This window comes from Sminthopsis crassicaudata, chromosome 5 (assembly GCF_048593235.1).
Source record: "Sminthopsis crassicaudata isolate SCR6 chromosome 5, ASM4859323v1, whole genome shotgun sequence".
In the NCBI taxonomy this organism is placed as follows: domain Eukaryota; kingdom Metazoa; phylum Chordata; class Mammalia; order Dasyuromorphia; family Dasyuridae; genus Sminthopsis; species Sminthopsis crassicaudata.
In genome coordinates, this window is record NC_133621.1 from 90306327 (window position 1) to 90448010 (window position 141684).

General features: G+C 45.0%; 4 protein-coding genes across 10 annotated transcripts in view; 3 read left to right on the top strand and 1 right to left on the bottom strand.

Moving 5' to 3' along the window:
- The first annotated feature begins 10211 nt into the window (after window positions 1-10211).
- On the top strand, window positions 10212-86678 carry SMARCD3 (SWI/SNF related BAF chromatin remodeling complex subunit D3). Of its 5 annotated transcripts, XM_074267468.1 has the most exons (16): window positions 10212-10310; window positions 36715-36875; window positions 49271-49411; window positions 50857-50941; window positions 79608-79819; window positions 81591-81633; window positions 82556-82678; window positions 83183-83305; window positions 83578-83673; window positions 83888-83989; window positions 84197-84358; window positions 85121-85218; window positions 85386-85521; window positions 85793-85915; window positions 86041-86142; window positions 86462-86678. In XM_074267468.1, the coding sequence occupies exons 5-16, from the start codon at window positions 79617-79619 to the stop codon at window positions 86513-86515; spliced, it is 1365 nt and encodes a 454-aa protein (XP_074123569.1). In that variant the 5' UTR covers window positions 10212-10310; window positions 36715-36875; window positions 49271-49411; window positions 50857-50941; window positions 79608-79616; the 3' UTR covers window positions 86516-86678. The 5 variants fall into 5 exon arrangements, with proteins under 5 accessions (XP_074123569.1, XP_074123568.1, XP_074123567.1 ...); XM_074267467.1 differs by lacking the exons at window positions 49271-49411; window positions 50857-50941 and having other exon boundaries at window positions 10223-10310; XM_074267466.1 differs by lacking the exons at window positions 10212-10310; window positions 36715-36875; window positions 50857-50941 and adding an exon at window positions 45335-45449.
- A 72-nt stretch (window positions 86679-86750) lies between these two features.
- CHPF2 (chondroitin polymerizing factor 2) lies at window positions 86751-92927 on the bottom strand. Of its 2 annotated transcripts, XM_074267459.1 has the most exons (5): window positions 91745-92927; window positions 90983-91140; window positions 89909-90473; window positions 88988-89170; window positions 86751-88211 (listed from the first exon to the last, which is right to left on the bottom strand). In XM_074267459.1, exons 1-5 carry the CDS (start codon window positions 91799-91801, stop codon window positions 86904-86906), a joined length of 2271 nt encoding a protein of 756 aa, XP_074123560.1. In that variant the 5' UTR covers window positions 91802-92927; the 3' UTR covers window positions 86751-86903. The 2 variants fall into 2 exon arrangements, with proteins under 2 accessions (XP_074123560.1, XP_074123559.1); XM_074267458.1 differs by lacking the exon at window positions 91745-92927 and having other exon boundaries at window positions 90983-91545.
- Window positions 92928-100117: 7190 nt separating this feature from the next.
- Window positions 100118-116453, top strand: ABCF2 (ATP binding cassette subfamily F member 2). Of its 2 annotated transcripts, none has more exons than XM_074267456.1 (15): window positions 100118-100986; window positions 102006-102202; window positions 107965-108177; window positions 108860-109042; window positions 109142-109313; window positions 110200-110295; window positions 110955-111057; window positions 111915-112010; window positions 112101-112220; window positions 112316-112405; window positions 112632-112742; window positions 113606-113668; window positions 114300-114428; window positions 115093-115296; window positions 115926-116453. In XM_074267456.1, exons 2-15 carry the CDS (start codon window positions 102043-102045, stop codon window positions 116061-116063), a joined length of 1878 nt encoding a protein of 625 aa, XP_074123557.1. In that variant the 5' UTR covers window positions 100118-100986; window positions 102006-102042; the 3' UTR covers window positions 116064-116453. The 2 variants fall into 2 exon arrangements, with proteins under 2 accessions (XP_074123557.1, XP_074123558.1); XM_074267457.1 differs by having other exon boundaries at window positions 100975-101114.
- Window positions 116454-128410: 11957 nt separating this feature from the next.
- DRC11L (dynein regulatory complex subunit 11 like) overlaps window positions 128411-141684 on the top strand; it is a 17570-nt gene continuing 4296 nt past the window's right edge. Inside the window, exons 1-15 of the mRNA XM_074267473.1 lie at window positions 128411-128434; window positions 129814-130141; window positions 131444-131563; window positions 132129-132311; window positions 133016-133087; window positions 135507-135712; window positions 136589-136673; window positions 137212-137316; window positions 137661-137730; window positions 138410-138516; window positions 139717-139809; window positions 139916-139968; window positions 140917-140999; window positions 141141-141248; window positions 141653-141684. The exon at window positions 141653-141684 is cut by the window's right edge and continues 168 nt beyond it. Of these exons, the coding sequence (XP_074123574.1) occupies window positions 128424-128434; window positions 129814-130141; window positions 131444-131563; window positions 132129-132311; window positions 133016-133087; window positions 135507-135712; window positions 136589-136673; window positions 137212-137316; window positions 137661-137730; window positions 138410-138516; window positions 139717-139809; window positions 139916-139968; window positions 140917-140999; window positions 141141-141248; window positions 141653-141684 (1656 nt within the window). The 5' untranslated portion in view covers window positions 128411-128423. The remainder of the gene's footprint in view (window positions 128435-129813; window positions 130142-131443; window positions 131564-132128; window positions 132312-133015; window positions 133088-135506; window positions 135713-136588; window positions 136674-137211; window positions 137317-137660; window positions 137731-138409; window positions 138517-139716; window positions 139810-139915; window positions 139969-140916; window positions 141000-141140; window positions 141249-141652) is intronic.

Genomic DNA, 141684 nt, shown 5'->3' on the forward strand with positions numbered 1-141684 from the left:
AATAAATAAATTAGAGTCATTCCCCGGGGCTATAAAATCATGTTTTTGACCTAACAATATCACTACTAGGCATATATCCCAAAATAGATTTTTTTTTTTAAAGGAAAAGGATCTATATGTTCAAAAATATTTATAGCAGCTTTTTTTTTTCAGGGCAAAGAAATTGAGGTAATGCCCATCAATTGGGAAATGGCTAAATAAATTGTAGTATATGTTTATGATGGAATATTATTGTTCTATAAGAAATAATGAGCAGAATGCTTTCAGAAATACCTGGAAAGTCCTCCATGAACACATGCAAAGAGATATGTACTGTGTACAGACAGCAAGGTTATGATGATCAGCTGTGAATGACTTTACTGTTCTCAGTACTACAACTTAAGACTCTTCTGAAGGACTTCTGATAAAAAATACTATCCATACCCAAAGAACTGATTATGTCTGAATACAAATTGAAACATATCCATTTTTTTAAAGTTTATTTTTCTTCAGCAGATTTTTTGGGAGAGGGAATCTATGTTTTCTTTCACAACATGACTTTTAGTCAGATTTAAATAATTGGAAAGACATTCAATGTTCTTGGATAGGCCGAGCGAATATAATAAAGATGACAATACTCCCCAAACTAATCTATTTATTTAGTGCTATACCAATCAGACTCCCAAGAAACTATTTTAATGACCTAGAAAAAATAACAACAAAATTCATATGGAAGAATAAAAGGTCGAGAATTGCAAGGGAACTAATGAAAAAAAAGTCAGAGGAAGGTGGTCTAAGTGTACCTGATTTAAAGCTATATTATAAAGCAACAGTCACCAAAACCATTTGGTATTGGCTAAGAAATAGACTAGTTGATCAGTGGCATAGGTTAGGTTCACAGGACAAGATAGTGAATAAAAATAGCAATCTAATCTTTGACAAACCCAAAGATCCCAAATTTTGGGATAAGAATTCATTATTTGACAAAAACTGCTGGGAAAACTGGAAATTAGTATGGCAGAAACTAGGCATGGACCCACATTTAACACCACATACTAAGATTAGATCAAAATGGGTCCAAGATTTAGGCATAAAGAACGAAATCATAAATAAATTGGAGGAACAGGGGATGGTTTACCTCTCAGACTTGTGGAGGAGGAAGGAGTTTGTGTCCAAGGGAGAACTAGAGACCATTATTGATCACAAAATAGAACATTTTGATTACACCAAATTAAAAAGTTTCTGCACAAACAAAACTAATGCAAACAAGATTAGAAGGGAAGTAACAAATTGGGAAAAAATTTTTACAGTTAAAGGTTCTGATAAAGGCCTCATCTCCAAAATATACAGAGAATTGACTTTAATTTATAAGAAATCAAGCCATTCTCCAATTGATAAATGGTCAAAGGATATGAACAGACAATTTTCAGATGATGAAATTAAAACTATTTCCACTCATATGAAAGAGTGTTCCAAATCACTATTGATCAGAGAAATGCAAATTAAGACAACTCTGAGGTATCATTACACACCTGTCAGATTGGCTAAGATGACAGGAACAAATAACGATGAATGTTGGAGGGGCTGTGGGAAAACTGGGACACTGATGCATTGTTGGTGGAGTTGTGAAAGAATCCAACCATTCTGGAGAGCAATCTGGAATTATGCCCAAAAAGTTATCAAAATGTGCATACCCTTTGACCCAGCCATACTACTACTGGGCTTATACCCCAAGGAACTACTAGAGAAGGGAAAGGGTCCTGTATGTGCCAAAATGTTTGTGGCAGCCCTTTTCATAGTGGCTAGAAGCTGGAAGATGAATGGATGTCCATCAATTGGAGAATGGTTGGGTAAACTATGGTATATGAATGTTATGGAATATTATTGTTCTATAAGAAATGACCAACAGGAGAAATACAGAGAGGCTTGGAGAGACTTACATCAACTGATGCTGAGTGAAACGAGCAGAACCAGAAGATCATTATACACTTCAACAATGATACTGTACGAGGATGTATGCTGATGGAAGTGGATTTCTTCAACATAGAGAAGAGCTAATCCAATTCCAATTGATTAATGATGGACAGAACCAGCTACATCCAGAAAAGGAACACTGGGAAATGAATGTAAACTGTTATTTTTACCTTCTGAATCCAATTCTTCCTGTGCAACAAAAACTTCGGTTCTACACACATATATTGTATCTAAATTATACTGTAATATATTTAACATATATAAGACTGCTTGCCATCTGGGGGAGGGGGTTGGGGGAGGAAGGGAAAAAATCTGAATAGAAGTAAGTGTAAGGGATAATGTTGTAAAAAATTACCCATGCATATGTACTATCAAAAAATGTTATAATTATAAAATAAAATAAAAAAATTAAAAAAAAATAGCAAAAAAAAAAAAAAAAAAAAAAAAAAAAACATGACTTTTATAGAAATGTTTTTTGTAATTTACATGTGCTTTCTCAATGTGGAGAATCAATGTAAGAGAGAACCTGGATCTCACAGTTTTAAAAAGATATTTAAAAAGCTGTTTTACATGTAACTGAGATAAATAAAATATTAAAAGAAAAAAGAAGTTAATGGCTTCTTAGCTCTAGTAATTTGGAGAAGATAGTTATGTACCTAGAGTTCAACTCATCTTAGGCATGATTTGATTTAATAATTCTTCAATTTGTGGTAGCCTGGAAAGTTATAAGGATAGTTGGTAAATTGGGTTATGAGGGTGCAAAGACAATATTTGTAAGTAGTAGTTCTGAGGAAGGCACTAACTTCCCTCCCATTCTGGCTGAATGACTTTTTTGGTATCATAGTATGGTTTATTATACTGTTAAGTTACAGTTGGTTGTCCTTGAAAGAGGTGTGAGCCCACCAGGTAACCAGCCAAGTAAGGCAAATTTGGCAAGGCAGTGAGACTACGGAAGTCTGGTGCCCCGTTTGGCTTTCCAAACTGTGTGTGTTCCCTTATGTGTATGTTATGTGTGTTTTGTTGTGCTACAAGATCCACGACTGGAGGTGGGTTGGGCCACAGTGCCAACTTCTTAAGGTACTAGGTACAAATATCACTGAAAAGCGAGGGCCAGCGTGCCACAAAGCCACCCCAGGGCGGCCTCCACGTTTTCTGCATCTTTAATCTCTCAGGTATGTCTGGGTCATGATGTAAAAGTTCTCGTGTATGCGCCTCCCTAATGAAACCTGCAGGGTGTCCCACTAGAAGAATCTGTCTTGGAAGACAGCCCTCCCCTGGAGAAATCTGCCCCTCAGAGCCAGCTGTGGAAACACTCAAGACAGAGCAAAGTCACTGATCTGGAAAGAGTAGCCAGCCCGTAGTGACACAGCTGCAACAGGTGATGAAAGCCTGGAGAGTGGGCAGAAGCGACACAGCTCCACAAGGCCCAGCAGGCTGCTGTTATATCAACTAGAATACACTCCGCAGTCTTGGATGAATCACTGTGGCTTCTTTAGAACTTCTCAGTTGGTTTTGGATTCAGGGAAATGAGATGTGTTGTTGCAAAGAAAACAGAAATCCCACAGAAAGATATCTGAAATTCCAAGTCTGTTTGGAGTCACACTGATTCCTCAAATTCTGGGGCAAATATTTTAACCTCATGACAGATTTCAGCAAGTCTGGGAACTTAAATGGGGGGGAGGGATTACATTCTTATTACAATATATTTTTCTTTGTTATCCTTCATATTTTATGCATTTTAAAACATTATTCTCAGAACAGATTCATAGACTTTACCAGACTGCCAAAAATCTCCACTATATAATAATAGTTCATAATCTCTGCTCTCAGGCCATTTAAATCTATCTTTCCCAGCTTTTCTCTTCTTACAATCTCTTTTCCTTCATGGGACCTAGAACAGAATCCAAACTCTTCCCTGCTCAACATATACATTTCATTTGCCTCTAACTGTGGGGGTTGAAATTCCAGCCTTAGTTCATTCACCTAAATCTTCTCACCCAACTCATGACCTGTCAATCTCATGAACATCAGTTATAAGAACACTTCTCAAACTTGCCTGAGAGGTGTCAGATGCAAGAATCTCTGTGGCTGGGCTACCTCCCACACACAGCTGTTTGTTTCCCTTTTTTCCATTGTGCTTAAATTCTTCTTGTTAACACCTTTGAAACATGCTTTCACTCTGGGCCACTCTAAAGTGCCCCTTATGTAGGAAGTGCTACTTAGGTCCACAACCCTGGAAGAAGTCTTATTCTAGTCATTGCTTTGTCACTAAACTACTTCTGTTTCCTTTGCCTCAGTCAAAGTGAGATTTGTTAAAGAGCTTAGCTTAAAAAGTTCTTCCCACTGCATCTGGGGCCATCTCCAGTTTTCTTGATTTGTATCTTGCCACAGGAGCCAGAGGGCTCTGGAGGAGAAAGTGAGTCTGGGGACTTTGCCCCAACCACCTTCATTTAACTCTGGTTCACTGGCACAGCATGGTGTTACCTTCCTGATGTCATGATGTCCTCTTCAAGAACCAAGGACAAACAACAACTATGTCCTTGAGCAAATAAATCATTCTGTTTTAGATCTGTTATCTCATATTCAAATGAGAAAGTTTAATAATATATTTTTAATTAAATTTATTTTTTCTAAATAAAACTCTCTTTTTCCCCCCTCTTTTCTCCATTGAGAAAAGAAGAAAAACAAAATCTCTATTACAGCATCCATAGTTAAGTAAAACTAATTCTTGCATTAGCCATTTCCAAGAGGGAAAAATAAAATTAGTCTTTATTCAAAGCTCTATCATCAGGTAAGAAGCACATTTCATCCAGAATCTTCTGTAATTATAATTGGTGCTAAAAATATTTTGGGAAAATCTTGTTGTCCAGAGCTAAAGTCTAGCAAATAGGCTGTGTGCTGAGCTTGTCCTAACAATAACCTTTTGCATTCTGGATGATATTGCCCTTGGCAAAGTGTATGGCCTGGGCCAGCACCAGGTATTTATTGAGGAGCCTATTTCCCAGGGTCATCCGGCACATGTCCACAATCCCTGTTACTTGTTACTGACAGGTATTATGTTCCTGTCTTTGACACAGAGCTCTGGCTGTATGTGTGACAGGGTGGCCATGACCTCCAAGACTTGAAACAGGGACTGTTCCCACAAAACTCAAGTAACATCAACCACGAGAGGGTTCTCCAGGCTTAAGAATGCTTGTGTTGTGTATACAAATGGTCTCAGCATCCACAGTATTAAGCCCTCCTTAGGGAAGGATTGTTTCTGCCTGCAGGTATCATTTTTGCCTCATTCTGAAATTAAGCTATTTGTGTCCTGACTCTCCTGTTTCTAGCCAATCATAGATTAGAAGCCAGTTCCGGTCCAGTTGACATTAGTCATGCATTGATCAGAATTCTCAAGCCTTTTAAAGTTATTGCTCTCCAATTTGGAACTATGCTCAGAGAGTTATCAGACTGTGCATACCCTTTGACCCAGCAGTGTTACTACTGGGCTTAAATCCCAAAGAGATCTTAAAGAAGGGAAAGGGACCTGTATGTGCAAGAATGTTTGTGGCAGCCCTCTTTGTAGTGGCCAGAAAATGGAAACTGAAGGGATGCCCATCAATTGGAAAATAGCTGAATAAATTGTGGTATATGAATGTTATGGAATTTTATTGTTCTGTAAGAAATGACCAGCAGAATGGATACAGAGAGGCTTGGAGAGACTTACATGAACTGATGCTGAGTGAAATGAGCAGAACCAGGAGATCATTATATACTTCAACAACAATACTATATGATGATCAATTCTGATGGACGGGGCCCTCTTCAACAATGAGATGAGACAAATCAGTTCCAATAGAGCAGTAATGAACTGAACCAGCTACACCCAGTGAAAGAACTCTAGAGGATGGCTATGAACCACCACATAGAATTCCCAATCCCTCTATTTTTGTCCATCTGCATTTTTGGCTTCCTTCACAGGCTAATGGTACACTGTTTCAGTCTGATTTCTTTTGTACAGCAAAATAACTGTTTGGACATGTATACATGTATTGTATTTAATTTATACTTTAACATATTTAACATGTATTGGTTAATCTGCCATCTGGAGTGGGGAAGGAAGGAGGGGAAGAGTTGGAATAAAAGGTTTTGCAATTGTCAATGCTGGAAAATTACCTATGCATAAAATTTTTATAAAAATAAAAAAATTAAAATAAAAGTTATTGCTCTCTATAATATTATTATTGTTTAAATTGTTCTTCTGCTTCTTCATTTCGCCCTGAATCATACTATATTATCAATCTTCAACTTGTGTGAAAACAATGTTCCTAGAAAACAGCCCATCCATCTCCCCCCCCCCCCAGATCTCAAATGTTCATACACTGAACTTATGGGAAATAGGAAGTTGTTCCCTAAACCACCCAAAACTGAAATCTTTTGCTAGAAATTGCTGAAAACATTTTTTATAACACAACATTAATTCTGATGATATGCATTTCTTTTAACATAATAACCAAGAAGTCACCCATAAAATGCAAAGGAGAGGAGAGGCTATACAGGACTGGATGGGGAAGGGTAGGGGCTGCAATGTCAGAAGAACCCTGGCAGGACCAGTTCTGAAGTCAGGAGGACCTGAATTCAAATATGGTCTCAGACACTTAACACTTCTTAGCTGTGTGACCCTGGGCAAGTCACTTAACCCCAATTGCCTCAGCAAAAAAAAAAAAAAAAAAAAAAATCTCCAGAAGAACCCTGGGTAAAAAGGGAAAAGGGCAATCTGCCTTCTCTAATCTCCCTTTTGACTTTGTTGTTGGACTATTCCCAGATGAAAAGCATATGCCTTAGGATGAGTTACACTCAGTCTCAGCTCCCAATTTCCCTGCTGGGTGGGCAGCTAGGCCAGAAGCAGCAAAAGCAACAGGAGGCCAGACCATCCTGGGCTAGTCAGAGAGTAAAGGTGACCACAATCTCATTTATCCACAACCTTGCTGCTTTTCCATTTTTTCAATTTTGTCATCATCTTTTAGAATAGATTCATCAAAACTTTTTTTAATAGTATTTTTTTTCCAATTACATATCAAGATAATTTTTAGCATTCATTTTTATAAGATTTTGAGTTCAAAAATTTTCTCCTCCCTCCTTTTCCCTCTTTCTAAAATGGTAGGCAATTAGATTAAAGTTATACATGTGCTATAATGTAGAACATATTTCCACATTACTCATAGTTATGAAAGAAAGAAATCAAAAGGAAAAGAAAACATGAAAAAGAATAAAGTGAAAAAAAATATGCTTCTTATCTGCATTCAGAGGCCATCAGTTCTTTATCTAGAAGTGGGCATTTTCTTTTGTGAGTTCTTTCTACTTGTTTTGGATCACTATGCTGCTGAAAAGAATTGAGTCATTCATAAAAATTCACCAACACTTTTATGAATACTTTCCTCCTTTTTTCAGATATCAATTTGCTTGCACCCTGCCTCTAATTTTTGTCTCTACTATGCATAGCTGGGAATATGGGTTACACATAAAATCATTTTAATTCTTGAAGTTGTGAAAATTAAAAGTGGGAAGGTTGAGGATTCACTCTCTCTCTTAACCTTGTCTCTCAGACATCTGGGTGGTGCAGTGGGTAGAACTACAAGGAAGATTATGATTAGGATAGAAAGGAATTCACAACAAAACTTTGGGGGCAGAGGAGAGGGTGACATAAAGGAAAAAATTCTGACTAAGGCAGTCAGGAAAAATTTCATGGAGGAACTATCATTTGATCTTGGAAGGTCTTGAAAGACCATGGGGTTTCAAAGGCATGGTAAGTAAAGGAGGGGACTGTTTGAGCATAGGGAGTGTTGACAAGATGCAGACTGGTCAGTTTGACTGGAATACAAAATGGGTGAAAGAACATAGACCAGAAAGCTTAGTTGAAGCCAGAACATAGATAGCACAAACAAATTTGTTACTTGTTAACAAATTTGAATTTTATTCTGTAGGCAGCTAGGTAGTGCAGCATATAAAATGCTGGGCCTACAGTAAGGAAGATCTGAATTCAAATCTAGTCCCAGAAACTTACTGGACAAATCATGTAACGTCTGACTGCCTCAGTTTCCTCAACTATGAAATGGGGATAACCTCCCAAGGTTGTTGTGAGGATTAAGTGAAATTATAATGGTAAAGCATATAGCACGGTACCTGGAATGTAGTAGTTACTACAAAAATGTTAGCTAATGTGAGTTATTATTAAGGCCTTTTCAAAGTCTTAACATTTCAGGCTCCATAAACTAAGTCTCTTCAGTTGCCCAAGATTTTTTTCTGATCATAACATCAGGGACTATTCTAATCACATATCTTGTAATGTAACTGAAAATTCATTTTTTATACTTTCCAAGCACAATTGGTTTTTCTAATGTGCACATCTTTTCAAGTTAGCTTAAAAAATTACATAAAACTAAAGTTTCTCAAACTACATTGCATAGTTGAATCTGAGATAGAACCTGTGTTCTCCTTTTTTTCTTCTCAGAATTATAGACTTTAATGTTTCTGAGAGAGAGGCCCAAGAAAATCTTGGGTAAATTTGGGGTTTGTGGCCATAGGATGATATATATTGTATGTAAAAATGAAAAAGTGAATTCACATCAGTATCTGCATCTATAAATCACACCCGCTCAGCACTGAGCTAGATGTTCCCTTCCAGATACAAAAAACTTAATATGTGGCTCTAGAATGGGCCCCAGCAAAGGCCTGTTTGTAATTAAGAGCTGTTGCCTATCTAGGCAAGTGCAGGGCCTTAGGTTGTAAAGACACAGGATATAGTTAAAAATCACACACCCAGGTGCAAGGAGTATAGGTCCTAGTACACAGGATGCCAGAAAGCTTCAGACCTACTACATGTTTTTGTTCTTTATTGTTTTCAGAATTTGGCCAGTGATTAAAAAGTAAACATCTTACTTGAGAGGGTCTGTAAATCAATGGACTGAGATAGGAGTCAGGATGAATTATTGCCTAGTGAGAGAAATGTTGGTAGCTGTAAAGAAGAATATTAGAACAAGGAAGGATCTGGGGAAGAATAAATACTAAGCCAAAGATAACCCAAAGGCTAGGCTACAAAAGGCATAAGGATCAACAGCTTGTAACAGGATGCTGCAAGACTAGTGAAGACACTACACATTGTGTTGACCTTCTACAGTATTCTGTGGGCTGATATCCTTTCAAGGTAGTTTTTGTGAATCTGTAGACATTCCTTCAGTATATCCTAGTTCAGACTAAAACCTCTCACTTCTTGATGACTTACCCTTTTTTTCTAGGTTGTTTCTTCACAAAGTAACAAGAAACACAGGTAGGAAACAGGCAGTTTGACTTTTGCCAGTTCTATATAATTATCTAATTAATGAATTGTCTGATTAATGAATGTGCAAGACACCATACTAGTCATTGGGAATACAAAAATAAAATGACAGTTCTTGTCTGGAAAGAGTTTATGTGAGGATAGGACAGGCAAAGGAAAAAAGTCTATTTCAAAGTGACCTAGGAAATTTTGAGGAAAGAAAAGGCTTTTTAACTGGTTGAAGAATAGGGTAGGGCATAAATCCGGAAAGGTTTCACATGGGAGATGACATATAAGCTGTGCCTTGAATAAAAAAGAAAAGATTTTAAGAAAAAGATAAAAGATGAAATGTAGAATCTGCAAAACAGATAGTAGTAGCCCAGTTTGGCAAGAACACAGTGCATTAAAGGAAACTCATATTAAATGCCTGAGAAGGCAAGTTAGAGCTAGATTGTGGAGGGCTTTAAATGGCAGACTAAGGAATTTGTGCTTTATTCTAGAGTTCATACAAAGTCTGAAGATTTTTCAAGCAGGGGAATGATATGGTCAGATGGTTATTTTGACAATTTTTAGATGGGTTAAGGAGGAGGAAAGAAGGAGAAGTCAATTAGTTTCTATTTCAGTAGAAGAGAAGGCATGTGATGAGGACTCAAACTAGGGTGATAATGATGTAAATAGAGGAAAAGGCTGATATGGGAACTGTTGAGGAGGTAGAAGTGATAGCACTATATGATTTTGGATTTTACTGAACCACTTACTGGTAAATAGAAAAAAAAAAAAATAGCCCTATTGCTAGCAAGAGCACCATCACATTTCCAGTTACTCTTGTAACCTTCCATTCATTCTTGACTTCTCCTTTAACCAGTTTCCAATTCTTCTAGATTCCAACCATGACATTAAGTGGACCTCTGAGAAATAACTGACCCCTATTGACAGTTGAAGTTAAACCTCAATCTCAACTGTCAATAGGGGTCAGTCTCTTCTCCTAATAGAAGATGGAAAGCAAAGAGCACCCAGGAACATCAAACCCAAGCCTTTGCCTTTTTGCTAGAGCCATACTCAGGTCAGTATTCTATGTTACAGAGACTTTACAAGACTGTGAGGAAGGTTATTTGGTTCTCTAAGACCTGGAATATAAATCTTTTGGTGCTCATCAATTTATAAATTAAACTGTTTTATGTTTTGAGCTTTGCAAGCCATTTTATAAAGGGAATTGATGTCTAGCCTTGGGAAAATATCAGATAGTAAGTCACAGGGCCTATATTGGTGGGGACAATGAGCCAGAAAAATAAAATGTCCCTGAAGGAGAGAATAATTGAATAATACTTATCTTTTCCATTGTTTTGCTTAATATTGAGTAGTTGTGCTTGTGGTTGTGAAAGTTAAACTGAGAAGAGAAATAGTGAAAGGGACAAAAATTGTTTTATTTTTTTTTTAATTGAAGAAAAAACTAACATCAAACCACCTTCAAATATTTAAGCAATTTCACTTTAAGGTCACTGAAAGGATTTTGAAAACTTTTTCTATATGGAAAACTACTTGGAGATGTATTGGGAAATTTTTCAAGGACCATTTGTAAAAACATTTATTAAGCACCTATTGCATAGAAAGTACTGAGTTAGTAGGAGGACAAAGGGAGAAAAAGGTTTTCCCAGTGGTCAGAATATACCACCCAATGAAGGGACTCTGCTACTGAAAGAGTATACCTAATAAAGGCACTGATGAAGAGTAAATAGGAAAAGAACAAAGAGCTGGCTTTTTGCTTGCCTTTTGTACTGGCTCCAATTAATATATCCTAAGCCAGAGAGGAGCTTGGGAATGTCTAACCCTAAGTGATATGGATATCTGGAAGAGAGAGATCCAGGCCCTCTGCTAAAACATAAAAGGAAAAAAGGCTTCAGATGGCTCTCTGCCTGACTTTTTAGCTGGACTTAGCAGCTATGCCTTATAAGGTTCTTTTAAAAAGTGCTAGCCTGTGATCAGGCTGACCCTCCTCCAAATACCTTTGCCACTTAAAGTTATACTTTCCCAATATCCTTTCTAGTTTAACATACAAATGAATTTGAATTAAAGAAAAAAATAAAATAAGAAGATAAGACCATTTTTGTGTTCCCACATTTCTGCCCTTATTAAGGATACCTACCAGGAGCAAAACCTCTAGCTTTGCAACTATATTTTAGCCTCAGAAAAGCATTGCTATCTCTCCATAAGAATATGAGGCATAGGAAAATAATTGTTCTGGGGAAGTAGATCTTGTTGCTTGTCTTGTCAGCAGACAAACCTTAGCTCTGTCACCTTTGATGGAGTGGGTCTCTGGGAAACTCCCTTTTCCCTGGTGCCTCCTAGCTCTATCTATTAGGACATGTTCTGTACTACCAATAGGTCCCCAGTGTCTGCAAGAGGAAACCTTATCCTCTAGCTACTTATGAATTCCCCTTCTGTTTGTTTCCCTTTTACTTTAGTTTTCTGGTTTAATCTGGAAGCCACAGGTTCCAACGTTTTATTGTCAGTCATTCTAATGAAGTGTAAGAATGACTGTGAGCCATCGGGAGTGACCAGACCGTGTCTAAGGTGGGATCACTCCTTTTTGGGTCTTCTCCCTTTTAGTACAGGGCCTTGTAAGAGCATTAAGGGTCTGGAATACTAGAATTAGATGCTAGTGAACAGCATCTCTCCCACCAGCAAGCAGCAACAGCATCTAAGAGCAGGCAGGAAAGCAGACTGGTGGCAAGCAAGGAAAGAAGATATCAAGTGGCCTTTACTAAGACTGTACATAGTAGGGATATAAAGCAAAAATGACTAGTTATCTTACAAAAGACTTTATATCTTAGCAAGGTTTGAATAGTAGTCTCACTATGGAGAGTAGCCCTAAGTTAATCATTTTGTAATACATACTAGGATTCTTCTATATTTAATTTGCTAAAGGTGAAATCACATAAGTGTCCCTTTTTTTTAAGTGAAAATAGAACTATTCCATACAGGGTTCCTAATTTTACATTGAATAATTTTTTACTCCCCCCCCTTTTGGGGACACTCTAGACCAGGGCCCAAGGTAACAGGTAGGAGTGATGAGCTGAGGAAATTGGGTATTATGGAGCCTGATTACCCCGACTAAAGATCAAGTTCTCTCAAACTGGGCAAATTACAATGGCAAATAAAGGACAGAGACTGACATAGGTTACCAGTTCTGTGTTCTCAAACTAATGGTACCCAGTTAGCTATTGTGCTCAGCTTAGATAAAGTGGGAGAAACCAAAACCAAAAGCACACTCACAGAACAATATAGATATAAACTTCAAACAGATAAATGTACGGAAGATTATATAAGATAATAATGTTGAATACAAAAAAGACAAATTAGTCTTGTTTTTGTTTGGATTCTTTTTATTTGGTCAATTATTAAACATCAGAAGGATGTGGCCATATCTATAGCCATTCACAACCATTTTTTTTTAAGTTGTTTTGCTTACTTGTTATGTATAGATTGTTTTTTTTTTCTTTTCTTTGATGTATCATGTTTATTCTCTAATTAATCTTGTTTGAGGAAAATAACTTTTAAAAATACTTATAAAGATCTGAGTCATACTAATTATTCTAAACTCAGACAATTAAAATTATTACTTTTTAAAACCTGTCCATTAATATTGATTTCTATACTAATCTCTAGTAAAAAGAGATAGCTCTTTGGCAGTCACTTCCAATGCTCCCCTGGCTCCCACAGATTTATCCTGACCCTGGTACATAGTAGGCACTAAATAAATGCTTTTTGACTTTTGAGTATTGTAATGCAAACAAGCTCCAGGAAATAATCAAACAATAGCCAGGGAATTCATAATATATAGAAACATACCAAATATAGTCAAATCAACTGCAGGGATGCTGAATTGGTCTGTCTCAAGAAGTTACTGAGGTTGACCTGTCCTGATGGCAGGGTAGGATATGGGGAGATCTGAGGCCTACTTCCAGCCATTTTAAGGGCTAAAGACCTTGTACTTTGAAATGGTGAAGCGTGTCCTTAGTGTGAGTGGAACTGGAAGAGCTGATAACTCAGTGGGTGTAAAAAAGTAGTGACTACCTGCTCAGTGTCCGTTTCCTTCCCATTATAAATCCTGTCAGGATTATTTCAGGTAGCTTCCCAAGACAGTTGTGAAAAGGGGCAGTGCCTTCATTTCTACCCCATCCGTGAAGCAGCCTAAGTATGAAGCATTTAAAGCCTTAATCCTGCCCAGGGAAGAATGAGTTTAGGTTTTAGGCTCCATACTTTCCTTATCTTAGATGAATGAGATGACCTTGTGAGCTTGAGAGGAAGAAGACTTGAGTCCCATAAAGGTGGAGCTAAATAGCAATTCCTCTAGAGCTCTTGGGAGAGTGGCTCTCAAGAATAGGACTGCCTACCTCAGTCCTGGCCATTTTATCAGTAGAATTCTTTGGACAGTGAAGAATTGAGGTAAAATGTAAAATGTCTATTTAGTAATTATTTAAGTATTTAGTAAGTATTAGTAAGTAGTAAGTAAGTGTTTAGTAATACGGAAAGCTGAAATATGTTCTGGAGAAATTTAAATAGCTGCTTCCCAGTAGATTGTAACAATTGTTATAAATCAGATTATTCAATCCACTTTTTAAGTCATTTTGTTAAAGTACATTATGAGTTTAGCCAATCCCCAAATTAGTTGTCATTTACAACAATTTACAATAACAATTACTACAATGATAGGCAGAAAGTCTCAGCCATTTAAATCAAGAGCAGTTAAATTCAAGGTGACTCATGCTAAGCTTTTTATAGACCCAATCTCTTGTAAGGTGTGCCGAAGTCCCAATGTTAAGGAAGGAAGGGATCCCCAAACCTATATGCCAATGAACTGGTCCCATATCCCTCTAACTTATTATTTCTTATGCACATATATCCTCAAGTTTCCTGATTGACAAATAGGGATCATCTGAAATTATTTTTCTCTCTTTGAATCATTATTTTTTTGGGGAGGGGATTCATACACATATACAAACACACATAATATATACACATATGCTTGTATATATGTACATATTTTCTCCAAATTACATGTTTAGACAATTTCTTAACTTTTTTAAGTTTTGAGTTCCAAATTTTATCCTTCTGTACTTCTCCTCTCTCTTAAAATGATAAGCAATCAAATTATAGGTCATACATGTGCAAATCATATATATAATATTAATCATTTTGTAAAATATTCAAAAGAAAAAGAATGAAAGAAAGTGAAAAGCAGCATGTTTCAGCATTCAAACAGTTCTTTCTCTAGAGGCAGATAGTAAGCTTCATCAGTTTGGAATTGTTTTGAATCATTGTACTGCTGAGAATAGCTGAGTCATTCACAGTTTTCCATTGAACACTGATGTTACTGTGTATAACTTTCTTATGGTTCTGTTCACTTTACATCAGCAGTTCATGTAACTCCAGGTTTTTCTGAGATGATTCTGCTTATCATTTCTTATAGCACAATAAGTGAGTTATCACTATTGATGCCAGGCTCTGGAGAAAGCAATAATAATTCACATAGATAAGAGCACAAGTTACTTGTAAGGTAGGTGAGTTGGATTAAGGTTCCTCCCAGCACTAAATCATATAACTTTGTGTAACAGAAGTGATAGAACTAATTCTGCTGTGTGGCCATTCTGGTGAGCAACAGGCTCAGTTACATATAAATAATAGATCACAGTTTAAAGGAGTTATCCTTCTCAGGGTTTGCATTTAAATAGAAGTTAAAAGCTTTAAGCTTCTAAAAAATAATAATAATACAGTTCTAAGCTTATTAACCACTGGGAGGCTCAAGAGAAGTAGGTGTAGAACCTCCCCTGAAATTACATGAATTCCAATGGCCAGTCCGGGTTCTAGAAACTGAGGGAGGCAGTTGTGAGGAGATACATAGACCAGGTAAAGCTGGCAGTAAGTGAAGAGGCCATATGTTCACATACTCTGCTAACTACCGAAGCCTACACCCTGGAGATACTGATGAATGTGAAAACCAAGGCAGACTAGACAAAATCAACCATTTGTCCTTTTCTAAAATTATCCTCAAAGTCCAGCTCATAACTGCTCCTCTGGAAGTCCTAAATATTTCACCCACGCCCAAGAAAATCAAAAGAATTGATTTTGGGGGGAGGGAAGGTTACTGAAATCTCAAATGTAAGAATAGAGCTTATCACTTACACCAATCATGTAGCTTATTGCCATGCTTTCACAGTTGCTGTTGGCTACAAAATTCGTCAAGAGAACTAAAAATATCGTTTGACCACAAAAACCACCTGTTAATTTTCACTTCTCTAGGAAGAAAAAATAAACTGCTGTCTCACACCCTACATGTAGAAGGATACTGGGGGAGTGGAGGTTTTGAGATTTGTTTTTTGTTCTTTGATTATTTTTATCTGGGGAAAAAAGGAGGGAGAAAAAGAAGGAAAAAGGGAAGAAGGGAAGGGGTAAAGAAAGGAAGGCTCATCATCATACTGTACAGCCCTGGAGAGTCCCTACCCCACAGGCTTCCAGAAAGCTGCTCCTTGTTTCAGGCATTTTGTGATCATCTTCCCCTCTTAACCACAGTTTCAGAGGATCTCCATTGTTATATGTCTTTTACTAATTAGACCGGCTAGAGATCTGTTAGCAAAGCCATTTCCTCAAACAGCAAAGCAAAATTTAACATGTATTGGACTACCTGCCAGCTGGGGGGGGGGAGGGGAAGGAGGGGAAAAATTTGGAACAAAAGGTTTTGCAAGGGTTAGTGTTGGAAAAATTATCCATGCATATTCTTTGTAAATAAAGTTTTAATTAAAAAAAAAAACAGCAAAGCAAAAAAGTGAGATTCATGCTTCTGCCCTAACATACATTCAGAGAACCAGCCACAGGTGTACCACCTGTGAAGGAGAGCACACTATAATAACTCGTTGGAAGGGACACCATATAAAGAATTTAGAGGACCAGGGAAAAGTCATAGCTCTTGATGTTAGGCCAGTGGTTGGCACAATAGGTGCTTAATAAATGTTTAGTGGATTGGATTGAATTGGATTGCTCAACTACCAATTAACATTGATACTGATGCTCTCTGCTACCATCTGCTGGTCATTAACCATAAAGCAGCTTCTTTGTTGAACAGCTGTTTCCCCTTCCTAGGATCTTACGTAGTTCATAGTCCCAGACTGTTTTATCTCTTTTGAAATAAAAACTCAAAAAAAAAAAACAAAAACAAAAACAAAAAAATTAATAATAATAATAAAACAAAAAAATTTTTAAAAAAGATAAAAACTTAAAAGGTCATTTATATTTGCCTTTCTAAATTGTCTTTTCTTCTGTCTGTTCTTTAGACTTTTTCAATCCAACTCTTCTCTGAGTCATTTTAAAAATTTGGTCTAAAAATGATTTTATCACTATTTAAAAATTTTAGGAAGAAAATTCCTTCCACAAATACAGATTAGAAACTACTCTACAATTTAAAATCTTAAACATTTACCAGTGGTATTCAGAAGTAAAATGAGTTGTCCAGGGTCTCATTGTATATGTGAGAGATGAAACTTAAACCTGGAGCTTTCTAACTCAGAAACTGGTTTTCTTTTACACCATGCTGCCTTGCTTATTGGAAGCATGATCAGAAATTTTCCTTTAATGTATATAAGATGGAAGCAAGACCGAGTAAGAGAAAATTAATGTGAGAACATAGCAAAACACATGTCAAATAGTGTCAGGGATGTAAAAAAGTTCAGAATAAGCTGAGGATAAGTGACGGAAGCTAAGGACAAAAAAAAGGGAGGGATTTTTCTCCTTTCTTTTGGGAGAAAAAAAAGGATTCAGGAAGGGATAGGAACTATGATTAAGATGAATAAGAAAATTTTACTCTTATTTTCTGCAAAGAAGAAACTACTTTTATACCAAAAGTGACAGAACAAAAATGCCTAATGGAAATCTGATACCCAGAATAAGTAAAGAGATAGATAGTTAAGAGAACACTTAGGTGGCGCAGTGGATAGAGCACCAGCCCTGAATTCAGGAGGACCCGAGTTCAAATCTGGTCTCAGACACTTAAGCACTTCCTAGCTGTGTGACCCTGGGCAAGTCACTTAACCCCAATTGCCTCAGGAAAAAAAAAAAAAGAGAGAGAGAGAGAACACTTACCTGATCTTGATCAATCCAAGCCACTTGACTCAGATGAATTACATCCTCTGATCTTGAAAGAACTGATAGATTGTGAACTGACCAATTGCCAACTTGCAGTCAGAGATATTTTTAAAATATCATGGAAAATGGAAGATGTACTGAGATGTTGGTGAATGGCAAATATCTTAAAACCTCAAAAAAAGGGAAGAGGTAAACTATGGTCCAAGGAGCTTGACTTCAGATTCCTGGGAAAATTCTAAAACTGGTCATTTAAAAAGATGGTTGGTGAATATCTGGAAAGGGAAGCAATAATTATAAAGAACCATCAAAGCTTCAAGAGCAGGTCATTCCAGAGTAACCTCATTTCTTTTTTGGGTATGATTATTAAGTAAAAGGATGGGGTTGTTTTGAATATAATTTATCTAGGTTTTAACAAAGTTTTTGATAAAGTTCCTCAAATTGTTCTTGGTAAAAAAGATGGACAGATAAGGATTGGAAAAGAGAAAGGAATATGCATTTATATAGCATTTACTAGGTGCTAAGTGATTTTTGTACACATGTCTTATTTAAATCCCCACAATAGTCCTTTGAAGTAGGTGCTATTATTATTATCCCCATTTCACCATTGAGAAAAATGAGTCAAACAAAAGCTAATCAAGTGACTTGTCCAGAGTCACAAAGTGTCTGAGGCTATATTTGAACTCAGATCTTCCTGACTCCAGACCCAACACTCTATTCATTGAAATCATTTACCTCTGACCAGACAACAATTTAATCAGATTGATTCAGAACTAGTTGGACAGCTTCATTTATAATAGATTAATATCAATGTAATCCAGAAGTCTATAAGGGAGTGCCTTAAGGTTTTGTGCTGTTTTATCAATTATTTATATAATCCCACCTCTAGAAATAGTCCTGACTGACATCTCTGTAAAACTAACTATTAAGGGAGGTATAACCCTTGATTGATTGAGAACAACACACTTGTGTATTTGTGTGGAGGCAGACAACTTCAGAGAAAGAGCTCTAGAGAAGCAGTAATGAGAGACAAACATATGCGTTTGAATAGCAGACTGGAGATCTTCCTAGAATCATAGACATGTGGGAAAGTTAATCCCAATCATGTCCTAGTTATTCTAACTAGTTACGAGGATTAACAATTAGAAGAACATGCCTGGATTGAGGGCTTGGGATCTCAAGGTCGGAACAGAGGTAAAAAACATGGCATGGATTTAGTTCCTAAACTTCTTGAAGTCCACAATGATGTAGTCAAATCCGATCTCCTCTATTCAAAACAAAAGAAAAAAGCTGAAGACAAGACCCAAAGATAATCACAGGTATATGTTGACCTCTTTGGACACTGAAATAATAGAAACAGTATAAATCAATTCATATGCTGCTTTTTAAAATTATTTAATATTTTCCACATTTAACATTTAAAACAATTTTTACATTTGTTTTTAAAACTTTTGAGTTTCAAATTCTCTCCCTTATCCCCACCCCAATCCCTATTAAGAAACCACACGTGAAATGATGCAAAACATTTCCATAAAAGTCATGTTGTGAAATAAAATATAGATCTCCTGCCCTAACAACAAAACCCACCCTGAGAAAAATAATTTTTAATAAAAGAATATGCTTCAATTTTTATTCAGACATAATCAATTCCTTCTCTGGATATGGATAGGATTTTTCACAAGTCCTTCAGAGTAGTCATGAATCATTGTATTGCTGAGAATAGCAAAGTCATTTATAGCTGATCAGTCCCAGAACATTGCTATTATTTTGTATACAATATATTTCACTTTACTTGAGTTTATGGAGGATATTACAGGTTTTTTTCTGAGAGCATCCTGCTCATCATTTCCCATATAACAATAATATTCTGTCATAATCACAAACTGCAATCTATTCAGCCCTTCCCCAATTGATGGGCATCTTCTTAATTTCTAACTTTTTGGAAGCTGCTATAAATATTTTTTTGTACATATAGGTCCTATTCCTTTTTTTAAAAAAATCTCTTTGTCAAATGATATGCTGAATTTATAAACTTTTGGGAATAGATCATAATATTTTATCAGTTTATCAATTGAAGCATTGCTTTTAATTTTTACAAATTGGCTTAGTTTGAGAAATTAGGCCTTTTCAGAGAAACTTGCTTCAAAATTCTTTTTATAATTACTATTGCTAATTATCTTTTCCTGAATTATCTCTCCCTTTTCACCCTGCCCATCCTCAAAAATATTTTGTTACCACTCCCTGCCCTAATATGCTCTCTTTTATTACCCTCCTCCCTTCTCATATCTTATTCCCCTCCTATTTTCCTTCAGGGTAACATAGATTTCTAGACCCATATTGAATGTGTATGTTATTTTCTCTGAGCCAGTTCTATTGAGAGTAAGGTTCACTTACTCATCCTCTCCTTCTTTCTTCCCCTCCACTGTTAAAACTTTTTCTTGCCTCTTTTATGGCAGATAATTTATTCCATTCTACTTCTCCCTTTCCCTTTTTCCTGGTGTATTCCCCAATCACCCTTTAATCTCTCTCTTTTTTTTTTTATCCTTTCACACTCAACTCACACCTGTGCCCTCTATATATGGTCCTTCTAACTGCCTTTAATAATGAGAAAGTTCTAATGAGTTACTAGAATCATCCTTCCATGTAGGAATGTAAACAGATAAACTAAAGTCATTTAATATCACTTTCCTGATTACCTTCTTATGCTCTTAGAGTTTTAAAATCTTTTGCAAAGGAAGCATGGCACTGCATTAATTAATTATCCAGCAAGGGAGTGAAATATCTTAGTTGTCCCATCAGGTAGCACTTTCCTTGAGTTCTTGCATTCATCTCTAGTACATTCAGGAAACAGCTGACAAAAGACTTCTTATCCCAATTCACTAATATTAAAGTATGCTCAGTTTTATTAACTACCTCTCTTTCCCAATATCAAACCCAGAAGTATCAAGATACTGGCCTGTTACAGTTCAGAATTTGAATTTGCAGAAAAAATGAAATATGGCACAAAAATGAAACTAGTGGATTACATAGAATATTGCACAAAATATTTTTAGATGGATGACCTATGATTAATTCCTACCCCAACATCTAAAATCTTCTCAACCAGTCTCATGGCACAAGTACTCAACATATATACTATATAGCCACATAGTTTATTGTTTATTGAAAATAAGGAAATTGAAAAGAAGTACTTCTATATGAAACCCTCTGCCTCCGATCTCCTGAAATTCCTCTTATTTTAGCCTCCCATATATTTACAATATTAGGAAAATAGTCCCAAACTACCTACCCCTTTAGGTTATGGATTAAGGAAAGCTTTGTGTCTAGAGTCTATACAAAAGAGAACCACAGGGATTCCTGAATTTCAAGAGCTCAGTTCATTTGTGTTGACTACTGTTTCTCTCTATCCTGCATAGCATCCATGAAGTCTCACCCAAGGGCAACTACAGCAAAAATGGAATTCCAGATCTCTATATCTACGTACAATTCTCATCATTTCCCTACCCTCTTTCTGACCTACAAAGGATAGGGGTAGTCTTATTTTCCAGTGTCTCGAAATTTTAGTTCTACCCTACTAGTCCCTTGGCTTCTCAGAGAGATGAAATGACCCTGAAGAAAATCTACTTTATTAACTTAGCGATAATCACAGGGAAAAAAAGTGACTCTGAAGTAGGAATGAGTATAAAAATATTGTTATAGGGCTATGGAATTGGAAAAAATATATAGAACATTAGAATAATGTGTATCCCCTCTGCACTTTGTTATATGATTAATTACACAACAATTTTGGAGAAAGATAAATTCAAATGTCTCTACCATTTCTGTTATTAATAAAGAAACTCACTGATATTATCTTCATTTTGAATAATTTTCAATTAATGTTAAATTTTTGCTTTAATCCTTTGATGGGCCTTATACATTTGTATAATCTTCTCACATACCCTATTTATGAGAAATTTCAAGTTCCATTACCATCTCTCCTTTCTACATCATTATATCCCTCCTTTTACTCTCTTTTCTTTCTATGTTTGAAACATGAAAAACATACTAATTTATTCTCAGAACCTCTTTTTATTCTATTTAGTTCCCTCAGTAACCATTGAAAACATTTAAGGTTCAAAAGGGATGTTTTTATAATATCAGTGCAATTATATAGCTCCTTCTGCTTGTTTAAATAAATTCAATCATTTATTCAACAAATATTTCCCATCAATGTTTCTTCCTTTATAAATTTCTCTGGATTATTGGATTGTATTTCAAAATTCCTGCTCAGCTCTTATCTTTTTCATGAAAAATGTTTTGAAAGTCCTCTTTTCCATTAAAGGTTGTTTTTTTCTTCCTGTAGAAATAAATGTAAATATATGACTTTGCAAGGTAAGTTATTCTTAGTTGTGTGCCTTGAGAAAATGTATTTCCAAGATTTCCTTTGGTTTATGTAGAAGCTACCAGGTCTCGTTTAATCCCTGATTTGATTCTTCATTTTTTGGTATTTGAATTGCTTCTTGTTGGATACTAGCTGTATTTTGTTTTTTGGCCTAGAAGTTATGTATTTTGGCTCTGATATTCCTGGGACCGTTTCTTTAGGAGGTGATCAAGTAGATTTTTTTTTCTATCTTTCCTTTGACCTCTGGTACTAAGAGCTCAGAGGAATTTTCATTTAGGATGTCTTGAAATACTTTATAGTGGATAGGCATTTTAAAAACTACATGATTCAGGAAGTCTATTAAATTTTCTATTTTTTCAATATTTTGGTTTTATTCTAATATGTTTTCTAATGGAATATTGCATAATGGAGTCAATTATTTCTGTTTGGTCTATGTTAGTTTTCAGAGATCTATTTCTTAGGTAAGATTCACTCTTCCAAATTACTTTTCCTTTTAATTCTTTCTTCCAGAGCTTTTCTTTTTAATCTCTCATTTCATTTCATCTAGGTATTTAAAAATCCCTTTTTTTCTTTTAGTTTCTGCTTTCAGTTATTACAATGAAGGTCGTTATTGGCTCTTTCTTTGGGGAAATCTCTAGATTTGCAATCACTTACTGTACTGGTCAGTGTTTTCCATTTAAAAATGTACTCCTCTCTCAGCTTCAGGTCCAGCTTCCTCCCCTCTTCACTTTAGAGAGGGCTGTCTCTGGTCCTACCCTTGGGTTTTTGCACTTACTTTCACCTCCTCAAGTTAGGCCCTCCCTCTGCTTTTGAGGAGGGATGTTGGATGCTTCAGTGGGGGTCAGTGTTTGACCCCGGCCTACTAGTCTGGGCACTGTGGCCCCCTCTGTCTGCTGCCCTGTGGGGCTTTGAGTTTGCCCGGTTTTCTGACCACCCTGAGGCTTTCTTAGGGAAGCTCTTCCCTACCTCTGAACTCAGAGCCTCACAACCTACTTCATCTTTGGCCAATCTTGGGTTGTTTAGGGACCATCCAGATGGTTTTTCTGGCAGCTCTCTTTCATACTGCCTGCAGTTGGTTTTTTGTGCAATTCTGGGGTAAAAGAAGTAAGTGACTGTTGTTTCTCACTGGATTTCTTGATCATTATATGGTCTGGTGCAAACCAGGGTTTTGCTAGAGTAAACATGTTGGAATCTGGGAGGTCTGCCTCCCATTGCAGCAGCCATCCCAGCCAGAACAGACCGTGCTGTATCAGAGAAAAGTGAGTTATTTCTACCTCTGGGGGAGTCGGCTCTGAATCATGTGTGTGTATGGTCCAGCAGTCAACGAGCTGAATCGAATGTCAAAATCAACATCAAATCAGAAGAAAGGACAAGGGCGAGATGCTGCTGCATGTAGGTACAGCAGCCCTCACCCTGACCAACTCAAACAAACTTGGCTCTGAAAATGGACAAAAGTAAACATGCTGACAGTGTTAGTCCAGTTCTTAATCTCCAGGAACAGAAACATAGTCATAGCCCCATCCCTAACATAATTTTAGCGTTTATTAATAGCCTAGGAACCAAAAGAGGAACACTAACTCACTCAAAAGGGGCACAAGGAGGCATTCGCTTCCATTTACCCCACTCCCCTTGGGGATGAGCCACGCACCTACCCACAACCCAGAAAAGTGACCCCATTCAAACTACAGACGACTTCAAAATGACCCGGGCAAAGCAGTGTCTGTGAGATGTTATAGTGAGAGAGATAGAGAGCTTGAGCTGTTTGCACCCCTCAGATCTAAGACAGGCAGATCCCCAGTCCCTTTAATGTACCAGGCATTCATAGGCCATGAGAGGCAGCAAAGAAAGGCCCACAAAGAGAAAGTTGGCTTTAGAGTCAGGAAGGTCCACGTTGGAGGCCCACCTCCAACCCATCCTGGCTGTGTGAGCCCAGGCAGCCAGGCCCCGCTGAGCAGGGAGTGGTCCTGCGAGCTTGCTGACACTTCCAACTGCCAGGGGGGCTTTTGTGGCTCTGTGACCCTCCAGAGTTCAAAATCCCCAAATCCTGGCTGGTCTCATGTCTGGTATTCATGCACCTAAGGCCAGGAGAGAACAAGCAAAGAGAAAGAGAAAGTGCAGAGGCACCAAGGGGTCACGGACAGCTGGCAGCTGAGGGGTAGAGAGCCCGGAGTCCTCCCCCGCCAAGCCCACAGCTGTTCTCCCTTGGCTTCTTATCAGGGAGAGGAGACAGAGGTCAGGCTCTGAGCCTTTTTGAGGCACGCACTGTTCCAGTTTAGCATCCAGTGAAATGGCTTCTAACCCCCAAACAGCATTCTGGCAGGAAACAGTCAGGGGATGCCTCTTTGCCCTCTGTTATTTGTCCTTCCCTCTCGAAGAGGACCGTGATGCCATGACTTACAAAGTTTACCAAAGGCCCCTCTGGAGCCTTGTGGGTCCCGTGGCAAGATAGAGCTCCCGAAGACTAGAGATGGCCCTGGATGCAGAGGGAGACCTTGGTCTCTCACATAGAAGCAAAGCTGCACCTCCCCCACCCCATCACTCATTCCCAACCTCCTTGTGGATTTGCAGCAAGAAAAAGATTATTGCTCCGAGGACTTGGTTTCCTCCCCATTACAACATTTCACTGACACTCTTTTCTGTCTGCATCATTCTGTCCCACAAGTCTGTCTTTTACTAGACTCGCCCAGAGAGCCTATAGATGTTTTTTACTGTCTCTTTAAGAGACAGCTGGAGTGTGGGGGAAAGGGCAGTTTGGTTTCGGGTTTGAAGTTACAATCACAACTATTATTTGAGGAAGGGCTTTCTCCTATGGAGTCAGAGACAGTGTGTGAGGGTTAAGTTTGGATTTCTGGGGAATATATGGAAAAGACAGAGAGAAAAAAGGTGAGAAGAAACTTCCTTCTTTTTAAAACTGTCTTATTTTAAGAAAAAATATTATAAAGAGAATTCTATTTTAGTGAATGCCCTTGCCTCTCATCCCTACCCTTCAGCAGAGCATGCACACTTTCCATTGACCACTAGGGAACTTGGGGGTCAATCACTTAGTTTTTAGTTAATTGCCTGTTACTTACCAGGCGCTATGCTAAGTGCTAAGAAACAAAGAAATCGAAAGGCAGTCCAAGGAGCTCACTGTCTAAGGGGGGATGGAGACAACGAGCCACCAAGGATGTACAAGATATTGGACATAATGCATGAAGTCCTCCAACTGCCTGCCAAAGTGTAAGAGCTGATGGAGCTGGGGCCACATGTTTCTGTGTTATCTGGCTTGCTTTTATGCGGCTCTCTATAAAACGAAGCACTTCCACTGAAGATGGAGAAAAGTCCCGGACACCTTAGCATACAGCCTGCTCTGTACTGTGGAGAGGCTGTGAAGTTCTGGCATTTACAATGCTTTGGGGGAGACTGAAGAGAGGATAAAAAAAGAAAAAAACAGACTAAAATAGCATTTCTTAATAAACCAAATTTCACTCTTGAGGAGAAATATGAAGAGAATTCTTGAAAAAATTAAATTGGCATCTTGAGTGAACCGAATGATAGAATTGTGTTTCTACACATATACATGACTGACTATTCTCAGAGTTCTAGGGATAACTCTGTGGGACTATACTTTTAACACATGGCTGCTGAACGAACACTCACTGGAATGCTTCCACTTTTAACTAACTAGTCGTAGACTTAAGTCTTTAGCAAAAGGGTTTACAAGAGTAGTTTATTCAAAACATTCCCTCTCTCCCTTCTTGCCCCCAACAAAGCCTTAGAGTGTGCCCTCTTCCACAAAAACACACAGATCCAGGGGAAAAGTAGACTCAAACTTAAGCACGCAATGGTAATGATACACAAATGAAGGGAGCATGTGTAGAAAAAAAGTAACCAACAACTTCTGTTCTTACCTTCACAACATGTCATGTATATGTCATTCTACAACCAATAGCCAAAAACACATCCTCATCACTTCTCATCTGGACTAATGAAATGGGTCTTCTCATCTCGAGTCTTTCCTCAGGCCGATCCATCCTCCATTGAGATCTTTCTACAGAATGGTCTGGTTATCACACCTCCCACAATAAACCTCAGCCCTTTACAACCTGACCCTTTATTACTTCTCCAGTCTTTTTATTTTTATTTTCTTTTCATTTAAATTTTTTTTAGTTGTTTTTTTTTGCATCTTATTCCCCTTGGCTCATCATGCTCATTATTTTATTAAATTTTATTATTTTTATTTTCTTTTCATTTAAATTTTTTTTTAGTTTTTTTTGCATCTTATTCCCCTCGGCTCATCATGCTCATTATTTTATTAAATTTTATTATTTTTATTTTCTTTTCATTTAAAATTTTTTTTAGTTTTTTTTTGCATCTTATTCCCCTCGGCTCATCATGCTCATTATTTTATTAAATTTTATTATTTTTATTATATATGTACATATGCATAATAGTTAAACTAGTCTTGTTACTATTCATTACACAAGATGATCAAATCTTCCAACTCCATGTATTTTGTACCATCTGCTTCATGCATCAAATGTTGTTCTTCCTATCCAACTTTCTTCAACATTCAAATCAAATCCCACTTTCTGCAGGAGATCTTTCCTTCACCCCCATTCCTACTAGATCTCGGGAAAATTTACATGGTATCTTTTCTACAGCACCCTCTGTATTCTGGACGGTCTCCCACCCAAGTACTAATTAGGCTGTACTCTACTCAGCTTCAGACACATTCAGGCCAAATCTGCTCCATTCAATGTGAGATTCTTGAGAACAAACCGGGGTGGGGTTCGTGGTGGTGGTTGTTTTTTGCTTTTTTCTTGTTTTTGTATTTCCAGTGCTTACCACAGTCTCTGAAACAATACATATTTAATAAAATACTTGTTGAATGCCTGACTAGTCCTAGAAATCTTTTCTTCTGTCATAGAGTCTTCATGTAGCCTGCATAGTGGCATGGAGGCTGAGTAGGAGACAGAGCAATCCACTCTCGGTACTCTCTAGAGATACCAGTTTAAAAGTTCCAGCTCAAAATAGTCCACATCCTTGAAATAAGAGAACTCCAAGAGCCGGGTCTCTTATTTTTGCACATCTCCTGAGTCATCAGTTCTTCCAGGTCAGCAATCAATGAGGGGATTCTTCATTACTATATAGAGCAAGCCCCTTCTAATGGTTGGAAGTAGACTCTCCTAAGCTTCCATGCAGTGGACTGGAACCAGGCAGGGAATATCTGTACATGTTCCAAGAAATAACTGCTTTTAAATCCATTTATTCATTTTATAATAAAATTATTTTTTTTATTGTTTATTACTGTATAGGCTGTTTAATGATTAGTTTTGAATTATTGATTTGCTAAATACAAATTTTACATTATTCCTATTTTAGAGTGACATATTAATAGATTTAATAAGTATCATAATGGTTTTCTGGTCCAAAAATTCATAGAGAGTCTTATGATTTTAGGAGTAGACCTAGAGAAATGAGGACTAGAAGAAAATTAAAGAGAAAGGTTAAAGAATTAGAAGGTAATTCATAGCAGGGAATCTACATAGCAGTAGGGAACCTACTTAGTAAGCTTGGTAGCACAGTGGATAGAGTGATAGACCTAGATTCAAGAAGACCCAAATTCACATCCTGACTCAGATACTAACTGTGACCCTAGCAAGTCATTTAACTTGAATGTTTTCTCATCTGCAAGGTGGGTATAATAATAGCAACCAGAATTGTTATAAGGATAAAATGATATAATATTTATAAAGTGCTTTGCAAACTGTTAACTATTATTATTATTATTATTCTGTGGATTTCCTGATCATTCACAATCTTCAGATGCTTTTAACAACAGGGAAAAGTACCTGGGAACTGATTTACATTTCCCCTTTGGAGGAAGAGGAGGAGGAGAAGGGGAAGGGGAAGAACATAGACACTTTAATAAGACAAGAGGGACCAATAGCAAGGAGGTTGAAAATTTTCAAATTGAAATCTTTGAGTGGGAGAAAAAGGTCTCTTACCCTAGAAAATGATAGTCTTCCTTTGGGTAAAGCCAAAACTAGGTTCCCTATGCCTCCAGATGATAAAATACCATGACATGTTATAGCAAAGAAAAAAAATCACTAACTTAAATTAAGAATTTGTTTGGAGAAAAATCCATATTCTCCAAGGTGTCCATCACAGGGAAACTTGATTATCTATGCCCCAGTAACATGGATAAATGAGCAAAAACAGTCAAGCAACAATGCTTTCACATACTGGCCATCTTTGAACATACATATTTCATTTTGCATTTGCAATCCAAGCCTTCCTTGCCATAAGGTGGAAAGTATCAATCAACTCATCAATAAGCATTTTAAGTGTATTAAGTGCTAGGCACCATGCTAAGCACTAGAAATATAAAGAAAATACAGTCTTTGCCTTCAAGGAGCTGACAGCCTTAAGGATGAAATTTATAATTTAAACTTCAATTTGAATCTTCTGGTGTTGCGACTGAAACATTTACTATAATCCTTAAGTCTTTCAAAATTGCATTATTAGAGTCATTGTATATATTTTTCTCCTGGTTATGTTTTCTATATCATTTCATATAATTCTTCTCAGTTTCTCTGACCTTTATCACCTCACAACTGCACTATTGCATCAAGTCTCTACCCACTCCAATCCAACCTTCCTTGAGCCACTAAAATGACTTTTTTAACGAAGGTCTGATCATGTCATCACTGTGGCTCTCCTCCCTAAAATACACTCCCCAACACACAACTGCAATGGCTTCTTGTCATGCAGGATCTAATACAAAATGTTCTCTCTAACTTTTAAGCCTTTCATAATCTAGCCCACTCCTACCTTTCCAATATTCTTACACCTTACAAGGCACACTCTCTTTCAGCTCCAAGACTTCCATCTGGCTGTTCCCAACTCTCTCCTTCCTTTGGTTTGACTACTAATCTTTCTGCCTTTCTTTGAGTCCCAGTTAAAATCCAAACTTCTATAGGAAGCTTTTTCCCAAGCCCTCTTAACTCCAGTGCCTTCCCTTGTGCAATTTCATCCTTTGACTGAACAGCAGTTCTCCCACCAGAATTTCATCCTTGAGTTTCCTGACTCCCTTGACATAACTTTCCTGCCAAAAGGAGCCTTAGGTCATGGGATACTACCCAACCTATTTGTGAACTCCAAAAAACTGAATCCTAGAGTATTCTCCCAGGATTACTATGCGTTTACTCAGTCAGGATCCTCTGGGACTGTGTTGGTAAGTGTTTCTGGGCTTGCCATGGCTCTGCATTAAAAGGGCCCTGCAGCTGAGCCCTAAAATAGCTGCTTGCCCAGATCAGAGTAAAGACATCAGTTTGCTCCATTAGTTCTGCTAATAACCCCTGGGAGGCTGCAGCAACCTCTTGTTTCTCACAAAGTCAGGGTAGAAAATCTACTGGGCTTGAAGCAGAGATAGAGCGGGAAGAAGCTCATGGATCTGCAGAGGTAAAGCAACAAGAAAGCAATTAGTCCGGAGTCCTTGCTCAAAAGGCAGGAGACGTTCATTTTGTCCCTGGATTCCTCCTGCCTCTGAGCTGGGGACGTATGTAAAGTGAATACATGTGAGATGCTTTGCAAACCTTAAAGTGCTCTATCAATGCTGGCCATCGTGGTTATTAAGACAGACCCCAGGGAGAGGCTCAGGGAGGTGCACAAGTACAGGCAGGGGAGGCAGCTTCCTATATGAAAGGGAAGGTTCCTGTTCCACAACCATCTCTGGCTTTGCTGGAAATTCCACCATCAGAAATTCGTTCCTTAGCCTGAAGGCGTTTGAGTTTTGGAAGCCCTTCCCAAGCTTTTGGAGGGCAGTTAGAGCTCTTAGCTAAGTATGAATAAGTTAATCAAATTGGAACAAGAACCAGCCCCTCCTGGACAGAGGAGATTTGCTTTTTTTCCCTTTTTTTCCTTAAGTTGAGAGAGCACAAAGAGGTATAGAGTATGAGTTACTGCTTGGGAAGGACAAGCCTGGATTAAGTTGATGAGGTCGGGGTAGCAGTTCTAGTCCAAAATAAATGTGACAAATTCCCATGGCCATTCTCTTTGCCAAAAGGTAGATTTATTCTGGAAAGGAGGTTATAGACAAAATAAGCACCCGGAGTGGCAATATGAAATGAAGTAGAGAGAGCACATAGTTAGCAAGGAAAAGGCAAGTCCCCAGAGGAACTCACAATTAACCAGGAGAAAGGAAATGCTCCATTAGGCCGGAATAGGCCACGGACTGGCCCGATAGATCCGAGGAGGAGTTCAGCAGACTAACCAGTTAGCTAGAGTAAGGAGAAAGTCTCCATTCAAGGGAAGGCACTATGAGGAGGAGAGAGAGTACCTCAGAGTAGCGCCGTTCTGAAAAGAACTTGGCAGAGATCTTCATCATAAGCAGGCCTTTTATGGGAAGCTTGGGAAGTAAAGGCAGGAACTCAGAGGGAGGATCAAAGAGCCAGATAAAGTGCACCCGGCAGGCCCAGTGCGGGACCTGTCTAAAGAGAATGCTAATCAATATCGCCGAGGTTGCTTAAAGATGCACAAGAGGTTTGAGGGACAGACAAAAAGTTCCATCCTCACAATCGCGCCAGACAAACTGCATAGTCTGGGAATCGGCTCTATCTGATAATAACCATTTGGGCTTCCTCCTCTGACAGGGAAGAGATTAAGTTCACATCAAAGTTCTATAGTAAAGTCTCTGAAAGGCGGATGCTCTGAATGCTCCTGAGCGGAGGAATTACATGAGACAGTGTGCGCATGTAAAAGAGTCTGGGGTCCTGTTCTCTGCTCATGTCTTGACTATTATGTGCTTGCTTGTCATGTGACCTTAGGCCAGCCATTTATCTGAGCTTGACCCTCAATTTCATCTTTTATAATAAGGATGAACTCTACATGATTCTTATAAACCGGTACAAGTCAGATTTATAATTCTATTAGTGAAAGTTAAGCAATACTAGATCTGATGGTGATGGGCAAACTAGAAGGGGGAAATTTATGAAGTTAGGAATAAGGAAAAGTGTGTGTGTGTTTGTGTGTGTGTGTGTGTTTGTGTGTGTGTGTGTTTATGTGTTTGTGTGTGTGTATGTGTGTGTGTTTGTGTGTGTGTATGTGTGTGTGTTTGTGTGTGTGTTTGTGTGTGTATGTGTGTGTGTTTGTGTGTGTGTGTTTGTGTGTGTGTTTGTGTGTGTGTGTATGTGTGTGTGTTTGTGTGTGTGTGTTTGTGTGTGTATGTGTGTGTGTTTGTGTGTGTGTGTTTGTGTGTGTGTTTGTGTGTGTGTATGTGTGTGTGTTTGTGTGTGTGTGTTTGTGTGTGTGTGTTTGTGTGTGTGTATGTGTGTGTGCGCGCGCGCGCACACGTGAGCACGCGGATGCTGTTGTTTGCCTTTGACAAGGGCCAGTGATGTCACCAGGATGGTGTCTTGAATGGCTCATGAATTGGATTTCAGTGCGGCAGCCTTGTATGTAGGGTCTATGTGGATTCAGGGGTGAAGAAACTGGGGAAGCGCATTTCCCCTGCCTGGAGCTGACCACGCTTGTGTCCTGGGGCAGCTGGACTAGGTAATCTTGAAGATAGTAGACACACAAAACAATGCTCAGTACTTGAAACACAAATACGTAATTCCAGGTCTAAATTCTAAAGTCTGCTGCCATGTACAATGCACCTTGGGTTCTGCCCACAGTGTTTTAGCCTCAGAGCAAGGAGACCAAGATAGTTGGCTACTGATGGATGTTTTATTTACCCAGTTCCCTAAACTCCAGAGGCCTTGGACTTAACATGGGAGGAGAATGAGCACTGTACCTCTCACCTTGACCTTGGGAGAAGCCTTCCTCCTCCCCCACCCTTTGATCATGTCCAGATAGCCTCTGTTTATTTCCAGGAGGTTCCAAGGACACGGTGATTCATTAGTTGGGCCTTTGAGGATACAATACTCCTGACTGCTCCCACCTAGGATGTGATAGAATTCTATCACAGAAAGAATGTTTCTTTAGCCACCCCCTGCCTCATGACAGCCACAGAGAGCCAGAGAGCTGAATATTATAATTTTAATTATATATATTATATATATAAATATAATAATATATAATATTATATAATTATAATAATATTATTTAAAAAAAAACATTCTTCTTGCCAGTAGCCCTTGAAATAAAAAGCAAAAACTTCAATGAAGGTTGGATTCTCCAATCCTGGGGGCCTAAAGATCCCACCTCTGTGGCAACATAGGGACTCAACTAGGGGAATTTGACCTAGGACTCCAATCACTTTAGCCCCATCTCTCTAGTAAACAAACTTGAGAGCATCAGAGGGTCCCAGAGGGTTTGTGGGTGCTGGTTGCTGCAGTGGCCCTAGAATGATGGTGTTTATGACTGAGAGAGCTCTGAAGAAAGAGGAGCTACAGGGAAGATCAAGCTCAGCATTTGATTGGATTCAGAAATTTTGTTTAAAAACAAAATGCCTAATTAGCAGCCTTGCAGCTAAAATTTGCTTTTGATTTAGAAAAAAGGGCCTATTGGCCTCCCAGTCAAGTTGCCTCTACAGCTTTGGGCTAAGTTATACTGAATCCTGATTACATTTTGATAATGGGTTCTTTGGTTCTCCTATGTTTGCCATTGCATTTATTTAGTAGCAATAAATCATCTGTCCTGTACTGAAGTCATGTTTGTCCACAAAGCACCTTTTTTTACTTTCTTTTTGAGAAAATCCCAACAAGTTTCTATAATCAGCAACCTTGCTTCGGGACAGAGCCAAAGAGCCAATGAGAGAAATGGAGAACCTATTTCCCTTTTGGGTGTCGAAGCTGGCACTGTGGATGAGTGCAGGTTCTGGGGTCAGGAAGACTCCTTTTCATGAGTTCAAACTCACCTTCAGACACTTAATAAGGTGTGTGAGCCTCAGTTTCCTCAACTGTAAAATTTACAGAAGAAGGAAATGGCAAACCACTCTGGTACCTCTGCCGAGAAAAAACCCAGTTGGGATCACAAAGAACTGGACGAGACTGAAAACAACTTGCACTCTTCCCTACTGGAATTAGGTGTCCCTGGCAGGGAATCTGGCACACCCACGTGGCTGGTTCTAGAACAGAGTGATGAGAGTGGCTAGTATTGAGCATTGTGTCTGGACTTGGCGCTGGCCAAGAAAAGAAGCAGAAAGTCTTTGCAACCAGGAGATGGAGGAGGTCTGGGCAGAGTGACTGATTATGAAGGACTAGTTCTGAGCTAGGACTGGGAGAACTATCTGTATGGCACATTACTAGATGAAATCCCATCTGAGAAGAATTCTAAATCAATTCAATTTTTAAAAAAAAATTTAAGTACTGAGGACAAAGTTTTTTTGGTTTTTTTAAATCATCTCAAGGAGTTTTACAATCTTTTGGGGAAAGACAATACAAGCTGGAAAAGCAGGGAGCAATGTCTTTAGGGGATGATGTCCCATAGAAACCAAGATCTGCTCTGTAAAGGAAGGCTTGGGAAGAGTTTATTGTTCCTCTCTCCCGCTGTCTAATAAGAGGGGAGAAGCAAATGAGAAGTTGAGAAGGTGTTGAGTATAAAGGCTGAGTCCACCTTTATGGTGAAGTATTTCAGGGGATTAGTATATGCTGCGGGAAGCATGATGTTCCATATCTCTTCCCTCTTAGTAGGAAATTGAACATCTCCCTAGGTTATTTATGTAATCTCTTTCTTTCCCCCTTCTTTTCTACTCCCAAATGTCTGGTTCTTACTGTTGGAAAAAGCTTGGGAATTTGGAAGTATTGCTCTTTCTTTTAAATGTTCACCTTGGTTCTAAACTTTTATTATATTGGCCAACATAAACCCAAGTTTCTAATACTATTGAATCAATGCCCTTCCCAGTGTGCTCTTCATTAGTAACTAGTCAGTCTGAATTTCCTTTTTAGACAAGATATTATCGGAGAAAGTATAGCAAGAATAGTTCATACAAGCATATTTATTTTCACTCCCAAATCCAAGGCATACTATCCCACAAAAATACATGATGTATCTGGAAAGGATAGGCTCAATCTTAAAATGAAATTTTAATGAGGTACACACGTGGAAAAATATGACAAAAGGACATCTTCCAACTTCTGACTCTAAGTCCTTTTCTTCTTTGTGGAGTTCTTCTTAGGTATAGCTCTCTACCGGGTGGGTCCTTCAGCTAGACTCCCAGAAATTAAATTCTATGCTATTTCTTTTTTTTTTTTTTTCAATTTAGTCATCACTTCTTTTTTTTAATTTAATAGTATTTCATTTTCTAAATACATATAAAGATAGTTTTCAACATTCATTTTTGTAAGACTTTTGTATTCCAAAATTTTCTCCCTTCCTCCTTTAATTCCCTCCTCCCCAAGCAGCAAGTAATATGATATAGTTTAAATATGTGCAATTCTTTTAAACATACTTCCATATTTGTCATGTTGTGTAAAAATCAGACTAAAAGGAAAAAAACAAAAAGTAAAATCACCATTATGTTTCAATTCATATTCGGTTTCCATAATTCTCTCTGAGTGCAAATGGCATTTTCCCTCCCAAGTCTATTGAAATTGCTTTGAATCCCCACAGAAAAGAATCAAGTCCATCACAGTTGATCACATAATCTTCCTATTTCTTTGTTAATATTTTCTTGGTTCTGCTCACTTCACTCAGCATCAGTTCATGTAGGTCTTTTCCAGGCTTCTCTGAAACCAGCCTGCTGATCATTTCTTATAGAACATTAAAATTCATTGCATTCATACACCATAACTTATTCAGCCATTCCTCAGTCAACGGGTATCCACTTAATCTCCACTTCTTTGCCACAGTGAAAAGGGTGACTAAGAGTCCTCATTTCTTTTCACTATGGGGGAGTTGCTCTCCCTGAAGCTCTCAGTGTCCTTTGGTGCTGTATTTTTACATTTTTTGCAGGTACTTCCACTGCTGTCAAACCATTTAGCTCTGATCATTAAGGGGACTTGTCAGGGGAGCTCTGGATGGCCTGAACTCACCAGGTTACTATATGGACAGGTCTATCCTGAGGATGCTAGGCAGTCACTGACTCAGGAAGCAAATACAAAAGAAATAGAGGCGGCCATAGGCTCATACCTCAGACTGGTCAGGTGGTGGACAGAGCTGTGACCCTTCCCTTGTCTGCTTCTCCAGAGTGCAGTTCAAAGACCCTTCACATTTCAAAAACAAGAAGCAGAAAAAAGGCCATAGGGGCAGGCCTCTCTTTTTGTAAGTACAGTGAATTACAATTTAGCAGCCATTAGGAAACTTTCCAATATTGCAAAGTACCGGCCTCCTAGTCAGAGATGCCAGAAACAGCATCCTCCCAACCAGGAAAGAAGGATCTGCTCATACTTCAAGGTCTAATTTCTTAAGTCACCCTATTTCCCCTTACATAAGCTCCTTTGGGATTATTTCATTTTTGCTTTTGTATCCTCAGAACATAGCATAGTGCCTGGCACATAATAGGCTCCTTCATAAAGGCTGGTTCAGAGACTAAGAGTAATTTTAACATCCAAAATATAGGAGATCATCGCCTTACTATATGGATCTGCTTCAGTCAAAGCCCTGCTGAATTAGGGTGTTCAATTCTGGACATGTTTTAGGAAGGTCATTGACAAACTAGAAAAGAAGGACCCAGGATAATTAGGGAACTAGAAGTTATACCCTAGAAAGCTGACCGGGCTGGGCTGTTCCTTGGAAGAAGAGAATATAAAGACAGAATACAATAGTTTTCTTAACATGTGGAAGAAGGTTTAGACTGGTCTGCCTTAGTCCTTCAGAGCAAAACTAGGGACAATTGGTTGAAGAAGCAAATTTAGATTTGATGTTAAAAGAAAACTTTCTTAACAAAATGAGTTATCCTGAGGTCTAGTATACTGTCTCAGAAGATCATGGGTTATCTCCCATTGAAAGTTTTCATGTGAAAGATGAATCATCATTTGCTGGTTATCAAAGGGACTCTTGTTAAGCTTTGGATTGCTCAAGGTCACTTCTGATGTTCAGATTCCCAGGTTCTGTTCAGTGTGGTACTCATTAATGGCAAGAAATTGAAAGAAGGGTAAAAACAAAGAGAGCTACAAAAGCCCTCTGTGGTCTGATAGCTAAAATGAATCTTGTCTATTAAACTTTTAACCATTCTCACTCTTAAGCATCTAGAACAGGAAGAGGCTATTATGCACTGGAAAGCCCACCAGGTGGCACTAGAAAGTCACACACAGCTCTGACCTTCTGTTAATTCAATTTAACAAATGTTAAATACCTAACTAGGGGTGTAACTCTGGGCTCAAGTGTTTTTGCACAACACTATTTTCTTTGGTGAAGAATGATTACTCCATGTCTGCATGAGGAGTAAGAGCTTCTGAGAGGAGAGATCTCGGTCTTGGCTTACACATGCAGGAAAGTGAGAGGAGACAAAATTGAACAAGATGGGAGATTTTCCTTTCTGGAATGGTTAGGCGAGGCATGTGGACAAGTAACAATAAGGCAGAATATGAGTAGAGCAGAAGGGTGTTATAATAAAGTTTTGGGAGCACAGGAGAGAGAGGCAATAAGAGGATAAATTCTGACTTTGTGGAGGGGTTGCCATTTGACCTTGTTTTTGAAAGATGGGTGGGATTTTGAAAACACAAATTATATATATATATATATATATATATATATATATATATATATAACATGTCTATATATAATAATGTAAAATGCGTAAAGGGACATAGAATGGATGGTTTGATTGAAACAGAAAATAGAAGGCTTTGAATGTCTGATTTAACAAATTAGAACTTTATCCTGTGGGTAGTTAGATGTTGCCATTCCCTAATTGATGGGGATACATAGAATGTTGGGTCTGGGGTCAGGAAAACCTGATTTTCAAATTCAGCTTCAGATACTAACTTGTGTAATTGTGGGAAAATCACTTAACCTCTATTTGCCTTAATTTCCTCAATTGAATTTCCTCCATTCCTTTGCTTTCTATTCTCTCTTCCTCTAGCCATTCTCATTGCTAGATTCTTAAGGAGCAAGAAACATTTTAAATGGGAGAAGGAACTCATACATGGACATTGATACGTGTTGGCTTGAACAAGAATTTCCATTGAGATCCAGTTTCTGGCTCCAGATCCCTCTAACACTCTACTCTTGTGTTCTACTAAGGTAGGTACTCCTCCCACACTCCTGGACATAAATTTTCTAACACACTAGGTAAAGGCAGATAGAAGAGGTACACAGAGACTGGACCATAGGAGCTAGCACTGACCTACTGCCGGAACTCAAGAAAATTAGTGTTCTTGGTGTACCTCTTAACCTAGTAGTTCCAGTGTAATTGATAACTTCCTTCAAGCCTAATAAGCAGCATGTAATATTTTATGTATGTGCATATATATATATATATATATATATATATATATATATATATATATATATATATATATATATATATATATATATTAAAAGATGGCAGGAAGGGAGAAGAGAAACACAGACAGACAGACAGACAAGAGGGAAGAGAGTGAGTGTTCAATCCTGGTCAAGTCACTTAACCTCTGTGACATATATAAATATATATTCCTTCCAGAAACAGAAATATAGGAATGAATGAATGATCTTAAAGTCTACTTCTGAAAGTTTTCCAATCCTTGCATCTTGAGAGCACAGCTCCTTCCTCCGATAGCCACCTCCATCCCAGCACATAGTAGGTACTCAATAAAATCACATTTGCTATTTTAATCTTGTCTGGTTCCCCAAAACCTCTTTCAGAATCGGCAAAACTGTAAAGCCAAATGTGCTAATATAGAACCTTAGTTGATTTCCATCCAAAATCACGAATCTGAGAATGGAGTAGGCAATAAGCCCTGGATGAATGGACAGATGGAAAGGTGTCATATTTTTAGGAAGGACATATGAGGGATCAGATGAAGTCTTGGAGAAGACTTAGAAAGGGGCCAAGATTAGTATCTTCAAACATCTAAAGGGCTTTCAAAACAGAAGAGTGATTAGATTTGATCTCCTTGGGTTCAGAGGTAAGAACTGGGGGAAATGGCTATATTGAAGAAGCCGGTTTAAACTCAAAAATTTCCTGACAATTCAAATCCAGAAGCGTGATGGGTTATCTTGGAGGCAGTAAGTGCCACCTTGATGACCATAGGCTCTCTCCATCTGCTGGAGCTCCCCTTTGTCTTCAGATCAGAGTGGGGGACTGATAACTTAGTTTCCAATTCCCACATTGACCATTCTTAAGTGCTATAAGAGCAGCCAAAAGAGAACAAATTGAAGATGGAGAGGGATTGAAAATGCTTTAAGCACCTGGAAGGGACCTTCGAGGTCATCAAATGCAACCAAGACAGATGGAGTGCTGATCCTGAGCCATGAAGACTGGAGTTTAAATCTGCCCTCCGACTCATAGCTCCGTGGCCCTTGGCCTAGCACTTAACCTCTGTCTGCCTCAAGTGAAAAATGTATGTAATAACATCACCTGCCACCAGGGTGGTTATGAGGATCAGCTGAGATATCTGTAAAGTATTTAGCACACAGGAGAAACTTAACAAATGCTTGTTCCTTTCCAACACACTCATTAAGCAAAAAAAGAAATTGAAGTCCAGGGAAATGATATGACCCCCTAATTCTAGCTCTACAGGGCACCATCAACTGGAACCTGTCCAAAAGGAAATGGTATCTCTTTCTTCTTTATCAGCCCCTTTGATCCCTGCATAGGATGGATGTTCACACAATAGTGTATTCTGACTGAGTCATTGAACTTGACCTTTGGCTCTGTTGTTGAATGTAGCCCTTGACTCTGGCCCCCATCTGTGTGCAGTGCTTTCATAGTTTCCTTACCCCAGTTAAGCCCAGTTTTTGAGGTCCAGTCTGTCCTGAACTGGGAGAGTCCAAAGAGCTTGTTTGTGCTTTCTGATCAGATTACTGAGTATCCTCACTAATACCTTCAGCCCAGTTTCAGTATATTTGCTAACTCTAACCTAACATTCCTTCTAAATCCATATCTTTCTACTTGAATATTTTTGCAAAATATTTTTGCAGTGTCAAAAGAAGTGGAAAGTAAGAGAGGGTACCCATCAATTGGGGAAATGTTTGCAAAATTGAGTAGAACCAGGACAATAATTTGTACAATAAGGATAACATTATAAACAACTTTGAAAGACTTTAAAAATCCAATTCCAAAAGACAGATGACAAAATGTTTCCCACCTGCTTTCAGAGGGGTGATGGATGCAGAATGAAACTTTTATTTTTGGCCAACATGGAATTTGTTTTGACTATGCATTTTTGTTACCAGAGTTTTTTTCTTCATTTTTTTCAATGTATGTGGGGCAAGATAAGAGAAAAAGTATCTTCCTTTTTTTTTTAATGTATGTGGGGAAAGGTAAGAGAAAAGGAAAATAGAATACTGAAAATTAAAATAATTACTTTTAAAAGAATGATGAACTTATCCTAAGATAAATTGCTGACTTACTGTGTTGATTTTGGGAGAGTTGTGGATAGAGGAGGACACTAAATCTAAAGGGCTCTTTAATGACTAAAAGAATAATGTTGGGATTATAAATACTGGTAAAGATTACTTATGGTAAATGTATTTGGGGAATGTAGGAAACCTATAGCACTCTCCAAAGCATACTATTGTTTGGTTGGGATTTCCTCTGGCCAAAAAACTTTCCCCTAATGGCCTGCAATGGTGTCTCAAATACCATCATTAGATGTTCATTCATTTGGGTTTCTAGAAACCCTCTACTGAAACACAAAATACTCTAAGGAGGAATAAGCAACGCATCAAGCCATTATGTGTTACGGGCAAAATGTAGTAGTTTATCATTTAAGTGTTAGTGATCCCGAAGGGCCCTAAGAGAATAGGACACAGGATTCGTAAATTTTGATAGGAAGAAAGGAAGAGGGAAAACACAGAGACAATGAATGCTGTCTAGGTAAGGCAGACCTTGATGGAGCACCTCAGTAGGAATCAGAGGGAGACATAAAGTAATGAAGATGTCCTGAAATGGAGATGAGGGAGAGAGGTGCCAGAATGGGGAGTGGGACTCCCCGCTGGGAGGAAAGGCGGGGCAACAAAGAGACAGTTTTCTGACTTCATGGTTTTGCCCCAGGTGAGGAATAGCCGAAACCTACATCATCTTTATCATACTGAATTAAACTGTTTCAAAGTGTTAAGGCATCCTAAATCCCTGTTCTGCCCCTAGCCACAGGAGGTTTACGCTCTAAAATTGGCAACAACCTTTGTAATAGCTAAAAGATCATGGATCCTCAACTAGGCTATGGAATATAGTGGATAATAAATCCTGCATCTTCATAAAGGAGATCAAGGTTCTAATTCAAGTTTTACCTGTCTGATCTTAGGAAAATCAACCAAACCCTTGAAACTTCAATTTCTATAACTGTAAAATAAGAATTAGGATTGTAGATTTATGACTAGGAGAAACCTTAAAGGTCATTTGAGCCCAATTTCCTCATTTTACAGATTAGGAAACTGAGGCATAAAGCAGTTAAGTAACTTGCCCATAGTCAATAAATGTTGGAGACAGAATTTGCACCTGAATCTTTCTCACTCTGAATCCTTTGCCTTAATGGCTATATCAGTGCTTCTCTAATGTTTAGGATCCCTTTGTATTCTTAAAAATTGAGATTTTTTTTTCCTTTCTTATTTCCTTTCTTATTTTCCTTTCTTAAAAAAATTTTTTGAGGATCCTGAAGAGATTTTGTTTAAATGGTTTATATCTATTGATGTTTACTACATAAGGAATTGAAATGCATAATTTTAAACATTTGAGTTCATTTGAAAATAACGATAAACATAACACATTCACACAAGATATTGTCTTAAAAAAATTAAGTGAGAAGAGTGGGTTTGTTTTACACATTTTTTCGCAAACCTTGTTAATGTCTCCTTTAATAGAAGATGGCTGGATTCTTATATCTGCTTCTGCTTCAATCTGCTGTTAGGTATGTTTTGATTTAAATATAGGAAGAAAATCTGGCCTCACACAGATATGTAGTTGGAAAAGGGAGAAGGATTTTAATAGGAAAATAGCATCTTGGAATTATGAAAATAAATTTTACCTCATAGACAAGAAGTCTCAGGACCCTGTTTTGTACTGCCCTATTCCTTGATGTCCTTGCCTCTTGTGAAACTACTTTTTGAAAGTTTCCTAAATGAAGAAGTTCTGCCTGGCCTAACTCCTTCATAGGGAGGAGGTTTATTGGAAAATCAAATGGGATGAACAGAGGCTTAAAAGAACTTATGTGCACATTGATTGGATGGGATGGATGGATGGGTGGGTGGGTGGGTGGGTGGGTGGATGTAGAGATATAGCCAGCAGAGACAGAACTAGACAGGGACAAAATTATGGCAGAATGCGCCTGCCAACTCCAAAGTACCCTGTGTCCTAAAGCTGCCCTGATGTCCTTCCTACAACTCCTGTACAGGGTTTCAAGATAGAAAGTTTACCTTTTACTAAGAGCTCCTCAAAATTTGCATGAGTTCCATAATATCAGGGCCTACCTCTGTGGGCATAATCTGCCCAACCAATTTGAGCTAGTGTCAATGACTGATAATAACTTAATATAGGTAACACTTTTTATTTTTTATTAAAGTTTTTTATTTACAAAACATATGCATGGGTAAAAAAAAAAAAAGGCATATATATGCATGGGTAATTTTTCACATTGACCCTTACAAAATCTTTTATTCCAAATTTTCCCCTCCTTCCCCCTACCTTCTGCCCTTAGACGGCAGGTTTTTAACTGAACTTCACTGCCTTTTCCTTGAAAAGTTAGTAAGGTGGGAATTTCAGGAATTGTGGTAGACCAGAAAAGAGAAATATCTAGGGTAGAGGAGCTTTTCAAAAAAAAAAATCAGTGTTTTGCATGGAATTTCCAATCCCTCTAATTTTGTCCACGTGCATTTTGGATTTCCTTCACAGGCTAATTGTACACTATTTCAAAGTCTGATTCTTTTTGTACAGCAAAACAACTGTTTGGACATGTATACATATTTAACTTATTCTTTAACATATTGAATGTGCATTGGTCAACTTGCCATGGGGGGGGGGGGAATTAGAACAAAAGGTTTGGCAATTGTCAATGTTGTGAAATTACCCATGCATATATCTGGTCAATAAAAACTATTTTTAAAAATCAGTGTTTTAAAAATCAATTACTTTCCTTAAACAAAGATGCTTAAATCTAAAAAGATCCCAGCAGCTAAATAATCTGGCTGATACAAGCAATGCACCCATTGGTTGCGTAATCTTCCAGTCTAGCATGACGGCAGCGGTCCAGCACCAGGGTAACTTATTGGCCATGTCCAGAACTACCTGTTCAGCTGCAGAACAGCCTTCCTGGCCCAGTCCAGTGGCATCCCAGCCCAGCAAAGAGCCATTTCAGTAGTGGGGTAAACTGCTTGACCCAGCTCAGCAACACCTTTGCCCAACGAGGAGCAAGGCCCAGTGGGGAAGATAATCAGTAAAGATACCTTGGTTTTTGAAAAGTTACTACAGCTAATCAGCTAAATAGGGAAAGAATTTATTCATCACCAACTTAAGGCTCACCTGTGAACTAACTTCTTGGGAATTCTTTCTAGAAAGAAGTACATCAGAGCCTTACAGTTTTCCAGTCAGTCAGTTGTCTTGGCTCTCTGGGTCCCTTATATAAATACCCCACTACCACTCTATTTTAAGTTGGTCATTATGCCGTCCCCTCCCCGTCATAGACTCTGTGTCTGTCTGTGGGAGAATATACCCCATGTTTCCCATGGAAACGGCTTAGTATTCTGTTCTTGCTCATCCATTTGAGCAAATGTCTTTGCTGAGAACTGAGTCTTAAGTCTCATTAAGGAGAGGCACCCTGGCTACAGCATTACCCCTAGCACCGTGAGAATGGAGCACTGTGGGGGACCACCCTGCCAGTGTGGATTGGGGTATGAGCCCAGAAAGGAAGATTAATCTGCCCAAGACAGGGAGAGCATTTCTTGCACACTAGTGCAGCAATGAAGCTGCTCATCGGCCACGTTTGCTTCCACTCTTCGACTGGCCCTACTCTGGTGGTCCAAGTCCTTGATTAGATCATAAGTGATAGCTCGCTACTGTGCAGCTCCCAGTATGGAGCTGTTCAGAATGCGGCTGCGTTATTCATTCCTACGACCTCTTGGGTGGCTTAACATGCCCTTGGAGAATTTCTGACAAATGAAGATGCAGCGTTTCTGGACCTCAGTTTCCCCGCCTGTAAAATGAGGGATTGAACGAGCTCTAACTCAAGGGTTTCATGTTCATAGGCTTCTGGTGAAGAGATGAAATGCTCTTCACTTACAAATCTAATAAGATCTATAGATAACGGCAGACTTCGTCTCTAAGAAGAAACTTCCTAATTAGAACTGAAATGCCCCGTGGTGTGATGTAATGAGCCCCCATCACTGGGAGTATTCAAGCAGAGGAAGAGGGACTTTCTGTAGAACACTTTGGAGAAAGGAGTCACACCTTAGGAGAGTTGGACTGAGTGAACTCTAAGGTCATCAGCATGCTGTTAGGATATCTAATCCAAGTGCGTGGACAAACATTAGTCATCTCGTAGGAGCCAGGCACGGTGCTGAGTGCTGATCCAAGGGGAACAGGATCATTCCTGGGAGGAAGTGGTGTGGGCCAGATGCGCTCTCCGGGCATTCTAATGCTTAGGCCCTGAACCGCCTCCTTCTAAGGATGTAATGAAAGCACCTTGAAGAAAACCTGCTGGGAAAGGGTCACTGTGTCACAACTAGGAAACTGCGCCAATCTGTTAACCTGAGCCAGGTAGCTCAGGCTAAGGGGAGCCAAGCTTCCGGATGTAAGTGAGCTTAATGCCCAGGCCACGGAGGCGGGAGGCCTTGGTAACAGGAACGGGAAGCACCAGGCTTGCGCTCCTCCGATGGAGAGCCATTTTCCTCCAATTAGCTGATGAAATGAAAAGGATGAAGGAAAATGAAAAGAATGGACAAGAACTCAGAGCAAGAATATGGACCCAAGAGATTCTGGAGGTTCTCCAGTGTGAATTGAGCCAAGCCTTCCCAGAGTTCAGAAAAATACTTTTAATTTCTGCACAGAATTTTTAAGTTTACAAGTCACTTTCACAGGCCTTCCTATCGGATCCCTACAGCTCTGAGGTGTTCTGGTACAGAGAACGTTAGAGGGGTTCAGAGTGCTCCCGCTCCGACTGCTAATTATTCTTACTCCTGTTTCGCAGATGAGGCAGCTGGGATGGCGAGACTGGGCGGTGATCCGCTGAGGTAGACTTGGCTCTTCCGCGCAATTCAGTGATCCACGTCAATTCCCATAGACGTGGGATGGAAAACGCATCCACATCCAGAGAGAGCTATGCAGCCGGAATGCAGATCGAAGAATTTGTTTTCACCTTTTCTTCTTTTTTGGTGGTTTTTTCCTTTCTTGTGGTTTTCCCCTTTTGTTCTGACTTTTCTTTCCCAATATGATTCACTTGGAAATGTTTAAAATGAATGTAGAAGTATAACTTAGCTGGGGGGGGGGGGGATCGGAATTCAAAATCTCACAAAAAATGAAAGTCTTTGCATGTAGGTGGGAAATAATATACTACTGAAAAATGCCAGCGATTTGCCCAGGATCCTAAGCCGAGAGCCCGGGTCTCCAAGCCCAGTCGTTTGCTTTTTCTACTCCCGTGGGGAGAGGCAGGGCAGACGTAGAGACCGTTTTGTAACTGGGGCACAGATAAAGTGTTTCACTAAGTGCCCTCGTTCCCCTCCTCCCCTTCTCTTTCTCTTAATAAGCGCCTTAAAAGTCTTCCCTGTTTATGGGTGGTCTGTGTGTGGCCTCTCAGGGGAAAGTCTGTGGGCCCCGCAGACTTAGGAGGGAAGAAAATGAGAGCGCCCAGGCCCAGCTCGGGAAGAGGCTGCCCCGCCCGGGGCAAGACGGGCAAGAGACCCAGGAGGGAGGGGTGCGGGAGCTGCCCGCGGCTGGGCCCGACTTGCAGCTCTCCTAGGAGGCTGTTGGGTGCATCTCGGGCTCTCGGGTTAGGGGGCATCGGGCCTGGAGTTACCTGAGAGGTCCGGGCTACTAGCGCCCGGATAAGTGCGACAGGGCCCTTCCCCGGGCAGGCCCTGCGGACGGCTCCCGCCGCAGAGAAACTGAGGCACGGCCCGTTACCGGGAGACGCCCTCTCCCCGCGGCTGGCCCGGCTCCCGTTGTGGGGGTCCCTGGGAGAGCGGCTCCCCGCACCGTCTCGGGATCCCCACGGATCTCTGGCCCACACGGACCAGAACCTGCGGGCCAGGCCCGGGAGGGGGAGGGGGGCCTGGCCCCAGAGGTGGGCTCGGAGGGAGGGGTCAGTGGGTCGGGGGTGGCTGAGCGTCTGTGTTCCTGGCGGTCTGCAGAGGGGCACGGGGGGGGGGGAGGGGGCGGGCCTGCATCGGAGTGGGTGTGGGCAGGGCTGCGGAGGGCAGCGCCCCACGCAGGAAGGGAGTGCATTGTGAAGGAGGAGATGGGGGGCTCCCCTCCCCTGCTCCCCGCTCCCGCTCCGATCCCTAACTCGCCGCACGCTCCACGCTCTTTGCAGACGCTCCCTGCGCCTCCCCCGCTCCGGGGCTGCAGCGGCGCAGGCGCCCGGGCTGGCGGAGCCTGAGCCCGAGCACCGAGCCGGGGAGAGGGGCCAGGGCCGGCGCGCGGGGCTGGGAGTCCCGGGGCCAGAACCGGAGCAGCTCCGGGAGCAGGTGAGCCCCCTGGGCGGCCCGGCCCCTGCAGCCCCCCGCTCGGCATCCCCCACTCCCGGCTGGCGTCTCCCCCCCCCCCGGCCTGGCAACCTCCCCCTCCCCCCGGCATTTCCCCCTCCTTTCCCGACCTGGCATCTCTCATCCCCCCTTCCCTCCCGGCCTGGCATCGCCTTCCTTTCTGGTGTCCCCCTCCCCCCGCCTGCATCCCCCCTCCCCCCGCCTGCATCCCCCCTCCCGGACCGGCATCTCCCTCCTGGCATAGCCCCTCCCCTCCTCGCCTGGCATCTCACCCCCCCCAGACTGGCATCTTCCCTCCTGGCACATGCACCACCCCGGCATCTCCTCCGTTCTTCCACCCCGGTGTCATTCCTCCCCGGCTGGCATCCCTCCGCCCCGCATCCTCCTTGTCCCGAACGGGCACCCCTCCTGCCTGGCGCGCCCCTCCCCCATCCTCCTCCTCCCCCCTCCGCCTGGACGAGCCTCCTTTCCGTACTGAAGAACACCTTTTCCCGCGTGCAGCTGGAGGCCCCCGCGGCTTCCGGCCCTTTAAGCCCTTTCTCACCTTCTCCTCACTCCTACCTAACACCCCCCAGCACTCCTTCCTCTCTGTCCCGCTCTCTTCTCTCTTCTCTCTCATCTTTTCTCTTTTTCTTTTCTCTTTTCTCCTCATTCTCTCTCTCTGTCTCTCTGTCTCTCTCTGTGTCTCTCTCTCTGTCTGTCTCTCTGTCTCTCTGTCTCTCTTTGTCTCTGTCTCTCTGTCCCTCTCTGTCTCTCTGTCTCTCTGTCTCTGTCTCTGTCTCTGTCTCTCTCTGTGTGTCTCTCTCTGTCTCTGTCTCTCTCTGTCTCTGTCTCTCTCTGTGTCTCTGTCTCTCTGTCTCTCTTTGTCTCTGTCTCTCTGTCTCTTTCTGTCTCTGTCTCTGTTTCTGTCTCTCTGTCTCTGTCTCTCTGTCTCTGTCTCTCTCTCTGTCTCTGTCTCTCTCTCTGTCCCTCTCTGTCTCTCTGTCTCTCTCTCTCTGTCTCTCTGTCTCTCTCTGTCTCTTTCTGTCTCTCTGTCTCTCTCTGTCTCTTTGTCTCTGTCTCTCACTGTGTCTCTGTCTCTGTCTCTCTCTGTCTCTGTCTCTCTGACTGTCTCTCTCCGTGTCTCTGTCTCTGTCTCTCTGTCTCTCCCTGTCTCTGTCTCTCTGACTCTGTCTCTCTGCTCTGTGTCTCTGTCTCTGTGTCTCTGTCTTTGTCTCTCTCTCTGTCTCTGTCTCTGTCTCTCTGTCTCTGTCTCTCTGACTCTCTCTCTGTCTCTGTCTCTCTGACTCTCTCTCTGTCTCTGTCTCTCCCTGTCTCTGTCTCTCTGACTCTCTGTCTCTCTGTCTCTCTCTGTGTCTCTGTCTCTGTCTCTGTCTCTCTGCCTCCCTGTCTCTCCCTCTCTGTGTCTCTGTCTCTCTCCCTGTCTCTGTCTCTCTGACTCTCTGTCTCTCTGTCTCTCTCTGTGTCTCTGTCTCTGTCTCTCTGTCTCTCTGCCTCCCTGTCTCTCCCTCTCTGTGTCTCTGTCTCTCTCTCTGTCTCTGTCTCTGTCTCTATCTCTCTCTCTGTCTCTGTCTCTATCTCTCTCTGTCTCTGTGTCTGTCTCTCTCTGTCTCTCTCTGTCTCTGTCTCTGTCTCTGTGTCTGTCTCTCCGTCTCCCTGTCTCTGTCTCTGTCTCTCTCCCCCCCATCCCTCTGCACACACACCTTCCCCATGGGCAGGCACTGCCCCAGTAACCCCCGCCCCCATCTGCCTGACCCCCCATGATGTAGAAGCCCCACATAGGGGTCCCCAGCACTGCGCCCCTCGGGGCAGCGGCCTGGCCTCCTGGGACTCCAGTGCTAGGCCGGGGGACACTGGGAATGCCAGTTAAAGAGTAGGTTTAGAATTCAGAAGCTAAAAGGAGCCCTGGAGTCTCTGTCCCTGGAACTAGTTTAGCTGAGCCCCTCATGGGGGAGATGAGGAACTAAGCCGCTTGTGCCCAGTGTCACGCAGCCTTTACAGTCAGAATCGGTCCCTTCCCGTCCCACACTGTTTATAGGCTCTCTCTGGAGACTCCAGGTGGGGAGGAGGAGGGAGCGTTTGACCTGTGCAGGTGTGACAGGAAGACTGAGGAGATCTCTCTGAGAAGGGCCCAGTGGAAGCTCTAGGCCCAACTTGGTGTTTATACAGGCAGTGGGCTTCACAGGGGACTTCGAGAGGGGGAAACGGCCCCTCGGCAGCCTGTGCCCAGCTCTCCCCATCCAGCCTCTCCCTCCTCCGGTGCCTACCTGGACAGCCCCGGCTCAGATTTGCAGGCCCCTCCCTCCTCCCCCCCCCCCCCCCCCCAGCAGGTCCCCTGCACCAGCCATGCCCCGCCCCCACTTTGCGCTGCCTCTGTCTCCATCCTTCCTGCACTGGCCCTGCCCCTGCCTCTTGCTCCCTCCCCCTCTCCCCTTGCGCTGCCTCTGTTCCCATCCTCCTGCATTGGCTCTTTCCCCCCCTCCGCTTCCTTTCCTGGCTCGCCCCCTCCCCCTCCACACTGCTGTGCCTTTGTCCATGTTTTGCTCTGCCTGTCTCCAGTTCTGCACCTCCTGCCCCCCCACCCTGCCCGGCCTCTGGCCCTGCCCCTCGCTCGGCTCCCTGGAATTGGCTCCCCGTCTGCCACAGGCTTTCCTGCCTTGCCTGCCCCCTGTACCTTAGCTCTGCCCCTGGCTCTCCATCTTCCTGCCCAGGGCCCGCTTCTGCACCCCCCCTCTCCTTAGGGTGCCTTGCCCCACTCCCCTCCGCATCGTTCCTCCAGATGGGTGACGTCTTTCTCCCCCTGGCCCCGCCCTGGCTCTCCTTCCCCCACTGCCCCTCACCTCCTGATCTGTATCCGCCTCTGCCCCCCCATGGGGTCAGCTTCTGCCTCCATCTCTCCTCTCTTCTGCCTCTGTCCTGATGACCCTCCTCTTACCCCTTGTGTGGGCCCGGCCCCCAAAATAACCTGTAGGGTGCACCCCATGGGCTCCCGGTGATGCTCAAGTGAGCCCAGGCACACAAAGGGCTTACATCTCCACGAGATCCGTTGTTAACAGGAGCATTATCCTCCTTGTCACCCCCCTTCTCTGACAATGGAGCCTCACACATCGCTCAGCCAGCGCAGGCCCCGTGCCCACTTGAGCCCCTGCGTTTGCTCTGCCAGGACTTGAGCCGGTATCAGCTTTGGAAACTCGGGCTTCCTAGCTATTGTGCCAGCTGGTGACCTTTTATTGGGATTCCGGCTCCCTGGGCGCTTCCAGCGGGCGCTGCTCCCACTTGGACGCTGCCCCCTTTATGCTCAGGGGCCCTTCCTTCTCTCTGGCTGGCCGCTCCCTCCATCTTCCCTCCCCCATATCCTATTCCTTATTCTCTCCCTTCCCACCCCCCTCTCCATTCACTGACAAGCTATGTTTCAGCCTACGCTAAGGGAAACAACTGTGGTTTGGTAAAAGAAAACTCTGCATGTGGAATTCAGGATTAGATCGGGGTAGAAGGCCAGGTTCGGGCCTCCCCTCCCTGTGTGACCTCGCTGCCGCCTCTGGGAAGTGGGCAGAAATGGCCGGCTAGCTTCCTCCCGGGGCCTCTGCACAGGGTAACATATATGTCACGCACACATACGCAGGGGCCGCACCTCCCATCTTTATAAGTCACACCCGGAGGCCGCCGCCTCCTCCTCCGCCGCCGGCCATCACCAGGGGCACGGGCCAGCTTCCCCCCCACTCCTTCCCCTGAGCCTAGTGTTCGGTGATGAGCTGGGGGAAGGGAGTCTTAGCCCTCCCCACCTTCCCGTCCTATTCTTTCAGATTCTCCTCAGGATGGCCCCTGGTGCTGGAGGAGTGGAGCCCTCAGGAGCAGGGCGCCAAGGGGGCACTGGATGACTCCCCCACCAAGGGACTCAGCCATCTATGACTCCAGGCCTTCAGCACCCGCCCACCGTGGTACAGGTAGGTCCCTCTGCCTGCCCTCAGCCTCACGGCTTGCCCTGACCGCTCTGGGTCCGGGCCCCTCACCGCTCGCCTTCTGTAACCGGCCGACGTCGTTGCTCAGCGCACAGGGACCGTTTGAAGTGTGTCTGCTTCTCGGGCCCCCTTTTTCTGTTCTTCCTAACAAGGCAAAGCCAGCCCAGCCTAGCTCCCCACACTGACTTCTACAACTAGGCTCCCTTCTTCCCTCTCCTACTGAGCAAAGGAGAGGAGTCTGGGCATCAGGCTTCCGCTGTTCTAAAGCTCAAATATTGGGTTCTGACGGGTTTTAGACCAGTTCCTGTATGCACACCTGTCCTCCTTTCTCCATGCACTCCCTCTTTCCTGCCCCCAGGACACACAGACACTTCCCTGGACCAAGACACATTCTCCTACTTGCAGGCAGACAAATGCAGCCCTTCCTTCCCCTGCAGAGAAAACCAGATCACTTGTACTTGTACCAGAGCCCTGCACATACCAACTTGGTCTCCAAGCACCCGTGATCTTCCTGCCCATGTGCTCTCCTTCCCCATACATCTGTCCCTCACATTCAGGTTTGCTTTATTTGTACACAGATCTTTTCTCTGAAACTAGAGAGTGTCCACACACTCCCCCCACAGACACTCACACAAATACTCCTCATGCCCAAACATCTTTGTGTGGTCCAGGAAGGGGGAGGACTTGTGGGGAAGGGCAGTAGCTAGGAAGGAGTATGGAAGGAGGCGATACTCCCACAGTATTTTCTTTCTCATTAAGGTAAATTCTCCCATGGAAACCTCTAAAGAGGTTGCTGTGGTAACCAAAAAATATGCTCCAAGCCCGTAAGGACTGGATTTTTAGGATGCTCAGAGCCCTTCCTGACTGCTGGCTCACTCATCCCTGTACTCAGGAAAAACAGTGGATGTTCCCTATTTACTCCCCCATTGTGCAGAAGATACAGAATGATAAATGGAGCTCCTTGTCCAGAGTCACACAGCATGATGGAGGCAGGGGATGTCTTCCCTCCCCACCTCCACCCGTTAGAACGAGACTGATCCCAGGGGTCCTAGACCACTGTCCGTTTTGCCAGATCAGATGTGCTACTTCCCTAGCCTTTGACCCAAAGTATTGGTCAGACTTTATGGTTTCTCTCTCAGGACCAATCACCAAGTACGTTTTGAGCCCCACTGTGTACATGACATTGTGCTGAGAGATATCAGGAACACAAAAAAGAAAAGCATAAAGCATGGTCCCTGCCAGAGCTCAAAGTATTTCCATGCCCTGGGCAAGATTTGAAAATGATCAGCCCTTTCCCTCTTCAGAAGTATTTGGAGATAGTCAGGTGTTAAAGCTTAATTTTATCATGACAAATCCCCATGTGCCCCCAAGAGTAGCACTTTCTGGCATTGAAAATATGCACATTTCTAAAACTGGGCCCGCTCTGTCAGCTCTGCGTTTTAGCTCTGGTGCTTTTCCCTCAGAAGTTTATGGTCGAGACCTAGCTGGGGCCATCAAAGGCGTCCACTTGGAAAGGTAATTAACAATTCTAGGCCATACACGAGTCTTCACAAATAAGTCTGCCTGAAATCTGAGGAAGGAGACAGGAGTTCCTCCTGGGGCTACTCTTCTCTGAAAAGGTGGGGTTTTGGGGACCCATGAATGTACAGAAGGGGAAGGGGCTTTCACCCCTCCCACATGGGCAACTCCTTCCTTCCTACTGGGGGGAGAAGGCGCCCACCAGAGGTGTGTGTGTCAGAGAGCCTCCTACCTCTCACTGTGCCAGGGGAGTCGGCAGTCTACAAATGTCTGCTTCCAGGCCTACTGCAGGATTCTAGGGATTAGACCAGCATGGGGTAATGACCAGGCTGACCTGTCACCATGGAAACAATGAAATACAGGTTGTGCCCAGCTCTGGTGACTTGCAAAATCAGACTGCCCTCGAGCCGTATGATAGGGAGAAGGGCAAAGCCCCCCTCATGGTAGGCAGTTCATGTGGGATTCATGATTTTAGGGGGTCTAGGAGGGGCTCATTCCCCCAGAGCCTTACCTGAGAGTCCAAATTCTATCATTAGAGACCCATTTCTTTGTATTAAAATTTTGCTTTTCACTGGAACCTTCCCCTTTTCTGTACTTTTTTTTTTTAATTTAGGAAATTTTGGGGAAGGGATAACTCGTTTGTTTGATTTAAATTTGCCTATCAGTGGCTGTCCTCCCTGGTGAGAGGCAGGTACCCCCTATCAGGCAGGCAGTATGATAACTGAGGCTCTGGGTGCTCGGGTTGGTGGAGAGGGGAGGGGAGAATTATTGGGAAAAGAGGCAAGTGTACCAAAAAAGGGTTTCGTGGGTTCACTGAAGGCAAATTTTGAGAGTACCATATTTCTGTTGCACACTGGGCCCTAGGGAGAGAACCTTTCCTGGGGGTGAAGAGGAGCAGGGATGCTGAACGTGCCGGGAAGCATCCCTAGGGATCCCTTGTCAGGTCCAATCCGGGGGGAGGAGGCCTGGATCCTTGAGCATCAGGGTTACAAGAAGCCCCCCAAAACGTCCTCTCCTCATTCCAGGATCCTTGAGGGAAGGGAGGCCACTTTTAATTCAAGGAACATCAAACCCAGTGATCCTGGCAGAAGGGGAGATGTGATGTCTTGAGTGTTTTATTTTGGGGCTACATTAGCATAAAATTGGCCTCCATTTAACCCAAGTAGGTGATCGGGCTGGGGTGGGGCTTTTTTTAAACATTGTTTTGGCAGAGAGAGAACAGGCTCAGTGGCTGGGATGCTGACAAGCTCCCCCCTCTCCGCCCCCCTCGTCTAGACTGCGCTTGGGGTCGGGGAAGTGAAGGATGGCACTTGGCATCTGGCACCCATCTTTCCACCGAGTGTGCGGGTGTGATTGTAAGTGAGTGCTCATTAGCCAGCGCTAAGTGGCGGAGTTAATGAATTTGGAGGTGTCACCAGGAGAAGCTGAGCTCCCTCAGCTGGGAGGCCGGGACAGGCAGTCGCTGCCCTGAGTGGGTAATGATTGCCGGCCTCGAGGGAATATCGGGTCACCTGCTGGGGTCAGCCCTGTTTGCCAGCCCCGAGGGACCCTTCAGCTCGGGGATTTTTTTTTAGCTTCTATAAAACCTGAGGGGCCTGCTGGGGGAAGCGTCGCTCACATCTCCCTATGTCACCCTTAAATTTTTAGGGAGATGCTCCAAACTTCCCTGGCTTCCATTAGGAACCTCCAGGTATATGTCAGCAGATTTCTTTTGAAGCTGTTTGAGTCTCCAAAAAAAGTCTTTCTGTAAATTACTTTGTGAGGACTTCCTGAAAATGCACTTGTTTTCTAAGAAACCTGAAATTTTAACCAATCAACAAAGCATTTGTTTGGTTGGTTTTTTTGGGAGAGGCTATTGGAATCATACAGCTAGGAAGTGAGAAGGGAGGACTGTGACTTCAGTGCCATCTAACTACCTTCCACAAAGCATCTGTTGAACACTCACTGTGTGCCGGGCATCCACTGTTAGCACTAGGGAAAGGCAACAATAACTCCTGCCCTCAAGGAGGTGACATTCTGATGACCCCTTTTTATTTATCTCAAGGAAATCTTGGAACTTCAAAAGCAGGAACATTCCTGTTCTGGGACTGGAGAATAAGGCCGGGTTCCCCTTTCCCTCTCCCTTTTTGGTTTGTATGAGTTTAGATCACCCCCCCCCCATTATCCCCCTCTTTCTAGGCTGAAAACTAGAAATCCCTTTTTGTGGTAGATTCGAGGATGACATCTTTCCCCCTCCTCCTACCCAGTGCCATCCTCTTGGCACTCCACTCTGACCCTAGCGCCCTTCTGTCTTCCCGAGGGGCCTGTGGCATAGTAGTTGTGACCTGGCTGGGCCCTCATCAGGGAAAGGAGAATGTGGTAGCAGGTTGCTAAGCCCCTCGGCTCTGCAGATGCTCTGAATCTGTCTGGCCTGGGCCAGAGCAACACATTAGACTAATGACTCTAGGGAGCAATCACGGGTGAGTGCCAAGGCTCTTTCCTGGGTTGGAGCTGATGGCCCAGAGCCCATCGTCCTATTAGAGCCTTTTTCCTTGTGCTGCGTCATGGCTGGTGTCAGTCTGGTGTACACAGGGCAGGAGAGGGGGAAGGGAGAAGAGCAAGGATCACGAGGGCCTGAAAACCATGGACTGTCTGGTGGTCAGCAGGGAACAGTGCTCCAGATTGGAAATCCACTCACTCAGTTTTCATCCCGTGTAACTTGGACAAATCGTTTAAATTTCCTGACTCGTATTTCTTCCAAATGGGGTTGTATTGGTTTGCCCCTATAACTGAAACTCAGCCTCCTTGTTACTGGCCTTCCTCCCAGCCAACATAAAAATAGGAATATTCTGAGGGCAGAAGTCTCTGGTCAAAAGTCATTGCCTCACCCCTGCTTGTTCAGTTATTTCAGTCTTGTCTGATTCTACGTGACCCCATTTGAGGTTTTCTTGGCCAAAGATACTAAAGTAGATTGCCATTTCCTTCTCCAGCTCATTTTACGGAGCAGGAAACTGAGGCAAACAGGGTGAAGTGACTTGGCCAGGGTTCCACACACATCTGAGGCTGGATTGAACTTGGGTTTTCCTGATTCCAGGCCTGGGTCTCTAAGCCTCCTAAATGTCCTGCAGCCCTCCCTGAGCTGCCTGCAATCCAGAGTTTCTGCGGGCCCAGAAGAGCAACATTCTGTCCGCTCCCTTTATAACCTCACAAGGATACCTTCTCGTTAGAACACACCCCACCTGAGATGGGGCCATCTACATGGCCCAGGGCTCCATTCTTCAATTCCAATTCTTTCAGCCAATCACCCAGGCTCCTTACGACGGGCTGGTGCCAGATTCCTTAGCTGAGAAAAAGAACTGCATCCATCTCGTCCAAAATGAAAAAAGGAAATAAAACAAATAGAACAGTTCCCTCTCGTTTCCAAAAGTCAGAATATTTTCATTTGACATGATTTATCCCCAGAATTTTCAGGGGAATAGGCTACAGGTGGCATTTATCTTTAATATACTAGCTTATGCTTTTTTATTGTCCCCTCTCCCCATGTTCTCAGAGTCCCACCTTGACCTCTATCCCTAGCAGAAGCTTTGTTTCAAGCCTTTTTTTCACTCCAATAAAAATGTATTTGACATGTATCCCATCTCATAAGAGTTCAAATCTATCATCAATAGTTAACTTATTTTTCCAAATACATATAGTTTTCAGCATTCATTTTTGTAAGACTTTGTAAGACAAATTTTTCCTTCTCCCTTACCTTCCCCCCTCCACAAGACAGCAAGCAATCTGATATAGATTATGTGCAATTCTTTTAAACCTATTTCTATATTTGTCATGTTGGGCAAGAAAATCAGGTAAAAAGAGGGGGAAAAAACCCCAAGAAAGAAACAAAAAGTGAAATTACCATTTTGCTTTGATCCCTATTCGGTCAGGAAAGTCACTTAATAGTTTTGCCTCAGTTTCCTCTGCAGCAAAATGGGGACAAAAATAGCACCTACCTGACTGGCACTGTGAAGATCAAATGAGATAATATTTGTAAAAAGCACTTAGCACCTTATCCGGTATGGATAACAGCAGTAGATAACTGCTCACAATCTTCCCCCTTGCCTGGAGCTAATCTGATCAACTAATCCCTTTTATAGCATCCCGGCACTCCACTCCAGGGGTCATGTTTATAATTTTAAGAGGGCTTTCCGTAACTTCAACATCAGAAGTGGCCATTGGTGAGGATTTTAGATGCTGGAGGAAGCCTGTAAGGAGGAGGCCAGGGAAGCCTTGTGACCTTCCAGACAAGCCCCAAACGTTCCATCTCTAGTTTCTCCATTTTCTTTCTTAGGAATATTCCCCTCGGAGAAGCTTTTCACAACTGGGATCCCTTGCCATGGGAGGAACATAGTGGGATTGGTTTGGAGTTCCATCTCCAGATTGTACCCAGTCCTGCTATTGGCTCTGTTTTTATGTGGTCTAATTTGTGGTCTTTTGTCCCAGAATGAAGCTCCTGAGCGGCCCAAAGATCCATTATTCCTTCCTATCAAGGCTGGAAAAATACTTATTAGATGCAAACTTAGGTACCATACAAAGAAAGAATTCCTTAAATACTATTGGGAGAAAAAATTCCTAATAACTAGAGTTGTCCAGAAGTGGAAGGGGCAGTCTCTGGAGTGGTGAGTTTCTCCTCTTCAGAAGGCTTCAGGTGATGGATGGGTGCCTGAGATGGTACCAGCATGGTTGCACTTGCACTGACACTTTGTACTGTGCGATTGAGGTGTGACCTTGGGCAACTTATGGGGCCTCAGCTTCCCCATCTGGAAAGGGGGAAAGGTTTTATCTGCATGGCCTCTGTGTTCCCTTGCAGCTCCAGATCTATGGCATTATGGGTATTTGTACTGAGGGAGGGGTTCCTGAAAGGTATAGATAGGTCTCAGAGACCTGTAATTGTTATAGAGGAGAGCTGAGAAACATGAAATAGAACAGTCCTAATGCAAGAGATCTGGGAGACCCCTATACCCTGGCATTGAGCAAAAGGGGAAACAACATGGTTTTGGAAATCCAAGGTCATAGTGAGAAGGAAGGGAAGCCTTCCAGAATTTCAGGAGGACCACAGACCCCATCCCAGAAGCCTTGCTCATCTCAGGCTCCCCACATTGCGCACAAACACAGCTTTCATCTCCATAATTTCATTCTTTCTTCTGCACATCTCAGACCATAGATCTGTGCCCCAATCAAATGGTTCAGTATGGAGCACCTTCTGGATATAAGACAATAGAAAAGGAGTATAGAGTAGGGGAAACAGTACCTAGTTGGGAATCAGAGGAACAGTGTTCTGATAAAGCTCCCAGTGCTTGGGAGTGGGACCTTAGGCAAACCCTCAACTTCTTTATCTCTAAAAGGATTTGTGCAGATAAGGAAATTAAGATGATCTTTAAAGTCCATGCTTGATCTGAATCCTGTAATCCCAGGTAAAAGCCTCTTGAAAATGAAGCTTCCTTCCCTCTCCATCTTCCTCTTTTTTTCTTTTTTCTCCCTCTCCCTCCCCCTTTTCTTCTCCTTTCTTTCTCCCCCATCTTTCTCCCTCACTCTCCCCCTTTTTTTTCTTCCTCTTTTTCTCTTCCCTCCTTCCCTCCCTCTCTACCCTCCTTTCTTCCTCTTTCTCTTCCTTCCTTCCTTCCCTCCCTCTCTCTTCCTCCCCCTTCTATTCTCCTCTCTTTCTCTTCCCTCCTTCCATCCCTCTGTCACTCTCCCCCTTTTCTTCTTTTTCTTTTCCTTCTTTCTTTCCCTCCCTTCCTTCCCTCCCCTTTTTCTTCTCTTCTTTTTCTCTCCTTTCTTCCCTCTCTCACCTACCTCCTTTCTTCTTCCCCCTTTTTTCTCCCTCTCTTTCTTCCCTCTACCTTCTTTCCTCTTTCCCACTTCCCCCACCCAACCTTGTGTCAAAACAAAGGCAAGAAGTACTGCTGTGGGAGTTCAGAGGGGAGGCTTTCTGGAAGAAGTGAGGCTTGAGGTGGTTTTGAAGGGTGAGTCAGAGTTGCAAGATGAAGGAGCCGGACTAGCCATGGTAGAAGGTAGGGCCCTGGGCCCTTGCCATGGCTGCCTCTCAGTTTCAGTTGCATGGGTAACCTCATCCTGATTTACAGCCTTCACAGGTCCCTTTGGTCCATTACTGCTGGATTAGCTGGTAGTTCCCATGTTCCTGCCCCAGTCCCCCAGGGGCCCTAGTGGATGTCTCTTGGACAGTCTCATTTCATGACATCCCGTCCATAGCTTTATTCTTGATCTGCCTATGAAGACTGCCCCTGCCCTCCGTTCATTCCCAGCGCTCCAGAATCGTCCAGCGGCCTTGTCAGCAAGGCTCTTCCCCTTCTGCTGTAGGGCTGTGCACAGCAAGGCCACGAGAGAGCGATGGGTGGACTGGCAATGTCCTGGGTGAGTTTCCCTTTCCCCACATTAAGAGAATCCCTGCCTCTTGGTATATATTGGCAGTGGTGTTCTGGGTCAGTCACAGAGCCTCTCAGTGTTCCGGGCTACTTTCTAAGACAATAAATTGCAGAGAAAGTGCCAACCTGCCTTTGCAGAACTTATTTCTCACCAAGAGTTCCCCACGCTCCTGATGAAATCATAGTTTAAAAAAAAAAAGAAAAAAAAAACCATATAAAGAATAGGAAACAAGTATAGGCAGGGAGGGTGATGTAGATTTACTTTTTGCAGATGAGGTGATCGTAGATGAAGGGGGGAGTCATTTAGAGCTGGCAGGAGACTCTAGAGAGTAACCAAGGCCCCCCAAATTTTAGTGGAGCAAAGTGACTTCCCCAAGATCACGCAGCTGTGTTGGAACTGTGACACTCACTAGCTCTAGGCAAATCACTCCATCTTTCTGTTTCTGATGGTTTCCTCATCTGTAAAATGAGTATAAAAGTTGTTTTGAGAATCAGATGAGAAAGTGTATCTATGTACAAAGTTTTGTAAAACCTTTAAGTGCTCTATAAATACCAGCTGTTCTTAGTACTCTTATTCAGAGTTACATACCTAGTAAGGGACTTGCTTTAGGTACCCAGACAGTGGTAGAAGTAGGACTCAAACCCAGGTCCACTGCTCTTTCTATCATGGATAAAGACATAGCATCCATGGTATCTATCATCCATAGTATCCATAGTATCACATAGTATCTATGTGTGTGATGTGTGTGTATGTGCTACTTTCTCTGTAAATTGCAGTCTTAGAACCTGGGGCTTTGGAGGTTAAGTGACTTGTCCAGAATCCCACTAATAATACATAGCAAGAGGCAAGGACTTGAACCTGATCTTCCTGATGCTGAGGCCATTTTCTATTCACTGACACCATACTGCCTTTAAATAGACAAAACTTGAGGACTTCACATAGAGCAGCATCAGGGCAGGAAAAGTTCGGGGAATGACAGGAGCAGCAGAGAAAGAGTAAAGGGGGCTTCCTGCTCACTTAGAGCCCCCAGGCCATCCCGTCACTGGCTTAAAATGTCTCTCTTGTGGCCTTCCTGTGCAGTCATACAAGCATATGGGGAAGAGACTTGCTGGCAATCACCCACACACACGAAATCTGTACTGTCTAAAGCAGGGGTTCTCAAACTACAGCGGCCGCTGAGGACGTTTATGCGCCTGCCTGGTTATGGCAAATGGGCTGAGGGGTGGAGACAGAGTGTGAGCTTTTGTTTTTACTATAGTCTGGCCTTCCAACAGTCTGAGGGACAGTGAACTGGCCCCTATTTAAAAAGTTTGAGGACCACTGCTCTATAGCATCTATCTTAGAACAAATGCCATTTTTACCGATTTTCTTTGGTCTAATCAATATCTCAGTCCCCCAAATCCAGACCCTTCTCTCTTAGGGCCCTAATACCCCGAGGATTTGGCATTCTCCTCCCCTTTTAGACTGAGCTGAATTTTACCTATCTTCCTTACTAGTTCAAATTCCTAGCTTATTTTGAAAGCCATCTCCTAGCCTTCACCAGTCTCAATTTCTGACTTCTTTTTGTTCTTTTAAACCCAGGTCTGTAACTCTGTCCTTAGAGGCAGGGAGGGACCCCCTTATTCCCTCAGAAGCAGTGATGGCTCAGTGATCACTTAACACACATTCACTTTACCTACATCTGGAGGGAGGGGGCTGCCTGGCATTGCTATCCATCCCCTGAGTAGAAATAATTCTCTGCCTAAACACTTTAGCAAATGTGGGCTCTTGGTGCTCCCCAAAGCTTACATAGGCTCTTCTCTGTTCCAAAGTCCCTGAAGCTCCCAGTTGGAGGAAGCCCTCCAAGAGCTTCCTGCCCTGATTGCAGAAGAAAGGAGCATAATTCCAGTTTGAACTATTGATCCAGAAGATCACTTTGGAACTTCCCAAGATTCCTTTAAAGATCTGAAGTGCTTCCTTTGGATCCTCATGGCAAATCTATGATTTTCTCCATATTCTCCCTTCTTAAGGAAACAAGAATAAACGTTGAGTGATTTCTCTGAGGTCACTTTCCCACGATGGATTTTAGGATGACGGCAGGGAGCCAATGTGCCTTTGCCTCTGTGTATACATAGTGGGTGGTTATTCCTCAGGCTGGGGGGGTCTGGCTGGGGTTTCTATTACCACATGTGTTTGTCACATGGGGCCCCCGTTCAGTTTTTGGAAGCACTCTAGAAATTCTGCCTTAGGTCTGCAATATCTTTCTCCAGTGGTTTGTACCACTGTCCGAGGCAGCTTCTTGTGTGTGTGTGTGTGTATCCTGCCTACTCAGGAGCTTCTATACTCTGCCTCCAACCCCTACTGAGTTCCTTACCCCCAAACTTTGAGTTGCTAACCCAGGATTTCTTTTCCTCCCCATCATTTCCTATCCGAGCTGAAATAGATGGAGAGCCAGCTTCTGAGTCAGGAAGGCCTGTATCTCAGTGCTCAGCGGTCAAGGCAATTCTAAGTCTGTGAATCACACAGCAGCCACTCGTGGTCCAATAAAAATAATCCCCCGTGTCCCTGACTCTTTCCCCTAAAGAAATTCCCTGAAGCCTTTGTGGGAAACGGAGGGTAGTGACAGACATATCCAAGAAATCCCTTGGGGATATACCCGATCACCTGCCAAGGAAGAATGGCAGCTAGAGAAGGAAAAACAAGCAAGCAGAACCTTATAGGTAAAAACTTACTTTACCAGCCCACTGCTGATTTCTTTAATCACTCTGTAACTGAATGTAATCCCAGTTCAGTGACCTGGAACTAGGAAAACCTGAGTTCAAGTTCCACTTCAGTTGCCATCAATCTATCAATATAGAAATTTAGTGCTTCTTGTGTAAGATATTGTGATTAGTGCTATCAAGAAATACAAAAATGATGAAATAGGGATGACTGGACCAAGCATTCACCCTGGCCCTCTTAGGAAGCATCCTTTGGACATTCTAGACCGTAGTTGACGAGAACTGCCCGACCTATGGACTATGAGGGTCAATGAGAGAAGGGAAAAAGGCGTATACTCTTCATTCCCAGGAGCTCAGAATGAGTGACCCTTCCTGACTCAGTCCCCAGCCTCCCAGTTACTGAGCCAACCAGGATCGGCTGGTCACAAGTAAGTTATCCAGGGGCCAGATCACATGGACCGTTTTCAAGAGCCAGGGCTCAGACTTAGTCCCATCACTTACACTGGCATAGAACTAAGGATCTTCCTTCAAGGAGGATATAGTTTGAAGAAAGAGTAAATTCATGCATAAGGAACACTGAAATAATTCTTTTTTTTAAATTATATTTTTCCAATTACATGTAAAAACAATTTAAACATAATTTTAAAATTTTTACATGAAAATGTTTATTTTTTCCAATTATATGTAATAACAATTTTTAACATTTAAAAAAACTTGAGCTCCAAATTTTTTCCCTTTCTACATCCTCATTGAGAAGGCAAGCATATTAGCCATTATGAAAGAAAACAGACCAAAAAAAAAAAAAAAACCCACAAAAAATGAAAGTGAAAAAACAAAACAAAAAACAGTATGCCTTGATCTGCCTTCAGACTCTGTCAGTTCTTTCTCTGCAGATTAGATAGGATTTTTGGATTATTGTATTGTTGAAAATAGCTATATCATTTACAGTTTATCATCATTCAATATTGCTGTTACTGTATTCTCTTGGTTCTACTCACTTCATTTTGCATGAGCTCATATAAATCTTCCCAAGTTTTTCTCAAACCAATCTGCTCATCATTTCTTATAACACCATAGGTAGAATTAACTTGTGAATCTGTCAAGTCCTAGAGAATTTTAGGCATTAAATACTTTTTTTTTTTTAAATCCTAGGGATTTTTTTTCTTAGTAAGCTCTTTTATGACTCCTAAGATAGGGAAATTTAAGTATTCTGTTTCCTCTTCTGTTAATCTAAAAAAGTTATATTTTAAAATGTTCAACCATTTGATTTAGATTGTTAGATTTATTGTCATCCAATTAAACAAAATATTTCCTAATAATTGCTAGTGGTGGTGAACTTACCATTTTCATTTTTGAAACTGGTAATGTTTTTTTTTTTTTCCTTTTAAAAATAAATTAACCAATGCTTTTCTCTTTTATTGTTTTTCCTCCATAAAATCAACTCCAGTTTTATTAGTTAAATAGTTTTCTTTTGCTTTCAATTTTATTAATCTCTCCTTTGATTTTTAGGATTTCTAATTTAGTGTTTAATTAGGGATTTAAAATTTGTTCTTTTTCTAATTTTTTAGTTGCATGCCCAATTCATTGATCTGTTTTTTATTTCATTCATGTAAGTGTTTAAAGATACATATTTTCCCCTAAGTACCACTTTGACTGTGGTCCATAAATTTTGGCATGTTTCATTCTCTTTAATGAAATTATATATTGTTTATATATTTGTTTTTTGATACACTTGTTCTTTAGGATTGGATTGTTTGGTTTCCAATTAATTTTTAATCTATTTTTCCGCAGCCTCTTATTGAATGTAATTTTTATTATGACCTGAAAAGGATGCACTTAATACGTCTGCTTTTCTGTGTTTAATTGTTAAGGTTTTTATATGAAAATATAGGGTCAGTTTTTGTGTAGGTGCCATGTATTGCTAAGAAAAAGGTATATTCCTTCCTATTCCCATTCAGTTGTCTCCAGAGGCCTATCATATCTAACTTTTCAAATTTTTTTTTCATCTCTTTCATTTTTTTCTTTTCTTTTTCCTTTTAAAATTAGATTTATTTAGTTCTGAGAGGAGAAAAGTCATGTCCCCCAATAGTATAGTTTTGCTATTTTCTCCTGTAACTCATTCTACTTTTCTTTTAAGAATTTGGATGCTAGGGGCAGCTACATGGAACAATGGATAGAGCACTGACTCTGAAGTCAGGAGAACTGAGTTCAAATTTGACCTCAGACACTTAACACTTATTGGCTGTGTGACATTAAGCAAGTCACTTAATCCGAACTGCCTCACACATACACAAAAAAAAATGGAATTTGGAATATCTACTTCTCCCTTCTCCCAATGCAACCCTCATTTTTAACTGCTTAATTTTATTTTTTTTTTAAGTCATCCCATCATAGCCAACTCATACCCATACCTCCTTTGTATACTCCTTCTAACTGTCCTAATTATGGTAAAGTTCTTAGGAGTTAAAAGTATCATCTTCCCAAGCTGGAATGTGAACAGTTTAACCTTATTATGGACCCTTAGTGGTTATAATTTTAAACCATCGGATACTGTTTAAGTTCTGTCCAAGGTAAAATGGTAAAGGTAAAATTAACTTACCATCACAGAATTTAGAGCTAGAAGACTTTCAGCTACAAATCTGCATTTTATAGAGGAGGAAATAATCCTGGACAAATGACATCCCTTACCTTCAATCAAGCAGATAGTAAGTAGCCTAACTGACCTCTAAATCCAATGATCCTGCCCCTGAAGGGCTTAGATTTTAACTAAGACAGTTTGAAAAAAAACTCAAGTATTTCAAGGCAATGTAAAATAGCACTGTGCTATTTTGTAAATTAATAATGGGCTCATTTTATAATGTCTTGATGTCTCTTCTCCACATGTTCAAATTCTACCTATCTTTCAAGACTTTTTCCTGATCAATCCAGGCTGAAATGTTTTCTTTCTTTTTAAACTTGAGTATTTATTTGTATAATTCACTAGGGACTCTGTATTATATTATCTTGCTTCATTGGTAAACTTTTTGTATATTTTTGTCTCCATAAATAAACTCTTTGAGGGCCACTAGTATAGGTTATATCTCTTCCAAAATCCCCATGACATCTAACAGAATAATACCTGGTAGACATTCAATAAGTATGGGCTTGATCTCACAGAAATGGAGTTATTAATGAGGAAAGGCTTCCTGGAGATGAGTTCCCAAACATGTCTTTTTTTTTTAATTTGTTTAATTTAATTTAGTACTAGAAAACTGTGATTTCATTGTTTTTTATAATTTTTCAATTGTATTTTATTTTTCCAAATACTTAGTTCTTAACATTTATTTTTTGTAAGATTTTGTGTTCCAAATTTTTCTCCTTCTTTCCTTTACCTCCCCCCTCTCCACGACAGCAATATGTGCAATTCTTTTAAATATATTTCCATATTTGTCAAGTTGTGCAAAAAAATGAAACCAAAAGAGAAAAAGTTAACAAGCAAGAAAAAAAAATAAGCAAAATATCATGAAAAAATGAAAATACTAATATTCAATTCACATTCAGTCATCATAGTTCTCTTTCTGGATGCAGATGGCATTTTCCATCCCAGTCTATTAGAATTGCCTTGAATCACCACAGAGAAGAGCCACATCCATCAGAATTGATCATTGTATAGTCTTCTTGTTGCTGTGTACAATGATCTCCTGGTTCTGCTCACTTCAATCAGCATCAGTTCCTATAAGTCTCTCCAGGCCTCTCTGTATTCATCCTGCTGGTCATTTCTTACAGAACAATAATATTCCATAACATTCATATACCACAATTTATTCAGCCATTTTCCAATTGATGGACATCCACTCAGTTTCCAGTTTCTTGTCACTACAAAAAGGGCAGCCACAGACATTTTTTGCACATGTGGGTCCCTTTCCCTCCTTTAAGATCTCTTTGGCATATAATCCCAATAGAAACACTTCTGGGTCAAAGCACATGGACAGTTTGATAGCCCTTTGGGCATAGTTCCAAATTGCTCTTTAGAAGAATTGGATCACTTCAAAACTCCACCAATAATTCATTACTGTCCCAGTTTTCCCACGCCCCCTCCAACATTTATCGTTATCTTGTCCTGATACCTTAGCCAATCTGGGAGGTGAGAAATAGTGTCTCAAAAGTGGGCAGTGATAGATGCATTATGGTAGAGAGAAGGGTTTCTCTCTGTCCCCTCTCTCATAAATGGGATTTTTTTTTTAACCAATATGTCCCATCCTTGTCACAGTTGTGAAGATGGAGCATCTTACCTGCCTAATTATCCATAGGAGCTCTATTTAGTGACTTGTTTTCTTAATTGGTAATCTTTTGGGCACTAAGATCTTTGTTTTTCTTTTGATTTAGAAAAATTTTTTTAACATTTTAAAAAAATTTGAATTCTAAATTCTCTTCTCCCCCACCTATTAAGAAGGCAACCAATATGATACCCATTATATGCATGAAATCATGCAAAACATATTTCCATATTAGTGATGTTGAGAGAGTGTGTGTGAGAGACAGAGAGAGAGAGAGAGAGAGAGAGAGAGAGAGAGAGAGAGAGAGAGAGAGAGAGAGAGATGAGAGAAATAAGCTTTAATTTGCGCTCAGTTCATCAGTTATTTCTGGAGGTGGGTAGCATTTTTCCTTTCTTTTCTTTTTTTTTTTTCCACAATAGTACATTGATATTCTGTATATTTTTTGAATGTATTTTTAATAGTATTTTGTTTTTCAAATACATGTAAAGATACTTTTCAACATTTATTTTCATAAGACTTGGTGTTCAAATTTTTCTCCCTCGCTTTCCTTACTTTCCCATCCCCAAGATATCAAGTAATCTGATATAGATTAAATATGCACAATTCTTTTAAACATATTTCCATATTTGTCATATTGTGCAAGAAAAAAATCAGATCAAAAAGGGAAAAAAAACATGAGAAAGAAAAAGTAAGCAAGCAACAAACAAAAAAAGGTGAAGATACTATGCTTTGATCCACATCCAGTCTCCATAGTTTCTCTCTGGATGCAGATAACATTTTCCATGGATGGCATTTTTTCATCATGCCTTTGGAACTGTGAAAGCACTAACACCTTAATGACCTTTTCCCTCTCTGTGCCTCCCCTGCCAGTGATTAGTATATATGAATGGCCTATTTGACTAAATTGTAAATTTCTGTAGGATTATTTGGTTCAATTGAATCAACATTTATTAAATTATTCATAGGCACTGGAACCATGTCTTGTAATTAAAAATGATAATAAATTCACATTTCTATAATAATAAAATAAAAATAATAAAATTGCATCTATATAGTGCTTTTTATCAATTCATAATTTAACAAGTATTTTCTCTATAGCAATCCTGAGGTAGATAGTGAAGACATTATAATCTCCATTTTCCAGATTAAAAAAACTGACGCTTGAGCGATTGTTTTACTCAAGGTCACTCTACTGAGCAAAAAAGCCAGATCTTCTGATTCTAGTCCTTACAAATCTATTGTCCAGCTTTCTTTGATCTTATTCCTAATATTTTTATTTCTTATAAATACATATAGATATATATGTATGTATATATATATATATTAATTTACAAATATCTGCATGTATGTGTGTACATAATTAGAACTCTCCAGGAATAATAGATTCTATCAACCTATACCCTAAAGTATAAAGGGAAAAGTTTTCTTTTTTAATTGGTAAATTTCAAAACTTATTCCTCCCATTCAGCCATTCCCTGAGTCCTACTGTTCCAGGACTTGATGAACTGCTCAGTTTTCCCTTCTCTGTCTTTGTGATTTTAGACTTAAGGCCATCCCTTCCAGGCTTTCTATTTCTTGTTTTCCAAGCTAGCCTTTATTTCTCTCCCTCCCCTCCCCCTTCATCCCTCTCTACCAGCACAAATATAACAATAGTATCTTGGAATTGGGAGAGACCTTGAAGATCATCTGTTCCCTGAGCGCCCACACATCCAAGAATCCCCTGGAGAATTTCTCTGACAGGTGGTCATCTGGCCCCTACATGAGCACTTCCAGGGAAACGTTCAGATAGGTCCAAAGAAGACCGAGACACATTTATGAACAATAGCGCCATAATGAGATATTGAGAGAATCTAGAGTGTTGGGGGCACATCCTTAATCTTCTGAATTTGACATCTAAGAGAATAATTACTCCTTCCCATAATCCATCCCTTGCTGCCCCTGTCAGATACAGCATAATGATGATTATAATTATTCAGAGTGCTTCTACATACATTATCTCATATGATCCTTATAATAACCCTATGAAATAGAATAGGCATTTTTATTCCTTTTTACAGAAAAGGAAATTAAGACCTGGAAAGGTTAAGAGATTTTCCCCAGTAAGGGTAGTGGCCAAGCCAGGATTAAAATCCAGTCTGTGCCAGTGCTCTGGACGCACTAGTGGGACACATTCATATGGTATTTTGTCCAGAATAAAATGATTCCCAAATCCTACTATTTTTACAAAATGATGAATTACAACAGACTTTTGGAGACTCTATAGACTTTTGGAATAATCATTCCATTTGTTTGGACTTCAGGTTTTACAGGGTTGAATCTCCAAACTCTGCCCCTTGGGTACCACTTATATACACCTGTGCTGGAAGTCATTTTCTGTTTCTCATTCTTTTAATAAAAGCACAGAAAAAGGCCAGGGTGGAATATACCAGAATTGGAAGTGAGGGAAAAAAGGGGGCCAAAGCTCATTCTCATTCCGGTTCCCACCTATTTGGTTGGGTCATCATCTTGGGTCATCATCACTCTCCTTGGAACAAGAAGAAGGCAATGTTGTTCTAGTCATCCAGGTTTATGATCTCAAAGTCATCTTAGACTTTTTCCTCCACCTCACAGTTCCTATCTAGTCAATGGCTTACCTTTTCTTTTGTCTATTTTGCCTCCTCTCTCCCATTAGGTCCCCTTCTCGCATATTAGCTAGCTTAATAGCCACCTAACTAGTGTTCCAACTTTCTGTTACCATCCATCTTCCATACAACCACCGAAAGAAACCATCCCTAGTCACCCATCTCTCCATGTCACTCCTTTGTTCAAAAGTCTTCAATGGTTTTCTGTTGCCTCTGATATAAAATTAGAAACACAATCTGGCCATGACCCATCTTTCCAGAGAGATTTCCTATTTGTCAATCAATAAGAATTTTTCAAATACCTACAGATGCTAAAGGGCTATCTAAGATCGACATTTCCAGTATCCTAGACAAATCCCTAGTTGCCTCACTCTAGGTACAGTTCTAATAATACCCAGTATTTGCCAAGTAATGATGATAAAAATAATAATATTTATATAGTGCTTAAGTTTTGCAATGTGCTTTACAAACATCACATGATTTTATCTTCACAAAAAAAATGTGTCATTATCTTCATTTTATATATAAGAAAACTGAGAGAGAAAGAGCTGTGAAGTGCTCAGAGTCATACACTAATGAGGGTGTCTAAGGCTAGTTTTGAATCTTGACCTTCCTGACTTCCGATCCAGGATTCTATCCATGTACCACCTGGGTCCCCCTGCACAACCCCATCTTATTTATAGCTTCTTAAGCTGTGGTTCATGACTGGGTGTTATCAAGAAATGTTATCATGAAATTATGATTTATTACCAGTGTTTGATTTGTATACCTATTTTATATACCTACAGACCCAGTGTTACATAAAAATTTCTTGGGAAAAAGGGGGTCTCCAATGAAAAAGTTTAAGAAGCCCTGTGCTTTAGCTATAAGAAGCTCCATAGTTTATTATGTAGGAATACACATCTGCTACATTCCCATCCCTCAGTCAGATTTGCAGTCACACATATTCTATGGCTCCATCCCGCCTTGTGACTGTAAAACTTACTTCATCTAATCCCTTCCCTCAAGATGATTGCATAGAATCACATATTATTGGCAGCATGCACTCCTCGGTAGAACTTGCAGGACCCCCACCACATGTGCAGCACAAGTCCCTGCACTTAATTATATAGAAACACACCCGTTAGTCAGGCTGTATGGGACTCAGTGTTGTCCAAGTACCTGCAGGCTGTCTCTGTGGAGACTCAGGCACTCAGGTAATGGGCCAATAGGACTCTCTTGGTACAGCCACAAGCAGTTGGTTCATTTGATAATAGCAAGGGGTATCAGGAGTACTGGACTATTGATTTTAAGTCAAGAAGTATTGGCTGGACACCCACTGGAGAGCCAGAACTGTGCTAGGATGGTTTCCTAGGCTCTGACCTCTTCATTGCCCATCTATTCAGAGATTTTCTGATCAGAACATTAAAATTTGGAGTAAGCAAATGTATACATGTGATGCATCTAACACTGATGTTAACTGTGGGATGGTTATTCTCCGTACACTGAAAAGACTGGAGTTGAAAAGACCGAGAGAGAGGCAGTGGCCGATTCAGAGACATACAGACAATGAGTATAAAGCTGATAATAGGATCTTAGGTGATCCAGCGGCCCAGATTGGCTTTAGCATCTGGATGGCCCATGGGCTCATAAACTCATTCTTTTGATTGCTCTCTCATTAATTTTTTTATCCCTCTGGTGATTTCTTTATTATAGAGAATAACGGAATATTGGTGCTGTAAGGGACTTTAACAATCATATATATCCACCTTATGTTGCCTGAAGAAACAGGTTCAACTACGTAGGGAGACCTGCTATTTCAATCACCCTTTCCGAATTTGTCCTTTGTCTCTCTGTCTCTGTTTCTGTCTGTCTCTATCTCTTTCTCTCTCTGTCTGTCTCTGTTTCTGTCTGTCTCTATCTCTTTCTCTCTGTCTCTGACTCTCTTTCTCTCTGTCTCTGTCTCTGTCTGTCTCTCTGTCTCTCTCCCTTCTCTCTCTCTCTCTCTCTCTCTCTCTTCTCTCTCCTCTCCTCTCTCGCTCTCTCTCTCTCTCTCTCTCTCTGTCTCTCTCTCTCTCTCTCTGTCTCTGTCTCTGTCTCTGTCTCTCTCTCTGTCTCTCTCTCTCTCTCTCTCTCTCTCTCTCTCTCTCTCTCTCTCCTCTGTCTCTCTCTCTCCTCTCTCGTCTCTGCTCTCTGTCTCTCTCTCTCTCTCTCTCTCTCTCTCTCTCTCTCTCTCTCTCTTCTCTCTCTCTTCTCTCTCTCAGTCTCTCTCTCTGTCTCGTCTCTCTCTCTCTGTGTCTCTCTCTCTCTCTCTCTCTCTCTCTCTCTCTCCCTTCTCTCTCTCTCTCTCTCTCTGTCCTCTCTCTCTGTCTCTGTCTCTCTCTCTCTTCTCTCTCCTTCTCTCTCTCTCTCTTCTCTCTCTCTCTCTCTCTCTCTCTCTCTCACTCTCTCTCTCTCTCTCTCTCTCCCCCTTTGTTCTCTGTCTCTGTCTCTCTGCTTTCTCTCATAGATATATAGTCACAGCACTGTGGGGGACATTAGATTGGCATCCATACTCTCCATCACACACAAAGAAATATTGAGACTGACCTCCTCCTTCTGAAACCTAATAACCCAGAAGAGCACCCTCCAGACCTTCATAACTGGGCATCTGGAAAGCCCCCTGGGAAGACTCAGAATGTGCCATGGAATCTGGGTTTTGATCCCTGGCATCCCCAGAACAAAACCATTTCTAGATGACCCCAGTCAGGGTAAAGCGGCAGGCTCTGCTAGAGGCAGGGGCCCGGGGAGCTGGCACCTCCAAGGTCAGAGAGGTCCTGCAGAGGGGAGCGCGTGGTCAGCTCTAGAAGCAGGCTGTGGAAGGGCAGCACGGAGCGGGCAAGCCCTCGCTGCCCTGCCCCCTCCCAAGAGGCATGCTGCAAGCTTAGGCATTGTAGTAGCTCCGAGGGACCTTATTTCCCTTCTGCTTCTCTTTCTCTGTCACAATTTCCCTTGGCCTACCTGTCAGTCATCCTGTTTTCCAAGAAAGCCTCCTTCCTAGGGAATTAGGGTGGAAGGGGGACATGGAAGGAGCCCTCCCCCTCTTTCGTTCTTCCTCCTCCTTTTTCTTTCTTTGCTCCCATTTCCCTTGCTCCCTTCCCCTTTTTCTTCCCCTTCTCGCAGCCATGTATCTGCCTTCCACCATCTTTTTTTGGTCTCTTACCTTGCGGTTATTCCCTTCCCTCCCAATGACATAAGCTAAAAGGCCCCAGTAATGGGAAAGGCTTCAGAAGGAATCTAGGGAGTGAGGCACCAGACTCCACCCCAAAGGAAGCATCCTCCCCAGGAGGGTAAGAGTTAAGCTTTCCTCCCTGCATCCCTCTTCCTCTCCTCCTCTTCCTCCTCTCCTCTTCCCTCTCCTCCTCCTCCTCCTCCTCCCATTCCCTCCCTCCCCTCCTCCCTCCCTCCTCTGCCTTTCAGTCCTGCAGCTAGGTACTGCGCATGCCTAGCCCCGCTCCCGGCTCTCAGCTGCCCGGGGACCCTGGAGCTGAGGGAGGGCGGGAGGGAGGAGGCGGCGGCGGCCCCGGAGAGATGTGTCCCCCCACGCACACACACTGCCCACCCCGTCTCCCCTGTCCACGATGCCGGGAGGGGGAGGGAAGGCGCGCCCTTCCCCGGGCTGGAGCATCCAGGGACCCCAGCCTCTGCTTCACGGCTAGGGCTGCATCTCTCTCCCTGCTGGGGGAGAGAGAGAAGCTTTGCCATTGGTGCTTGAGTGAGTGAAGGAGAGATGGGGGGACGGCAGGGGGGACTTCGGCTTCGCTTCGGGCCGCCGCCGCCGCTGCCGTCCGCCGCTGCTGCAGAGCCTGGGCGCGGGGCCGAGGAGGGGGAGGGGGGCCTGGATCAGGGCCTCTCACGCAGCGGGGGCGCAGGCACGCCCCCCCGTCCCTGGGTCCCCTAGCCGGGTCACTGCCGGGGGGCGACGTCCCTGCGAGATTGAGAGCAGGCCCCCGAAGGGATGCTTTCTCCGGTGCCCCTCTGTTCATCCCGAAGGGCTGCCCTGTAGCACAGAGAGGGCAGGGTACCGAGGCAGGAGGCCGCCCCCGAGAGCCGGTCCTCGGCAGGCTTTCCTGGGGCCTGTGTGGGGGAGGGGGGCAAAACGGCCACGTGTGCCCGAATGTGTTGCCCCAGCCTGGCTGCCTCCTAAGGGTGTGTACTTCCTTGTGCGTGCATGACTGTATACTCCATCGGGATCCACCTAGGAATACGCACACAACCCCTCAGTACGTCCACACTGACATTCGGAACCGCTAGCCTCGCCACGGGCCCTGTTGTGTCCGAAGTGGGGCGCCTCAGTGTCCATCTGCGCGTGAATGGGCTGTGTATGTTGGGGTGCCCAGGGGACAGACTAGAGCAGGGGGACCACCTTGTTGCCTTAGCAATGGTTCTGGAGGAGGTGGTGATGGACCTTGACCTCCACCCAGCTCCATCTGGGGCCATCTGAGAAAGAGCTTCCATGTCAAGGCTTCAGTCCCTCTAGCAGCTGAAAATATCTCTTCCAACAAATAATCAATCAGTGTCCCTCTCCCTGCAAAGCCTGAATGTCTCTCTTAACTTCCCCCAACCCATTCTAGGGCTGGACATCCTTTTCTTTTTGCATTCCTCCCCTCCTCTCCCTCCTCTCCCCTCTGTCTGAGGCAGAAATTGTTTCTTTTCTTTTTTGTCTTCTCATCCCCCTCACTTAGCACCATTTTGCACATAATAGGCACTTGACAAAGTTTTGTTGAATTATATTTTGCCTAGGACTGGGACACATCCATGATGCTCCCTTTCCCAAATGGCATCAGGAGCTCTTATAATCCTGGGGATGGATGAAAAGTACTTGAAACAGACTAAATCTTAGTGCTGTGAAATGGCTCTGCTGTTAACTTTCCTACACCATGCCTTGAATGAACTCCTTTCTCATCTCCCTGACTCTGTCTCTCTTTCTCCTCATCTTCTTTCAAGGCTCCCCTCAGGGGTCACTTCCTCCATGGAGCCTTTCCTCATTCAGCCATTGGTGCTTTCTCCCTCCTCCAATGCCTTGTATTATAATTATTCCTATGCACGCTGTACCTCACTGATAGAATGTAAGCTCCTTGCGAGCAGGGTCTGCTTCATTTTATTTCACATTCCTATTATATTGGACATAGTTTATCCATTGAAAGGAGTGGTGAATGATAGAAGGCAAGGGGTCCAGCCCCCTTGTCTTGAAGGAGATTGCAGCCTGTTTTTTTTTTTTTGTTTTGTTTTGTCTTTGTTTTGAGACCAGATATACAACTCAAATAACAAAAGAACAAACACTAATTTTTCAGTTAAGTATAAAGTTATGTGGTACAAACAGTGAATGTAAAATGAGACAGAGGAGACTACTTTAGGCTAGGGAAATCAGACAGACTTCAAGGAATAGGTAGAACTTTGTCCTGGGGCTCAAAGGATAGGCAGAGATAGGAGACCAGCAAGGAGAACAGCATGAATTTCTCATGTGGTACTATTTCTTGGGAAGGAGAAAAAAAATAAGATGTAGGGGAAAGGAGAACTCTTATTCTCCTGAAGTCTCTAGGAGAAGGGGAGGAGAGTGCCTATAGGCAGCAGCTTTCTTACCTCAACCTTTTTTTTTTTTTTTTTTTTTTTTTTTTTTAAATGTCATCTTTCCCTTTGGGAGTCTGAAGATCCCCTCTCAGAAAAATGTTTGTAAATATTGAAGGTAATGCTAAATTTCAGTTAGAAGTTAGTGAAGATGAAGGTGTGGTTTTTTTTTTTTCCCCATCCAAATTCACAGACCCTGAAATCTATACAAAGAATGCTGGGACCTCCTGATCCAGTCCAACCTCTCTGGCATTTAGTCACTGTGGCTTTAACTGGTTGAAGAGTATTCCTTTCCAGGAATTATTCTATTCTGACTTGAGGGGGACATGTGAGCGAACAAAAGAAAAGCCCTTTGGGACAGTCTAGGATTCTAAGTGTCCGAGTGTCTCTCTTCTTTCTTTCGGGATTGGCATAGAGAGGATTGACGTCTGTGCATACAGACACTGGATGGACAAGAAGGCAGGGAACGGCAGAAGGGAAAGCAGCCCGGGCTCTCCTCTCCTCCTTTGTGTGCTGTTCCTTCGGTGGCATCTGTGCTTAGGTTTGAGTTGGAGCACCTAGTTCTGGAGACAAAGGGAAGCAGGATCCGGGCTCCTTTTGGCCTGGCCCAGAGTAGATTTTGGAGGCCAGAGAGCTTCCACAGGACTCCTCCGGTCTTCGGTGGCTGTGGCAGAGCGTTCCAGCCTTGGCCTGAGGCTGGCAGTCGGGCCGGGAGAGGGGTCAGAGGCTCCCCTGCAGATGCTGGAACTGGCAGATTGGTTCCTCTCGTTTCCCGTCCTTCCTCCACTCCCGGCCTCTCCCTCCCACACAAACCCTTTTCTCAGGCTCCCTAAGACCAAACCCCTCCCCCTGAGACAGCCCTCTCTGCTTTTGGAACCTCCGGCCGTCCCAGAGGGACTTGGGTGCCTGGGATGGCAGCTGCAGGGTCCATTCTCAGGCCCCAAGGCCAGAGCTGGGACCTCGGGAGGCCGCGGCCTTCTCACTGCGCGGCGCTCCCATCCTTCCTGCTCCCTTCTTCCCCCTCCGCATTCTCCGTTCTCCGGCCTCCTCTCCTGGTCTCTTTCCCCAATATTTCCCGAAAGGCCCCCCTCTCACAAAGAGACACCAGCGGAGACTCGCGTGTGCGGAGACAGACACAGCCTTACAGCGGGCTGAAACAGACAGCACATGGTCAGTTTCACACATGGACATCTAACGGCTCGCAGACCGCAGCCTAGTTCCGAGCACAAAGATAAACACCGAAAGCCCGTAGACAAGTCTCCCCGCATGCACAAAGGCACCGACCCACCCGCACACAAAGGAGCCACGGAGCTCGGAGCTGGGCACACACGAGGTACCCCGCTCACCGCCGCCTCCCCCCCCCCGCCCGCACCCAGCCCCTGCGGAAGGGGCTCTTCCATCCCCGGCCTCGCGCCGGAGTCTTCGCAGTGAATGTTTCCCTGCTCGGCCTGCCAGGTCTCAGGGGGAAAGAGCCTTAGAAATGCAGCAGGAACGCTTGGGGAGGGAGGGGGAAAGTTGGAAACGATTGTTCTTCGCCTGGCTCTCTAGGCGAATTCCCTAACCCAGAAACTATTTGCGGAGACGGCCCCCGGGTGGCTGAGCCGGGTCCCCAGCCTCCACTCCCCCATCCTCCCCCTCCCCTCGCCCCCTCCAGCCAGGCCTCGGGGCTGCAGGGCGGGCGGCCGGGCCGAGCCACAGCCGGCGTTTTCAGATCGCCTCCCCGCTTATCTGCGCTGTTTGGCCAGCGAGGTTTAGAGAGGCAGGATTTTCTGTCCCCACCGAGTAAACAGCCAGACCCCGGGCAGCCCGGACTATTTCTGTCTTATCAGTGCAGGAATGCGGCAGCGGCAGCGGCGGCGGCGGCGGCGGCGGCGGCAGCAGCGGCGGCAGTGGTGGCAGCAGCTGAGCTGGAGCGGCGTGGGCCGTGGGCCGTCAGGGCAGCCCTGAAGGGGCCCCCTCCCCACTCCGCTCTAGTAGAAGTGTGAGAGAGCCCAGCAGGACTCAGAGGGGAGAGTTGGAGGAAAAAAAAGGCAGAAAAGGGAAAGAAAGAGGAAGAGAGAGAGAGAGTGTGTGTGTGAGAGAGAGGAGCGGCTGAGCCCACCCCGATGGCCGCGGACGAAGTTACTGGAGGGGCGCGCAAAGCCACGAAAAGCAAACTTTTTGAGTTTCTGGTCCATGGGGTGGTGAGTGGGGGAAAGTTAGCGGGGGAGGGTGAGTGAGCTGGCTCCGGCTGAATGGAGGGATGGCCGGGAGGGGCCGGGCGGGCTCTCTCCCCTCTCAGCCCCTCGGCCCCGGGGGCGGGGGGCGCGCTGCACCCACGCCCCGGCCCCACGGCCCGCCGCGCCAGGGAAGCCTCCGAGCCTGGACCACCTTGGGCTGGATGGGGACGGGCGAGCAGGGGGCGAGGCGCCCACTCAGGTCCTCCCTGGAGACTCGGGGGCGCCGTGGGGAGGGGCTGGGGAAGCTCTGGGGACAGCCTCAGGTGGGGGCAGCCCCGCTGTGACCCCAAACTTAGGCCGTGACCCCGGCCCGGGGGAAACGGGCTGTCGGAGCTGGGACAGAGCGCTGGGTCTCCCGGACTCGGGAGTGAGGAGCAGGTGACTTTGAGGGAGCTGCGAGTGGGAGAAATTCCCAGCCCCCAGACAGGCGGCCGGGCTGGGCCTGTGCGACCTCCGGCCACAGGGAGGTGGGGGGAGCGGCCGGAGCCCCCGGCCCGGGGACTGGGGAGCCTCCCGCCGGGCTTGCGCCTCCTCTGGAGGGCAGGGCTGCGGAGGGCTCAGAGCTCTCCGAGCACCCTGGAAGGTGTTCCCAGGTCCTCAAAGGTGTGAAGAGGTGGGGCCCCGAGGGGAGCGGGAACAGAGTCTCCATCCCCGGGGGGGCAGGAACGGAGCGGGGGAGCTGGGATCTCGGCAAGGCCGGGGCACACCTGGCGGGAATGAGGCTCCGGAGGGCATGGCCTGGGACACGTGGAGGAGGCGGTGTGTGTGTGAGGGGAAGAGACTCCAATGACTCGGGGCAGCCTCGGCATCCCCTGTTGGGAATAGATGGTGGTGAGAAGAGAGGGAGGTGTGTTCAGGTCCCCTCATCTTTTTTTTTTTTTTTTTTTTTTTTTGAGAAAATGGATTTAAAAGACCAAATTTGGGATTTGCCCCCAGTGGAAATCCCCTTTTTGGTTATGGAAAATTCTCTAGCATTTAAGCAATTATCTTTGACTCCTTGGGGAGGAGATCTGGGCTCCCCATTCTCTTGGGGGCAAAGAAGGTCCCCCAGCAAAGGAGGAAAGGGAATGAATAGCTTTGTCAAGGGGTGAAGAGCCTGAGATGGCCCCTGGACTTGGCTTCTGGAGCAGCTCACCCTCAGGATAGGGCATTGCCAGGAAACTCATCGGGGAAGCCCCCTCCCCAGGGATACCAAGTCTCAAGCCCATTTCCAAATAAAGCCCCTTTGAGAAAATGGGCATGGGGGTGAGATTAATATATCTAAAGGGACTTAGAGCATTAAGGGTGTTGCCCAGTGCCCCCTGCCTTGCCTCCCTCCATAGAGCCCAGGCAGCCCTCTGTGAGTCTGTTCTGTGGGTGTGGAAGGGCAATCGGAGGCTCCAAGAACTTGCTCTGAATATCCATGACCAAACAACCCACCTCAGAAGTGTGAGTGACAGGAGCAACGGGGCTTCTGAGGAGCTGGGGGAGGGGGATGAGAGTACAGTCGGGAGAAAGGGGTCTGTTGTGGGGAAGTGACTACCCTCCCCCTCCCTTCAGGATTCTCTTATCCTGAGTCCTTTTGGTGTCTTGGCTTTAGGAGAGATGGGCAGAGACAGCTGGCCTCAGGCAGGGGGAGGGGAGATTAGGGTTAGGGATATTCTGGGGCAGAGGAGTGTTTGCTGTGCTGGGGGCATCAGGCTCAGTGGAGAGGCTCCTCCTTGTGACTCAAAGGCAGCTGTACTCCTGGGAGGGGAGAACTCGGGCCACAACTGGCAATTTCATGAGAAGATGACAGGTGCAAAGAATCCTTAACCCCCCTCTCTGTTTCCCTGACCCTGACTGCCCCCCTTCTCCCTCTTTGCAAGTTTCTGGATTCTCTTGCTCCCTATCCCTCCCTCCCCCGGCCCTTTTTCTAGGGCCTGGACAATTGGGGTTAATGAGCATGTGGATCACTTCATTCACTCATTTGCATCTCATTTGCATGTCATCTGACCACCCAGGGACAGGGATGCTGATTTCTGCCTATCTCCTTCCCCTAGGCCCCCAAGGCCCCTCTGACCCCTGACTGTCTTGAGTGGCAGGACTTGATTGAGTTGGGGGAGGAGGGGAGGATAGGAAGGGCATTTGGGGAATAGGAAGAGAAGTGTGAGATCCTTTAAAAGAACTGCACGGATTGGGGCTGGGGTCCCCAAACATTCTTTCCCCGACTTGTCAGCGATCCAAAGAGAAGTGGCTTCAAAGCCGCCTCTCCAGCTTTCACAGAGCCTGCTTCCAGCTCTGACTGGCCCAACATTAGGGCTCACCCCAATACCACCTCTGACCTTGTCTCTGGATACTATCTTCCATCATCCCCAAATGAGAAAAGAAATGGGAAACCCAACTAGATCCCATCTCTGATCTGTCCTCCCGTATGTTTGCTTCTGGCCTTCTATCTCTCTCTGCTCTTCTCTTAGAACATGGAGAAGGATTAGAACAGAGTAATATCAAGTGGAATGGGACATTTCGGAAAATAGAGGAGTGGGGATTTGAGCCAAAGGAACAAGAAACAAGGTCCAACAGAGACCTGGAAAAGGGTTCGTTGAGGATGTAGAAAGAATTCCATTTTAGGATCCAATCTGAATCCCAATTGGCTTCCAGGGGCATGGCTCCTCCAAATGGAAAGAGTTCAGGAAACTTACATTCAATAGTAGGCCTTCCACCTTTCACTGCTTTCTAAATTTCCCTCATCACTGACCCCAGTCAGAAGCTCAGAGCTTTCCTAGCTTCTTGGCTCACTAAGCTGTCTTAGTTTCTTGGATTCACAGAACTGCCATATCCAATCCCTAATTACCTGTCTTCCTTTCTCTGCTGCAGCCACCATTGCACCCATTTCCCTCTTTCCTTTCTACCCCTTCCAGACCACAAGAGTGAATTTTCTAGGATTTATTTACAAAGAAAAAGAGAATGCACAAATTCAAAAATAATATACCAGGGCAAGGTAATTAGAAGTATGTGTAAAAGAAACCGACCCAGTCCCAGACTGAATGGCACCTAAATTTTCTAACCTAATCCTTAACTAAAGTTCCCTAGGCTTAGTCTGGCCGGTGATTCCTTCTTTGCCAAGAGCCCCCAGAACATGGTGTCATATTTTTCCCATAGCCCCAGATGAAGGTACCCTTACTTAGAATACTCTAAAGCCAATTTGGGGATTGACCCACCTGAGTTTTCTGTATGCACTCATTCATCCATTCTTCTAATCCTCATCTCAGCCAACCAGAAAGCTTTCTGATGACTTGGCCAGATTGTGGTGCTCCTTCCAATTACTTTATAATATTTCTCTCCTGTTTTACCAAGGAGAAGCAGAATGGGTCCAGGAACCCCATCCCCTCTTAAAAAAAAAAGTCAGCTCCTTTATTTAGAAGCACAAAATTAGGAGGTGAGGTTAGGACTGGGGATTGAGATTGAGATTGGATAAGATTGAACTTTAGGAGTCTAGCCCCTTTTTTGAGAAAAACAGCATGCTCTAAAGGAAATTACAGAGCTAGAAGTCATGAGGCTCAGATGCTTTAAGCCTGTCTTTGCCACAAACTAGCTGGGTAACTTGTAGCTTTCCTCTCTATAAAATGGGGAGTTGGACTAGCTTGGCAACTTTTTCACCATTTTGGTGATCTACCTTTGACAGTCTGGTGAATACTATGGGATCCCTTCTCAGAAATGCATATAATAAAACACCTAACATTATGAAGGAAACCAATTATATTGAAATAAAGATGTAATTTTTCCCATCTAAGTTCACAGGCCCCTTGAAATGTATAGGTGATCTATCTTCTGCGGCCCTAACATTATATAATTTTATGGCCACAAACAAATCACTAAATCTCACTTTCCTAGTTTATCAATTGGGTATAATTACTAAAGGTGAAGGGTTGTTGTGAGAATCATATAAAATTCCTTCATTTGGCAAATTCCTGCTCACAACTTTCACAGAAGTCTGACCATGATGCATCATTGTGATGTAGAGGTGACCCTGGCCAAGTATAAGTTTTGGCAGGACCTATCAGGATGAGCAGCATGCATGGGGCCAGTGGCCGACCTATCCACCATCTAAGTGTGACCCAACCAGGTGCAAAGAAGTTCGTTGTCGGAGGGCTGGCTGCCAGAGTAACTCATGCTGATATCTTCTAAGGCAAATGAAGGCCTAGGATGTGCATTGGTGAGGGAGGGCCATGTGAAGGTGATGGATCATACAGCCTCGAGGTATCAAACAGAGCTCTTCCCTCTCACACATACGACTGCACGATCCTGGGCAAGTGACTTAAACTCTTAGAGCCCCCAGACAACTTTGTAAGACTTTTTTGCAGCTCAATTGTTGATCTGCTGTAGTGGAGGGAAATCCTGAAACTATGAAACATGTGTCCTGACCAACATGCAAAGAGCATCGTACTGGGTGGTGTAATCATGAGCGTGAAAAAAGTGTGGGTGCTCTTAGTCTTGTGGATCCTGATTGAGCAGGACTCAAAAGAGATCCCCTTAGCATCTGTCTGGGTAGCATCCAGCTTCTTTTGTAAGAATGAGCTGCACCAAAATAGAGCATATTCTACTCTGAGAAACCTCCCCCCCCCCTTTGCCCTCCCCATCCCCTTTATCCCTCTCATTGCTAGCAGCCTAGAAAGCTCGGGGTTGGAGCTGAGGGTCTTGGACCTCGGAAGATATCTGGGAGGGGGTGGGAAGGATTGGTGCTGCTGGGAGCATCCAGAGGCTTATGTGGCCACATTAGGGGTGTAAATCTCACAGGGGCTTTGAGCCTCCAGGGGTGGTCTCTGGAGAACATCAAAGGCTAGCTGCTCCAGTCTGACTGGCTCGCCATGTCTCTGCTTTGCTCCCCTTCTCCCCCCGCACCCTGCTCCCCAACCCAGCGCCCCGGGATGCCGTCTGGAGCCCGGATGCCCCATCAGGGGGCGCCCATGGGTCCCCCGGGTTCCCCGTACATGGGCAGCCCCGCCGTTCGGCCTGGCCTGGCCCCGGCCGGAATGGAGCCAGCCCGCAAGCGAGCAGCACCCCCGCCCGGGCAGAGCCAGGCGCAGAGTCAGGGCCAGCCAGTGCCCACAGCCCCTACCAGGAGCCGCAGGTGAGTGAGAGAGCTACCTGCAAGTGGAGGGAAGGAGGTGGGGGAGGAGAGTGACCGGCTTTGGGAATAGCTAGGCCTAGGGGCAAAGTTTTTGGCTAGGAAGGACCGATCCAGATGGAGGAATACGGCCCCTTTCTTCCCGTTCTAGAGAAGTCCTTCCTTTAGGCTTTGGCCTTTGGCTTTCCCCATTTTCCTTCCACAATTCATAATGAAGTGACGGCATATCCACAGCTTCTGCCTCTCCCCCCGACATGCTCGCTTCCCTTCCCTCATCCTACCTTGTTCGGCCCTCCTCCTCCCCAGACCGTCCCCCTGTCTCCCTGCCCCTGTACATGTGCTCTGTTAGTTCTCTGTCAGCTCTGGGGTGGCTCAGTGGGACATAGTCCTGTGGGTTGTAGAGGCCACAGGAGGGTCCAGTGGGCTCCACACCCTGGTGGTCCAGTTCAGTCCCATCACTATAGCTTCCTTCTTGCTGCAGCTTGGGTTGCACATACAAAACTCCCTCTAGGTCTCTGAGTGTTAGCAAAACATGGAAGCCTTATTTTGCATAAGAGATGAATTCTTGAAAAGGGCGTCATTTGAACTTTTGTAAATTATTACTGTTCAATCGAATCCTAGTTTAAAACATTCAGTTAAGTTCCCTCCCTAAAGCCTCAGTTTCCTTAAATGTCCAATGAAGGAATTCCCTAAATGACCTCCGAGGTCCCTTCCAACTCTAAATCCAGTGAGTCCAAAGGAATCTCACGGTAAAGGAAACGATCCAAGCCTCAAGGACACAGCTCATCCCTGATTTCTCTCCTGGAAACCTGGGTTTTCCATATAGTGAGTTGGCTTAAAGTGAGGTGCCCCTGTGATGAAAGAGCCCTCCTGCTCACTCCCTTGGCTGGGGGGGCGGGGAGAACGGGGAGCTGGGCAGTGGGACGGAGCACCACAGAGGGGCAGTGTGGAGCCATCCTCCCAGGACGGCTCCGACCAGCCTCAGACTTCCCCGGCCTGGGTCTGAGAAGAGATTGGACAGTTTGTAGTTGGAAGGAATCTCAGAGATCATTGAATCCCAGATTCAGATCTTTGTCCTGTCCCCAGCCCCTACGTGGCCCCATCCCCTGGTGCCCCGTGCCAGCCACACCTCCCCAGCTGTGTAGGCTACTACGTGGTGTCCCTGCCCTGGGCATCCACAGGCCGTGGGCATGAGTGCCCCACAACGTACCTGCCTTCCTCATTAGACATGCATGTGTACCCTTTGAATGCCCCTGTCCAGACGCAAGTCGGAGCACATCCTTACCTCATTCCCCTGTGAGTAGGAGGAAAGCAGGCTCCCTTCCCCTCAGCGTAGGCCGCCGGCCCCAGCCCCATCCCTTCTTCCCCAAAGTTGCCCTTTTTGCGCTGGAGTTTATTGCTCGAGCTCCACAGCCCTGCCCTGCCCCCACCCCAGCTCTTCCCTCCGGTCCAGGCTTCCTGAAAGAGCCCGGCGGACGAGACTTTGAATACCACTCCCTCTCCTGTCCCCCAAGTCCAAATTGTTCCAGATCCTCCCCGGCCCTGTGGATGGGGTGGGAGGGAGGGGGGTTCTGAGGCTAGGGAGTGACTGCCCGTCCCCCCCAAGGCCGCAGCTCCAGCCCCGCTGCCTGGCCGCTGAGCCCCTCAGGCAATCGGGCAGGCTGTGGGAACCCCAGCCGGGCGGGCGGAGATGTCGGGATAATTTAGCAGGTGGCCTCGTTACTCCCAGATCTGTCGCCATGGTAACCTGGTTTTTTCTTTAAAAAATGTACAGTGCCAAGAGGAGGAAGATGGCTGACAAAATCCTCCCTCAAAGGGTGAGTGCCTTTCACGGCAGCCCCCCTGCCTGCCCCCCTCCCTTTCTGCTCCCCTCCTCTGCTGCAGCCCCCCCCCACTGCGATACCTCCCCCTCCTCCCTCCGGGCCAAAGCTTCTTCGTCACAGTCACTTTCACTTTTTCTCTAAAAAGCTAATTAAGAAGTGAGGCTCCCCAGGCCAGTGGATTGGGAAGGGGGAGGGGGACAGAGGAAAGACGCAGAGATCTGTGGGGCTAGAATGCTTACTGGAGCTGGGGGAGGTGGGATTTCAGCGTGCAGAAGTTGAGGGATCCAGGAACAGTCTGGGAACAAGAAGGGGGTCCTGAAGCTTTGGGGGGCAGCGGGAAGGAGAATCCAACTGGGGTCTGAGCAGGGAAGTAGAATACTTCAGAGAGCTGACATAGAAACTGGCTGGGAGTGCAGGAACAGGATCCCAAAGAGACTGGGCAGGGTAATGGTTCCTCGATGAGGTGAAGGGTAGGAGCCGGCCCCCACCCGCCAGCGGTCTGTGCGCTAGGAGCCCGGGCTGACCCCCACCGGCCCAGAGCTCGGGCCGCAGCGTCCCTCGTTCTCTCAAGGACCCAAGAGCCCCGAGCTCCCAGTGACCACTGAGGAAGCCCTCCTGTCCCATTACGGCTTCAAAGTAAAGGGAAAGTGGCTTTCTCCTGTCTGGCTGTTTGCCGGCCGATCCCACCTTCCTTCCCTAGCGGCAGGACGGAGGTTTCCTCAGAGGACGCGAGCACTCCCTTATCCCTCTTGGGTGAAGTCCTTTCTGCTGAGCCTGAGTTCTCTGGCCGCGAGGCCCCTCTCCTCGGGCCCCTCCTGCCCCGAGGGGCTGAAACTCTGGGCCGGAGCTCCCTGCCTGGAGCCCGCGCCCCGCACGCCACGGCCCGGCAGCCCCTCGTTCTCTGCCCTTCCTCCAGATCCGAGAGCTGGTCCCCGAGTCCCAGGCTTACATGGACCTGCTGGCTTTTGAGAGGAAGCTGGACCAGACCATCATGCGGAAGCGCGTGGACATCCAAGAAGCCCTGAAGCGGCCGATGAAGGTGCCAGGGGATTGGGAGTGGGGACCCCCCCCCCGAACGCAGCCCTTGGGCACCTGGTACCTCGTTATCCGAGGCTGTGGTTTAGGGAAGCAGAACTCTGGATCAGAACCGCGAGGTCTGGGGTCCCGGCCCGTCTCCCAGCACTAACGAGTAGGCGCCCCCCTCACACGGGTCACCGCCCTTCACCCCGTTCCTTAACCTGCCAGCCTCAGGGGGGACAGTACCCGCAGCATCCTTCTCAGGGCCCCGAGCAAGGCTTAACGCCACGTCTGAGAAGTGCTTTGCGAACTTGAGAAAGCTCTCGGGGAGGTTAGTTATTAACCGGTCCGGGGGAGTCTGCTCCGTGCCCCGCGGCTATCGCAGCATCTGTTCCCGGGCCGGAGGACACGCGGTACCTTCCCGAGAATAAAACGAAACGTTAGTCCCGCCGGCGCACTGTCCGCCTCGGGGATCAAAGGCTCTCTCCCCGGAGCTCAGAGGTGGGCGGGCCGCTTTCTCCCACAGCAAAAGCGGAAGCTGCGGCTCTACATCTCCAACACGTTTAACCCCGCCAAGCCGGACGCCGAGGACTCGGACGGCAGCATCGCGTCCTGGGAGCTGCGGGTGGAGGGGAAGCTGCTGGATGACGTACGTCCCGGCCCGCGTCTCTCCCGCGGCCCGGTGGGCGGGAGCGGCCTCCGCGGAGCGGCTCCGCTTGCGCCACACGTGGGGATCCCGAGCAGTGGGGGGCACGTGGGGAAGTGGGGGGCTTCCGCGGAGGGATGTTCCAGGAAGGGGGGCTGCGTCAGTTCTTGCTGCCCCGTCTTGCCCCCGCTGATTTCATCCTGATAGCCTCTCCCTTGCCTGCCCCCAGCCCAGCCTGATTCTACCCCCCCACGACCCCTATTTTGCCCCCACAGCCCAGCAAGCAGAAGCGGAAGTTTTCTTCCTTCTTTAAGAGTTTGGTCATTGAGCTGGACAAAGACCTCTATGGCCCAGACAACCACCTGGTGGAGGTGAGAGATCCTCTGTTCAGAAGTAAAAATGTCTCGGTCCTGCCCCCCACCCCCACCCCGTGCTCAGTCCTGACCGATTGTAGCCTCCTGGGGTGGGGGGGCTCTCGGGCAGCTTGCTCTCAGCATTCAGCCGGGGGCCTGGCCTCCCGCAGCTCAAAGCCCCCCAAATCCAGGGGGCCTGCCGGGGTACCTTAGCTCTTCCCCACACACACAGTGGCACCGGACCCCCACGACCCAGGAGACAGATGGCTTCCAGGTGAAGCGCCCAGGGGACCTGAGCGTGCGCTGTACCTTACTCCTTATGTTGGACTACCAGGTACTTTCTCCCTCCTGCCCGCCTGACCTTAAACTGCACCCTTGTGGGAAGGGGCCCCCAGTGACAGCCCCTTAGACCTCAGGGTTGGGCTCCTTGGAAACGCCTCCATCCCGGCCTTTGTGAGTCCCCTCCTTTGAGCTCCAAGGTCCCTGTTCCAGACTGCCTGCCCGGCTGCATCTCTGTCCTCCCCTGAACCTCTTGCCATAGCCTCCCCAGTTCAAACTGGATCCTCGCCTGGCCCGCCTGCTGGGGCTTCACACCCAGAGCCGCTCCGCCATCGTCCAGGCCCTGTGGCAGTACGTAAAGACTAACCGGCTGCAGGATTCTCATGACAAGGAGTACATCAATGGGGACAAGTACTTCCAGCAGGTAACCTCTCCCCTGAATCCAGGGCTCTGGGAGCAACAAGTAGGGACAGAGGCGTCCAAGAAGGTAACTCAACCTAACACTCTCCACAGTCTCCATTTCCTCTTCCAAATGGGGAGGCTGAGTCTTCTCCCTGCTGCCCGAGGGAATTACGGATCAAATAAAATCATTTGCTAACTTGATGAATGTTTGTTTAACTCCTACCAAGTGCAGGCTCCATTCAAACTTCATGGAAGGCAAGAAGTAGCTATTTATTGGAGGCCCCACGTGTAGAGGAAGAAGCAACTGATGATGGCCATGTGGACAGAGCCCCGAGGCACTTAAACCATCTGAGTGTCCTTAACCACACCTAAAACTCTCCGAAGTTCTAGCATTTTAGAAGCCCCAGTTCCACGGGGTGTTCGGAGTCAAGTGTCCGGTTTCTAGCCCCAAGAGCTATGTGACCTTGAACAGATTTAACCTCCTCTCAGAGTTTTATTTTTTGCTTTTGAAAGAGGTATCAGCCTCAGCTACTCTATTGTGGAAAACATACAATGTATACCGTAAAAAGCACTTTGAAAGCACAAAGGATTCTATAAGATATGATTAGTCTCAGAAGGTAATCTCAGATGGAGATTTTGTCCTCTCAGCATACTCCCATTTCTGAGGAATGATAGCTGGTCTCGGCCTCGGGCTTTTCTGGAGTTGGAAAACTGAAATAAAGACCCTGACATCCTCAAGCACAAAAGGGTGATAACTTTTCTACCCCCTCCATCTTTCTCCCAGATTTTTGACTGTCCTCGGCTGAAATTCTCTGAAATCCCCCAGCGCCTCACAGCATTGCTACTGCCCCCAGACCCAATTGTAATCAACCATGTCATCAGGTGAGACAGTTCCTCTCCCCGTCCCCATGCTAGAGCTCTCCAGCTCCTTTCCCTTCCCTGCCTCTGGCTTTTGGTCTTTCCCCAGCTTCCCACAGACCCCTTTGGCCCCCTAGGCCCTTGGGTTTGGGACAGGCCCTGGAATGTAAGGGCTATCTCTCTTCCGGCAGTGTGGACCCCTCAGACCAGAAGAAGACGGCGTGCTATGACATTGACGTGGAGGTGGAAGAGCCACTGAAGGGTCAGATGAGCAGCTTCCTTCTGTCCACAGCCAACCAGCAGGAGATCAGTGCCCTGGATAGTAAGGTAGGGACCTGGAGCTGGCATCCAGTGCTAAACCCCGAGAACAGAGTGAAAATCCTGGGGCGTGAGCAGATCGTGGCAGTTACTAGTACACCTTTTCCCTTTTGATGAACCTCAGTATCTGTTGGTGCTCCCCCTCCCAGATCTTAGAAGGGATTTGTGGGGCTCACTTTTAGAATTGGAGAATAAAGCCCTGTCTCGCTCTCCCCCGACTTTCCTTTTGTCCCATGGAGACAGGTTTCAGAATAAGAAAGCCCTTCTCTTTCTATTCTAGATCCATGAGACCATCGAGTCTATAAACCAGCTCAAGATTCAGAGGGACTTCATGCTAAGTTTCTCCAGAGACCCCAAAGGCTATGTCCAAGACCTTCTCCGCTCCCAGAGTCGGGATCTTAAGGTAAGAAAGTGGTGGAGGAAAAGCTCAGGGGCTGTGAGTGCAGGGAATGAGAGAGACTTGGATAGATTCTGAGTGTTAGGAAGCTGGTTCTGGGTTGGGGGGCTGACTCCTGTGCTCCCCTCCAGGTAATGACCGATGTAGCAGGAAATCCTGAGGAGGAACGCCGGGCAGAGTTCTACCACCAGCCCTGGTCCCAGGAAGCTGTCAGCCGCTATTTCTACTGCAAGGTAGCCCAGGAGTTCCAACCATCTACACTTTTTCTTTTCCCCATCCCCTCCATTCCAGGGCCAGTTATTTAAAAAAAAAAAAAAAAAAAAAAAAAAAAGATTCTTGAATTAGAATCCCCCCCGGAGAAATCTCTCCCATTTCCCTATGGGGAAATCTGTCCCTCTTCAAATCCCACAGTGTAGTAACTCCCCTGCTTCCATCTAAAGTCAGGACACTTGCTCCCAGGATTTCCCTTGCAGTGAGGTGGCCCAAGTACCTGAGGGTGGGCTCTCCCCTCCCCAGGGATGCTGCACCCAGTCCTGCTCTTCCTTTCTGCAGATCCAACAGCGCAGGCAGGAATTGGAGCAATCCTTGGGTGTCCGCAACACCTAGGGTCACCTCCTCGGACCAGATACCACCATGGACCTCCAGGGCTGGGTCCCCTGCCTCCTTCCCACCCCCCACCCCCAGGGACTCCCCCTGGGCTGTTACATCACTCCAGACTAATTTTCCATGTGGGGCTGGGGACACCAAATTAAAGGTCATTCAGCTACCAGTAACTGTGTAGTTATTGGGAATTGGGAAGGTGTCTCCTTTCTCTCAGCCCTGAGTCTAGATCTAACAAGAATTTAGTAGAAGAAACTTTTAATAATATTTTCTTGTTTAAAAAAAATACAGTAACAATTTCTCCGTCTGTCTCAGGCCATCTTGCTTCGCCCTTCCTGGGGCAAAGGCAGCAGAAGGGAAGGGATGAGGAAGTACCAGTGTACACAGCAGTGGATTAGGTACTGTTGGCCTGCTCTTGTTCAAAGAGGGCCATGGCCAGCTGGGCCCGGCTACCCAGGCCCTCCAGGTTGCTGAGCCTGCAGCGGTGGTAGAGCTCCTCACTAAGTCTAGGGCTGCAGTCCCTCAGTGAGAATCTCTGGACCAGGCCTGGCTCAACCGCCCGAAAAAGGTGTAGCCCTGAGAAGCGTAGGAACACATCTAGCACCTCCAGCCCCTCCAGGGCTTCCTCCTCTTCCTGTCCAGCCAGTTCCCCGGCCAGCCGGGCTCGAGCTGCTAAGTAGTCGGCATTGTAGAAGCACCCCTCCGAAGAGGCCTGCCGGTCAAATCGGCCCCCAGCAGAGGCCCCCCGAGGCTGATCGGGCCCGGCTGGGGAGGGTGGGTCGGGGCCTGCCCCAGGAGGCCCAGGGGGGGGCTTCACTGGGGCCAGTGCAGGGTTGAACTCCTGAAAGTGGACGGGGAAGAAGGCCTGCCAGCCTGAGATGGCGTTCATGCGGCAGCGGTTGAGGACATCAGGCCCGGGCCTGGTCCAGACAGTAGTGAGGAAGAAGAGCGTGTCTACCGGGTGTTTTTTGGAGACTACGTCCATGAGCCGTACCTGGGAGGGAGCCTCGGCTCGCACAGCAAGCCAGGCCAGGCGGGCCCCGGGGTGTCTGCGCTCCAGCTCGGCCGCCGCCGCCTTCACCCCCGCAAAGGGGTCGGGGGCTCCCCGACCACCTTCCCGCGGCCCGTAGACCAGCAGCAGGGTCAGTAAAGCGTGCTCCCTGGGCTCCAGGACGCCGGATGCAAAGGCCTCCAGGAAGGCCGGGGCAGCGCTGGCTTCTGTAGGCAGCAGTGGCAACACGAGCTGGACCCGGGTTGCCTCGGTGACATAAGGCATAGGCAGGATCTCCACTCGGCTCAGTGGCCGGAGCAAACTGACCCTTCGTGCCAGGGCTCGGCGGTGCCCACGCTGGGTCACGGCCTCCAAAAGAAGGTCCAGAGTATACTCCATGCCCCGGGCCGGGTCAAAGCGGCGGTAACCGTTGAGGAGCCGCTGTTTTCGGAAGCGCAGGCGGGGCTGGTAGCGCCTATTCAACTGCTCCAGGGCCGTCTCTACGGCATCGCCCACGTCTGCCCTGCTGGCCCCCCGGAGGGGGCACTTGGGGGCCCCGTCTGCACAGGAGAAGATGTGCTGCTCTGTGAAGTAATCCCAGCCCAGGACCTCAAAGCGGGACCGTGGAGTGAAGGGGGCAGGGAGCCCCACTGGCCAGCTCAACCCTGCTTCCCCCTCGGGGGTCAGCACTGTCAGGTTCTGGATCTGTGCCTAGAGAAAAACCATAACCCGTGAGTGAGGCGGGCCTTACGTGGCTGGGGCTTTCTAAGCCAAATGCACCTTTCTACCTAAGAGCAGGGATCCCCGAGTTTCAGGTCTGGCCCTACCATTCACTGACCACAGAAATTTAGGCAAATCATGAGGCCTTTTCCCTCCATCTGTAAAATAGGAGATAAGACAAACCCTTATCTACTTCAGAGAATTGTTCTGAGAGTCACATAAATGAACTGTTTTGAACAAAAGAGGACTAGAAAACTATAAACTGTAACAACTTTTCTCCCTCATTCCCAAAGCCAGTAACATTCCTGATACAGCCAGCCCCCATTCTTGCCTCTCCTTTGTCTCCATTTGCTTTTTCTATGGAGTTTCCACCACCTCGCCCCATAGCTGTACATAAACTATTACATCTGGTCTCAGAACCTTGTTTCTTTTGGACATTTCTAGAGCTCATAAATCCCCAGGAAAAGGACAAAAGCTTCTCTTCTAAATAAACAACTGCCAGCCTTCTGCCTGACAAAGTACAAAACATTCCTATAACCAACTCTTCCTTGGCTTGAAATCCCTCTGACTCCTCATATAACCTCAGAGACAGTCCTTGGGCCCACCCTGTAGTTTTCTCTTTCTGTCCTCTTGCTGTGAGGATGGTCAACAAACAGATCTGGTCACCATCTTCCGTTAAATTCCAGCCTAGCCCACTTGATCCCCCTTTCAATTCCTTCCTCCCCCATCTCCCTGTGTGTGGGGGCTACCCCCACTTTCTAACTCACCTGTAGCTGCTCTATCTCACTGTAGGCCCGATCCAACTCTAGGGCACTGAAGCGCTTGTGTAGCCGATACATGAGCGTCCCATCAGAGACAGGGTGAACAGCAAAGGCACTCAGGAATGCTGAGCTTCCTTCCTTTTCTGGGTCCCTGTTTTTGGCCAACTCAAAAGATCGATACTGCTGCCCCTAGAGGGACAGAGAGAAGAAAATGTCTCCTTTCCAGTGGAAATATCCCCACGGGATTCTAAATATACAAGATGGTGCAGACTTTCCCACTGCTACTTAAGAGTACCCTACCTTTGGGGTTACTCATCCTTGGGGCTCTAAACAAGGTGGAAGACGGGGGCTATAAATTCATTCCTGCTTGTACCTCAAACTCAGTTCTGAGTCCTACGTGCTGATCTCAGAAAGGAGAGAACAGCAGCTAAGAATACCCCATTCCCTTCAATAGGCCTCCTATTTCTCCAAGGAATAACCCCGACCTTTCAGGGCTGGGAGGGCGCAACATATCCAGGAACTGTCCCTTTCTCTCAGGAGAGGGCTGAATGTGTAATAATAGCTCTTTCTCTCTAGAAAAAGAACAGATGTGTTCATTAAGGGGAAAACATAGTTTTTTTCTGGTAGAGACCATGTCTAACAAATTCTCATCTGTTTGATATCGTTCCTATCTCTATTGGTCAGGGGCCTAATTTTCTGCTAAGAATTTTGATGTCTCTGAAGTTTTATGACTATTGCCAGGGAAATGCAAATTAATGCAAAGTCATAGATTGGAGGCAGGGATGGCTTTTGCTGAAAATGCGAGTAGCTGCTAAGCTAATGGTTGCATTGGCAGCATCTTCTGTGGAGATCAATTGACTCAGGCTCGGGATCACTCGGAAGACTCTGAGAGCCTCCTGGAGCCTGAAGTTATAGGGAGGGCAGTACCTGGTGCTGAGAGACACAGCCGATGCCCAGTGAGTCAATCAGGCAGCGCCCAAGCCACTCATCAGGACGGGCACTGAGGATGTCTCCGCGGCAGCCATCCAGGTGGGGCCGCAGCCGGAGCAGGAGGCTCCGGGACAGCAGGTAGCCAAAACCACCATGACAGTACCGGGCCTGCTCCCCCGCACCAATGAACTCCTCGGCCCGCCCCAGGTACAGGTCCTGGTTGATACTAAGGTGGCCAGCCAGTGCAGCCAGGCGGGGGGCTTGGACGTAGGTGTCATCCTGCATCACGAAGAACCAGTCATAGTCAGCGCCAAAGTGCGTGTGGAGGTGACGCAGGGTCTCGGACATGAGCCAGGCTGGGCGCTCGTCCCCATGGGACACCACCTGCATCCCGGCTGGTGCCCTGGCACCTCTCTGCCCTGTGAAATACAGTAGCCGAGGAAAGTAGTGGGCCACGGTGCGGTTCACGGCCACTGCTAGTGTGGACAGTGTGGCCCGGGAGGTCAGGACGGCCACGAGCAGCCTTTCTCGAGAGCCCAGCTCCGTCTGGATATAGCGTGTCCTGCAGAGAGACCACCGAAGTCAAAGGACCACCTGCTCACCTCTCCAGAGCCCTCTTACAGTTTATCCTCCAGATTACACTAGCCTAGGCTAGGAAAGAAGGTAGAGGAGCCCATCTCTATTGCCAGTCAATAGACTATTCCCTGACTGGGAGGCACCCTGGTGTAATAGAATCAGGAAGCTTGGGTTAGGTCTTGTACCGTTCAAAGCTGCAGTGTGCCCACAGGTCAATCAGTTAACTTCTCAGTGCCCCTGGCAACTCTCAAAGACTAATCTTTGGCCATCTGCTTCACCGGAGGGAGTTTTCACACTGGGATCTCCTAACACTGATAAAATTATAGGTCTGGACAAAAAAAAAGTATGACTGAATCTCTGACACTGTGTTTTTTATGGTTTTACTGAATGTGAATTAGATGTCCCTCTTGCCTTCAAGAAGCTGACAGATTTGACCTCTTATAAAGCCAAAACAGGGGTCTGGCACCTTAGGACCATACAGAGCACAACTCTCACCTGAGCACCTTCTTGTATGGCTTATTGGGATCTCTGTAGTATGGAACAATCCGAGGCTTGAAGTCTTCATCACTCTGGCCAAGCTGGTTCCTTGAATCCAGCTTCCGTGACCCCCCAAGTTCCCCCAAAGCCTCCACGCAGGGGTCATCACCCTCACCCTGGATCCACGAGACCCGTAAGAGGCTCAGACTGCAGCCTAAGGACAGTCCTAGGAGGAGGGGCAGTGCGGGTCGCAGCAGAGCCAGAAGGGAGCTCAGGCGCATGATGGGGCTTCCCTGGGCAGTGAGGCCTTCCCCCAATGAGGGGCACAGCCTCAGAGATAACTGGGCTGAAGGCTATTATGCTTGGAGCAATGCTAAATGTAAAGTTCTAAATAAGGAATCTGAGCCAATGCGGTGACTAGAACAGCAGAGAAATTCAAGACAAAAGCAGAAGCGGAGGCTTCCCTTGGGCCTGGCCCAGCTTTATTTTCTAGCCCCTGACTCTCAGCTGTCAGAGCAGAAAACCCTAACTCGGGAACAGGAAGCACTTCGGCCTGCAGTTAGCTGACAGGGTAGCACAGCTGAGGTCACAGCTTTCGGTCTTTTGACGGAAGATGAGAAGACAGAACTTAACGGTTCCTGCTCCTGATACCAGGAAGCTGTGAGGACCATAAAGCCCTGCACTCTAGCCTTGATGCACGCGCTGGCTAGAAGAGATGAAAGGCCAGGAGGAGGGATTCATGGCACTTCAGACCAAGAGCCCCCAAGCACAATAACTGACCTCTGCCTCAGTGCGGACCTGCCCGTCCTGCGGAGTTCCAGGTTCGAGATCAGCCATGCCCTAGAATGCTCTACTGCTCAACACTGATCCAATGGAGAGGGTCTGGCTCTCCGGGGGCAGGGCACCCACAAGTGAAAGGTGACCTGGAGCTACTAACAGCCCGCCTCTGAGGACAGGTACCCGGATGAGGTAGGCAGGTTTGCTGGCTGAGCCCTCATGCTGTCTGCTGCCTCAAAAGAGCTCGGTGGCGGGTGGCATTTTCCCGAAGGCCGGCACACCCAAAGGCGCGCTGCAAAGGGGAGTTCCGCCTGGAGCTTTTCTGAGGGGAAAGGAGGAGCCGAGCTCCAGGAGTTCTCCCTGCATGAGTTCCCGTCCCTAGAAAGCCTGGACTACTAATAGAGGGGCGATCTTAGTCCCTTCCGTGCCCGTGAGAATCTAGCTGGTGCGCCCAGAGAATCCACGAGTGCCTGGGAGCGCCAAAGAAGGCCCGGCGGGGCAGGAGGGGTGTCCCTGCGAGGGCAGGCCGAGCTCTGCTAGCTGCGGAAGGACATGCATCAAAGGGACGTGCGGCTCTACTTCCCAGACGCCGGGGCCAAGCGCACACACGAAAGATGGGCTTGGGCTGGCCCGGGACACTCCGGAAACCTCTCCTTCCAAGGAGCGCTGGGGAAGAAGCGGCGAAACTAGCGCAGGGTGCAGTTACTTTCTCCCCCGTTTTTCTTTTTTTGGAGGGGGGGCGGGGGGAGAGAAGGCAAAAGGAGGGGGTCCCGACAAGTAGGCTCTTAAGGTTAAGCAAAGGCTCCGTGCCTCCTCCCCGGGGGTCCAAAGCGAAGCGAGCTTGATTCCGCCCCACCAGCCCGGGAGGGCTCGGCCTCCGACTTGTTAAGGACCTGGAGGGAAGGGGGGGGGCGGAGAAGCCTAATTTCCACAACCCTGGGGAAGGGAGATCCCGAGCAAGGAGAGGAGAGGACCTGACGCTGGGCTAGAGGATGCCAAACCCCGGATCCCGGCCGCCAGACGCGAACGAACCAGACCCCTAGTTCGGGAGACCTGCCGGCTCCGCTACGGCCGCCGCTGCCACCTCACAGCCCCCTGGGCCCGCTCCTTCCTCTTCCGCTTCCCCGGTCACTATGGTGACCGCATCCGGCTGCTGGCTCCGGGAGCCGGCCCTCTCTATGGTTCTTTCTGGGCTCCTATGCGCATGCCCCAACAGGATAGAGGGGCCCAGCTGGGACAGTACACCCCACCAAGAACAGCGCCCACCTTTGGGACCGCCGGGATCAGCGGGGTTAGAGCACCTCGCATGACAGACAGCCCATCTCCCTTAAGAACAGACTAGCAGCTCCCCAGTGGGGCCCAAGCACCTCCGGATGACACTTCAACCTCTCGGGGACAGACAACGGCTCCTAGAGGACAGAGCAGGCGGGGGCCCGTCCTCGGGACCGTGAAGCCCGGAGCGGACAACGGGGACAGAGCATCCCCGCGGGGAGCGAGCACTCCGGACCGCACTCCTTCCGAGCCCCCCGGGAACAGCACGGCCCCACGGGAAAAGGGCCGCTCTCCGAGAGGGTATCAGATGGTGGCGAGCACAGCGGCCCGGCGCTGTGGAGACAGGCCACCCGGACCGGACAACGCAGCCCGCCACAGACGGGGCTGCCCGGCGGGGGACTGCGCACCGGCCTCATCGGCGGAGCCTCGGGCAGCCGCACCCCCTGAAGCACGAGTTCTATAGCCGGGAGAGCGCGCCCTGCCGGGAGCAGCAGATCCACGCCGACGCCTTCACTTATCTCCCGGGCACGGCCACTGGCCGTCTGCTTCCTTCTTCGGACTCTCCTTCCCGGGACCCCCTCCTGGTTCCCTTTCCCCACCCACTGCTTCCCTAACCCCCTGCCCATCCACTTCCCATAATTTACATTCGTCAGAAGCACATCCTGGGGACAAGTGGGGGGAGCTCGGGGACCCGGTGCCTTGGACCAGGACCCGGGAACCCGAGCTCAGATGTGGCCTCAGACACTTACTAGCTGTGTGACTGCGAGCCAGGCTCTGCTTCACCCCGGGGACGGAACTGGCCAGCCACGCCAAACACCTCAGCCAAAAACTCCCGCGCAGTATGGCCTGGCGTGGTCCAAGGACTCAGGATTTGGAGGTGGCTGAACAACCAATGCGCCAAGTTCTGTTCTGAAGACCCTTCTCCAACCCTAAAGCAGCTCCTTGTATGCATCCTATCTTCTTCCTCCTTCCTCTCCTCCTTCTCTCCTCCATCGCTCTCCCTCCTCCACCCTCATCCCTTTGCTCACCTCCATCTTTTCATACCCTTGTACAGACTGTCCCCTGTACAGCCTCCCTCACCTCTGCCTTTCCTTCCAAACTCAGCTCAAAGCCTTGTGCCATGTAGCCCTTTCCTTATCTCTCCCAAGTTCCTAGTGCCTTCCACTTAAGATCACTTCGTAGTTTTGAAATGTGTATATGTACAGTTGTCTTCATTGATTGACTGTAAACTTAGGACAGGACACGGTGGGTGGCACATAGTGGGAGATTTAGTAATCTGTGTTCCTGTTCCAGATGCTTGCTTATTGGTTGATTAGTGATCTCATCAATGTGAATATTATATCCAACCATAACAATTACACTCATCCTTACCTATTATGAACTCTTGGGCACTCATTACAAATTCATTACAGAAGCATTCTGAGCGTTTTACTCACTTTTTCCTGACATAAGGACATCAGCAGAGCACCTGGAGTTGGTCATTGGTTTATTCCTTGCGCTTGCCTTGTGAACAGTTCATCTTTTTCAGTCATACATTCTTTTGATGGCATCATTTGTTGTGTTGCTGCTTTTAAATCTCCATAATGTGTTGTAGTCTACTCATACCTATTATATCTCCTTCCATTATATTCTGGACATTATTCTTTTTTATTTCTTCAGATATTGTGATGTTGCACATTTCAAGCTAATAGATAAATATGGGTATTTCAAAAATGAATGTTTAAGGGAGAAGTTCCTAGTTACAAAAAGAACTTTGCAATTTTCCAAAGGCAATCCAGCCTATTCTTTTTCTGTTCAATTCTGGATCCAATTTTTTGTCCATTTGCTGTGCTAGTACAAGGTAGATATTAATGGATAGGCTCCAGAGGTGGTCCATTCAATTGTATATCATAGTCTGGATAATGATTATTCTCTAGTAGTTTGGTTTTTCTAAGTGGATAATTAGGCCAAACTCTTTAGAATGTTTGTGGACCTTAGCTAGGAGCCCCCATAATTTTCTGGAGCTCAGGAAAAACAAACAAACCAGGACCTTGATAGTAACAGGAAACAGCTCCTTAATCTGGACATTATGCTGGATTTTCACGAAACTAACAAACATTTTTATTGAGGAAATATTTCCCTATTTTATGCTTCACCTGATATTAATGAACCAAGTAGATTGTAGAACAAAGCTCTCTTTGTTATATTTTTCAAGAGATCTTGTGTAATCTTGATGTGCATATGAAAAATGCTTTGATGGAAGAGGGCCTAAGTCATTTGCATATAAATTTAATACCTTTTCTACTATAAAATAAGAACACTTATTTCCCTTGGTGATGACTGAGAGCTGGCTATATATATGGGTCTTGGGTTTTCTTATCAAAAGTGGACAGAAAATCCCGACCCCTTTTGCTCTACTTGCCTTGACTTAGGAACAACTGTCCTCTTTACAGATATGTACCAAGATTTATTTGTCCAATTGAATTTAAAGTTCTGGGGCAGCTAGGTGGAGCAGTGGATAGAGCACCAGCCCTAAATTCAGGAGGACCCCAGTTCAAATCTGGTCTCAGATACTTAGCACTTTCTAGCTGTGTGACCCTGGGCTAGTCACTTAACCCCATCCTCAGGAGAAAAAAAAAAAAAAGAATTTAAAGTTCCTATACTTTTGGAATTCCTCTCCTTTAAAAAGTTTGGAAAAAGGAATTGAATGACAGACTCACAGATTTAAAATACTCAGCATTCTTAAGGTTATTTGATTATAGTTTGTATTTGAATGATAATTAACTTTACACTTATCTTCATTCTTGAAAGGGTGGGATTACTTTTCCTCTTAGACTTCTAAGCCCAAAGGATCATTGAGTTTTCTCTAGTACTATTACTCAGGAGCCCTCATCTAATATATTCCCTCAAATCCAATTGACCAGTTAATACCAATTAACTTTTATCAAGGAAAATTAGTTGAGAACTTACAAAAAATAACATACAGTAATATCCTTTGCAACTGGGGTTCTCTCTTTGGTCCTGAGAAGCCTAAGTAAACTTGAGGTGGCTACAAAATATTACTCCCTCTGTGGAGGGAGAGGTGCTACCTGACCCCTGGAATCTTTATCTCTCTTCATGGAATCCCCAATAAGTTCATTTCTAGGTGCAGCATATAAATGAATTGTTCTCTTGCTTGCAGACAATAGCCTTTTGGCTACTTTGAAGTCTCTATTTGACTCAGCCACTGCAACTGCTGACTGACAGTGTTACCTGACTCCTTTGGCAAGGCTTCTTGTGGCTTTTCTAGCCTTTTAAAACTTACAAAGTGGTGATCTGTTATGTTCTTTTCAATACTAATTCGCCTAAGATCAAGGAAAACAAATCCAAGAGGTAAAGGAATAGAGATGCTATGTTCGTGGTACATGCTTAAGCAGTAGCAGACAAAAATTGTATAAAGCAGCAGTTATCAAAAACATGGTACTGGCTAAGAAATAGAGTGGTGGATTAGTGGAATAGTTTAGATGTCAGATTAAATGACACAATAATCAATGACATATTAATCTAGCATTTGAGTAATTCCAAAATTCCAGCTTCTGGAATAAGAGCTTCCATAAAATTCCATAAAAATTGCTGGGAAAACAGAAAAAAAAAATAATATGTCAGAAACTCAGGATAGACCTACAACTCACACCCTATAGCAAAATAAGGTCAAAAGGGGTACATAATTTAGACATAAAGGGTGACAGTGTAAGCAAATTAGGAGAGCAAGGGCTAGTTTACCTATCAGATATTTGGAGAAGGGCAGGAATTTATAGTCAAAAAACTAGAGAACATTATGAAATGCAAATTTACATTAAATTAAAATTAAATTAGAAAGTTTTTGCAGAAAACCAATACAGCCAAAATTAGAAGGGAAGCACAAAGCTGGGGGGGAGGGGAAGGCAGCGATTTATAGCTAGTGTTTCTGATAAAGAACAGTGTCAAACTTTGTAAGAATACAAGTCATTCTCCAATTGATAAAATTGTCTAAGGTTATGAATAGACAATCTTTAGTAGAAAAAATTAAAGCATTTATAGTCATACCAAAAAAATGTTATAAATCACTATTAACTAGAGAAATGCAAATCAAAACAACTTTGAGGTCTCACCATTCACACCTCTCAGATTAGCTAAAATGACAGGAAAAGATAAATGTTGGAAGAGATATGGGAAAACTGGGGTACTAATGCATTGTTGGTGGAGTTGTGAAATCATTCAGCCATTCTGGAGAGCAGTTTGGAACTATGCCCAAAGGGCTATCAAACTGTGCATACCCTTTAACCCACAGTGCCACTACTGGGTCTGTATTCCAAGGTGATCATAAAGGAGGGCAAAGGACAAACATGTGCAGAACTGTTTGTAGCAGCTCTTTTTATGGTGGTAAATAATTGGAAAATGAGTAGATGCCCATTAATCGGGGAATGACTGAATAAGTTATGGTATATGAAGATAATGGAATATTATTGCTGTATAAAAAACAATGAACAAACTAGATCCATTCCTCTCTATGTAATAAATGTTATATGCCATGTTAAATGTGTACAATTTGTCCCTCTCATAGAGCAGGCTACTTCTCCTCCTCAGCATTCCAGAGTATCTCAAGGGATTTAGGGGCTCTTTCTACCACCATTGGACTGAGCTTCCACTAGCTCTTCTGCTTTCATGTTAGGAACCTGTGAGCAGTGTTCCACTTCCACTTAACCACTCTTATGGGGAATTGGCTCAAAACTTAGGTCAATTCCTACACAATATTAGTCCTATTCAGTTCACTTCCAAAGGCAGCATTAATGGACAAGTACTATACTTTTCTTAGTCACTGCTGAACTAGGGTTGAAAAGGTTACTCTGCTCCTCAGGGCATAAATTGGTACAACATGGCCTAGAACTAAGATCCTGGAACATTAAGTACAAAGATATTCTCCATAATTTCCAAACTCACAAGGTCAAAGAGGCTCAAGTCCTTTGGAAAAGAACAAATACAGATGCCAAAGATTCAGGATTATTTCTCAGGGACCACATGACCTCAGAGAAGAGCCTGAGATTTACTAGAAAACCTAAGCAAAAGTTCCCAAGATCATGTGAGAGCAATTGAGGTTTAAAAAAAGAAAAAAAGGTAGTGTTGGATGTTGATGAGATTTTTACATGTCTCTGAAACCAACCAAAGTGCCTCCACTTCACTTCATGTGATTAGCTGAGCCAATTACAGAATGTCTATGTATACCGAGCACTTCTCCAAGGCACTTTAACTTACATGTCATCAGCATTTTACCAGAGGCAATCTTGACATGAAGAGGATGCATCTGCTGAGCAATCTGATAGTGCCTGCACATGCTCCGGATGCCCAATACAGTACCTCTTTTTCTTATTCATATTTGAATGTTTTAGCTGTTTCCATTCCTAGCAAGGTGAATTTTGTTGAAACATAAAGTTCCAGAATTATAATAATATAAGTCTGGAAAGGTGGATTTGCATCATGTTCAATATACTTTTAAATGCCAAACAGAGGATTTTATATTTGATCCCAGAGGCAACAGAAAGGCGCTGGAATTTTTTGTAAAACTATTGCTATAGTTTGACCTCACCATTTGGAAAATCACTTCAGCAGGTGAAAATAGAGTGGAGAAAGACCTGAGAAAGTGAAATAAATCAACTAGGAAGACATTTTAACAGAACAAATGATAGATAAGGTATAGCTGTGTGAATGGAGAAGTGATCATGTTGAAAAAAAAATGATAAAATTTGGAAACTGGGTATGTGGATGTGTTAAAGTGAGAAATTAGATTTCAAACCTGGATACCGGAAAAAAAAAAGATAAACATTTGAAAGAGGGGTGGGGACTTTTGGGGAGAGATAATGCAGACTGGATGAGTGTCTGCTCATCCTCTGTATTCGGTACAAAACAAAAGGGAGGCTGTGGGATTTTCCCCCATTGGTCACTACCTGAAGTATGGATTTACCTTCTAGAGGTTTTTGCAATAGCCATTAGATCACTTATAGGACAAAATGTGGATATGATGTGGGTTAGGAGAGGAATTTCTACTGTGGGTCCCTATTTCTTGTTAGGCTATAACTGCCCTGAAGGGCAATGTCTAATACAGAATGGAGGAGATTGGGAACCGACACAGTGGGAGAGAACAGAGGAAGGCGTGCAGGTGGATAATGAGTGCAGAAGTATAGCTGTGTTATAGAAGTCTGGCTGCTCACACCCTTCGGAGTCATGCCCCTCAGCAAGCTGTAATCCCCATGTTGGAAACCACTGAAGCCAATGACCTGATTGCACACCCACTATCATCAAGAAATATTTATCGGACGTGTATGTGTAGGGTATTGTGCTCAGGCCTGGGAAATGAAATTTTAGTAGTGCATACACATAAACATTAGTAATATAAAGTGGTATAGCCCAAGGATTAAATGAATACCACAGAGCACACGTTCTAGAGGAACTGAGACTACTTCTTCCTTGGTCTTTGCATGTTCATTTTTCATATTTCATTTAGATGTACCGGGATAGCACAGCTATACATATTGGTTTACATGCCACTCCTTTCAGGTACATTACACGCTCAAGTATCTTGGTACCTTCGATGTCTGAGCTAGTTTTAGCCATCCTCCTTCAGCCATCATGGCCATTCCTACAGACTGCTATTGTCTGCCCGTTCTGCGGAGGAAGTCTTCCCATTTTCCATACTAATAGGCCTGTGGGTTCCTCCCAACCTGATTTAGCCCATCCGTTTGATTTGTTTTATCATGCTACAGCTTCTTGGGACCTATATTGGATTATTGGCTGTCCGGGAAGGGGGGAGGGAGAGGGAAGGGAGAGAAACTTGGAACACAAGCTTTCGCCAGGGTGAATGTTGAAAACTATCTTTTTATACGTTTTGGGGAGGTCCAGTAACAGCATTTAGCAAGTAAAGATGTGGGAGGGAAGAAAGCACCTTCCTCGGACACAAAGTCAGAGAGAGGAACCGATTTTGAGAAGAAACAGCAAGCTTGCCTTAAAAGGGGTGGGGATAGAGGAGAGCGCACAGAATGGAAAACGAGGGCAGGGGAAATTGGGGCCGCCCAGAGTGAAGGAGTTGGGAAAAGATTCAAGAACCACGGAAGTAGAACCGGAACGTGTGGCGAAGTAGGAGGACCAGAAAAGGGGCGTCCGAAGCCCGAGGGTTTGATGAGGCAGGAGGCCGCAGGTGACCTCATAGAGAACGCCGTCCCCTACGCCCCACCCCCAACGCCAACCGCGGAGGGTAGGAGCCTCGTAGACAAGAGGTGACAGATGCGCAGGAGGGAAGTGGAGGCTCGAGCTGCCGGAAACTGTTTCTAGAAGCTGGGCTTCTTAAAGCACAGAAGAGCCTAAGGGAAGCTTTTTTAGGCTCGGAGGGCCGGGAAGGCCCTCGACTAAATCTCATAATTATTTTAACACCTCGACTACTTCGGTTCCTGGTTCGGCTCTCCGCGACGCTCCGCCTCCCACTCCCCCAACCCCCCCCGCCCCCGTCCGCACTTTGTGTCGGCCCAGCTCACGCCAAGCGGTGGCTACTGGGAATGTAGTTGGACTCCTGTTAGACTCCTTCCTGGGAACTCCATTTCCCGACATCCCGCAAAAAAGAACTGAGGAAAGTGGGGGAGGACCTAAATACATCACACACACCTGTGCGCACATTCTGTTGGGATTTGCAGTTCCTGGGACCTAATGTCTGCCCACGAGCATGGGGAACGTTGGACTACAATTCCCAGAAAAGATTGCGCTTCGCCCTTAGATGACGTCATCGCGACTGCGCTGAGGCCTCTGGGAACTGCGGTAGTTCGCGTGCACGGCCCTATCCTTAGCCTGCCGCTCTGGGAAGACAACATTTCCCAGGTGGCTGCGCGGAAGCGCGCCGGGAGCAGGCGGGTTTTGTGATTGGCTGGCGAGCCGGCCGCACGCGGAGTAGCCGAAGCTGCTGTGTTGCGACAGAGGCCGAGCGGCGAGGCCCGGTGAGCTGGGGGAGGGGGTGCCGGTCGGTGAGGGCGGGAGAGTCGAACCGGGCCTGAAGGAAAGGCGAGGGATGGAGCGGGGAGACCACGGGAACGGAAAGGAGATGTGGGGGGGAAGAGGACGTCTGGTGAGGGACGGTTGGTGAGGGAAGAGAACCGGGCCGGGGCCGGGGGGGGGGGGGTGGTGCGGGAAGGAGGTGAGGGGAAGAGCGGAGAGAGGGGAGTTGGGGAAAGAGTTGTCGGAGGGGGAAGAGAAGTAGAGGAAATGTTCTAGAGAGTAGGGGGAAAGGAAGAGACCAGACAGAGGAGGAGTGGGGGAAAGGGGGAGAGACTTGCGGGTAGGAGGGATGGAGTTGGGGGAGGGGAGAAAGCGGAGAATGAGGGAGAAAGTGGGCAAGGAGGGGCACGGAGGGAGAGAGTGAAGGAGAGCTGGGAGACGGCAAAGTGAAAAGTGGGGATGGGCGGGGAGGGAGAAACGGAGGGGGGGAAGAATCAGAAGTGAATGAGAGAGGGCCAGGAGGGGGGTGCCGGAGAGAATCAGTGCAGGAGTGAGGCGGGGAACAGAGCAGGAAGGAAGAGCCGGCTGGGAGAAGTAGACAGGAAAGGATGGAATGAGAGACTTTTAAAAGGTGAAGTTAAAGGGGCAGTGCTGGGGAGAGCGGGAGTCTGTGGGGAGCTTGTGTCGCGGTGAGGTTCCCGACAGGGGGAGGACCGAGAAGCCGGCAGAATGGAGGGAGGGAGGGAGGCCGAGCTGGGTGGAGGAACGGAGCAGGGAGGGACCTTGGAGATGATGTGAACCCAAGGCCCAGAAAAATCCACTGACTTGCCTGTCACTGCTAAGTAAGTGGAAAAGCTGCGCCTCTAACCCTAATTCCCCTGACTCCAGATCTAGCGGAAGCAGCAAAGTCTTGGGCCCGAGGCCTGGAGGAGCCGCTAGGCCAGAGGTCCGGTAGGGGAAGGGCTCGCACCCCTGCGCCCTGCTCGTGGGTGGCTGAAGGTCTTTACCTTTGTCATGGCAGGTTACGCTGAAATAACTAACACCTGTGGCTCCTCACCATGCCCTCGGATCTGGCCAAGAAGAAGGCTGCCAAAAAGAAGGAAGCCGCTAAGGCCAGGCAGAGGCCCAAGAAGGGGCACGAGGAAAACGGAGATGCTGCCACAGAGCCCCAGGTGGTGGAGGAGAAAAACGAGGAAGCCAACGGCAAAGAAAGTTTGGGTAAGGGCGAACTTCCCTAATGGGAGCTCTGATAACTCCGAGTGCATGCGGGCGCCCACACCAAGTGCGTCAGAACCTCGGCTCTTGTCACAATGCGCCCACCTTGTGCCATAGATTCTGGGCCCCACTTTGGGTCAGTGACTTGTTGGGTGTCCGATGCCGGAGTGGCGCCTTCATCTGGGTACTCTCCCTTCTCTGCCTGTTGTTTTCACAAAGGATAATTCACTGAGCCCACATGGGGGCCTAGGTACTGGAGTATGTGTCACATGGAACCTTCCAGAAACTGTTGACCACATAGGAAAAGATGCCTTATGTTTGACCCTAGAAAGACTTGCTTTTCTCAGTTTTATTTTGTTGTTGATGTTTGTTTAGTTACTAAACAAGGGGTTCTCAAACTACGGCCCGGCCTGTGGGCCGGCCGCGGCCGCTGAGGACGTCTATGTGGCCCACGGGTTATGGCAAACGGGCTGAGGCGCGGAGACAGAGTTCGAGCTTTTGTTTTTACTGTAGTCCGGCCTCCCACAGTCTGAGGGACAGTGAACCGGCCTCTTATTTAAAAAGTCTGAGGACCACTGGTTTAGTGGCACTAAACTAAAGTCTGAAAAACATGAAAAGTTTCTCATTCTCCCTCCAATGTTCTAAGGAGTTTGGGGAGATGAAATACAAAAAGAATAACCAACTATATCAAAGTAATGTTTTAAGTAATTTCTGTTCAGGTTTTTACTTAATTACTTGAGAGGCACTGTGCTTTAATATAGTCTGTCTTTATTATTTGTATGATTTTGGATAAGTACTTAACTTCTAAATCAGTGCTCAGGCTGGCCTAAGACTAATTTGCAGAACGATTCCTTTCCCCATCACAGAAAGTTTCTCCTCATCAGGAGTTTCCTATGCCAATGAAGTTATAGATCCTTCCTACCCTCTTACTCCCACATTTGATCTATTCATTTTATGTGGAACTTCTCTCGTAACCAGTCTAAAGTTGTTACTTCTCACGGCTTCTCGCCTCTGCCTGAAATGACCATCCTTTTCCTCTGCAGTTATCTGAGTACTGTTACTTCATGGTCTATAAATATCTTCTCCTTTAATGAAGCCTTTTTCAACTACACCAGCCCACAGTAAGCTCTTCCTCATTAGATTCCTATAAAATGCTTATTACCCATACATGTTATTTGACACTTAGCAAATGCTTTCTTTTATTGTTTTGCTTTTTATATCATTTTTCCTTATCTAGATTATAAGTATCTTGAAGACAAGAACTAGATAGGGAGTTTCTTCTTTTTGCCTCTTTGTGTTCCACTTTTTTTGTTTTTTCCTAGCTCTGTACCCATGAAAGTACTTTGCACAATAGCTGTCTAATAAGGAGGATTAAAAAAAGTGGTACCGACAAGAAGCATTCAGGGGAGGAAGGGAAAAAGGAAAGAATGAGGGAGGAAAATAACTAGGGGATTCCTCCATTCTGGAACATTGATTGGGAGAAAACTAGAAAGGCATCAGGCCATGTAGTAAAAATGTTGGTGAAAGGGAATAATTTTTACTGCTGAATTTCCAAACCAGTGCCCCAAAAAGGCATTTTATTTTGCTTTTATATCACTAACCTAACCCTGGAAACCTGGCCTCCCTTCTTTAAGATGTCAGACAAGTCTTTAACTTAGTCAAGACATCTCTGAGATTTAAAAAAGGAGTGTGTGGGGGGGAGAAATTAAAAATTATAAAGCTCAAGATGGTCATTTCCATCCTATTCAACCCTTCTCCTAACTATTTGAGTGAGGATCCAAAGCAAAGATAAGGCTGGTTCTTCCTTTCAGGTTCTCCAACTTCTAACTAGCATCTTGGCCTAAGCTAGCTGTAGTATATTTGGCTTTAAATAATTGTTCCCATTTAAAAACTGGAAACTAGTCTTCAGTATAGCGCTCTCAATATTCACGATAGACTACAGATATCAAAACTGGCCTTTTTTTCTGGAAGTACTTACTAAGTTTTGGCAACAAAAAGCTTTCATTGGACCTTAGCGCTGGTCCATTTGATACTCAGGTAAGACTCATGCCTTGGATCCAATGAACATTTCATATCTAACCTGACAGTCTTATGCACTTTTTGGTAGTCATTTTCAGTTTGGTTCCCACTTCTCACAAGAGAGTTATCGCTTCCTAGAATCCCTTAGAATAATTCTATTTTATTCTAGTACCTTATGCTTCTAGTAATAGCATAAGCATTTTTGATCCACAATAACAGTCATCCCCAAACCATGGGGCAGAAAAGTTTTTTTGCCTAAATCAGAGAGCACATGGGTTACATAGAAGAAATGAGGGTGGCCAAATTAAGATGTGTCACTTGAAATAAAGGATAATGAAGCCCTCTCCTTGGGAAAGTGAAACTGTTATCTTGGATTGGTGTGGTCTTTAAAGCAATGTATACACATTGAATGAATTAGGAAATTTGACCACAAAGCTCTTCTTTGACCACAAAGAATCATTCCTCAGTCCCAGCCTTCTCTAAGAAGACAAAAATGTTATCAGATCTATGTCTGATTTTCTCTTACCACTTAGCCTCAAGTTGCTTCAGTACAATAAAGGCTCACATGTATTTAGTGCTTTTAATGTTTGCAAAGCAGTTTTTCCCATAACTCCACATTGTAGATGTAGAACAGGTATTATTCCCATTTTGCAGATGAGGAAAGTGAGCCTCTAAGTTAAGGTTAAATGACAGGTCCAGAGGCAGCTAGTTGGTACAATGGATAGAGCACCAGCCCTGATGTCAGAAGGACCAAGTTCAAATCTGGTCTCAGACATTTAACATTTTCTAGCTGTGTGACTCTGGGCAAGTCACTTAACCCCAATTGGCTCAGCCAAAAAAAAAAAACTGTCCGAGGTCAGACATCTAGTAAATATCTAAGGAGGAATTCAAATCATTTCCTGCTGCTAAAGCTATCATTTCCATTACTCTCTCCACTGCCTCTTCAAGGACTAGAACTAGGCTTCTTTCTAACTCTTGGAACTTCCCTTGTTAGCAACTATTTGGGTTACCATTTCTTTCAACACCCTTTTGGTCCTACCTTTCAGGCTGCCAAGGCCAAGTCTTTTCTCAAGCTCCCCATGATGTTTGGGAGTGACTCTGGGCTGTATTCATATCATCAAATTTGAGTTTGCCAGCTAGTCTTTCTCAGGAAGCAGAGCATGGAAAAACAAAAGAACCATCAAAGAGAATCATCGTTACTCTTTTTTGATTTGTATTCTCTCTGGAAAACAGCTGAACCAAAATATAAGTAGGAATGAATGTGATTTATTCAGGGACCAGTGAAGAAATGGCTAGGACAAGAGGATGTGTGTTAGGGAATAGTGAGGGAAGAGATGAGAACTAGCAGGCAGGATAATGTTGATCTATCATTCTCCTCTTGAGGGGGTGGTCTGACCCTGAGCAAAAAAATGACCCAGGGATCATGGATTCATAACTAGAAAAAAGAGGGATCTGGGGAGCAGCTCTTAAAGGGGCTTTGATCATTTTCTTAAATCTAATTTAAGATTTAAATTATTAAATTTGACTGTACAAGTCGAGACATCATCCCATGATGTTATTGATCCTCTTTGAAAATAAAGGATGAACAACAACAATCCCCAAATAGACTTTGGAACTCATAGATCTAATTCATCTAAGCAGACCATACTCTTCCTTCCCACCCCAACTTCCATCATCATTCCCCACCATTGGATAGCTTCTCTTTCCAAAGTATATAAAAACTGCAAAAGTGGCCAGCTTGGGGATTTTGAGAATGAGCAGGTGTCCTACATCTATTCCTCTCTCTCAGGAGCTTACATTTCCAGTTCAAATCTTTGTCTGATGATTGTAAGCTGCTTTCTCCCTGACTTTGTTGTCTCCCGGGCCATTGGTAGTGCCAAGGCATTTAGTATGATGATGTCATCAGTGTCAGTCTCAGTATTATCAAAAATCTTGATGATAATAGTAGATGACATTTATATAACACTTTAAGGTTTATAAAACACTTTTTAAAAATAAATTTTAGGGGCAGCTAGGTGGCGCAGTGGATAGAGCACCAGCCTTGAATTCAGGAGGACCTGAGTTCAAATCTGGTCTCAGACACTTAACATTTCCTAGCTGTGTGACCCTGGGCAAGTCACTTAACCCCAGCCTCAAAATAAATAAATAAATAAATACATAAATACATAAATAAATTTTAATGTATATAACAACTCTGGGGGAGTTCATTCTATAGTTAGTATTGTCCCAATCTGGTGGAGAAGAATGATACTCAGCATTGTGGATTAATCTGCTAGTCAGTTTGGAGGTGGAATTTGAACCTAAATCTTTCCTTTGAAGTTCAACTTTTTTTTTTTTTTTAATTGTATAACAAAGCTTTCATTGTAGGCTCCCTCACATTTCTTTGAATTTTCTTCACATCTTTATTAAATTTTATCTTGCCCCTCTAGGGCCTCATCTTCTCATAGCAGATTAGTTCTATTATCTTCGGCAATTGTGTTTCTGGAGCACTTATTTTCTAGCTCAGCCCCCTCTCCTTTTCTATACTTATTAGTCATCCTCTAAGATGACTCTTCACATTCATGTTGTTTTCTTACTTTCAAAGCATTTTTATATCCATTCTTTTTATTTGATTCTTGAAGAGAAGCCAAGAACCCCCAAGGTAGGTGGGGCAGGCATTAGAATATCCCTCATTGAAGTGGCAGTGTGATTAGGGAGTAGAATACTGGACTAGTGTCCAGGTCATCTTGCATGAATTGATTATGTGACTCAGGATAAAGAACTTTACCTTAATGAGCCCATCCTAAAGGGGTTGGATTAGATGATTATTAAAATGTCTTCCACTTCTTAAGGTTCTCTGACTGTAAAAAACAAGAGATGCCCAAAGGTAAACTGGCTGAGGTCACCCAACTAATTAATAAAAAAAAATTAGCACTAGCTCCTATGCTTCTGGATTGCAAAGCTAATATTCTTTCCACCAATAGAGGCAATAATGCCTCTTCCAAACTTTCTCATCAGTTTTCCTACCAGACCCCATTTCTCTTTGTCCAAGAAAATTTCAAACAGTTTCTCTCTTTGCCCATCAAAATAATGATTTTAAAACTTAAAGGGGTGAATAGGCTGTCCATAACCCCGACACTGCTTCAGGGACCATCTTTGGAGGTCATTTTGGCTCAGATAATATAAAGGAGCAGTAACTCTATGAGTCACAAGAAATGAGCCACCATCTGGTAGTGTGGGCCCCGTTGTTGACCCTGGTTTTTTCTGTAGAAGTTAAATATAGTCATTTCCTGCTCAGCAGGAGAGTGATGGCACCAGCGGTGATAAGCTCCTTTTGTGTCCCCTTGGTGGGGACTGGTCTCTTCTTGGAATCCCTGCCTCCTTAAGTTGATGAAGCCATGGCCGTGGCTGTTAGCATCTGCTGAAGAACAGATGAAGTGTATCAACCCTTCCCTCAAGGAACTTAGATTCTGGTTAAGGGACTTTTAACATGCATAAAAATAATTATGCAAGTGATGATGAAATAAATGCAGTGGAGAGGTCGCTTGGTACAGTGAGATGAGGCTCTGTTCATCTCCATGACTGAAGCCAGAGAAGTCAGGCATCGAATGTAAATAAAGTCATGTTGGAGAGCACTATGTCCAGGTTCTAGTGTGTGGGCTTCGATCCAGCAGATGATTTTCATCACTGCTAGACCTTGTAAGGCTGCTGGACAGGAGTCTGGGAGCAGGGGTGCTTAGTAATCATTCTTCCCCTGCTGTCCATAGAGGTGGATTTGCTGACTAAGGAGCTGGAAGACTTTGAGATGAAGAAAGCTGCTGCCCGAGCTGTCACGGGAGTCCTGGCCTCTCACCCCAACAGCACTGATGTCCACATCATTAACCTCTCGCTCACTTTCCATGGCCAAGAGTTACTCAGTGACACAAAGCTGGAACTGAACTCAGGGCGTCGCTACGGCCTCATTGGTCTAAATGGAATTGGTGAGGCTCCGGAATGGTGAGAGATGTCTGGTCCATTGCTTTGTCAGCCAGCAGGACTAGAGGGTATCTACTGTAGAGCTGGGGTGCTAGGCACTGGGGAGGAGGCAGAGGTGACCAGGGATTTCTTCTGCCTTCAGGGCCCTTACAAAGAGGCAACTGAACAGTAGTAGGCAGAGCATAACAAGTTCTAGGAAACTGGCATAGGCAGTGTTTGTGAGTGAGAAGAGAGAAAATTTGAGGCTGAAGTAGCCAAGGGAAGTTTCCTCATGTATTTCTGGGAGGAGGGGGAGCTGGGTCCTTTAAGATGGCTAAAGTGAGATAAGCAACAGATAAGTGAGTGGAGGCAGTGTTTGCAGTTGTAGGGAGGAGTGTCCCTTCTGGGTGAAGCAGAAACCCAGCTTGGTTGTGAGAGATAAGTGGCAGCCAGAGTATATCCTGTCTCCTGCTCCCTTCTCAAGATTCTTCTGGGGCAGCTAGGTGGCACAGTGGATAGAGCACCAGCCCTGAATTCAGGAGGACCTGAGTTCAAATGTGGTCTCAGACACTTCACACTTCCTAGCTGTGTGACCTTGGGCAAGTCATTTAACCCCAGCCTCAGAGAGAAAAAAAACAACAACAAGAATAAAGACTTAAAAAAAAAAAAAAAAAAAAAGATTCTTCTAAATGTCTCCTTCACCTTCAGGAAAATCCATGCTGCTGTCTGCTATTGGTAAGCGGGAAGTGCCTATTCCAGAGCACATTGATATCTACCATCTGACTAGGGAGATGCCCCCTAGTGACAAGACACCGCTGCAGTGTGTGATGGAGGTGGATACAGAGAGGGCCATGCTGGAGAGAGAGGCTGAGCGGCTGGCCCATGAGGATGGTATGGACCTCGGGTAAACTTGAGTGGGAACCCACAGTGAATAAAGGTGGTGCTCACTAAGATCCTTAGAGTTATAGACTGTCCTTCCCCCACTTGTAGCTGAATGTGAGAAGCTGATGGAGCTCTATGAACGATTAGAGGAGCTGGATGCCGACAAGGCAGAGATGAGGGCCTCACGGATTCTACATGGTTTAGGCTTCACACCTGCCATGCAACAAAAGAAACTCAAGGACTTCAGTGGTGGCTGGAGAATGAGAGTTGCTCTTGCCAGGTGGGTCCCTCCCTGCTTCAGGCCAGCCTAATTTCCTTAAGGCACATCACCACCATCTGTCACTAGTTTCTTAGGGTTGAACCCCAACCACTCTTTGGAGACAGTTGTCTTAGGACAAGGGTCAGCAATGAGGTACATCAAATGAGGAATGATTTTAATTACAGGTTGTGGGGTTATGGCGAGAGGGTTGGGTGGATAACAGACTTTATCAGGACAGAATTTTAAAGGCCTCTTTTCTTCTCTGGTATTTCCTTCCAGCCTCTCTTCCCCTTTTCTGTCTTGTGTCTGATTCTTAATAATCTGTGCTAAATAATTGACAAAAGTGCTTAACTTAAGGTATTTACTCTCTCCTTTCATGCTACCTATTGGAGGCTCCAGGACCTTCCTAGTGATATTCAAAGAGCTATTTTAGAATGACCACCTACCAACTCATGATTTGGAACATGAGTGGGGAAGGAATTCTAAAATCCATCTCTCTGCCTCTAGGCAGAAGTACACTTTAGTTAGGTCTCCTTAGGAGAGGTGTCCACTCTAGGAATGGAGTCCTATGGCCTCCCTGTTATTGGGGGCATAAGGGGGTGCCTTCGGCTGTCCCACTTTATTTTTCATGTCCCTTGTGGGGGTGGAGACTTGTAAGAGAAGCCTCAGCATTTTTATTAGTCCTCTGGAGACTCCCTTCTCCAGCCTAAATAATCCCTTTGTTTAAAAATCTTCGTGTCCAGTCCTGTGATCATTTCTGTCACTCTCTTAGACTTCCCTATTCTACCCTTCTTTCTAAGGCTGGGGAACCACCAGCTGCCTCTGGGACTCCCCCCGGCCTCTGTGTGTTTATGTCCCCAGCACCAAGTGTAATAAGCACCTCTCTTGTTCCTCTTCCCTCCCCCAGAGCCCTTTTTATCCGCCCTTTCATGCTGCTATTAGATGAGCCCACCAACCACCTGGACCTGGATGCCTGCGTTTGGCTGGAAGAAGAACTGAAGACGTAAGAGGGTGTGCTTGTGTGTGGATGGTTATGGTAGGGGAGGATGCTAGGGCTGGATTGGTAACTTTGTGCCATGGAACCCTCTTGGCAGACTGATGTAAAGCTTATGGGCCCTTTTTCAGAATAATGGAAATATATAAAATAAAATATGTAGGATCAAGCTTCTTTTAATATTAGAAAGATAAATCCATGGTTCCCAGGCTAAAAACCCATGTGCTGGGGAGAAGATCAGAAGCACACCTTCCGCAAATTAGAAGCAGACTCGGGAGGAGCTTCTGTATAAGATTTTGGATTCAATTTGAGGTCTTCTAGTAAAAGGAATAAAGAAGACTCCTGGTGAGGCCTAACAAAGTCCCTGATTATATAGATACTACGCTACATTTGGAAATGATTTTGGTCAATGTTTTCTACACTCTCCCCCTAGTTTATCAAAATCTAATAACTTCTGTGTTCTTTCATCCATCCTACTTTCCTCCCAGCCCAGGCAGCTGTCTATCCATAGCCACTTCCACATTTTTTTGTGTGTATGCATACATATCCAACCCAGCTGTCTTTTCTTTTGCTTCATTGATTGCTACCACCTCCACCTGCCTGATTTTTAAGAAAGTGGTTAAGGAAAATAAAATTTGGCCTCCTTCATGAGTTCTTTGGCTTTTCAGCTTCAAGCGAATTCTGGTCCTCGTCTCCCATTCCCAGGACTTCCTGAATGGTGTTTGTACTAATATCATCCACATGCATAATCGGAAGCTCAAGTATTACACAGTGAGTGGGCTCCTGCAGCCCCATTGGGGTGACTTCTTTGGGTTCAAGCATGTTATAGAGATTTGTTTTTGCTTTTATCCATCTTTTGTTTTTACATTATCTTCATTTTCTAATATACCTCTTCTTTCCCCCTTTTAATGAACTATCTGTAACAGTTTTTTTGTTCAAGACATATTTTTAAAAACGCTCAAAACTTTCCAGTTCTTCCTTACCAGAAAGCACTGGACATAAGTCCTAATCTTCCCATCAGAACAAAAGAACAAAGACGAGAATCTTGTCATCTTATTTTTAAAGGCTGTTTACTCATGTCCATGATACAGAAAATCAATTCTTTTTGGCTATGCTGTGCCCTGGGCTAGGTGATAGGAAAGGCTATTGTTCTTTGGGTGAATATTGAGTTTTTTCACTGCTTTCCCACAGTATTTGCCATGCTGTCTGCTTAGCAGTTGTCCTCAAGTCTGTAGATTTCCAAACATAAAGCACTTCCCTCTCTTTTTTGTTGTATAGTTGTTCTTTAATTGTGGCAGCTCCTTTTGACCCTATTTGAAATTTTCTTGACAAAGGTATTGGAGTGGTTTGTCATTTCCTTCTCAGCTCATTTTACAAATGAGGAAACTGAGGCAAACAGTGTTAAGTAATTTGGCAGGTTCACATACCTAGTAAGTTCCTGAGACCAGGTTTGAACTAGATTTGTCTTCCTGACTCCAGGCTCAGCGCACTGTCTACTGGGTCACTTAACTGCCCCCTCTTTACTTGCTGTATATTCTCGCTTAGCTAGAGGCAGAACAGTCCTTCCCCTGGCCTCTGACCTACCTGAGTGAATACAGCTGCCTGCTTTATCCACTTCATTCCTGCAGGGTAATTATGACCAGTATGTGAAGACGCGACTAGAACTGGAAGAAAATCAGATGAAGCGTTTCCACTGGGAACAGGATCAGATTGCTCACATGAAGGTATGAAAGGCAGTGGCTGCCTAAAGAAGCAACATGGGGGGAAGGAGAGGAAAGCAGGCCCTTCACTGAAGTGACCCCGGTCTGTTTCAGAACTACATCGCTCGGTTTGGTCATGGCAGTGCTAAGCTGGCCCGGCAGGCGCAGAGCAAGGAGAAGACACTACAGAAGATGATGGCCTCAGGCCTGACGGAGAGGGTGGTTAGCGATAAGGTAGAGGCTGCGGGCTTTGGCCAGGTGTTACTGGTGGCAAGCGGGAGGGAAAGGGGCCTAGACCTCAGCCAGCATTCTCTGCTTCTACTCCCTAGACACTTTCATTTTATTTCCCGCCGTGTGGGAAGATTCCTCCACCTGTTATCATGGTGCAGAATGTGAGCTTCAAGTACACAGATGATGGGGTGAGTTCAGACTGGGAGGTTGAGAGGCCATGGTGGGGAAAACGAAGAGGAAGGAGACTGTTCCTTCCAGATCATCACTGATACCCCTTAGAGAAGAGGAGGGGTTTGAGATATGCCATCTGGGGAGGGACTGGTGAAGATGTGCTAGTCTCTCATCTGTGGTCTGGAACCTGCCACAGTGGGATGGGAAACTGAAGTGTCTGTTTTTCCTGCACACACATGACAGCCCTGCATCTATAACAACCTGGAGTTTGGGATTGACCTGGATACACGTGTGGCTCTAGTGGGGCCCAATGGAGCTGGAAAGTCGACTCTGCTCAAGTTGCTAACAGGAGAGGTAGGATCACAAGGGTTACACTGGATGGGTGTCTACTTGGGAGAAAGGAGAGGCTTTGTGGGCTTAGGAGGCCATCTCTGTGAGTGCTCAGAGGGCTAGAGATTATAGGGCAACAATCCTCGATGACTTGGGACCTACCCTCATTGTGTTCTGGCTACCACAGTCCTGTTTCACCTAGGCTCCTCTCTATCAAGAGCAGGATTTCTTTTGTGGTCCACAGATAAGATTTCAAGGGGTCACTCACCTTGAATGAGAAAAATGACATGTCTCACTATAATTGATTCCTTTTGTAATCCTGCATGCTTTATTTTATACGTTTAAAATGTCATTCTGAGAAAAGGGGGTCTATTAATTGTTCACTAAACATCTAAAGAGTTCTGTAATTGAGAAATTTCCCCCAAATATCTGGATGATGGAGGGCTACTTGAGGTTCTTTAGCCAAGAGTAAGATTTGAGGGGAAGAAATGAATGAGGTTTGCTCAGATTTGCATTACTGATATGAGTGTATTTTCAGAAAACAGCTGGTTTTTATTCTAAGAGCAACAGACAGGAAGTTATCATTGCTTTAATCAGAATAGAGAATCCTATGTATTAGGGTAGGAGAGAGACAGACAGAGACTCTACTGAGAAATGGTGTGCTGTCTGTCTTGTCTTCCTTATTTGTATGTCTCCTTGGGATAGGGAAGTGGAGGTTAGGATTTCTTTCAAATATGTTGAGGATGGCCAAGATACAAACATAACTATGGAGCTTCATTGTGTTTAATTGTGTGTTTGAAGAGCCTCATTAAGGGGCTATAGCAGGGGGAGGGGGTGTCTCTTGGGCGGGAAGTTTTATGTGTTGTGCCTTGTCTGTGTTCTTTCAGCTACTGCCCACAGATGGGATGATTCGGAAACACTCTCACGTCAAGATTGGCCGCTACCATCAGGTACAAGGAGATGGGAAGGAGCATTTACATGGTGCCTGCTAAGTGTGCTAGGCATGCCCAGTGCTTAACAAAGGTTCTTATTCATCCTCACAGTAGCCCTGTGATGTAGGTGCCCATTTTACAGTCTAACAGAAGTTAGATGTCATTTAAAGACTTGTCCAGGAGCACATGGATTTGAACTCAGGTCTTCCTGACTCCAAGCCTGCTGTTCTATCCACTGTGCCACCAGCCGCCTAAGGCAAAGCTTTTTAAACTGTCCATCATGACCCCATGTGAGGGTCATGTAACTGAATGTGGCTTATTATCAGTTAATGTTTGATTTATGAAATTATTTTATATACCTATATCCCTGAGGTAGCATAAAAATTTCTGAGGTGAAAAGGGGTCATGCGTGGAAAAAGACAGATCTCTGTCTGATTATCCTTGACTTTTCTGCCTCCCCAATAAGGGATGTACACAGTTTATCTTGTCTGTTCTTTGGTCACCTATGCCATAAAGACCCAAAGACAGCATGCAGCTTGTTGTCCCTTAGACAGGAGACCTCAGGGTTCAAGGCCCCAGATTATCCTTTCTAGGATTTGACTCAGAAAGGGCCTTTAACACTTGCCTTATTGCTGTTCTCCGCATGTAGCATTTACAAGAGCAACTGGACTTGGATCTGTCCCCCTTAGAATACATGCTGAAGTGCTACCCAGAGATCAAAGAAAAAGAGGAGATGAGGAAGATCATTGGTCGATATGGCCTAACTGGGAAGCAGCAGGTGAGCGAGGATGGCCCTCTGGGAACTGAGGGAATCCGGACCCATATGGATTATGGGCGTCATGTCCTGAACTCTATCATTCTGCCAGATCCTCAGACTCTTGGTGAAATTCTTTTATAAAAAACCCAACTGCAACAACAGTAACACTTTATAGATGTTAGCTATCTGTTGTTCTCCCTTCTCCAGATAAGAGAGAAGACCAAGTAACAGGGAAGGAACATAACTGTCTTCAATGTTTCATCTTGTTTTAGGATCATGAGTTTTCCATCCTAGTTTAAAGTTTTAAAATGGGATGTATGGTGGGAAGGGCTTGATACCTTCATTCTCTGCACCTCATGTTGTGTTCCCTCAGGGTAGGGGCCTGATGGAAAAAGGATAGCAAAAAACACAGATATTTGCAGTAATCTTCTGTAAGTGGGCTGTGGTTATGAAGGGAATCAAACTCCTAGATTCAGAGCCAGGATTGGAAACTTAGTGCTGCCCGAGCCAGTAGCTTGGATATTGAGGAGAAGTCTGTCCCAGGAGTCGCGCCACCTGGGTTTCTAACTCCTGAACAATTTTTAGCTCCAAATTAAGAATTGTGGGCCTAATCTGACATTGGCACGGTGCTGCCAAGCATTGCACCAGGGTCTGTGGAGATCTCAAAGGGTTGTGGTCCCGACAGGTGAGCCCGATCCGGAACCTTTCAGATGGGCAGAAGTGTCGCGTGTGCCTGGCTTGGCTGGCTTGGCAGAACCCCCACATGCTCTTCCTGGATGAGCCTACCAACCACCTAGACATCGAGACGATAGATGCTTTGGCTGATGCTATCAATGAGTTTGAGGGTGGCATGATGCTAGTCAGCCACGACTTCCGGCTCATCCAGCAGGTGGGAGCATGGGACGGGAGGGTACAGTCATTCCTAAAGAGGCTTCAGTGGAAAATTTGCTTTTCTTGGGAGGAAGAAATCTAGAGTTCCTTCTCTGACCACTTTAAATTTGGAGACATAGGTATAGATAATTTTATCTATAAATAATAGTCACTTAGTCTGTAAATAAGTCACTTATACCCAGGGTCACTCAGTCAGGAAGTGTTAAGTGTCTGAGACCAGATTTGATTTCAGGTCCTCTTGATTTTGGGCTGCTTCTCTATCCACTGCCCCATAGCTGCCCTATCTGACTACTTTGTTGAGGAGGAACTGTCTTCTCTGGAGGCTTTTGGTCTATGGGGAAAAGAAAGGGGAGCGCTAACAATTGGGATCATGAATTAGTGAAGAAGGATCATAGAATTGTAGATAACATGTATAGCTCTGGAAGCCATCAGAGGTCATCTTCGTCATCCTAGAGAGGTTTAAGTGTTTTGCCTGTGATTTATACAACTAGTAAAAATAGCTGGCAAAGCTGGAGTTTGAGCCTTGGGCACCATGTTCCCTTCTGCAGAGAGGTGACTTGACTGTGCCTTAGAATAGAGGCAATCCTAATTTGTTGGACTGACAGCTGACAGCTGTGATTCTTTCAGGTCGCCCAGGAGATCTGGGTCTGTGAGAAACAGACAATCACTAAGTGGTCTGGTGACATCCTGGCTTACAAAGAACACCTGAAGTCCAAGCTGGTGGACGAGGAGCCCCAGCTCACCAAGAGGACCCACAATGTGTGAGCTGGCCAGCACAGGTTTGGGTCAGGACTCTAGATCATCTGCTCCCCTGACCAGCCACCCAGGACTGGAGCCCGGGCTGCGCTCTCACCTCACTGCAATATTCCTCATCCCTCGCCATCACTTCCCTTTCCCTTCCCATTTCTTCCCTGTTCCTGCCTTAGTAGCACTCTGACCTCTACAGACAGTAATTGTCTGTGTCCCAGCCTCTCTGCTCACCTTTATCCACGTCTGGACCACAGTTGGCTGTCCTCCCTCCTCCCATATTGTTTACCTTATCCATGCCTGGATGTGGATGCAGTCAGGGTCACCTGGGGGCAGTGCCGGGCCCAGCCCTCACAGCTGGGCCCCAGTGAAGGGAATCTGGGCTCCAGGAGATGTGAGGAGGGCCCCCACTCCTCCTCTGCTCTTCCCTCCCCTTCTGCTTCTTATTCCCTTCTGCTTCCGATTCAGAGGTAGGGACTGGGGCCCTGGTCCTGGTCCTGGTCCTGGTTGGTTTTTAAAGAATTATTTAACAGTGTAACTACCAGATCTGCCTGACACCCCTATAAAGCGTCCAATAAAGAAAAAGGAAAAAAAGCCACAGCCACACTTTGCTTCCTTGGCATGGGTACTGTTCCCTTCTCCAGCCCAGCTCCCAACACGGAGACCCTAGTCCCTACTGTAGTATGGGGCCCAGAGAGGGATCTGAGGACAGAGAGGACACCAAAGGGGACCAAGCCAAGGGTGGCCCTGAGCAGGCTGAGTGTTAGGAGCGAGAGTGAGCGGGATTCCCTGAGCCTTTGGCCTGGGAGAGTTGTTAGGATGCAGTGCTGTGGAGGGAGTCCTGGTCAGAGCAGCTAGTGGCAGGCGCCCCAGGCCTGTGCAAAGACCATCCCTTTGGACTCTTCTTTTATTAATGTCATTTCAAACATCTGGCCTGCTGGCAGCAATGCTCTTCAGGACTGCTTAACTCCAGGGGCGGCTGTGAACTGGCACCCTCTCCAACTGCCCCCTTTCCTCCCTCCATCAGAAGCCATCTTACTGTTAGAAAGGTGCCAGGCAGCCCCAGCTCAGGCCTGGTCTTTATGGTTGAGTCTGAGCCTGGGGGAGGGGCCTGCCCTCAGAGATCTGTTCCTCTCAGGGGGAGATGGGGTTTGGGGGACTACCCTGGTGCCCACGGAGCCATCTGAAAGACCCTCGGGCTGAATCAAAGGAGGCTTTGGGGAGAAGGTGGGGTTTATGCCAGTAGTTAGGGCTGTATGAGGTTTGGAGAGGCAGAGCAGTGAGATGTTTCTCCAGGGGAAGGGGAGCTAGGACAAGGGGAAGAAGTTAGAATGAGGAGGTGGACCAGGTGGATGAAAGGCCTTGGGGCAGGATAAATAACTGTCTTCTTTGCCCTTGATAGGCTCAGAAGGGACTTTTCCTGGGACTTAAGGAACTTTCCCTCAAAATTGGCTGTGAGTGCTGAGAGTCGGGCCTCTAGTTTGAGAGAACCTTGAATGTCATTCAGTGTAGCCCCTTTCATTTTATAGAAAATGGACCCAGACCCCAAGATCACACAATAAGCTGGCATTAGGACTCCAGATCCTCTTCACTGCACGCTCAGTGCTCTTTTTCACTAGGCTTCCCAGGACCCTCAGGATCTTAACTTCTACAAAGAGAACCACATGGGGCTGAGAACTTTCTCAAAAAATGTTTTCAATGATAACCTGAAATTCTGTTATTTACAATTGATTCCTTTAGGATCAGCATTGCCCTCTTCCTGTTAAATCCTTGAACATTAAGCCCCTAATCTGGTGTGTTAAATTTCCAGAACCTATAATGAGATTCCCACCCACACATACACACCTTAAAAGAAATTTGCACTTTTTGCAATTCTAAAACAAAAACTGGGGCTCCTTGACCCTTGGTCCCAAGCTGAAATTAGGAAATCAGTCCAGTTATTGTCTGCATTTTCCCCTTTTCTCATTTTGTCCTTCATTCCTTCTTTCCATCCTTCTTCCCCAAGGCTCCACTTCTAGGGTTTCATGCTTTCATGCTCTCTCAAGTCTCTTAAATCAGTAAGTAAAAGAACAGATAATGCATCCATGCTAAGGTTTGATGGTTAACAAAGTGCCACTGTATCAGTCTGCCTCTCAAAGTAGGTGGGATGTGAAGAATGTAACATGTGAAATTTAAAGGCTGTACACATTGGAGATGAGAAGAGACACCCCAGGACATCCTCTTGTTGCCCCTGCTTCTGTACCTGTACCTGTAGATGTCCTAGTCATCTGTCTGGTCCTGCCATGCCTTCAAAGCCTTCCCCACTGCTTCAGGCCAGAAGAGTTCTGTCCTGGCCCACAAGCCTTTATTAGTATTCTAGGTTACTGAGCGCTCAGTTGCTCTCCAGTTGTACCAGGTGCCTTAGTTTTGCCTCCCTAGGTAGATTGTAAGCTTGAAAGTAGAGACAATAGCTTTTGCTTCTGTATCCCTGAATAGCACATGCTTGGCACGTAGTAGGTATTCAGTAAATACTTGATGTACTGTTGATAACACTAGCTGGTTTATGGACTTGAGGCATTTGATAAATGCACTAAGAGCCCTTTGTGAAAGGGGAGAAAACGCCTGGCGAGCAGGAGGAAATTGTTGTACCCTCCCATAGCAAGATTTGGAAATGGTTCCTCCTGACTACAAAGACAGGTACTATAATACACCCTAGGAGAAAATTACAAATTGGCCCAAGCATTCTGGAGAACTGTTTGGAATTACAGGACAGTTTCAAATCTTATCCTATTAGGCACGTACCCTATGGAAGTCAAAAAAATAGAATGATTCCATACACATCAAAGTATTAATAGCACTTTTTTATGGTAGTAAAGAACTGGGGGGGAAAAAAAGACAACTGTTAATTGGGAATAACTAAGTTATGGTATACCAGAGGAATCTTAAGAATTGATTACTAATGAAGAGCTCAGAGAAGCATGGGAAGACAAACTGATGCAGACTGAAGAATCAGGAAGATAGATACAATGGCTACAACATTGTAAATGGGAAAAATAAACCATCAAATTGCCATATAATTATGACAGCATTTGGCACCAGAGAAAGAGAAAAACCGACCTCTCTCTCTGCATAGTTGGGGAGTATAAGGGTGGAACACTATACTAAATTTGATTGATGTGTGGTTTTGCTGTATTTTTTTCTTTTGTTACAGAGGTGATTAGTTGGGTAGGGGAAGAGGGAAGGCTATTTTCCAAAATGGTGATGTTTAAAAAAAAAAAAAAAGATAGCAATAAAAAAAATTTTTAAAGGAAGCAATAGTTCCTCCTGTCACTGTTTTCTGCATGCTTTTGTCTCATCACTAATGTTTTTGACTTGACATTACAAAATAATTATAGAATAAGAGCTAGCATTTAGCACTTTAAACTTTACAAAACACTTTACATATTCATTGCACCTTGAGTATGTACTACAGGTATTCTCATTTTTGCAGATGAAGGAATTAAAAATTGCACTATTCTACCTTAAATGACACCTGTGGTCTCACAGCTGAGCATAGTGGGGAGTCAAACTCTTGTGTCATGTTCTAAACCAGGCATTTCTGCCACAATATCAGGCTATCTTCCACACACCATCATTGCCAACAATAGGTCCCAGGCCAAATCCCAGTTGGTCACTGTTTGGGGTGGCCTGACTGACTCAGAGCAAAATATCAGTCATATCTGTTTTGACCGGAAACCCCCTCTCACATTGGGAGGAAGTTCTTCAGGAGGGGGAGACCTGCTCGGATATATCCACAAGGCTGGGAAGGGGTGAGAAATGTAGAAGCGCTTGGAATGCCGCTAGGGAAGCAGCCATGAAGGAAAACTACTTACAAGGCTCCAACACAGACCTAGAAGGAGAGGAAGAAAGCCAATGGTCCACCTTGTGGCCCGGAGGGGGCCTGTGACATGGCCTGCCTTGGAGGGTCCAAGACGGGTTCTCTGCTGCCCTTAGCAGTGCACAGCGCGCCTTCACGGGTCTCCATCCCTTCGTACCAACTGTCCTCTCTCTAATGATGGGTTTGGGGTTCAGCAACACAAGATTCAGGAGAGCCACTGGCATCAATGTTGGGGTTTGGTGCCAAATGTTGGAGCTCAGTCATGTGGAGAATTCTCAGTGGCCATTCTCTTTGGCAAAAAGTAAGCTTTTTTATGGGAAGAGGTTACAGACAATGTGAAGAGACACAACAGACTCCAGGAATGGTAAATATGCAATAGATTTGGGAGAGCAAAAAGTTAGATAGGAATGTGGCTTTATTAATTAACAAGGAAAAAACAAGTTCCCAAATGGAATTCACAGTTAATCGGGAGAAAGGGAATATACCATGAGATGGGAATACCCTCTTTACTGGCAGGTTAAATCCATAGAGTATAAACTAAAAAAGGGTTAGTTAAGAAGGGGAAAGACACCATGAGACACTGGGAAAGGGTGAGGAGAAACACCCCAAGGCAAAATGCTGCCATGGCCCCAAAGGATTCAGCAAAGATAATGTGGGCCATGGATTCATAAGGGAATTCAACCTCAATATAACTTGGATTTCTGGCTGGATACAGCCCAGTGGGTATACCCAAGATCTCCATGGAGGGTGGGACTATGAGACTGAAGTGGTCCCTATCAGGGCCCTTCCCTGCTTGCTTCATTAAGTGATCTTTTCAACACTTAAGGCTTTTTCTGTCAACCCCACCTAGTTACTCAGGACTTTATCACTAATAGACACCGCTTCCTTCCATTTGCCTTGGAGAAGTCCTCTTCCCTTCAGGATGTTTCTACTGAAAACTTTTCTAATTTCCCCTCCACTTCCAATTACAGGGAGGGGAATTCCTCTTTCCTTTCCCTTCCCTAAACCACTTTATATTCATTCTGTATATGTTTCTTCTGGTAGCATATAAATTTTTGGAAATTAGGGATTATTTCATTATTTGTACTTCCACATAGTAAATATTAATTCTGATTGACTTCAATTGAAAGTCTTCAAAACCATTAACTCCAATCATAACTAACAGGAGATAGTTTCTGTGCTGAGGTATCACAGAAAACAAAGTATGAAAGGCCTGTATTGGATATATATCTGACCTACGGTGCTAGGAAGCTGCGATCTGAAAGTAAATCCATCTCTCTTTTAGCTGCCTTATTAACTCCTACCTCCATGTCCTTCCCACTATTCCTTATTCTATCAGGATCTAGGAAGGCTGAAGCCTTGAAAGACAAAATTAACCACAGCCAGAGCAATGATTTCTCCCCTCTCTGAGTGGCTTTAGTCACCATTGTCTAGATTGCTCATTTAGCATCTGACCTAGGCTGCTGCTCATTTTTCTTCTTCAAGCCCTGAATTTCCATCACTGTAATTTCCCTGAAGACTGTGACTTTATATTACTTTCTCCTCCTTCTCCCCAAGTTTAAGGACTGGACATTCAGTAGGAGAATGTAAATATATGTCTTTCCTTTTTCTCCCATTCTCACTTCTCATCCCCCAAACCAGAAATGACTAAAATGACCTGTCCTCCCAAATTCCCAAGCTGCTATAATTTCTATCCCTGCTCAGGATTAGCCAGGAGAGTACTGGATCTGTCTCCCAAAGAGATCATCATAAAAGAGGGGAAAAGACCCACATGTGCAAAAATGTTTGTGGCATTTCTTTTTAGGATAGCAAAGAATTGGAAAATAAGGGGACGCCCATCAGTTGGAGAATGGCTGAAAAAGTAAGGGTATATGAGTGTAATGAAATATTATCGTTCTATAAGAAATGATGAACAGGTTGATTTAAGAAAATCCTGGAAAGTCTTAGCTGATAATGAGTGAAGCAAGCAGAACCAGGAAAACATTTCACACACAACCATGAGATTTTTTTGATGATTAACCATGATAGACATAATTCTCTCAGCAATTCAGTCATCTAAAGCAATTTCAAAAAACTTTGGATGGAAAATGCCATCTCCATCCAGAGAAAGAACTATGGAGACTGAATGTAAAATGAAGCATAGTATTTTCATCTTTTTTCTTCTTTTGTTTTTTTTTTTCCTCATAGTTTTTCCTGATTGTCCTAATTTTTCTTCCCCATCATGACTCATGGAAACATGTTAAAAATGATTGTACATGTAAAATCTAAAAAAAAATCAAATTAAATATATATGTTAAAGAAAAGTAGGTGGGAGCTACTGTTTCCAGAAGGCCCTACCTGAAGCAGAGGCTGGGTTAGGGGAGATCCTAACTGGTAATGGGTGCATTTCATGATTACATTAACGAGGTAATCAGCCCTTGTATTGACAAGTGAAGGCACCAAGAGACTAGACTGGACTGGAGTGAAGAGGGTCTGTGGGGCTCAGGAAAGAATAGAAAGTTAAGAACTAAGTCATTTGGCTTTGAAAACCCTTCACAATTTGATTCCAGCCTATTTTTTTCTTTGTTAAAGGGCTAAAGCTAGTACTCAGCTAAAATGGGACAGATGTTTAGAAAGCAGCCTGTTTTTCCTCTTCAAGGAAAATGTGTAGAGAGCATAGTCAGGGTTATGAAAAGCTTTGATTATAATTTGGTTATATAAAAGGTTTGATTATAATTTGGTTATATAAAAGGTTTGATTATAATTTGGGAACAGATCACTGAACTTTTAGAAACTGTACAGTACACATCTCCTTGGTTCTCTATGGAAAAAGAATTAGATCTAGAGGAGTGGAAATTAGTAGAAGAGCAATTTTGTCAATACTACAAAAAAAATAGACCTGACTCAATTTCCAAAGACACACTTAATACAAATAATTTAATACAACTGGCTTTAGGAAATTATATAAATTATAGAATAAGGAAAAAGAAGAAAGAGCAGGAGGAGGGGGAGGTGCCAACTAAACTAGGGGAAAAGGATAAAGAATCAGGTAAGAATGGAGTTAAGTACAATTTTAAGTATGGTCCTTCACAGAAGAAGCCTTTAGGACATTCCCCATTCCCTGACCTGCTTCCCTCAATGGATGAAGGGAGAAGGAGGAGGGGGGAGAGGCAGAAACACAATCAGCACCACCTATGAGGCAGCCTATGACAAGATTACAAAAGGCACTAATTAAAGCTAAAAAAGGACAGGATATATCTGATTTAATAAATGCATACTCTGTGATTGAAGAGCTTGACTCTTCAGGTCAAAAAAGGAGAAGATACACTCCTTTTGATTTGGAAAAAGTCAAGAATTTGAAAAAGGCTTGCACTCTTTATGGGGCTACATCATCTTATGTTAAGACATTACTAGAGAGTTTGACTTATGAAATTTTAACCCTTAGTGATTGGAAATCCACAGCAAGGACATGTTTATAACCTGGACAAAACTTGTTATGGCATAATATAATGAATTATGCAGGATACAAGCCAAATGCATAATCAAACTGGAGTTAACATACAAGTCACCTTTGACCAACTAGCAAGTGAAAGTCAGTACACAGGCAATTCAGCACAGACTAATTACCCCATAGGAGCACATAAGCAAATTGCTACTGCTGCTATAAAAGCTTGGAGTTCCCTCCCCGGACAGAAAGATCGAGGGGAAGCTTTCAAAAAAATAGAGCAAGGTCCCAATGAACCTTTTGCAAATTTTGTGGGATGTCTGCAAACTGCTGTCACAAGCACTATTGGAGAGAATGCAGCTACAGAAATAATGACCAGACATCTGGCTAAGGAAAATGCCAATGAGGTTTGCAGAAGAATTATATGGGGACTGCACAAAGATGCTCCTTTAGAGGAGATCATAAGATGCTGTGCTACAGTGGGCACAAATGTTTATTATACCCAGGCTACAATTAACATGGAAAGTCAGGCTACCTCTTGGCAAAGGATTTCTAGAGAGACTTGCCAGTGCTTTCAGTGTGGAAAAATAGGACATCTAAGAGATAGAGTGAGAAGACAGGCTGAGAGAAGACCTAAAACTCTATGTCCAAAATGCCACAAGGACTTCCACTGGGCCTCAGAATGTAGAATGACCCAGGGAAATGAGAGGCGGAGCCCAGCTCCAAGGTATCATTCAAAAGACAGGTGGGGCATGATGGCAGCTGAGATTACACCTTTAGAAGTTCAGGACTATGATGTGATCAATCAGCCAAAAAGCAATCAAATAGCAGAAAGGGATTACAATTGGAGAGAATATAGGCTTTTTTAACACGACAGAAGGGCAGTGTCCAGTGCAAGAAGCTCCAATTTAATTGCCAGGTGATGAGGAGAGATCTAGAAAGTGGCAAATAGAAGGGACTAGATAGGTTAACTGCTTGGGAGAAAAGGTTTGCTTGCATTTCTACAGATGGAGAAGGAACCAGATGGGTGACAACGAGTACCTGGAAAGAGAAAAAGAGAAAAACCTCAAAACAAAGGAGAAGACCTAAGAACAAAATCTGCATTGGATTCCTTAACACAAGATGAGACTGTTGCAGGACTTGAAAACCAGCAGGAATCATTGGATTCTCTAACACAAGATGAAACTAGTACAGGACTTCAAAACTTACAGGAATTACTGGATTCCTGGCACATGAACTAATGGACAATAGATTCCTTTTGGACTATTTCTAGGACTTATGGACATGTATAAATTCTTCATGTTGATTCATGTTATTTGTTACATCACTACTAGCCTGTGTTATGTTACTATGTGCTTATGTAATTTATGTAATTATGTGTAATACCTCCCATATTGATGGATTTATGTATACATGTTTCAAATGAGCCCCTTAAGAAACCCGCTAATCTGATTTGATTTCCCATTTTCTTTGGTGTTTTCATGTCCCTTCCTGAGATGTCAGAGAGGACATGAAAACTTTCTTTTATGGTGTTTTCACCCCCTTTTTTTGTTTAACTGAACAATTATTACTTTTATTATAATTATGTGTGTATCACATCTATTTGGCCCATGATTTTTTTTAAATTTTATTTTATAATTATAAAAATTTTTATGCATGAGTAGTTTTTTTATAACATTATCCCTTGTATTCATTTTTCCAAATTATCCCCTCCCTCCCTCTACTCCCTCCCCTAGATGACAGGCAATCCCATACATTTTACATGTGTTGCAGTATAACCTAGATACAATATATGTGTGTAAATCCAACTTTCTTGTTGCACATTAAGTATTAGATTCCGAAGGCATAAGTAACCTGGGTAGATAGACAGTAGTGCTAACAATTTACATTCACTTCCCAGTGTTCCTTCTCTGGGTGTAGTGGTTTCTGTCCATCATTGATCATCTGGAAGTGAATTGGATCTTCTTTATGTTGAAGATATCCACTTCCATCAGAATACATCTTCATACAGCATTGAAGTGTACAGTGACCTTCTGGTTCTATTCATTTCACTCAGCATCAGTTGATGTAAGTCTCTCCAAACCTCTCTGTATTCCTCCTGTTGGTCATTTCTTACAAAGCAATAATATTCCATAACCTTCATATACCATAATTTACCCAACCATTCTCCAATTGATGGACATCCATTCATCTTCCAGTTTCTAGCCACTACGAAAAGAGCTGCCACAAACATTTTGGCACATACAGATCCCTTTCCCCTCCTCAGTATTTCTTTGGGATATAAGCCCAATAGCAGCACTGCTGGATCAAAGGGTATGCACAGTTTGATAATTTTTTGGGCATAGTTCCAAATTGCTCTCCAGAATGGTTGGATTCTTTCACAACTCCACCAACAATGTATTAGTGTCCTAGTTTTCCCACATCCCCTCCAACATTCATGATTATTTTTTCCTGTCATCTTAGCCAATCTGACAGGTGTGTAATGGTATCTCAGAGCTGTCTTAATTTGCATTTCTCTGATCAGTAGTGATTTGGAACACTATTTCATATGAGTGGATACAATTTCAATTTCATCATCTGAGAATTGTCTGTTCATATCCTTTGACTATTTATCAATTGGGGAATGGTTTGATTTCTTATAAATTAGGGTCAGTTCTCTATATATTTTGGAAATGAGACCTTTATCAGAACCTTTAACTGTAAAAATATTTTCCCAATTTGTTACTTCCCTTCTAATCTTGTTTGCATTAGTATTATTTGTACAGAAACTTTTTAGTTTGATGTAATCAAGATCTTCTATTTTGTGATCAATAATGATCTCTAGTTCTCCTCTGGTCATAAATTCCTTCCTCCTCCACAGGTCTGAGAGGTAGACTATCCTCTGTTCCTCTAATCTATTTATGATCTCATTCTTTATGCCTAAGTCATGGACCCATTTTGATCTTATCTTGGTATATGGTGTTAAGTGTGGATCCATATCTAATTTCTGCCATGTTTTCACCCCTTTTTTGAGCAGTCAGGGAAAGCGTGATCACTTTCTCTTTTGGGGTTCTCACCTCCTTGAGAAATCAGGGAGGTCATGACCACCAATGTTCTAAAACAAAAGAAAGCAGAAGATATTATGGGCCAGAACTCTGAACTTGAAACAAAAGATTCTTACAAGGTACTAAGTCAGTGGGATGGATAGAAACAATAATTATCTAATTTAGCATGGTTCAGTATGATTGATTTAATCCTACAAGGAGATGTTATGGGCCAAAACTTGAAACAAGATACTAAATGGAATTGAGGAGACAATGGTTAAATCTAGTTTAGCATTGATTTAATCCTACAACAAATAATATAATGATTGGAGTATACTCAGTGTACAACATATAAGCTAGAAGCTCTTGGAGCCAGAAAGGACAAGCACACTAGAAGCTCTTGGAGGCTGAGACAGATTCATTCCATCGTCCACCTTTGTGGTGGCTGGAGGCTGAAGCACAAACCCTTGGATTTGGGGAGATTCAGAAGCCAGAGGTCAAGCTCTCAGAGCCAAGGAGAGAGATAGGCCTCCAGAAAGGCCCTAAGTAAAGGAGAAAAGACTTTGAAGGAGATAATAAAGGATTTGGATTTTAACACCTGGCTGCACTTGTGGTGATTACTGAACTGAAACAAAGGCTGCTCCCAGAGACCCCAAGGAAACCTCAACAGAGAACATTACATTTTAGAGAGAACATTACCCCTATTCTGCTAAAATGTGTATGTCTCTCTCTCTCTGTCTCTGTCTCTGTCTCTCTCTCTCTCTCTCTCTCTCTCTCTCTATATATATATATATATATATATATATATATATATATATATATGTCTCCACATATATGCAGACATATGTAAATATATGTATGTGTAATATAAAGACATGTATGTAAATATACATGTATACACACAAAGAGAGATCCATATACACATTATGAGACTTTGAGCAAACTTCCCATCTCCAATTTACAAATGGGGAAACTGCGTTAGTGATTCCTGCTCTTCATGCCATAAAGAATGGACATCACAAACAAACAGTGCTAGAACTTTTAGTGATCATCTTACCTTCTTCCTCACTATATGGAGGAGAAAATTCTCAAGATAAAATGACTTGCTCAGGTTACAGAATGCATTGGTCTCCTGGCTATCAGCCCCATGTTCGTTGCATGCACAAGGCTGGGCCTAAAATGAGAAGGGATTCAAAGACTACAAAAGAGTATTGAAGAAGTCTTTTGTGTTTTTTGACACCAGAAAGAGACTGGTAAGTGGAACCTTAGGAAAGTAAGTACCTGTCTTGGCAACCTCCCTCAGCCTGAGAATGTCGGTAACTTCCTTGTGCGTCCTTCCCAGGGGTGTCTTTCCCAGGGCTATGAGCTCACTGGTGAACAATGTGTTCCAGGGCCCAGCGGGGGAGGACACAGGATGGACCATCCCGACATCTCTGGAGGGACGCTTGCTGCTGCTCAGGGAATGGGCACCCTGAGGGCACCAGAGCTCCAAGTGAGTTTTGGACCCTACCCCAAGGCCTGAGATAGGGAATGGAAAGGAATTGGATTTGGAGACAGAAAATTCCTTCCTCACTGACAGATGATGCCAGGAGCACTAACAAAAAGTGGGAGGACTCCCACCTTCTGTCTGAGATGATAGGTGAATGAGGTGGTATTTACGCTGACCATGGTGCTGATCATCTTTCCTAAAATTCAGCTTCCTCCTGTGTTCTGTGAGAGAAGTGGAGGCCTCCAAGGCCATTTGTACCCTGTGTCCCACAGCCCACCTGGACTTAACTCTCCTGAGAGATAGCCCTCCCCACTTATCCTTGGGAACTGGAGCTAAGATCTTTCTTCTCAATTAGCCCCTCAACAAATATCAGATGCAACCCAGTATGTTATGGACTTCTGAGTCTGTCTATGTCAAATTACCCATAATATATAAACCCTTCATTTTCTTGTCAATAAGCATTTATTATGTACCTACTGTGTGCCTTGTGGGATGAGTTATCAGGGTGGGGCAGGTGGAACTTCTGGGATTTCTACGGAAACCACAATCACCAAACAAAGTACAGCTGTGGAAGAGAGATAGCAACATGTCTGAGGGGTGAGTGAGGTGGGAGTGGAAAGAAAGCCCCAAATGCTGACCCTTACCCCTAAAAAAACCCCAGAGAACCTTCTTATTTGCTGCTATGGTCAAGACTCAGACTGACTACTTATCAAAGGGCACTGCCCCCTTTGATTTTTGTTGAGTCATCCATTTTTCCATTTTCCCTTTCACATTGTCTCCCCTCATAAATCCCAAGTAATTCTTGATGAAATGTTTGTCTTTGGTCTAAAAGAAATGGCCAAATGACCATCCTTTTAAATAACCCGTTGGCCGTGTTATTAAAATTATTAAATTGCACTCTCCCCCCCAAAAAAAGACTCAGATTGAATCCTATTTGGGGCATGTGGGTGGGAGACAGAAGACTTGTTCTTCGCACCCTAGTTTTCTCCCACCCTTCAATGGGCGCTTCCTACAATTCCACGCCAATAATTCTAAGGGCTGATGGAGTTGATGGAACCAAAGGAATTGTTTAGCCTAAAGACAAAAGACTAGGCTTGTTGGAAGGGGCGGAGGCAGAGCCACAGTCTGAAAGCTGTTTTTAAGTATGTGAATCCTGGCCAGAAGGGGAGAGATGTCCCACCGAGGGGCAGAGGCAGTGGGTAGAAGTTGGACAAGAGCCGATTTAAACTTAATGTTAGGAGAACTTCCTGATGAGTAGATCTGGAACAGACCGGTTTGGGGAAGTATTCAGTTCTCCAAGCCCTTGTTGGATACGTTACAGTTGTTCAGTCGTTTCAGAGACGACTCTTCACGAGCCCATCTGGAATTTTCTGGGCAAAGATAATGCGGTCGTTTGACATTTCCTTCTGCAGCTCATTTTACAGAGGGGGAAACTGAGGCAAACGGGGTCAGTGACCTGCCCAGGGTCACCCAGCCAGTAAATGTCTTCTGACTTCAGGCCTAGTGATCTACCCCCTAATACCCAGTAGGGGTTCTCTTTGGGTACAGAGTGGACTAGATAAGCCCCAGCTTTTAAATTAGTGAGCTCACGTGGGGGTCTCCTAACTGAATGTGGGGGTTGTAAAATTCCGACTTACTATCGGTAAATGTCTGATTTATATACCTATTTTATAAACATATTCCTGGGGCTGCATAAAAATTTCTCAGGCAGAAAGGGGCCAGGAGGCCTTTTAAAAAGGAAAAAAGTGATTGAAGAAAGTTCATAGAGGGGCAGCTAGGGGGCGCCGTGGGCAGAGCCCCAGCCCTGAAGTCGGGAGGACCTGAGTTCAAATCCGGCCTCAGACACTTCGCACGTCCTGGCTGTGACTCTGGGCACGTCACTGACCGCAGCTGCCTCAGGAAAGAGCAAAGGAGGCTCACGGAGGTGACTGCGGCCCCCCCTTCCGCCCCTGAACCTCCCCCCCCCCTCCCGGCAGGACGTACCAGCGGCTGTGGGCCGCCACGCAGCAGACCCTGGGCGAGCTGCTGCTGCAGGAGCCGTTCCCCGCGGAGCCGGAGCCCGAGCGAGACCGGGGCTCCTTCTTCTACAAGCTCGCCTCGCTCTTCCTGCACTACCTGGGGATGATGCGCCGGCTGGACGTCATCTACGACCAGATGGTGCAGCCCCAGAAGCGGCGGCTGGTGCGGCGGCTCCTGGACGGCGTGGTGGGCCGCGTGCTGGAGCTCAAGGAGGAGCTGGTGCAGGTGGACCTCTCCGAGTACCACTGCCTGGACCACGTGCTCCAGGACCTCAAGCTCACCCCGGTGCGGGGGCGGGGCGGCGACCTCTGAGGGGGTCCCCGCGCTCGTGCCGCCTCTGGCACGCAGGGCTGGGATGGGGCAGGAAGGCGCGTTTCCCAGAGCGAGGAGCCAGGCCTAGAGGGAAGGAACCATGGACCTGGGGTCCGTCTCTTTTGACACTTTTACTTGACGTCGGGTCACTCACTTAGCTTGTCTAAGGGCAGCTGGGTAGCAGACAGAATGCTGACCCTGGAGGCAAGGAGTTTACTTCCTAGTTCAGAGCCTTCCCGGCTGTGTCAGCCTCAGTTTCCCCATCTGTTAGATTGGGGATAATGGGGCAGCTGGGGGCGCAGTGGATAGAGCGCCAGCCCTGAATTAGGAGGGCCCGAGTTCAAATCTGGCCTCAGACACTTAACACTTCCTGGCTGTGTGACCCCGGGCAAGTCACTTAACCCCAGCCTCCGGGAAAACACACACACACGCACACACACTATGTATATAGTGTCCAAAGCTCAGTCTCCCCTCAGCACGACGGGAGAACCGGCTGCGTGATCTCCCGGGCCCCCCTCGCGCTCTCCATCCCATGGGCCAGTAAGGGAGCAGCGCTGTTCAGTCACTTTTCAGTCACATCCGACTCTGGGACAACATCCGGGTGAGGAAGACTGGTAACGGTTGGCCGCTGCTTTCTCCACCCATTTTACAGATAAGGAAACTGAGGCAAAGAGAGGCGAGTAGTGGTGGCCTGGTGACAGCTAGCAGTGTCTGAGTCCACATGGGACTCGGGGAGGCGTGTCCCTGACTGCAGACCCGCCCTCGGGGCACTAGACGGCCGGGCGGCCCCGCCGGGGGCATCCGGATGGTGTTTAGTTGCCCAAGAAATGGGGGCTGCACCTGAGCAATGACTCTTCCCCCTGGAATTAAATAAAAAGTAGGGAAGGGATGGGGGACTTGGCTCTTCAGCGCAGACCTGGCGAGAAAGCGCAGCGAGGGTTAAGGTCCCCCGAGGCCCTGAGGGAGGCGCCTCCGCCGCTCAGTTAGAGCCCCTCACGGCTGGGAAAACCCGCAGACCCTCCTCGCTGCCGCCCTCGGGGATTCTGGAGGAGGCATCCCTTGCGGGCCCGTCCAGTCTGGGGCCTCTGTCCCGGCCTTCCGGAAATCGGAGCCGCGAGTGCTCCTGCCTGGAGGAGGGGAGAGGGCGGGAAGGCTTCTGGTGAGGTCTCGGCACCACGACCAGCGCACCTAGGGTGGCAGGACTCAGGGCGGCCGGTAAGGGGCGGCGATGAGGAAGCAGAAGGCCCTGACACCTGCTCTCTCCACCCTTTCCAGATTGAATTAGAAATCCCAATCCCCAAATACTTCATGTTGGAGCAGGGGAAAGTGCTCCAGGACCGGGAGGCATTGATCGAAGAAATCATGGAGAGACTAGGGAGGAGGAAACGCAGGACTGTGAGAAATAAGAAGCCTTTTCATGCTCCTGACTCCCCCCAAGCCCCCTCCCCTTTCCCAAGATCCTGACCCTACCTTGTGACATTCCTCACCTTAGCTTATATGTCACCCTGGACCATACCTTTTGGGACACCATAATCTTAATGATTCAGGAGGGCAACCAGTCGGGGAAAATCAGACTCCACCAAGTGGTGTATATTTTTTAAAGGACTGAAACTCTAGATCGTATTCTTTCCTCCCACCTGGACTGAGAGTCAGAAAACCTAGAATTTTATTCAAATATTTACCAGCCGTGTGAGGAGTTAATCATGTCCCTCTTTGGGGTCATATTTTTTCTCCTCTCCAAAATAAGGAAGATTTGCTAGGGACGGCCTCTAAAGGTGCTCCCAATTCTGAATTCTACGAGCCTGTGTCATCGTCCTTGATGCACATGGAAGTCAGTCCTACAGTGCTGCGTACCCCAGCTGCCATACCCCCAGGCTGAGCAAGGGCAGTTGCAGACATCAGGGCCTTTTGGGCTTTTGGGAAGAGCCATACTCTAGACCCCCCCTCCCCCTCCCCACAGGCTGTTAAAATTTTACCCCCGTCAGAGGCGATAGCTTTGATCCAACGTGCGGAACGGGCCAGGCAGGGCCGGCTTCGGGCCAAATTCATGCGAGAGATTCGAAAGGACGCCGAGCGTGATCGAAGGATGCGAGAAAGAAAGCATGAGATTGATGGAAACTGGGCAGCTCTCATCATCCAAAAGGTATTCCGGAGGAATCTTCCCCTTACCCAACCAGGGGGCAGTGGCGGGGTAGAGGAATGGAAATATGGATTGTGAATAATGGGGATAGATACCACCGAGACCTGAGGCCTCTGATCCATCCCTCTTCGCTCTGACCACTTGGAAGGGGTCCTCAGAGTGCTTCAAGATAAACTCTTTAGAGGAGCTCACACCCTCATCGGGAAGATAATAGTAGCATCCCAGGAACAGAGAGAACGAGCCAGTGCATGAAGCAGCAGAGGCTAAATTGTCCGAGATAAACCTTTTAGAAGATCAGAGTTTAGTGAGCTCTAGTGGCCAAGCAAGATTGGGGGGACCTTGAGCTGGGGGCTAAAGGAGAGATCGAAGCTCGAGTGAGAAAGTAGAGTGGAGAAAACGTTTCACGGAGACAGAACAGAATGAGCTGTGGAGGGAAACAAGCGGTGTTCCATTTCTTCCTTTCTCCCTTCGTCCCTGGCACCTACAACACATCTGTACACAACTGTAGGGATTCACTAAATGCCTAGCTAAGGGTTCTAAAAATATTGCCTCCAATACTCCATCTCCAGTGGGAAAGAGAAGGTACCCTTTAGATCCTCCTCCCAATCTCTTAAGGGAGTTAAAATCCCTCCTATCCCTTCATCCTAGCTGGGTGATGGGTGTGGGAAACTTCTGGTTCCCAATTTCTCACCCTTCCCTAACTCCAGATTTGGAGAGGTTTCCTTCGGCGGAGGCAAATTAGACAGGAGCGGATGTTGGAGATGAAATTCATCGGCATGGTGAGTCCTGTCCCTTGCACTTGCCCCCTACAAGTCGTTTCTGTTCCCATTTTGTGATGTTGTCATTATTCAGTTGTGTCCAACTCTTGGTAATCCCATTTGGGGGTTTCTTGATAAAGGTACTAGAGTGGTCTGCCAGTCCCTTCTTCAGTTCATTTTACAGATGAGGAAACTGAAGCAAACTGGATGAAGTGACTTGCTTGGGGTCACAGAGCAAGTCTGAGGTCAGACTTGAACTCACGAAGATGAGTATTCCTGACTCCAGGTCTGGCAGTTTATCCACTGTACTACCTCACTGTTCCTCTCTCCCCATAGAAGGGAATGTCTCTATGCTCTGGGAAATTAGGAACCCAAGGATTATATGACAAGGTTCTCTGGAGGACAAGGATCTAGAGGACAAGGCTGGCATCTAGAATGTAGGCTGTGACTCCGAATATCAAATGAAAAAGTGTTCTAAGCTTGTGATGGAGAGAACCATCTGTATCCATATGGGGACTATGGAGAGTATTTTCACCTATGATTTGCACCATGATAAAAGGTGGAAATGTCTTTAGAAGATGTGCATGTGGTTTAACCTGTATTGGATTACTTGCTGTCTAGGGGACAAAGACAAGCAAAAAAGGGTCCCTGCCCAGGAGGAATTCACAATCTAATGGAATCAGATGTGAGAAATGGGCTAGAACCCTGAACCTCAGAACTAACATGGGAGGGAGAAAGAGAAATTTGGAACACAAAGTTTTGCAAGAGCGGATGTTAGAAATAATCTTTGCACGTATTATATCATATGGTATCCTATACCATAGACTGAGATTCATAGATGTAAAAATCTGGAAATTAAAGAGAAATGAAAACTTTCCCCTTCCTTTTTCTTTACTCTCTCTAAACCTGATCATTTTTCTCCAACTCTAATCAAAGCCCTTTCTGCACCTGATGGTTTTGAGCTCTAGGAGAAAGATGAAGCTGAAGGGAAAGGAAAAAGACAGGGAACAGTAGAGGAGGGAAAAAAGAGGAAAAGATGAGTAATTCTTCAGAACTGGCAGTTCAGAATAGTTTCTGAGAAAAGCGCTGGATTTTGAGGGATTTTTGAGGCACTCTCTCTATGACTTTGGACAAGGGACTTTCCCTATCCCAGACTCAGTTTCCCCATCTGTAATATGAAGGCATTGCACTGGAGGGTGTCTAAAGTCTTTCCTAGCTATAAATGCTATGATATTGAATGGGGAAGAGAAAGCAGAAGACCAAAGGCTGCTGCTTTCCCTCTAACCTTCCTATACCCTGGCACATGGGTGGGGACAGGCTGCTGGAATGCAGTCTCGTGGTAAGACCTTGGCAGCCAGTGAGCCTTTTTAAGTGCCCGCTGTGTGCCAGGCGCTGTACTAAGCCTGGGGAATGCAAAGAGAGGCAAAAGCGGGTTCCTGCCCAGGAGGAGCTCCCAGTCTAACGGAGTCAGAGGTGGGATAAGGGCTAGAACCCTGAACCTCAGAACTAATGTGGGCTGGACCTTAGAGCCTGGGACATCCCTATGATGAGAAAGACTGGGGTGGGGATGGCTACCTGCCCCCCAGCTGAGCTCCCTGGGCTTCCCGAGAACAAGCTTCCTTTCCAAAATCACCCCCCACCCCAGGATGTACCGGGCCGGGACAGAAGAGGGGGATCACTTGGGGAGTGGGATTGGGACTGCAGCCGGAAGAGCTCCTGCTGGTGGGCACCAGGGCGGAGGGGTTGGAGGGTGGGGGTCCATGGCGGGGGAACAGAAGGCCTGGGAGGCCATGGAGAGCGAGGAGGCGGAGATGAGCCACACGGGGAGTCGAGGGGCCCCGGTGGGGGGGCCAGGGTGGCAGCCCAGTGGTGGTAGGTGAGGAATGAGCCTGACCACGCGGGCCCATCAGCAGTGTGAGCTCAGCGTTTTCAGTAATTGTCTCTGCGCACAGTGATATTTAAAATACATTTGGGAGCCAATGAGGCGGGAAAGTGGCTGCGAGTTGGGCTGCCAACATGGGGTGGGGAGGCTGGGGGTGTGCTGGAGGCCCACAGGGGAGTGGTGTGCAGGAAGAGGGGGAGGTGGGGGGCCGGCCCAGATGCAGCGCACAAACTCATTATCGGAGTAATTTACAGAGATGAATTTCGGCTCCAAATGCAATTTCTCCTGATGCCAGCACGCCCGCCGCTCCATGTCTGGGTAGTGGGGGGGTGTGGGCGGGGGGAGGCGGTCTGAGGGGCACATGAGTGCTCTGGGGCTGCACCAGAGCTGTGAGGGGCTACGTGACACCGGGGCTGAGCTAGGGGGCGAAGACAAAGGTGGGGGTGGGGGTAAGGCGGCTTGGGGGGGGTCTCCGTGTCTCCTAGGTGGGTCCCTTTGCACCCGGACCGCCAGTGAGGGTGAGCTTAGGGAAGTCTCCTTCTGAACCTGGGCCCCCAGATACCTTCCTCCAGCGAGGCTGAGCATTCGGAAATCATGAACCGGGCCCAGAGTAGGGAGGAGCTGCGCAGACAGCGCCAGCAAGAGAAGGAGATGGAGTACCAGGAGGCACTAGTAGAAATCCGACAGCAAGTCAAGGTTAAAGAAGGGCCCGACATACAGGAAGAGATGAAGAAGCAGATCCGCCAGTGGTTCATCGAGTGCCAGTCAGTATCTGGTTCTGGGGCTCTCCCTTCCCTGCCCAGCGCCCCCCTTCTCACTATCCCTCCCACCCCGTTCTTGGGGCTGCCCTCATGGCCCCATCCACTGGAACTTATTCTCTAGACCCACTTGCCCCACATCCTTTGAACCCTGACCATGGGCCCTATTCCTGGGCCCTACCCAGAGTCCACACCTCCAGGCTCTACCTCCAAAACAGAGTCTTTAAAGTGGAGGGGCAATACCCAGGGACGGGGGCCAAGTGGATTAGTAAAGCCCACGATGTTCATGTTATCCGTCTCCTTGACCATCTATATCCCCTTGTCTCTCTCTCTCTGTCTGTCTCTCTCTTTTTCTCTCAACGTTTCTCTATCTCTGTCTCTTTTTCCTCTCTGTGTCTCTGTTTCTGTCTCTGTCTCTCTTTTTCCTCTCTGTGTCTCTGTTTCTGTCTCTGTCTCTCTTTTTCCTCTCTGTCTCTATCTCTCTGTCTCTCTTTTTCTCTCTGTGTCTCTGTTTCTGTCTCTGTTTTTCCTCTCTGTGTCTCTGTTTCTGCCTCTCTTTTTCCTCTGTGTCTCTGTTTCTGTCTCTATCTCTCTTTTTCTCTCTGTGTCTCTCTGTCTCCTTTTTTCTTTCTGTGTCTCTGTTTCTGTCTCTCTTTTTCCTCTCTGTTTCTGTCTCTGTCTCTCTTTTTCTCTCTGTGTTTTTCTGTCTCCCTTTTTCTTTCTGTGTCTCTGTTTTTGTCTCTCTCTTTTTCCTCTCTGTGTCTCTCTGTCTCTGTCTGTCTCTCTTTTTCTCTCTGCATCTCTCTCTGTTCCTGTCTCTCTGTCTCTCTCACATTTATCTTTTCACTTATCCATCTATCCATTCATCTTCTATCCAATTAGTGACCTCACTGGTCGCTTCCCTGACTATCCAGATGATGAGATTGGTGGCTCTGGTGTAATCTTGTCAGAGAAGACCCCACAACAGGTACCCAAGGGACAGGGGAAAGATAGTCCTTGAAGATGGAAGAGAGCTAGGATTAATGTGTGTGTGTGTGTGTGTGTGTGTGTGTGTGTGTGTGTGTGTGTGCCCTAAGAACCAGTAAAGCTGAGGGATTCACAACAGTATGGAGTATGACATGGAGAGTTCAGATATGGCCAAAGGAGGGGCAGATCTGGAAAAGGGAACGGATGCAGTCAAAGAAAAGAGATGGGTCTGGAAAAATCAGTTTTATCAAAAGGATAGATTATGTGCAAAGAGATTATTAGAACTGGAAAGACAGTTTTAGTTCCAAAATCCACGGGCCTAAGGAAACACCACAGCTCTCATAGAAAGATCATTTCTCTCTGATGTCCACTCCCCTTCTCTGTAGCCAAGATGTTTGCAGAATCATAGTCTCCCCGGGATCCCCTGATAATCCCATTGACCAGAATTCAGAGTCTGGGCTTATCTCAGTAGCAGGGCCAGAGTTTCCACCCTTCCAGGGAATCTGAAGTCTAAGAGATGGGGTCTCTTGGGGTCTTAGATCAAAAGAGAATTGGACATTATAGACGAAGAAAACTTCAGAAAGAAGTGGGGAGACAAACCATTGAAGGAAAAGAAAAAAGAGGAAGAAAAGCCTAAGAAAGTGGTGAGACTCCATCCAAAAGGTTATGGTGGGGAGAGGAGGGAAGGGCAAGGAAGACTTGAGGAGCAGTTGATGAGGGGGTCTGGATTAAAAAGAGAAACAGGGACAGCAAGGTGACACCATGGATAGAGTTCAGAGGACCTGAGCTCAAATCTGGTCTGATACTTACTAATTGTGTGACCTGGACAAATCACTTAACCCTGACTGCTTTGAGCCCTGCCCTTCACCCCCCCCCAAAAAAAGAAAGGGAAACAGAGGGGAGGGACACAAGATCAAGAAGATGTGGGCAGAGATGAAGATGGAAGTGGCACAGTGAGGGTACTGAAATAAAAGAATTTCTCTTCTAGGAGGAAGATGTGCAGCAAAAGGCATCCAAATTTGTACCCATTCTTAATGAAGGGCATAAGGAGTACCACAGTAAGGGAGGACAGGGCTTAGGCCTTAGAATTTGCTGGGAGTTCTAGGTTGGTGGGGACTCTGGGTCCTATGGTCAATGGTTCTCAAAGTGTGATCCAGAAAATACTTGGGAGTCTCTGAAACCCTTTCAGAGGGTCTACAAATTTGAAATTAACTTGTTCCTAATTTCTAATTTTTTAATATGGTAAATTTTTCTAATTTGGTAAATATAAATATCTATTTTATTTCTAATATGGTAAATATCTACATTTCTAATATGGTAAATATCTATAAATATAACCCATATAAACAAAAACTCTTTGGACAGGTCTTCAATAATTTTTAATAGTATAAAGATACTGAGAATTAAAGTTTGAGAACCACTGCATTGGATGATCTATGATCCTTTGATTATACTGGGGTATAAAGAGTTAGGAGACTCTGGTGTAGCCCTGGTTGACTGAAAAGATAAGGCTATGGGGGGCGGGGCGAGGTGAAATCAAGGATCTGAACCATCTCACTCTTATTGGGATTCAGGCTTCTGACTTGCCTTTTGATGTTTAGATGTCCAAGTTTCGTATAAAAGCAGCCTTGTGCAAAAGGCTCTCCCCCTAGTGGGGTGGGGATTTTGTGGGTATGGGTGAGGAGATCTGGGTTTTGAGCATCCACTCATCCATCTGTGATCTGTGTCTGTGTTCAGCTAGATGGGCGTCTCCAAATGTGCAGGTGTTCCCAGATCAGGATTTCAACCCTGACATGATTCGAGTACAGGAGAAGAAGGAGGTGGAAGCAGAGATCCGGATCCAGGTAGGAGGCTCTGGCCAGCAGACTTCCATTTCCATTTCCCTCTGTGATTCCTGCATCTTTTCCCCCTTGATTCTCTGTCCTTTCCTCTTTCTCTTGGCCTTCCACCTCCTTCTTTTCCAGAGCACCAAAAAGAGTATTTATTTGGTAACTTTTCTGATCCAGGGCCTGCTCCATCCATTCCTGATTTCTCTTACCATTTTGCCACATGTAGCTCCATCACTACTTCAGCTCTATCTCAACCTCTCCCTCCCGGTCATTAAGTATAGTTCTCTGAGAAGTGGAGAAGGCAATATAATTTTGAGGGTTCTAAGGTACCTTCCAGATTTTCTCTCCCAACTATTCACCTAGGGCCTAAATGCTCACCATTAAAAAAAAAAAACATTACCATAGATCTTAAAGGCTTTTTAGAAGTGGGCAACTAGGTAGTGTAATGGATTGATAAGGGCCAGGAGCGAGGAAGACCTCCAACCCCAAATCAGTCTCAGAAACTTAACTAGATGTTTGACCCTAGGAAGTCTTGCCAGAAAATGAGCTGGAGAAGGAAATGCTCGACTAACTGCTCCAATATTTCTGCCAAGAAAAGTCCAAATGAGTTCAGTCTGAATGAACAAAAAAAAAAAAAAAAGGAGAAATGAAAGAGTCCCTGGGAAGGGTAATTCTCTGAAAGCATTCTAGGGAGAGCAAAGTGCTGGAAAAGATCTGTTTCAAATCCTAGTTCTGCTGCTTGGACATGTCCCCGATTCTCTCCCAACCTCCATTTTCTCATCTGGAAAATGAGAGAGTTAGGTCAGATACTGTCTGAAGTCTCTTCTAACTCTAAATTCTGTGATCCTCCATTGTCAAAAACCTAATAACTTTCCAGGATTTATTTATGACCAGGAGTAAGATCCCATGAGAATGAGACACAAAAAAGGTCACCTGTTTGGAGTAGAAGGGAAGAAGAATTTTCAGGATGAAGGAGTGAGCCAAAGAGGGATGAGGGGGCATCCCCTTCACCAGTTGTGTCTCCCTTTCCCCACATTTTCTCCTTGATGCTCATATTGCTTTCTTTGGCCACTTTGTCTTCTCTCCACTTTCTTCTCTCTCTTTCGTCTCTGGATCTCCTTCCCTTATTTCTTTTCTCTCTCTATTGCTCTTTCAATTCCTCTCCCTTCATTCCTCACTGATGGCCATCCTTGGGTCAATCTCTATGTGCTGCAGGTGGACAAGCTGATGCGTCAAGAGCTGCAGGCCCTGCGCTTGGTGGTAGATAAGGAAGTAACAAGACCATACAAAAGGAGGCTCAAAACCAAGGTGAGGAACAAGGGAAGAAAGAGTAAAAATGATGGGGTCAAGGCTCAAGTTGAGAGGCAGAAAGGGCAAGATAAAAATAACCTTTGTGTTTGCTTCCAACTGCAAGAAAGGGAAGAAAGGCAAAAAGAAGAAGAAGGAGAAAGACCTGACTCCAGACAGGTACCAGACCCTGCAGTACCCAATTGGCAATGTAGAAATCATGGGAAAGCCCTGGGCCAGTCATTCAGAGTCCCAAGATTTTAGTCTTAGCTTCATTGCTAACCACATGAACTAACCACATGAACTCTTTAGGTCTCAATGTCCTCATAAGTTTCCGTCATGGGAATAAAAATATCGTACCTACCCTGCTTCTCTTATAGACTAGGTATTCTAAGAATCAAATTAGAAAATACACGGAAAGGCAATTTGGAAAAGCAAAGAGCCCTATGTAAATAAAAAATATCAATATTATTGATGTAAAGTAACCTATTCCAGTAGATAGGGAGGCCTGGGTTAGAAATGCTGGGGTTCAAGCCCTATCTCTGACATATATTGGCTTTCTAACTCTGGAAAGACTCATCTTCCTGAGTTCAGATCTGTCCTCAGACACTTATTAGTGGTATGACTCTGGGGAAGTCAATTAATCCTGTTTGTCTCAGCTTCCTCCATTGTAAAGAAATGGTAAGTCACCCTGTATGTTTGCCAAGAAAATCCTGCCTCAGGAAGAGTTGGACAGGACTGAAATGACCAAATAATCACCACCTGGTGAAAATTCCTTAATGTCTCCTTAAGAGGGGATCCTGGATATGGTGGTTGGTGCTTCCCCATCCACCATGTGCTTTACCACCTTCCCCACCCCAGCACATATTGATGACAAACTAGCTCTTCCCTGCCTAATGGAAGTACTAATTCTACAACTGGCCTGGACAAGTAGAAAGCCCCCTCTCCCTCACCTCCACATGAAGAATGATTCTTTCCCATTCTTCCCTTCTCATCTCATACCCTCTTCATTTCTCTCTTCTCCCAATGCTGATCACCCTTTACCTACCTCATATACTCTCTGTATGGAGGGGGGAGTAATTCCTTGCCACCCCTCGGTTCACCCTGACCCCTCACCTCTACCCCTAGAACCTTGGATTCATTATATGAAGAACTCGTGGCAGAAGGCTTGATCAAGAAGAGTGAATATGTGAGACTGTCTGATTACATCGGTGAGACCCACTCTGTAAATGCAAGAATTACTGTTTTTATCCCTACTGCTAGTGGTGACCTGTCCCTCCCTGGGTGATGATTATCTGGCTCTTCTCCCTACCCCACCTGTCAAACTGCCTTCTCTACCTCTCTTTCCTCAGGTGACTACTTATATCTTGGATCTATTTTAAAACTGGGAAACATGGAACCAATGCCATCCCTATTCGACTTGAGGCAGAATGTAATTCTGTATGGGGTCCTGCGGCTTGGTGAGAGGGGACGCAGGGAGCAGAAAAGGGGGTTTGGGGGTCCGGTGCCTCAGTGGATGGAATGTAGGACTTGTAGTCAGGAAATCGTTCTTCTACAACCTGAATCACCATGTCATTTAAAATGGTCTCATAAGCCACTTTGGACGCAGTTGGCCATGGCTCGCCATTTACTAATATTCCATTCAGATGTTCTATCTAACAGAACCCGGAATATTGACTCTACCTGGCTAGTTGGTGGGAGACTAGCATCAGATCTGAGCCCATACCCTTTCTTTCCCCTACCCCTAGAACCCTTGCTTGACCTCTCCATCCCCACAGTTCCCCCCTTTCTCCATATTCTACATGTCCTCTCACCTCTGCTGGACTACTCCTTTTTCCCTGGCTCCTCCTTCCCGTTCTCCTAGGCTCTGCTGAAATACACGCCCTGGCTCCCCAT

Coding starts and splice junctions, on each gene's coding strand:
- SMARCD3 (XM_074267465.1), top strand. CDS start 74,617: ATGGCCGCGGACGAAGTTACTGGAGGGGCGCGCAAAGCCACGAAAAGC. Junction 82,679..83,182: donor CCCTGAAGCGGCCGATGAAG/GTGCCAGGGGAT, acceptor TTTCTCCCACAG/CAAAAGCGGAAGCTGCGGCT. Junction 84,359..85,120: donor GGGACAAGTACTTCCAGCAG/GTAACCTCTCCC, acceptor TCTTTCTCCCAG/ATTTTTGACTGTCCTCGGCT.
- ABCF2 (XM_074267456.1), top strand. CDS start 102,043: ATGCCCTCGGATCTGGCCAAGAAGAAGGCTGCCAAAAAGAAGGAAGCC. Junction 109,043..109,141: donor GCGGCTGGCCCATGAGGATG/GTATGGACCTCG, acceptor CCCCACTTGTAG/CTGAATGTGAGAAGCTGATG. Junction 114,429..115,092: donor GCCTAACTGGGAAGCAGCAG/GTGAGCGAGGAT, acceptor TGGTCCCGACAG/GTGAGCCCGATCCGGAACCT.
- CHPF2 (XM_074267458.1), bottom strand. CDS start 91,245: ATGCGCCTGAGCTCCCTTCTGGCTCTGCTGCGACCCGCACTGCCCCTC. Junction 90,474..90,982: donor CCATACAAGAAGGTGCTCAG/GTGAGAGTTGTG, acceptor GTCTCTCTGCAG/GACACGCTATATCCAGACGG. Junction 89,171..89,908: donor GCTGTGTCTCTCAGCACCAG/GTACTGCCCTCC, acceptor CTGTCCCTCTAG/GGGCAGCAGTATCGATCTTT.